Source organism: Myodes glareolus, chromosome 10, assembly GCF_982192425.1.
Source record: "Myodes glareolus chromosome 10, mMyoGla1.1, whole genome shotgun sequence".
Classification (NCBI taxonomy): domain Eukaryota; kingdom Metazoa; phylum Chordata; class Mammalia; order Rodentia; family Cricetidae; genus Myodes; species Myodes glareolus.
Genome location: NC_142035.1, coordinates 10022486 through 10166664, shown reverse-complemented (window position 1 = coordinate 10166664; position 144179 = coordinate 10022486). Strand labels below are relative to the sequence as shown.

Genomic DNA, 144179 nt, shown 5'->3' with positions numbered 1-144179 from the left:
ATATACATACATACTCATGCACACCTCCCCCACAGGAACACACACATATATGCACACATTCATACTCACCCCCTGCCCCACTCACACCCTCCTCCACATTTACCCCCACAACTAACTCCTCCTTCCCTCCAACCCCCCCACATACACCACTCTTAAAAACATACTGAGAAGTATTTCATGATGGTTACAATCACAGATCCTGCTGAAATTACAACTCCATGAGGCCAAGGCCCCTGTAGTTAGTTAGCACTATCCTGTCTCCATGTAGCAGCCTGAGAGCCAGTAAAAGGCATCTGCCTCTGCCACATCACGGGTGTGTTCTCCGCTTCTAACTGATTCCAGGGCCTGGGAATCCCATCTGACCCCTAAGGGGCTTCTCTAATGCAGTCAGGAGAAGATGCGACCCTGAATCAGCTCTGAAGTCAAAGGCTGGACAAACCTGGGATGAATTAGAACCGTCAGAAAGAAGCTGCCTCAGTTCTCTGTTCTCATAGTTCCTCGAGTGTACCGCGAAGCCAGCGATGTTTGCCTTTGAGGAACAGGGTTAGGGAGGCAGGACTGGGGCCAGAACCTGGAGGAAAGAGCTGTTTCAGTGGCCGTAGCTCTTCCTGGGCATGCTCTCCATGGCGTGATCAGCCTGCTTTCTTTTTACCACTCAGGACCACCTGCCCAGGGGTAGCACCGCCCATAAGTGGGCGGAGCCCTCTCAATCAACTCTAAATCCCGTAATGCACTAGAGGCTTCCTTACAGGCCAAGCTGGTAGAGGCATTTTCTCAGTTGCCGTTCCCTCCTCTCAAATAGCCCCCACTGTGTCAAGGTGACACAAAACGAGACACCACAGTAGGTAGTTGGTAAGCTCCAAGTTTAGTGAGAGACCCTACCTCAAAACAAGATGGATGACCAGGCATGAAGGCTCACACCTATCCCAGCACTTCGGAGGCAGAGGTAGGCAGATGTCTGAGTTTGAGGCCAGCCTGATCTACATAGTGAGTTCCAGGACAGTCAGGACTACCCGTGAGACCCTGTCTCAAAATAACAATAACAACAATAATAATAACACACATACACACATGCACACACATACACACATGTACATACATGCACACACGCACACACACATGCACATACACATATACACGTGCACATACACACAAACAACCTCAGACGCTGAACAAGGCTGGAAACCTTCTCTTTCTTTTTCTTTCACCAGAAAGGTTTTAAATAAACTGTATTATAAATATATATATGACATACATATATATATATATATATATACACACACAAATATACACACATATATATGATATACATACATACATACGTGTGTGTGTGTGTGTGTGTGTGTGTGTGTGTTTGTCTGTTCCCCTGCTGCATGCCTGGTGCCCACAGAGGCCAGAAGGATGCATCAGATCTCCTAGAACTGGAGTTACAAATGTTTGTGGGTCCTGGGACTCAAACCTGAGTCCTCTATGAAAGCAGCAAGTGATTTTACCCTTTGGGCTATCTCTCCAGCTGTGAAATATTTTTATATCACATTTTATTTATGATGCATTTGTGTGTGTGTATGTGTGTGTGTGTGTGTGTGTGTGTGTGTGTGTGTGTGTCTGGGGGGGCAGAGAACAACTTCCGGGAGTTGGTTCTCTCCCTCCACCATGTGGGTCCTAGGGTTTTGAACTCAGGTCATCAGGCTTGGCAGCCAGCTCCTTTATTTGCAGAGCCAATTCTCAGCCCCAATCTTATTATTTTTATATTTTTGCCCACCGGCCTCAGCTAAAAGGAAAGAAGGGTGCAGTTTTGATTTGCACAAGAATGGTGTTTGCCTAAAGCTCGGCAAAAGATCACGGGTGTAACCAGAGGAGGGGGAAAGAAATCAATCAATCATTCCTTTCTTGATGGCTATTTTAAATATTTAGCTGAAATTGTCCTCATCTGTGCGTAGCTGTTTTCTCTGCAAACAGCCTTAACCCTTGTGCTCACACACAATACGGGGAGGCGGGCCCCAGCTGCCGGCCCCTTCTTGTGTTTTCAATTTAAAGGGTCTCCTAGATCATTCACACAAACATGGACAGAAATACGCAACTTGTGAATTGAGAGAGCAGTAGTTTTGACTCATAAAATCCTTTGATAGTTAAGCCATCTGGTCAGAGTGAAGCTTCGCATAAAAGAGGTCCAAGTAAGGTCAAAGGGCACCCTCTCTGAGGGTCAAGGGGCCCCGGCAGAGTTTGCTCCAGTGGCCTGGGCTAAAAGGATGCCTGACAAATTATTGCACATTCCATAGCTTTTTGCGTAAGTATTTGATTACAGTGGGCAGGAATGTTGTTGATATTTCTAACCTGTGTGGGGGAGGAGAGGGGGGCAGGGCTGTGTCCCCAATGGTTTTTCTGCCCATCTTTGGGTTTCCTGGCCATAGTCAGGTTTGCTGGACGCGCTTGGGGCCCTATCTCTGTTCTGTCCTGTCCTGGCTTTGGCAAGGGGGCCCAGAGAGATGCCTCTCCCTTGGAAGAGAAGGAAGCACACAGCCTATCGGGGAGTGTTCCAGAAAATTCCTGCTGCTGTTTCTCTGGGCGATTGGCAGTAAAGTAGGCAAGAGCGGTGTTGTTTCTGGTGTGAATGTCAACAGAGCTGTGCATATTTACGGCTGTGTTTCTCGAAGGGGATCTCGGACGGAGAGGGATTTGAGGTGATTGAGTGCCGTTCTTTTCCAGGTTTGGGCCAAAGCTCTGGAGGAAGCCACTGGATTTTACCAGGTCTTGGACAGTCGCTGAGACGGGTAACAGGAATTTGAACGGCTCTGGTCCACCAGTAGCATGTTCCTGAGAGAACGCTCTGCTACAGCGGAGGAGGGGACTGTTTGTTACGGTGACGTCAAAGCGACACTTTTCCCATTAGACATTTTTGGTGATTTTTCCAGCTTTTGGACTGGGTGGAAGTAGAGGTGGAAACCAATGCGTACTCATCGGCCCAAGAGGAAGTGTGTCTGTGGCTGATCCCTTCCCCAGCAGTGGGGGAGCCAGGCTGTGGGGAGGCACCTTGTCACCCTGGGGAGAGCTGGAAAGTCTCCTGGGACTCTCTAGTTTGCTCATGTGATATAAAGCAGATAAGGTGAAAGTTAATTCTTTTTTTTCTCTTTGCAGTGTTGGAGTTTAAAACAAGGGCCTTGTTCATGTTAAACAAGTTCTCTGCCACTGAGCCACCCCCCTTAAACGTTACCATTTTATTTCATTTTATTTATGCTTTTATTTGATTTTATTTTATGCATATGGGTGATTTGCCTGCATGTATGACTATACATTACATGCACGCAGTGCCTGTGGAGACCAGAGGAGGGCGGTGGATCCCCCAGAACTGGAGTTACAGATAGTTGTGAGCAGATGTGGGGGTGCTGGGAATTGAACCTGAGTCTGCTGGAAGAGCAGCTAGTGCTCTCAGCGGCTGAGTCAACTCTCCAGCCCCAAAAGGTTACCGTTTTAAAATGCACAGGTTGGTGGCATTTATACATTCACAATCAAGAGTGAGAGAACTCGGGAGATGGCTTGGTGGTAAAACCCTGTGTGAGCAGGAGGACTGGAGTCAAGATTCCCACAAGCCACATAAGTGCCTGTAATTTATGTATATATAGTGAGATATACTGAGAGGAGCCATATCAGCGAGCTCTGGGTTTGATTGAGAGACCCTGCCTCAATGAATACAATGGGAGAGAGGACCAACAGTGACTTGTGATATCACAGGCACGTGCCCACCCATCCACACTTGCTGTGGTGGTTCCAATAAAAATGGCCCCCCATAGGCCATGGGGGGTGGCACTATTAGGAGGGGTGGCCTTGTAGAAGTAGGTGCGGCTTTGCTGGAGGAAAGGTGTCACTGTGGGTGTGCTTTGAGGTCTCGGATGCTCAAGCCATGCCCAGTGTCGTCACCCTCTCTTCCTACTGCCTGCCTATATAGATGAAGAACTCTCAGCTCCCTCTCCAGCACCAAGTCTGCCAGGGTGCTACTATGCTGCCATCCATGTGACCTCTGAACTGTAAACCAGCCCCAATAAAATGTTTCCTATGAGGGTCGCCGTGGTCATGGTGTCTCTTCACAGCAATGGAGACCCTAACTAAGACAGACGTGACCTCACATAGACACGCGGCACACCACACATGTAGACACAAGAAGGAGAAGAAGGGGCTGGGAAATTACTTCCCAGATCTGTTCCCTGGTCCGTCTTACACAAAGTCTGGTATGAAATAAACGCAGACACGAGCTAAGAGTGTTAAGATGTCTGGGGGGTGGGGCACAGTGTGGATAGATGACAAGGAACAGAACTATCATACCATTGTGGACAGGCCTGTCACCTCAGCTGGCACCCAGGAGGCTGAAGCTGGCAAGTCGTGATTTCAAGGCCAACGTGAGCTACACAGCGAGACTATGGGGGGGGGGGCGGGTTGGAGATTTTAATTTTGTTTGTTTTGTTTTTTTGTTTTTTGAGACAAGGTTTCTCTGTAGCTTTAGAGCCTGTCCTGGAACTAGCTCTTTGTAGACCAGGCTGGCCTTGAACTCACAGAGATCCACCTGCCTCTGACTCCCTCTGCTGGGATTAAAGGCGTGCGCCACCACTGCCCGGCGGGTTGGAGATTTTAATACTGCTGCCAGTGAGGACAGTACAGATGACCGCAGTTCTGGTGAGTTCGCTGATCAGCATATTAAAATATCGTCTTGGTGGCCCTCAGTTTCCTCACGGGGTAAGAAGGTTACGAGTGGGGCTGGCTCCAGAGGCAGAGGCGCTGGCTGCCACGCCTGATGACCTGCTCTCGAGCCCAGAGAACCACGTGGTGGGAGGAGAGAGCTGACTTCCCCAAGTTACTCTTTGACTTTCACATGTGCACCATGGCACACAGACCCCATGCACGTGCACACACAGGAAGTAAGATGAAAGCATTTATGGGCATTGATCATCATTGGGGCTTTGATCGTTACTGAAAGCCATAAAAAGTAAATAATACACATTGGGCTGGGCAAAGAGCTGAGCGGATAAGACACTTGCCATGTAGACATGAGGCTGAACTAAGGTCTCTGGGACCTCCATACAGAGTGGGGCAGTTGCCACCACAGCATTCAGGATGCAGACACTGCATCCCTGAGGCCAGCTAGCCAGCTAGACTACAGGTGATCAACTCCAGGTTCAGCGACAGACATTGTTTCAACCAATAAAGTGAAGAGTGATGAAGACAGCCATCAACCACTGTCTCCACACACACCTGAACATAGGCCAACACGTATGCACCCATGTATGTACGCATGCGCGCGTGTGTGCATACACACACACACACACACCACCCCACACATACCCCACATGCACACAAATCTTTGTATCTACCTACCTACCTACTTACCTACCTACTTACTACCTACCTTTTTCCTCCCACTCCTTCTTCAGGGACCTAGAGGCCTTGGTGTGTCTCAGTGGGAGAGCAATTACCTTCCATGAGCATGGCCCAGGGCTGCATCCACAGTACTAAAAGTAAATATAAATATTCACCACCATTTGGCTTTCTGAAAACATCTTTTCCCCAAGCAGGATTTTATAACAACATTCTTTGATCATGTAGAAATGACTAGAAAACTGTTTTAACTGGGCAGTGGTGGCGCTTGCCTTTAATCCCAGCACTCCGGAGGCAGAGGCTGGAGGATCTCTGTGAGTTCAAGGCCAGTTTGGTCTACAGAGCAAGTTCTAGGATAGGCTCCAAAGCTACACACAGAAATCCTGTCTCGGAAAACAAAACAAAACAAAACAAAACTGTTTTATACAGATCATCCAATTATTGACATATTTGATTATCAAACATTAAGAAAGAATCCTATTTGTGCATGTCACCATTGTCCCCGCTTCAGCATGTAAGTGGGGACTGGAGAGATGACTCAGGGCTTAAGAGCACTGCTTGCTCTTGCAGAGGACCTGCGTCAGTTGCTAGCATCCAGAGGGTGGCTCATGACTGTCTGGAACTCCATCCAGTTCCAGAGATCTGATGCCTTCTTCTGGCTTCCAGAGGCACCTGCGTGCAGATGGCTACATAGGTCTCATACACATAAAATACATCTAAAATGTTTAAAAACTAAAAGACGCATGTGAGTATTATGGAGTCATGAGTATGAGGTGGTTGATATAAACACTCCCAGATCCTAGGTTTTGCCTGAAAATCCAAACATTTTTTTAATATTTATTTATTATGTATACAATATTCTGTCTGTGTGTACGTATGCAGGCCAGAAGAGGGCACCAGACCTCATTACAGATGGTTGTGAGCCACCATGTGGTTGCTGGGAATTGAACTCAGGACCTTTGGAAGAGCAGGCAATGCTCTTAACCTCTGAGCCATCTCTCCAGCCCCCAAATCCAAACATTTTTGACAAACAATGCTATGCTACTTGCACTGGAGTGATGGGTTACCTCATTCACTTTCTTTCTTTCGAGACAAGGTTTCTCTGTGTATCTCTGGCTGTCCTGGAACTCACTCTGTAGACCAGGCTGGCCTTGAACTCATAGAGATCCACCTGTCTCTGTCTCCTGAGTGTTGGCCTTAAAGGCTTGCATCATCATGGCTGCTACTGGGAAACCACAACTCTTATTGCAGGCAACAGGAAGTGAACTGAACTAGGCGTAGCTTGAGCATAGGAAACCTCGAAGCTCTCCCTTTACAGTGACACACTTCCTTCGACAAGGCCAGACCTACTCCAACATGGCCACACCTCCTAATAGTGCCGTTCCCTTTGGTGGTCATTTTCTTTCACAGCACAACAGGCCCCTTCCACAGGGGACCCAGACAGGAGTGTGCTCTTCCAGACTGACCCGGTGATGGCACATTTGAGCATCTCAGATTTACGCACCAGGCTTTAACTTGCAGTGTGTCCAGCCCCAGTTATCGGGTGTCAAGCTTGCTTTGGGGAAGGACACAGCCCCACCTCACCCCCTGTGGTGTCATTTGTCACCAGGAAAGGCATGTTTAGATGACATGCCAGCCCTCCCCATTTCATCGAGGGCCCCCTGGCTCTCCACCCACTTCTGACACTTCATCCAAAGCTCTGGGGTCACCTGTTTGAGTTGGGATATCCTTAGTCAAGATGTGCTGCTATCAGGGTCTCAGGGTCTCCCCGGCCTATAGCAAGATCTCTGAGACAAGTTGTCAGAAGAAGGGCTCTCCCATTCTTTTGTGATGGCTCACTTTCCACAATTTTGCTAGCTTTTTTTCCCCACAAGAAGGGAACAATTTTCAGCTCTGCCCCCAGCGTTTGAAATAAACACTCAGACTAGCAAAATATAGGAGCGAACTCTGTACTTCCTTGAGAAGGATTTTGTCCAAACCACAAAGGAACTTTCAATGTTATTTGATTTCCTTTTCAGAAATTCAAGCTGGAGCTGGAGGGATGGCTCAGCTATCAAGAGCTCCGGCTACTCTTCCAGAGGACCCAAATTTGGGTCCCAGCACCCACATGGCAGCTCACAGCTATCCATAACTCCAGTTCCAGGGGATTCTATGCTCTCATCTGACCATCATGGGCACTGCATGCATGTAGTACACAGAAATACACGCTTGCAAACATTCCCTTCACATACACGTACATATAAAACCATAAAATCTTGAAGAAAATGGGACAGGAGGGGCTGGAGGTTACCGCTCAGCCACAGAGGCTTGCCCAGTGTGCCAGTTCTGCTGGCATCGTCACATCTTGACCTTGGACTCCCAAGTCTTGAGAACTTGCTTATATTTCTACAGTCCCTGGTATGTTGCTATGGCAGCCTGAGGAGATGCAGGCAGTAAGCTTCCCAAAGTGAGGAGCTGAGCCTGTTTGTGACAGGCACAGTGCTCAGTAATTCCAGAGAGCTCCCTGGGACAGCTCCCTGTCTTCTGCAGAAAGGCTGTTCACAACACCTATTCCCGGCCCTGGGCAGTTCTGCCACGTTCTGGCCACTGGATGCTATATATCTCTGTAGAGAAATCGACTCTCTGTATTTTGAGGCAGGCAGAGTAGGTACAGGAGTTGGAAGGGTGAGTTCAGATCTGAGATCTGGTCCAGACATGCCTGAGTGCCCTCATCTTCTGAGCGTCAGCTTCTTCCTCTACAAAATGGGGCTAAGAAGGCCCAGTTCTCAGGGATGTCAGGCTCACTAAGCCCTCTGGCGGAGAGTAACAGAGACTTAAATATTAAATAAATTTTAAAATTTATTTATTTTATGTATGAGTGCCCCATCTGTGTATACACCTTTATGCCAGAAGAGGGCATCAGATCCCACTATAGATGATTGTGAGGGGGCCCATGGTTGCTGGGAATTGAACTCAGGTCCTCTGGAAGAGCAGCCAGTGCTCTTAACCACTGATCCATCTCTCTACCCCCCTAAATAGATTTTTTCTTTTCAAGTTCTTTTTTCATATGTGTATGTGTGAGAGCCTGCATGTATCTGTGTGCACCGTGTTCATACAGGTGGCCAGAAGAGGGTGTCAGGTCCCCTGGAACTGGAGTCACAGATGGTTGTGAGTCTTCATGTACAATGCTGGAAGTTGAACCTGGGTCCCCTGGAAAAGCAGCCAGTGTTCTAATCAACCGAGTCGTGTCCCCAGCCCCAGACACATTTTAAAACTGCATGTGTGTGCACAGGTCGGAGGACAAGCTCAGGTGTCACTCTCAGACACCTGAAACTGTGTCGACATTTGAGAATGAGACTTTCCTTAGCCTGGCGCTCACAGATTAGCCTAGGCTGGCCTGTGAGCCCCTGGCGCTCACAGATTAGCTTAAGCTGGCCTGTGAGCCCCTGGTGCTCACAAATTAGGCTAGGCTGGCCCATGAGCCCCAGGGCTCCATCTTTTTTCCCTCCCCAGTGCTGGGATTATTGGCTCATACCCCCACCCTCTGCATTTTTCTATGGGTCCCGGGGAGCTAAATCAGGCAGCTCACAAATGCCTGTAACTTCTACTCCAGGGATTTGACACCTTCTGACTCTCTCTCTCTCTCTCTCTCTCTCTCTCTCTCTCTCTCTCTCTCTCACGCACACACATGCACACGCACGCACACACAATATTCACTTGGTGAATAAGTAAATTTCCAAAAAGCTGGGCATGGTGGTTCACACTGTCATCCCGGTACTTGGGAAACTGAGGCAAGAGGACTGTCAGCAGTTCAAGACCAACCTGGGCTATCTTGTGACACAGACGCACACACACACACACACACACACACACACACACACACACACACACACACTGAGGGAGGGAAGAAGAGAGGGAGGGAGGAAGGAAAGGAGGGAGGGAGGAAGGAAAGGAGGGAGGAAGACTGACTTCAAGAACCCTGTAGCCCAGGCTGGCCTCAAGCTCACAGAGATCTGCCCGCCTCTAATGGATTAGAGGTGTGCCCCACAAAGCCCAGCTGCTCCAGAAGGCCTTTACAGGCTGGTCATGGCGGGGGCTTCTGGCCTGTGACCCTGGATGACTGTGACAATATTGACGTGTGGCTCTCTGAACTTTTTTGAATATTGAATTATATGAATGGACTATCTCTTTAGCCAGTGTAGGTGCCTTTAGGGCATGTGTGTGTGTGTGTTAGGGTATGTGTGTGTGTGTGTACGTGCGCACGCATGTGTGCATGCATGAGTGTGAACTCCATTAAGTGTTATTAGGCACCCTAATTAGCCAGTGGTTCTCAGCCTTCCTAATGCTGTGACCCTTTAATATAGTCCCTCATGTTGTGGTGACCCCAATCATAAAATTATTTCATTCCTATTTCATAACTGTAACTTTGCTACTGTTATGAATCCTAATCTGGTATGCAGGATGACTAGTATGGGACCCCCACAAGTGAGAACCACTGCTTTAAATAAATAACCCCGAGGGCCAGGGAGGTGGCTCACTGGGTAAGGGCACTTGCAGTACGTGCCTAACCCCTTAAGTTCAATTCCCAGAACCCATATAGTGGGAGGAGAGACCCAGTCCTTGAAAGTTATCTGACCTCCACACACACTTCCTGTGCACCCCAACAGATAAATGGAATAAAAAAATTCAAAATTAATAGAGGGCATGAAGACGGCTCAGCAGGTAAGGGTGCTTAGTCAGAAACCTGGCTCAATTCCGGAAAATCACAGAGGTGGAAGGAGAGAGCTGACACCTCTGGGCTCCACGTGTGTGACACACATACCCACACACCACTAAGTAAAAAAAAAATTATTTAAAAAATTAATGTGATGAGAGCCATTCTTTCGACATCCTCTCCCACCTTTTGAGACTGATTCATGTAGCCTCAGATTCACCACGTAGCCAAGGATGACCTTGAATTCCCCATCCTATCCTCCTGCCTCAGCTTCTAGAGCGCTGGGGTGACAGGTGTGTGCCACTGTGCCTGGTTTTAGCTTCATCGGAGAAGGTGCCCTGGCTTTCTTGTACACTCTGCTAATCAAGTCACATCCCCAGCCCCTCAGCAATAAGTTAACAAACAAACAAATAAACAAAACATAAAACCTCTGTCTTCTGGTTGAACCTGTCAGAGATCTTTTCCTTCTTAGAAATATTAAAATATATCAAGAGAATGCAAGTGAGTGACCCGATCCCATTTCCTCAGGGGGCAGTGACTGTGTAGGTGCCTTTAGGGCATGTGTGTGTGTGTGTTAGGGTATGTGTGTGTGTGTGTGTACGTGCGCACGCATGTGTGCGTGCATGAGTGTGAACTCCATTAAGTGTTATTAGGCACCCTAATCTTCTTGAGACAGTTAATGGGTATTCCTGAAAGACTGTTGGATTTTAATAACTTGTGAACAGAAAGTGCCGATTTATGGGGATGGGTAAAAAATTGCTTATTCAGAAGTAAAGTTAGGGGTCACTAACACGAGGGATAACTTGAGTTAGTCATTTGTCACAGGTTAAAGGTTGTGTGAGTACATGTGTGGCTGTGTGTGTGGACGTGAGCATGGACGGGGTCAGAGGTCAGCATCAGGTATCTTCTCAGCCCTTATCTCTTCAGATGAGCCACTGAGCCTGGAGCCATGGATTTGGCGACTCTGGCTGGCCAGCGTGCATCGTCCATCTGCCTGTTTCCTTGCATAGGATTCTAGGTGGGGCATGGCTGTACCCAGCTTTTCCATGGCTGCTGGGTGGATGAACTCCACTTCTCACAAATGTGACATGAGCGCTTTACCGACCGAGCCACCTCCTTGAAGCTGGGGTTGGAGAGCCGAAGGGGACAGTGTAGGGGGAAGAAACCTGGGAAGCATAGAGAAGGCCTCCAGGACGGCACAGGGCAGGACATGGAGGAGTGACAGACCCCTGTGAACCTCTCCCCCAGCCCCCAGAGCAAGCACCGCTGCTGTTTACCCAGAGAGCGATCAATCAAACAGTGGGGAACGCAAACATGGAGCCCAAAGCTGGCAACAAAAACTGGACCCCAGCCTCCATCCGAGGAACACGGGGGCTCTGGAGCTGAGGCTTCTTGTTTGTTCGTTTGCTTGGCTGGGTTTTGGTAACAGGGTTCTGCTATGTTGTTGCGTTAGTCAATAGAAGGAATATGTATTAAAAAGGGGTTTTCAGTTGGTTTACACGATACCATCTAAGACCGGCGACAATGGCTGTCTCCTACTAAAGAGCCGAGAACGCTGTAGCTGCTCTGTCTACAAGGCTGGATGCTTCAGCAGGCCCAATCTGGCCCTGCAGGCCTGGAGGATTCCTGGAGAGTCGCTGGTCTTCAGTCCACATGGGATGACTGAGGCCATCAAGAATGAGCATTAGCTGCAGCAACAGCAGCAACGCAAAGATCAAGGGCTTTGCCTGTTCAGGCTTCCTTCCATCCGGCCGCCACGTTTAGGGTGCATCTTCTAACTTGAATTAAACGGATGGAAGAAATCCTCACAGGTATCCTGGGCTGTTTGTTACTCGATTCCAGATCCAGCCAAGTTGACAAAGCGTCGTCAACACTGTAGCCCAGGTTAGCCTCCTGCCTCAGCCTTTTGGATGAGGGTAGATCCATGAGATTCTTCCTTTGTGTTCCAGTGCAACAGAAATCACAAACGAGTTTGGTTCCCAGTGCCTGCACCTGGAGGCTCTCAACTGCCTCCAGCTCTACGAAATATGGCGCCCTCTTCTGGCCTCTGTGGGCACCTGCATCCACAACATATACATAGATAAAAATATTTTTTTTGTTTCGTTTTTATTTGTTTTTTTTTTTTTTTTCCAGACAGGGTTTCTCTGTGTAGCTCTGGTTGTACTGAACTTGGTCTGTAGGACAGGCTGGCTTCAAACTCACAGAGATCCTCCTGCCTCTACTTCTGCCTCCCGAGTGCTGGGATTAAAGGTGTATGCCACCAAAGTTGTGACAATAAATCTTAAAAATCAAAACTCAGACAGGGGAGTGGAGGGGAAGGAAAGGAGAAAAAGAGGCAAGCAACGAGTCTAGTGGTTCAGCTCTGTGATTCGGCTGGAGCTGAGGCAGGAGGATTGAAAGTTCAAAAGTTAGCCTGTACGACATAGGGAGACACTATCTCACAATTTAAAAGTAAAAGAGCCAGGGGGTAACTCAGCTCAGGGGTAGAATAAGCTTTGATCAAAACCCATTACTGAAAAAACTATATATATATATATTTAGATATAGATAGATACAGATATAGATACACACATACACACACGTGTGTATATGAGCATAGGCAAATGCAAACCAACAGCTGGTTACAAGTGACAGACTCCATGATTTTACACCCCCCCCAATCCCTATTTCTTTTTCAAAGACATCTTCTACCCTGAAAACCGAGCGAATTAAACTGGGTGTGGTTTCCCACACACCTGAAATCCCAATATTCTGGAGGCGGAGGCTGGAGGGTCAGAAATTCAAGGTCATCCTCGGCCAGCCTGGGCTACAGGAAACCTTATTTCTAAATAAAGAAATAAATAAAGCGAACCAGACGGCTCAGCAGGTGCAGGTGATTGCTGTCAAGCCTGATGACCTAAGTTCCATCTCTTGGACACCAAGGATGGAAGCAGAGACTCCACCTCTGCAGGCTGACCTCCGAATGCTACATGCTTGCTTTGTATGAGCACCTCCGCAAATAAATAAACGTCCTTCTAAAAATTAAAGAACAAGGCAACAAGCGAAACCACTTTAAACCAAAGGAGCCCTGCAAAAGCAGCACAGCGTGCATCTATGCTACAAATGGACACTTTGTGTTCACAACGGTGCAAGAAAAACTACTTAGTGTTTGTTTGCTTGTTTGGGGAGAGGTGTGCCTTTGCCTGTCTGTGAATGCGGAGGTCAGAGGACAGCTTTCGGGAGTCAGGGAGTCAGTTTCCATCTTCTCCAGTGTGGGTCCGTGTGGGTCCCAGGGACTGAACTCAGGTCACCGGCCCTGACAGCAACCACCTTTACCTCTGAGATTCTCATCAACCCACTACCCATCTTTTTTGTTTATTTGTCTTTTGAGACCAGGTGACAACCTGGCTATCCTGAAACTAGCTTTGTAGACCAGCCTGGCCTAGAACTCACGGAGATCTGCCTGCCTCTGCCTCCTGAGTGCTGGGATTAAGGATGCATGTCACCACTGCCCCATCTTTTAAACTGTTGCGTTGCTTCGACCAGTTGCTTTATGTGCTTGCACTTGCTTTGAAGCGGTTTGGTTTTTTTTTTTTTTTTAACTTTTTTGTTTTTCTCTTTAAAGTCCATTTGTCTAATACTGGACGCTACATGTCTTTATCAGGTTACGCCATATTTATTTTAACAGTATCCAGAAACTTCTCTCCCCCACTGGAGTTGGGTCAGTGACCAGAACGGCAGGACTAGTCAGAAGATGCGCAGGTCTATCCCAGTCTTTCAGGCAACATCGGCCTCCTCAGGTTTCTGGTGCCTGCTAATCAGTTTAGGGACCTTAAGCCTTCATAGTCTCAAATTCCATTTTCAAAGAAATAGGGCCTAAGTCACCCCAGATGAGGATAATGTCACCAAGAGGGACCTCACCAGCGGCAGTCCAAAGTTGTCTGAAGCCAGTTGGGCAACTTAAAGCCACAACTCTGCCCTCTGCAACTCCAGATGCTTCTGAAACTCGGCCCTGATAGAGACTAAGAGGTGCGTGTCACCTGCTATTCCAGTCTCAGCTGGAGAAAAAAGGAAGTTAGAAAACCATGTCATTAGGAAGGGCATTGCTGTCGGTGAGTATGCTGTGTTGCTCCACCGTATGTGTACCCCAGCTTCTCTTGTGTGACCGTAGCATATTTGTTAGAATGAAGAAATTAGCAACAGTACAAAAATAAAACCTGGGGCTGGAGAGGTGGCTCAGTGGTTAAGAGCCCTTGCTGCTCTTCCAGAGGTCCTGAGTTCAATTCCCAGCAACCACATGAAGCCGTAGATGGCGTGAGCCACTATACGGGTGCTGGGATCTGAACCCAGGTCCTCTGGAAGAGCAGCCAGTGTTTTCCATCATCTCTCCAGCCCAAGAGCAGAACTACTGTGGTACATTTCTCTGGAGTCTACCCATAGCCCAAGTGATAATGCCGGGTCCTCGGGGGGTGGGATGGGGTGGGATGGGGTGGGGTGGGCGAGGACCAATAACAACAGTAAGTGACTTACTTATCTGTGTGGCCCATTTATGAAGGTTCAAACAGAAAGTTCCAGTGCTTCGGAGGACCAGGTGTGCCAGACCAGCTGGCAGAGCAGGTGGGGTACATCAGCACACTGTCGCTTTGTCCACCAGGCAGTAGAGGAAATGGGAGATTTGTCATAACACCGAGTCATTTTCCCCTGTCCCTTCTGACCACCCAGCTCGGTGGCCACTGCCCTTGGAAGCCAAAGCCAAGTTACTTAGTGACACCTTAAGGAGAGGTGGAGTACTGTCAGCCTCCTCACTCAGAGACCCCTCCTCGGGGGCGTGGTCACAGGGAAATAAGAGACTAGACTTGGAGTGAGCATCAGGTGATGCCTGAGGAAGCTGTGACTGTGGCTTAGCAGGCAGAGCATTTGCCTAGCGTGCATGAAGTTCTGGTTCCATCTCTAACACCTTTAATCCCAGCCCTCAGGCTAGCCCTGTCTACGGAGCGAGTTTCAGGCCAATGAGTGCTCTTATGTGAAATTCTTTCTCAAAATGAATGCAATAAGAAATCAAACAGATCAAACTTTAAGAGATTGCTGGAGGATGTGGCTTCCCTCCCCACCCTCCATTCATCCCTCAAGGCCCCTGTTTTTCTTCTTCTTCTTCTTCTTCTTCTTCTTCTTCTTCTTCTTCTTCTTCTTCTTCTTCTTCTTCTTCTTCTTCTTCTTCTTCCTCTTCTTCTTCTTCTTCTTCTTCTTCTTCTTCCTCCTTCTCCTCCTCCTCCTCCTCCTTCTTCTTCTTTCACAATGAGCTCTGTCTGCAGATCTGTCCACTTATTTGATTGTGGTTCCCAGCTCTCACAGCCCTTCCGGATCACCATCTTGTTCTACTGTCAAGATTTACATTTAAATGTGGGAGTCTGAGCAGCCCTGAGAGGTAATCGATGGAAATGATTCCCTCTTGGCCAATTGCTAGTGGAGTCATCACCGAAAACCAATTGTGCTGGCAGCGTCAGGTCACAGGGAGCAAGCACACCCTGTCCCATTAGAGGGTCCAGCATTTGCTGAGTCCTAGGATCTATGGACAAGTGATACTTTATGTCGCTTGAGTGAGTCAAGGGATGTTGGATAAATTCCCAATACTCTTGGTGCAAAAAGCCTAAAATTTTAATAGCATGCCTTGTGGACGGTTACTATAAAAATTTTGCATTCAAGTAGCCAAGTTTCAAATGAGTTGATGTTTACAAAGTTGATTGAGGGTTGGTGGATTTTATGGCTGTGTGTTGACACCTCATTCAGAACCTAGTGGGATATGGTGGCTCTCACTGTAATTCCAACAGCTGAGAGGCAGAGACAGGAGGATCGCAAGTTCAAGGCTAGCCTCATCTACATAGTGAATTCCAGGATAACCTAGACTGTGCGACACTCTCGTCTCCAACCTCTTCTCACAAAAGAACACTCAGTTTTTTGAGTTTTTTGTTGTTGTTGATTTTTTTTTGTTTGTTTTTTGACAGGCAGGGTCTCACTCTGAAGAGTCCAGGCTGTCTTGAATTTGGCAATCCTCTTACTCAGCTTCCTAGGTGCTGAGATTATAGGCATTTACCATCATGATCTGCTGAGATTAAGTTATATGTGTCTGTGTGTATGTGTGTGTCTCTGTGTGTGTGTGTTTCGTGTGTCTGCCTGTGTGTGTGTATGTGTGGTATGCATGTATGTGTGTGCTTGTGCATGCATGGGTGTGTCTGCCTATATGTGTGTGTGGTTTGTGTGTGTGTGTGTTTGTGCATGTGTGTGTGCACGGGTGTGTCTGCCTGTTTGTGTGTGCACACATGTATGTGTGTGTGCATACATGTACATGCCATAGCATGTGGACGTCAGAGGACAACCTGCAGGGGTCGTTGGGTCTCTTCTTAAAGCTATGTAGATCCCCAGGCTTGAACTCATACCAGGCTTGGTGGCAAGTGAACCTATTGAACCGTCTGCATGGCCTGAGATTTTTAAAATATCACCATTTAATGCAAAACTGTGATCCTAGACAGACTGTGGGTTGGGGGAGGCTATGTCCCAGCCATGCTCACGCGTGGAGGTCTGAGGACAACTTGCAGGAGTGGGCCCTTCCCTTCCATCGTTTGGGTTCCGGAGATTTTGATTAGGTCATCAGGCTTGGTGGCAGGTGTCTACCCACTGAGCTGTATGGACAGCCCTCTTTACCTTGGTTTTTCGGGACAGAGTTTCTCTGTAGCTTTGGAGCCTGTTCTGGAACTAGTTCTGCAGACCACGCTTGCCTCGAACTCAGAGATCCGCCTGCCTCTGCCTCCTGAGTGCTTGGATTAAAGGCGTGTGCACCACTGCCTGGCTTCCATCTTGTTTTTGAGTCAGGGTCTCTTGCTGAATGAGGAGCTTGTGGCTTCAGAAAGAGTAAAGATCCAGGGAGCCCTAGTTTCCGAGTCTGACCTGCTGGCACCAGGGCTCCCCTCTGGCATCTTCTGGATCTCCTGCCCCAAGTAGACTTTTACAAACTTCTCCTCTGATGTCATGAAGCTGCTAATGCTGTAGTGAGATCGGCTTGTCTAAATTAACATAGAAACAAGAGCCACAAGCACTGCAGAACCTTTGGCCCAGTAATTCAATTTTGAGGAATCCTGTGGAAGGAAATAATCCCATCCACAGTAAGTGCTTTGTGCTTTCAGGTGAAGCATTCTTTTTAATTGCAATCTAGGGGGCTGGTGAGAGGCACCTGAGTTTGATCCCAGCATCCAGGAGGAGCCAGGTGTAGCAGCGCCAATCTGTGCCCCTGACCTGGGCTCGGGGAGCCAGGAGAACCCCTGGGGCGGCAGAGTGGCTGAACTCTGTGTTCATTGATGGGGGTTTGCTTCAAGAAAATAAGTCGGCAGAGTGGCTGAACTCTGTGTTCATTGATGGGGGTTTGCTTCAAGAAAATAAGTCGGGGGGCTGGAGAGATGGCTCAGTGGTTAAGAGCATTGCCTGCTCTTCCAAAGGTCCTAAGTTCAATTCCCGGCAACCACATGGTGGCTCACAACCATCTGTAATGAGGTCTTGTGCCCGCTTCTGGCCTGCAGGCATACACACAGACAGAATATTGTATACATAGTAAATAAACAAAAATTTTTAAAAAAAGAAAATAGGTCGGAGGGACTGGAAAGACGACGGCTCAGTGGTGAAGTGAGTCCTGCTCTAGTTTGGTTCCCAGCACCCACGAGAGGTGGCTCACAGCCGCCTCTAACTCCAGCTCTGGGGATCTGAGGCCTCTGGCCTCACAGGCATCTGCGCTCATATGCACATAGACCCCACTCAAATGTAAGGAAAAAAGAAAATAAAATTCTTTCTCTTTTGTTTTTTCGTGACAGGGTTTCTCTGTGTAGCCCCGCTGTCTCGGAACTCCCTCTGTAGACCAGGTTGGCCTCAAACTCAGAGATCCATCTGCCTCTGCCTCCTGAGTGCTAGGATTAAGGGTGTGCGCCACCACTGCCTGGTAGGAAAAAAAGATTTAAAAAGTTTTCTCTTCACATCTGCTTCACTTACTGGAGGTAACCATTATTAAAGTTATTTTTATGTCTTTTAAGATAATACATACACACATACATACTACACACACACACACACACACACACACACACACATGCACACATGTGTTTTTGCTATGCTGGAGACTAACTGACTCCAGGTAAATGCTCTACCCCTGAGCTGCAATCACGGTTCCATCTATGTATTTTTATTTTTTTAATTAAAAAATTTTTTAAATTTATTTATTTTTATTTAATGTACATTGGTATTTTGCTGTGGGTGTCAGGTCTCCTGGATCTAGAATTATAGACAGTTGTGAGCTGCCATGTAGGTTCTGGGAATTGAATTTGGGTTCTCTGGAAGAGCAATTCGTGGCACATGCCTTTAATCCCATCATTTGGGAGGCAAAAGCAGGTGGATCTCAGTGGTTCGAGGCCAGCCTGGTCTACAAAGCGAGTTCCAGGTCAGCCAGGACTGTTATACAGAGAAACCCTGTCTCGGAAAACAACAACAACAACAACAGCAACAACAACAACAACAACAACAACAAGAGCAACAACAACAAGAGCACTGGCTGCTCAGAGGTCCTGAGTTCAGTTCCCAGAAACTACATGATGGCTCACAACCACCTGTAACGAGATCTGGGGCTCTCTTTTGGCCTGCAGGTGAACCTGCAGGCAGAACACTGTAAACATAATAAATAAACCTTAAAAACAAACCAACAAACCAACCAAGGGTGTGGCGCTGGCGAGATGGCTCGGCACTCTCTTGCTGCTGAGCCTGACAGCAAGCCTGACCTGAGCTTGATCCCCAGACCCGTGTGATGGGAGGAGAGAACAGACAGCAAATCGTCCTCTCCCCTTCACACCTATTCCTTGGCACACTTGTGCACACACCTATACACATGTACATGTGCACAGAATAAATACATGAAAATGTAGTAAAAAATTACAAACAATAAAGGGATGACCCTCTTGGGAGTTCTGGACCGCTGCCTTGTCCTTTGTTTTCATTTGGCTTAGCAATGGCCTTTGAACCACTCTCATTGCTAATGCGAGTGGGCCCCGGTTCCTTTGAAGGCCTGTGTACTCAGCACTCCTAGTGTGACCTGACAGGGAACCGCTCTCTTCTCAGATTTTTGGTTGTACCTGTTCCCCTGCATGATGCTGCTGTGTGGCCCTTGTGCACACCCATTTGCACAGTTTTTATTTACCTTTTATGGTTTTGTTTGTTTGTTTGTTTTGTCTTTTTTTGTGTGAGACAGGGTCTCACTATGTAGACCAGGCTGACCTGAAACACGTGGAGATCTGCCTGCTTTTTACCTCCAGAGTGCTGGGATTAAAGGTGCGTACCACCATGCTTGCCTTTAAAAAAATCTACATGTTGTGTGTATGGGATGTATGTGAGGGTCAGGAGACAACCTGAGGGCTTTGGCTCTCTCCTCACACTCTGTGGGTCCCAGGCTGTTGGTGTTGGCAGCAAGCACCTTTACCCAGCGAGCCATCTTGCTGACCCAAGGTCAGAAATTTTAATAAGCTCATCGATTTGGAAGTACACTCCTCCCCCAATCTCTCTCTCTCTCTCTCTCTCTCTCTCTCTCTCTCTCTCTCTCTTTTAGATGGGGGGGCCTAGATATCTAGATAGTCTTGGCTGGCCTGGAACTCGTGGAAATCCTTCTGCTTTGGTTTCCCGGGTGTTGTGATTTAAGGCATGACAACCTGGCTCTGAACTAAGAAGCAGCCCATTTTAGCCAGTGGAGTGGGTAGCACACACTTTCAACCCCAGCGCTTTGAAGGCAGAGGTGGAAGGATCTGAGTTCGAGGTCAGCCTGGTCTATAAAGTGAGTCTCAGGACAACCAAGCTACACAGAGAAACCCTGTATCTGGGAAGAAAAGAAGGAGGAGGAGGAGGAAGAAGAAAAAGGCAGCTCAGTGTCCCACACTACTGGCCACTCAGCATAGAAGAGCTTTGTTAAGTCATCCCACCAGAGGCTAAAACAAGCTTCCCTGCTGTAACTGACAGCTACCACCTGCCTCCAGGGAGAAGAAGGAGAAAGCACTATATTTAGGAGCTCAGGGGTAACAGCCTAAACTAAACCTCCAAGGACCACAATTCCAGCTGCGGCAGGCCCAGTCCTTGCACACACAATTTGATTCCTTACATTTATTTGTCTGCCGACCTACAAAAGTCACAAGTGCTCACCAATAAAACCCAAGTCATGTTTGCCTCCTAGAGGCGAAAACACGTGCAGATGGGGGCTGGCGAGACGGCTCAGCTGGTACAGGAGCTTGCAGCTAAGCCAGGTGGCCTGATTTCAGCCCCCAGAACCATACTGTGGAAGAAAAGGCGTGGCTTTCGCAAGTTGTCTTTTGATCTCGACACTGATGAGGTGGCCCACACATGCTTCCCCCACCCCCACAAGAACCCAGAGAGAGACAGAGACACAAAGAGACAGACAGAAATAGACAGAGAGGCAGAGACAGACGAGAGAGATAGATGTGGGGGTATCAAGGGGGTGTAACAAAAACATTTAAAAATAAAATAAAAAAGATGGACAATGGCTAAGGAATAAGACCTGAGGGTTGATTCCTGACCTCCAGGTGTACAGGCGTGTGTACGCCTAGACACACAAAGAAGGCCAGTTCCAAGGTTAATAAGCCCACCCTGCCCTCAGAGTATAGCTGACGGTGGTCGCCCAGAGCCTCTTCCAGACTTTAAGAAGCCACAGAGCTGCCTCCCAGCGTCCTTTGCAGCACAACGACCATGAGATTGGATGGAGACAAGGAAACACCAGAAAGCAGTTTTCTAGTCTTCAAGGGAAGGGGATCACACACCGTCCTTTCTAGAGTTTACACCCAGGGCTGGTGTTGAAGACGTGGATACAGAAAAAAGGCAGATAGAGAGCCCCCAGCCAAGGGCGGAAAGCCAGCCAGAGGCAGGGTTTCCGACACTCAACTTATCACAGCAGGTGGCTTCCGAGGAAAGCGGAGCAGGGATTCCCAGGGCCTGAGGGAAAGCAGCTGTTGGTCAAAGGGCTCGGCTGTTCAACTAGGAGATGAACGCGGCTGGGGCAGAAGGTGCAGCAGAGTGCGGTGAGTGACCGCGTTTGGCCACGGGTCACACTGCCGCTCACGTAGGCCAGCACTCACACCGAATGTGCTGGACATATACACTCTGCCGAGAAGATATTTTTAAAAAGAAGTTTCTTTGGGATTTCTCTGTCACCACCTACCCAGATCCGTCACTCTAAGGACCGCTACTGACCATAGAGACGAGCAGGGAAGCTCTGGGCAGGGACAGAAGGTAGAGAGTACGCATCCGAGTTCGGTGAATAGGATCAGGGAGGGGCTGGGGGTTGGCTGAGCCCTGCCTCGGGCGCATGGTAGAGGTGGGGCTGAAATCTCAGTGAATAAGACAAACCTTGTAACACAAACCTGTTCAAAACCAAAACTGGGGGCTGGGAAGATGGCTCAGTTGGGAAAGTGACAGCCACACAACCGCGGGGATCCTAGCTCTGTCCCTAGAAGCCACATCAGAGAAGCCAGGAGTGTGTGCAGTGCTGGAGAGACCGCTCAGTGGATCCCTGCCTGCACACACTCCCCCAAAGGACCCAAATTCAGTTCTCTGCACCCTTGTCCGGGGGTTCACAAATGCCTGAAGCCCCACCCCCAGGAGATCTAATGCCCTCTTCTGGCCTGCATGGTGCTGTATGCATGTGACGTGAAATCTCTTCTCTCACATATAAATGAAATGGTGTGTGTGTGTGGGGGGGGGGACAGGACACATAGTTCTTACTCTGCAGGAGGAACAAGAGTTCAAGACTAGCCTCAGAGCTACATAGAAAGTTCAAGGCTGGGCTAAGACAATATCAGGGAGAAAAAAAAGAAGCCAGGCGTGGTGGCACTGGGGGTGAGGGTTGGGAGGAGCTGGGTCAGAAACAGGATCTCTGGGCTGGATGATCGGCCAGCTTAGCCTATGCACTGGGCTTCACATCAGTGAGAAACCTTGTCTCAAAGCTTGGACGGCATCTGAGGAAAAATAACATCCATGGTTGACCTCTGGTCACAGGGATACATCTGCACATACACACACAGGGGTTGGGTAGGGGGGACAGAGAAAAAGAGAGAGGGAGAGGAAGGGAGGGAGGAAAGGAAGGGGAGAGAGAGAGAGAGAGAGAGAGAGAGAGAGAGAGAGAGAGCCAACCTTATATAAGCCAGCTCTACACACTTTATACACAGGAACTGTGTGTACATTTGCGGGACCCATCTCATCCTAATTTCCAAGCAAATCCTGGGGCAGGAGCAAAGTAGTAGTAACTCACGGGACTGTTAGTCACTCACACTTAGGAAATCTTGCTTGGAGCTGGAGAGATGGCCCAGTGAGTGGTTAAGGAGTATTTGCTTTCAGAAAACCTGAGTTTGATTCTCAGCATCCACCCTGAACGGCCTGCAACTGCAGCAACAGGGGATCTGATATCCTCTTCTGGCAACCGTGCTAACGATACACACGCTCTCAGGGCTTGGGATGTGGCTTCCTTGGTAGGCTGCTTGCCTAGCGTACACTGAACCCTGCAAATTGGCTTGGTGCTGTGTGCCTATAATGCCAGCATTCAGGAGGTAGAGTACCGCACCAGCACGGTCTGGAACCACGAGTCTCGGCGGAGGGTGTCCAGGTTGAATGAAATCCACAGAGCACGAGGTTGAGGTGAAACAGCAGCTTGTTTATTGTTCTGCTGGGGCTAGCTTTTATACCATGGCACCAAATGGGGAGGGGGCTGCGAAGGGACTGTCACCTGACCCAAGGAGGGACTGTCATCTGACCCCAGCAGGGATCAAGGAATAATCACATGCACTCAAACTTCCTCATCCAACTCCAGAAGCAGAGAGGGAAGTTATGATTCTCTGCAGATAAGCACCTCAAATGGGGGCAGGGAAATATAACTCAGGGTAGCAATTCCCACAGTAGAGGTAGGGGGATTGTGGGCACAAGGTCTTCCTTGGCTACCTAGGGAGTTAGAGGCTGGCCTGAGACACATGCTATGTAAGACTGTCTGAGAAAGAAGAGGCGAAGGAGGAAGGGAAGGAGGAGGAGAGAAAGCAGAAACACAAACAGACTTGAAGCCGGGGTTGCTGCCCCTCACCTTGGACCTGATGCTTCTACCATCTTCTTCTGGTTCCAGCTCTGGAGTGGATTCATAGGGGCAGTCAGGGTAACCCAAAGTTGGGGCTTAGGTGTCATTTGGTGGTGATGCTACCAAGAGTTGAGGCAACTTCCTTCCTGGATCCCCAGTGAAGGAGCAAGAGTTTGCGCCCTATGGGCTCCTAGCTCTCCCTGGAAGACTGAGAGGAATAAAGAGAAGAGGAAGCCAGTCTTCCAGCATGCAGCCCGGACCCTAGCTGCCATGAAACAGCCCTTCCCGAAGCGCTTCCAAGACTCTATATTCCTTCTGTTGTGTTTTTCCCCCATTGAGACAAAGCCTTACTCTGTAGCCCAGGCTGGCCTTTAACTCATGACCCTCCTGTCCAGTGCTAGGATTGTAGGTATGCATCAGTATGTTCCGGTACCCCAGGCTGGCCTCAGTCTGGCTATGAAATGAGGACCTTGAATTTCTAATCTTCCTGTCTCCACCTCCTCACTGCTGGATTCCAGTACACACCTTTGTCTGGTGTGTGTGGAGTTCAAGACTGGACCAGGGTTTTGAGCACACCGGGCAAGTGCTCTTCAGCCAAACTATTTTATACCTCCATCTTTTTTTATTTGTTTGTTTTGGAGGAAGACAAAGCATGTAGCCCAGGCTGGCCTGGACTCATTATCTCCATCCCTTAGCCCGCTGAATGATGGGACTATAGTCTGCAACACCACACTCAGCTGAAGGCCCTCTTAAAATTTTATTAAAATTTAAAAAGACACCAGCGAACTCGACTGTATTTCCTGTCAGCCCAACTCACGAATGCCGGTGGGTCTGGCCTCTTCTGTTGCATTCTGCAAGTCATTTTTCTGTCGATTATCTCAAACGGCTGTTCCGGAGGGGTTGGGTGGCGGGTGGTGACCTGTTTCCATGGCATTTCACTGCATGACTTGCTCACTGTCTTGTCACCTTTGGTTGTTTTGTGTTAAAGCTGCAGAGCTGTGGCCGCAGAGATGGCTCAGAAGTTAAGAGCACTTGGTCCCCTTGCAGAGGACCCAAGTTTGGTTCCCAGCACCCACTCGGTAGCCCACAATTATCTGTTAACTCCAGTTCCAAGGGATCTTTCTGAATGCCTTCTTCTGACCTCCACAGGCACCTGGCACACATGTAGTACACAGACATACATGCAGACAAAACATTACATATATAAAATCAAATCTAAATTCTGAAAAACAGTACAGAGCTGAGTGGTTGCAAGGGGGCCTTTGTAGCCACCTAAAATAGACAATACCTGACCCCAGACTTTCTGCTCCCCTGTGTGTACTATGAATCCAAATTTGCTAAGTGAAGGCAGGTGAGATGGACAACAGAGGGTGAGAGGAAGCAACAGAACTCCCACAGGGCCTGGACGTTTCCATAGCAGTCGCCCAGTGAGATGACAACACCTAAGATGGCGCTGAAGGATTCCCCATGGAGCCTTTTGGTCTTCTGGGCATAGAGTAGGCAGTGTGCTGTCACCCACTGCGGCAGGATGCGCCGCAGTCACAGTCCTAGAACAGGGCTATTTCAGGCTAACTAGGGGCTCTACCACTGAGCCACACCGTCAGTCCTCCTCTTGGTGTTTCCTAATTGCTATTCATTCAGTCTGCAGAAATTTCTCAGCCTGTGCCTTTTCCCAACACTCAATCTCTTTAGCCCAATTCCAAAAGTCTAACCATGTAGCTAAAGAGTCAGTTTTGTTTTCTTTCACAAGGATTCATGTAGTCCAGGTTGGTCTTGAACTCTTGATCTTCCTGCCTCCACCTCCCAAGTGCTGGGATGATAGAAGCACGCCACCACCATGTCCAGCTCACATAAGATTTCATATTAAACAAGGGCAGTGCTTGAAAACCAGCTGGGGCAGAAAACACAGAATTCCAGATGACTAACAGGTCAATCCTATAGGACTCAGTGATAGAGCCCCTGCCTAGAGCCCTCCAGTGAGGGGCTGGGGTGTGACTCAGTGATAGAGCCCCTGCCTAGAACCCTCCAGTGAGGGGCTGGGGTGTGACTCAGTGTTAGAGCCCCTGCCTAGAACCCCCCAGTGAGGGGCTGGGGTGTGGCTCAGTGATAGAGCCCCTGCCTAGAACCCTCCAGTGAGGGGCTGGGGTGTGGCTCAGTGATAGAGCCTCTGCCTAAAATAAAACTTTCCTGAGGCCAGAAAAGCAAAACAGCCACTGGCTTTTACCTCAGCTTGGTCGGAAAATGGTAACCCTGCCTCCAGAAATCTCAGAATGAGACTGTATGTAAGAGCTGTCTCCTCCCATTTTATAATCCTCTCTAGTGCTGGGATTAAAGGTGTGTGTTACCACTGCCTGGTCTGTAAGGCTGACCAGTGGGGCTGTTTGACTCTGATCTCTAGGCAAGCTTTATTTATTAAAATACAAATGAAATGCCACTACACAATCGACGCTGGAGCTTTGAGTGACAGGTCTGATCGGAGGACTGAGTTGGGGTCCTCTGTATTACATGGGAGACCCCAGTCTTGGTCTGCTCCACTCACCTGGACCCTGTCCAGGACAGCCTGGGCCCCAGACTTTTTTCATTTGCGGTTCAAATTCTGTACGGGAGGCCGTTAGGGCTAGCTTGATCTTTGGCGCCACCATCAGTTCAAACTGCATCTTGCTTCCACTGGGAAACCAATTCACTGAGAAATCCTAGGAGTCTCTGCCATCAATTACTGGCTGGGGTGGGGACAGCCTGTCTAAGGATGATCGTAAAGCTGCTCACATCCCTCTATAGAGCTCACTTTTTATTGCAAAAAAACCAGAAAAGACACCACACAAATGTATAAGGCCAACACTAACAGTCATACCCAAGTTAAGAAAGAGTTTTACCATATACCCTGATGGAGCACTGACTCCTTTCCCCCACAGTTCAGTTTAGATGTGGTGTTCTGGGTTTGCCAGCTTAATAGCTCCGCCAGAGATCAGTCAGTTTTCAAACCACAAAGAGCAACTCTCCCCAACGGGGCAGAGGAGTGCTTAGTGGCTCCCATCTTTGAATGACACAAGCCATAGTGCATTATCCAAATGCTTACAGGGGAGGCAGCTGGACCGTGGGCAATCATCTCTGTGCCCTCCCGGGTCAGCTGCTCCACTACTGGAAGCTGGGGAGGTCGGGGCTGCCTACTCTGGAGGAGAAGGCAAGGGGTCCTCCTCATGGTGTCACCGCGAGGGGCTGGCACCGGCCTTGTTCAGATTCCTAAGACCACTTCATGCCACTCTAGAGGTCATGACTGGGCTCCAGGGTGCTCTCCAGCTGCCCCACAGAGACCAGCGGGCTGAGCTGCCCTGAAGCAATGCTTTCTGAGGGGAAAGTGACCAAGTTCGAGTTCTTATTCTCACCCCAGTCACTGTGCTGCTTCCGATGGCACCTCAGAGAGTCGTCCCTGACAAAGGAGGCGCCACACTTGTCACACTGAAAGGCCCTCTGGGTGATAATCTGGGCCACGTGGTGGGGGCCGCTCTCCCTCGGCCCATCCTTGCCCTGCGGGGCCCTGTTCTCTGTCTTGGCCCCTTCCCTGTGCACTTTGTCCATGTGCTTAGCCAGGCTGCTGGGCCGCTTTGTGTCAAAGCTGCAGAAGTCACATTTGAAGGGCCGGTCCTTGCAGTGGACCCTGCTGTGCACGCGCAGGGCAGCCGGGCTGGAGCAGGAGTAATTGCACTGGGGGCATTTCTCGGGGTGGTCAGCCTGATGCAGTCGGCTGTGCTCCAGCAGGTCGGCCCGGTCCCGGCCCTGGAACGCGCAGTGCAGACACTTGAAGGTGTGCTTGATGCGGACGTGCGACTTGAGGTTCGCCTTCATGGTGCAGCGGACGTCGCAGAACTCGCATTTGAAAGGCTTCTCCCCCGAGTGCACTATCATGTGCCGCTTCAGATCCGAGCTGATCTTGAACTTGGCGCTACAGAGCCAGCACTGGAAGGGGGTGTCCCCTAGCAACGGAAGGGGTGATTACATTAGCGTGGACAGGCAGCAGAATTCCCGCCTAGACATGCATCATATACCTGACCAGGAAATGGCTGGGTCTTTGGAACCGTGCCTTGCAACTTCCCAATGACAAAACTTACCATGTTTAATAACTCAGTACTGTCGCCCTGTTTGAAGGATGAGGCAACCGGTGCACTGAAAGTTCGAGTGGCAGGGGCCCAAACTCACGTACCATGCCCCCACCAAATCCACACTCAATTACACTTGGGTTCTAGAAATGCAATATATGTTGCATATGAGTTCTTCAAATAAGATTTACAGACACAGGGCAGGCAAGGCGGCTCAGTGGTTAAGAGCACAGGTTGGTCTTGCAGAGGATCTGTGCTCAGTTCCCAGCATCCACATGGTAACTCACAACCACCCGTAACTCCAGTAGCAGAGACTTGGACGCCCACTTCTGGCCTCCACAAGTACTGCACACATGTGGTACACACACAAACAAGCAGGCAAAATATCCATACACATAAAAAATATCTTTCTTTTTTTCAAGACAGGGTTTCTCTGTGTAAAAGTCCTGGCTGTCCTGGAATTCGCTTTGTAGACCAGACTGGCCTTGAACTCACGGAGATCCATCTGCTTCTGCTTCTTAAGTACTGGGCTTAAAGCTGTGCACTTTGCCTGGTTCAGAATGGAACTATCTCAAAAGCTAGCACACAAAGGTGGCAGACACCACACACTGGGGGCAAGCAGTGGAAAGGCCACAGCTCTCCAAGGCGGTGCAAATGAGAATTTTCTCTGAAGGCCTTGTAGAGGTTTCTGGTAATCGTAGGGATGACTACTTTCATTGTTGTCAGCTACGGAAGAGTCCCTAAGTCACTCTCGCTCATACTCCTCAACAGCCGTGTGCCCGTGGCAACAAACTGCTTTTTCAGCATTACCTTCTAAGGAGAACAGCGGCCCACACCGGAATGAGAGTTTCTTTTGAACATTTCTTCTCTTTGCAACAATTCCAAATTGTCAGGGTGGTGTTTTATTTACTTTATTTAATTATTTTTGTTTTTCGAGACAGGGTTTCTCTGTGTAGCCATGGCTGTTCTGGAACCTACTTTGTAGACTAGGCTGGCCTTGAACTCACAACTCACAGAGATCTACCTGCTTCTGCCTTCTGAATGCTGGGATGCGCCATCATGCATGGTACATTTTCATTCTTAGCAGGCATGGTGGCTCATGCCTGTAATCCCAGCATCAGGAAGTTGGAGCTGGAGGATCACTGTGAGTTTGAGGTCAGCTTGGGCTACAAAGTGAGATCTTATTCTCAGGAAGCTAAAATAATGTTAACAAAACAAAACAAAAAAACCAAACCAGGCCCAGAGCTAAGGAGATGGCTTAGAGTGTAAAATGTTTAGAGGATCTGAGTTCGGGTCCCCAGTACCATGCTAAAGCTAGTTGTGAGAGTGAGCATCCATGATCCCAGTGTTGAGAGGTGGGGACAAGGCCTGGGACAGTGAATGCTAACTTCAGCAAGGAACATTGTTTCAAAAATAATAATACATTGTTTCAAAATATAATAATAATAACAACAATAGTGGTATGGAACAATAGAGGAAGACACCCAGAGTTCACCTCTGGTCTCTTTCTGCCCCATGTGTAAACATGCACACAAAACCACACACATATATGTACCATTCACACACATACACATACCACTCCCCACATATACATACTACACACATACATACACATATCACCCCTACACACATACACATACCACTCACACATACATATGCACACTACATATTTTAAAAGATACACATTTTCCATTGTGTTTGTGATTTGCCATAGTTTGGTAGTTTTCATCTTTCCACCTTAGAATTAAAGTATCAATGATTTGTTAGGACCAGATACGCGCTGCTGTGAGAGCCAAACGCTGCACCAAGACGACAACCACCTCCTCGCCTGGCTACTATGCACGGCGTCACTGGCAACTGAAACGACTCTTTCCCTTGTATGTTCACCTCCAGGGCGTGGTTTAGCGTGCTTCTTCACCGGACTCTGTATTTCTTGAGGAAAAAGTCATCTAGTCTCTTAGGTTTCCTTTCACATGCGATTTTGGATGGGTTTCATATTTCCCAGTGTACTTAGCTTTTTCTCTCTCTCTTACTATGCTGTCTGTCATCCTGACCTTTCTGACAGTCATATATAAAATATTTTGTGGCAGATTTTATCGCCCGTTTTGCATGAGTGTATCTCCTGATAACTTCTATCATGGTGGCTGAGAGACAGGTCTTGAACATACTTCTATTCCAAGCTGGCACATGGAATAGTTTTGCTGGGTATAGAATCCTATGTTCAAAGTTGTTCCCCAAGTCTGAGGCCATTTCTCCACTGTCTCTAAGCAACCTGTATTACCTAAAACTTTTTTTTTTTTTTTACCATGTCTGAGGGAGGGAATTTCCCACTTCTTTTATACTGATTAGCATCTGATCAGCCTTTTCATTAATTTTTAGAATTGCAAGACTCTTCCTTCCTTTTTATTATATATTTTTTATTTTTTTATTTTTTTTTTTTTGCTTTTTGATACAGGGTTTCTCTGTGGAGCTGGCTGTCCTGGAAATTTCTCTGTAGACCAGACTGGCCTTGAACTCACAGAGATCTGCCTGCCTCTACCTCCTGAGTGCTGGAATTAAAGTGTGTCACTGTTTGGCTTGCAAGATTCTTTATTGATTAATTTTCTTCCTAGACTATTCAGAAATAATTCTAATTTCTGGCATTTCATCCTTTAACTCATTTTTCCTATTTTTTTTAAGTTTCTGGGAAGTTTTATTAAATAACTAACAACTCCATTCCCCTCCCCTTTTATTAGAAACAGACCTTTTTCTCACAAAATATAACCTGATTATAGTTCCCCTCCTTCTACTCCCTCCCTTCCCTCCCCACCCTACTCCTTTCATCCAGGTTTAATCCTCCAGCCCTCCCCCTCCACTTCCCACTAGAAAACAAACAGGTCTCTAAGGGATAATAATAATAATAATAATAATAATAATAATAATAATAATAATAATAATACAATAAAACACAAGATAACACAAAATCCAACACATTAGAATAGGACAAGACAAATAGAAGAAAAAGTATCCAAGAGGAGGCACAAAAAAGAGACCCACTGATTTGCACATTAGGGAATCCCACAGAGACACTCAACTGGAAGCTAAAATTGGTATGTAAAGGATCTACAGGACAAAAAGAGAGAACTCTAGGTGGTGGTGGTGCATGTCTTCAATCCCAGCACTCGGGAGGCAGAAGTGGGCAGATCTCTGTGAGTTCAAGGCCAGCCTGGGCTACAGAGTGAGTTCTAGGACAACCAAATCTATACAGAGAAACCCTGTGGCGGGGGAGGGGGTTTGCAGGGAGAACATAAACAAAATGAAATAAGCACAACAATAAAAAATGATAAGATAAAATTAAAAAAAAAGAACTCTGACATGACATTACAAGACAAGGAACCTCCAAAGATGCCACGGAGTTCGTTCTCTGTTGGCATCTACTGTTGAGTATGTAGTCTACCCTTCAGAACAGTGTTTCCTCAGTGAGACTCACTTGGAGAAAGGAAAATTTGCATTTGCAAGTGGTTCTCAATAGGAGATAGCTTTGGGTTAGGGACTCTTCCAGCTCTGGGACCCCATCTGGTGCAGCCCCAGGCAGGCCCTCTGCAAGCTGCCTAGCTCTCTGTGAGTTAATATGTGCACTGACCTTGTTGATTTAGAGGGCCTTGTCTTAATAGTGCCCTTACCCCACACCTAGTAGCGTTACTTTTAATTCATGCCTTTTTGTTTTGTCTATTCATGGACCTTAACTGCATTTCTGCTGGCAGTAGAATCATTTTAGCAAAACTCTTTTTCTAATTTTCTAATTCCCCAAGTACTCTCTGGCTTCCAGGATTCATTGCTGGGCCTAGCATAGTTCATTTCTTTACTCAATTAAACTCTTGAGTCTTTGAATAGACTACTGCTCCTCTTGTACGTGGGATAGTTGTGCTGGCAATAGAATTATATGTTCATTTATCAAGCTGGTTTCAAAGCAGAGAGCCCAAGTATTTCACACCAGAAGAACAAAGGGAAGAGATGCCCCAGCTGCTGGTGAAGATGCACGAACAGGTTCAATCAGCTGTATATTTGGAAAAATAAAGCTTTATTAAAATAAAAGAAAAAGAATTATATCTTCAAAGTCAATTACTCTGTGACACATGGTGTGGTGATTTGAAAGAAAATGGCCCTCAAAGGGAATGACACTATTAGAAGGTGTAGCTTTGTTGGAGTAGCTATGGCCTTGTTGGAGGAAGTGTGCCACTGTAGGGGGTGGGCTTTGGGTTCTCCTATGCTCAAACTACACCCAGTGACACACAGTTCACTTCCTATTACCTGTGAATCAAAATATAGAACTCTCAGCTCCTTCTCCAGCACCATGTCTGCCTGTGTTTTGCCTTGCTTCACACCATGATGCTAATGGACTGAGCCTTTGAAACTATAAGCCACCTAATTAAATTAAAGAGTTGCTGTGGTCATGGTGCCTCTTCACAGCCACTGAAACCCTAATTAAGACATAGTATCTCATGTATCCCAGCCTGGTCTTGATCTTCACTCAACTCTGACCCCCAGAGTTGCTTTAATCTCTCATGTGCTGGGACAACAGCTGTGCACCACCATGCCTGGTTTATGTGGGGCTGAGGATGGACCCTAGGGCTTCACACATTCTAAGCAATTGCTTTAACTTGGTTACATTCTCCAGCCATTCTTTTGTTATTGCTTCTTTGAGACAGGGGTTTCTCTGCGTAGACTAGGTTGGCCTCAGACTCACAGTGATCCACCTGCCTCTGCCTCCTGAGTGCTGGAATGAAAGGTGTTCACCACTACTGCCCAGCTGAACTCAATTTTAAATGCCAACATATTTTTATGGTCTTGCCATCTTCTATGAGTTTATTGAAATGCTCGTATCTCACTGTTAATGCCTCAGCCCTCCACCTACTTGTGTGTGTATGGGCGCACACTATAATGGGTTGGTTTTATCTAGCTAACATTAGATTTGTGGAGTCCTACCTACCAAGAAGGGAGGGGGAACCTTCCAGAACAAGACATGTATGGTTTCCAAATGCATTCAGTTGGCTCTGCTACATTCCTAAATGAAGTCTGTCAGGCAGAGAGTAAACCAAAACACTAAAAACACCTAGTTGGCCAGTCATTTTTATTTGAGACGCATCCTTTGACATGTGGTTGCTGTGATGGGTAGCCATCCCCACCTGTATTCTATGTAGTTACAAAATACAACCATCACACTGTTCTACTGAAAACTGGTGTTTTGGCAAAGAAGATTGAACAAGCTGCATCGGGTCTGATTTCAAATTCCTGTGCTTCTACCGGGAACTCATCTCAGTCGCTCGTGTCTTAAGGAAGCACTGGTGAAGAAATAGAGAAAGCAAAGCAGGGGGCTTTTGGGGAAGGGCTTACCCGTGTGCGAGCGCAGGTGCACGGTGAGCTGGCTGGAGTTGCGACTGGCGTAAGGGCAGAGCTGGCACTTGTAAGGCCTCTCATCCGAGTGAATGCGCAGGTGCTTCTTGAGGCTGCTGCTGTCCACGGCCGCGTAGTCGCACAGGTGGCACTTGTGTGGCTTCACGCTCGTGTGGCAGCGCATGTGCATAGTCAGGTTGTCCTTCCGGCTGAAGCACTTGTCGCAGAACTCACACTTGTGCGGCTTGTCGCCTTCAAAGACATAAGGAGTCAAAGTTATGGGGCTCTTGGTCAGGGCTAGGTCTTAGTTCCTCTTCCTATTACTGTGATACCCAGTGATTACCCTGACAGATGCCAACTGAAGGGAGAAAAGGTTTGTTTCTGCTCACAGTTCAAGGATACAGTTCACCCTGATGGGCAAGTAGCTTGAAGCAGTTGGTCCCATTGCATCCACAATCAGGATAAAGGACCGAATGCCTGCAGCTGCTCAGCCCCCTTTCTCTATTTAAACAAGATTCCAGTCAGGGAACGGTGCCGCCCAGTCTTTATACCTCAGTTAACCCCATCAAGGAAATGCCTCAGGGCACGCCCAGAGGCCTGTCTCCTAGGTAGTTCTAGGTTCTGTCGCGTTGACAATTACACCAACTGTCACAGGGTGATGCACAGACTTGATCAAGATGACAGTGTGGACAGGTGGGCCTGCCGCCTCTGTTTGGTGGCCACACAGAGAAGAGGAACCAAAAGTCAATGAGTAGGGAACAAGAAAGCGAGTCAAATATCAAGGAATTCTAAGATGCAGGTTAAGCAAAGTTCAGAGGCTAAATTCCGCCACAGAAGGATTCAAGGTAAGAAGTGGCAGGCATAGGAGGCGTGGACAGACTTCTGGCCCCTAAATGATGAAGCACTTACAGAATGACCAGGTTGACTCTGTTACCAGCCCTGTCTCCACCCCTGGGCTTCATGTAGCCTAGATGGTTCCTGACCCTCCTACTTCTACTTTCCTGAGTACTGGGAGTCATTATGCTCACCTTATACCCTCTTCCTTCCTTCTTTTATTTTTTGGACAGGGTCTTACTGTGTATACCTGGCTGTCCTGGAACTCTCTCCATAGACCAGGCTAACCTTGTACTCAGAGATCTGCCTGGTCTGCCTACCTCTGCCTCCTGAGTGCTGGAATCAAAGCCATGCATCACAATACCTAGCTTTTATATCCCTTTTGGATTGGAGCAGAGAGAGAGAGAGAGAGAGAGAGAGAGAGAGAGAGAGAGAGAGAGAGAGAGAGAGAGAGAAGCGCTCTCCTGAGTACCAGTGCAGAAATAAATCCCCTCCTACTATGGGCTCCATGGATCGAACAGGTTGGCAGGTTTGCTCAGCAAGTGTCTTTATCCACTGAGCCATATTGATGGCCCATTTTAGTAATAAAAAGTACGCTATTTTAAAAAGTCAGGTATACTGGTGTGCTCCTATAATCCTATCGTGTGGGAGGTGGAGACAAGAATCAAATGTTTGGGGTCATCCTCCACTGCACAGTGAGCTGGAAGCTAGCCTGGGATACATGAAACTCTGTCTCAAAGCCAAGAAAGTACACCACCAACGGGGAACCTTAGCTTAACTAAGGACGTCGGTGATGACTGTGTGCCCATGTAGGTTCGATCGTGACAGTATGTACCTTCTGTTTGGGATGTCCAGAGCAGGAGAGGCTATGGGAAGTGGGAATTGGGAATATATGGGAGGTGTTTTTGGTCCAATTTCTGTGTACACCTAAAACCACTCTAAAAAAATAATATGTATTAGAAGAAGAAAAGGGGACTGGAGAGATTGCTTAGTGGTTAAGAGCATTGGCTGTTCTTCCAGAGGTCCCAAGTTCAATTCCCAGCAACCACATGGTGGCTCACAGCCATCTATAATGGAATCTGGTGTCCTCTTCTGGCCTAAAGGTATACCTGCAGGCAGAATACTGTATACTTAATAAATTTTTTTTTAAAGAAAAGTTAGGGGCTGATGAGATGGCTCAGTGGTTAAGCGCACTGACTGCTCCTCCAGAGGACCCTGGTTCAATTCCCAGCACCCACATGGCAGCTCACAGCTGTCTGTAACTCCAAGAGAATCTGACATCGTTAAACCAATGTGCATGAAATAAAGTTAAAAAAAAGAGTATGAAAGCAACTCCCACTATCAGGGCTGGGTGTGTAGCTCAGGGATGGGTTCTCGCCTAGCGTGCACAAGACATTGGGTTCCAGATGCAAAGATAAACGACCAAGAAAGGAAAGCCACCTCCCGTGTTCTGGTAGTCTCTTTTCCCAAGCACACACGAAGCCAGAATGTCATCACATGTGTGCGTAAACACCAAGCAACACGACACATTGCAAGGGACTGAATACAGAAACAGCTGTTGGAGCCTGCGGACTGGTCCTCCAAGACAGAGGGGCTTGCGAAGGTGTGGGCCATGCTTCCCTCAGGTTCTGCCTTGGAAGATAGTGTCTGCTCATTAAGATGTCATATCAATACAACCAGTCTGCTGTTGTTATAAGATTATTATGTTAATGTTTCAGCTTAAATTTCTAATGTAGAAATCACCAAGGACATCGCTTGGTGGAGGCTGTGATGGTCTAAATGAATGTTGCCCGTACTCTTGGGCATTTGAACACTTAGCCGTCAGTCGGTGGCGCTGTTTGGGGAGGGTAGGGTGATGCAGCCTTGCTGGAGAAGTGCATCCCTGGAGACTGGCTTTGAGATCAAAGCCCTAGGTGTGGACTGAAGTTTGCCTCATGCATGTGGTTATGGTTGAGGAGTCTCAGCTTCCTGTTCCGGCCACCATGCCTGCTGTTTGCTGCCATGCTCCCGCCATGACAGAGTCTTATCCCTCTGAAATCGCAAGCCCAAATAAACTCTTCTCTAAGTTGCCTTGGTCGTGGCGTTCAGCACAGCCACAGAAAAGTAAGCAAGAGAGAGGCCTTCAGCCTTCAGGTATAAAAGGGTCCTCAACGGGGTTGGGGGGGAGTGTTTCATAACTGCTTGGCAATCTAGTGTTGGGCCACCATTGGCCAGGTCTCTCTGTTCTCCTAGTCACAGTGACGGTGGTTCTGCGTCATTCCCTGAGGGAGGGATTCTGTGAGACTTTCAGGACCTCTAGTGTTTTTCATTTTTAAAAATGGCATTCATTCTTTTCTATTACCCCCCATGCGTGTATGTGTACATGAACCACAGTATATGTGTGTCAATTAGAGGACAGTTTGTGGGTGTCTCTTCTCTCCTTCCACCATGCCATCAGCATGGCGGCCACTGCTTTACTTGCTAAGCCCCTCATTCTGCAGGATCTCACACAGACCAGACTGCCCTCAAATCCTCAATGTAGCTGAGGCCTTGAACTCTTGATTCTTCACTTTAGTCTCCTGAGTGCCAGGCTACAGGAGTCCACCTCCATGCCCCGTTCCCTCTCACTGAGTGCTGGGCTATGGGAGTCCGCCTCCACGCCCCGTTCCCTCTCACTGAATTCTGGGCTATGGAGTCCACTTCCATGCCCTGTCCCCTCTCACTGAGTGCTGGGTTACGGAGTCCACCTCCATGTCCTTTCCCCTCTCACTTTCTGTCAGTTAAGAGATGAGAAGAGCCAAATCAGATGCGGTGAACTCAGGGAAGCAGCCCCGTCTCCATTACCAAAAGGATCAGACCCTCTCCAGTTTCCTTATCCCCAGCATGCTTAAACCAAGCAGTTAAACACCACCAGAGAGTCCACTTCTCTGGGCCACCCACGGTACTGTGAGCACCGGAGGCCAGTCGATTTTCGGTGTAGTTTTCTTCTTCCCACTAGATGGCAGCAGTGCAACCCCCAGCTCATGATGAGTGTTAAACTAGCCTCGGGATACTTACCGGCCCTGAATTGGTCTCTGTGTTGGCAGAGTCTTTTGGTGCCCAGCCCTACATGCTTCCAGGGATGCCTGGCTGCCTCACCCGCTGAGGTGAGGCAGGATCTTCCTCACTACAGAGGAGGAAGGCGAGCCTTCCTTTCAGTCCATCGGCAGCAGAAACCAGCAGAGGTCCAGGAGACTCTGCGACCTCAGTGCTGCAGCTCCAAGGTAGAGCTGGGCAGTGGTCACCATCCCCAAAGCCATGTCTTGCTCCCCTGGATGCTAGGGCAACACCATTAAATCTCCACTCATTTCACTAGACCAGAGGCTCAGCTCCGGGGCCACAGGCAGAGGGAGGGGTGCTGTAGGCATCCCCAGCCTCAATCTTGCTTCCCACTGTAGAGAGTCACAGATCGAGACCTTGGTCCCAGAGATGGCAGAGCTCTTAAACTGTGCTCAGAAAGGAAGCAGTTGGATTTCACACAGGAGGTACGGTTCACAGAAAGCAAAAAGCAAAATGGTTAAATGTGCACGCAGGATTTTTTCTTCAAGGGAAGAAAATGATGGCCTCCTGGTCAGTCGGAAGGCTGGGTGGATGTTGTCTGACAACCTGGGGATCTTTTGCTATTCTATGGAGCCAGCCTTCACCCAAATGCCCCAAAGGCTGAGCATTGCGCAGGCCCTAGTCCTGAGCTTTGTCTCTCAGAGAATAGAACTCTCCTCATGAACTTTGCACCCTCCATCAACAGACTCCATCTTTATGTTTAGGACAAATTGCCCCTCCCGGGCTGGAGAGATGGCTCAGAAGTTAAGAGCATTGACTGCTCTTCCAGAGGTCCTGAGTTCAATTCCCAGCAACTGCATGGTGGCTCACAACCATCTGTAATGAGATCTGGTGCCCTCTTCTGGCCTGAAGGTATACATGCAGACAGAACACTGTATACTTAACAAATAAATCTTAAAAAAACAAAACAAAACAAAACAAAACAAAACAAACTGTTCCTCCCTGCTGACCCCTGACTGTGTATCAAGTCACCAGAGCCCCTTCTCATGGTGACGGTCACTGGTGCTCCACAGTAGAGGTGTCCTTTGCAAGGGGGTTTCCAAGTAACCATCCCTGAAGCTTTATTGTAATAGCTGTTGCCTGGAGACTTTTCCCCAAAGTTTAAATGATAAGAAAAATAAATCGCTCAGTTGGGCTCTGCCAGTTTTTGACCTGGCGCCTGCTCATCTCACGTGGATTCAGCTGTGACATTTGCAGGGGCACTAACAAGTTAAGCCGCTCAACTTGGTTTCATTAGCAGCAAATGAACCCACACTCTGGCCCAGACAGGCACTCAGAAGGTATATACTTTAAAGAGTCAGACAATAGCTGTTTTGGGCTTTGGGGCACCAGTGTGTGCCTCGGGTCCATCACTGGAGAGCCACGTCAGCCACAGAGGATAGTAGCTAGACAAAGGGTCTGGCAGTGGCGGAGACTCCTGGGGTTGAAGCTCACACAGACTGTTGCAGAGAGAAGTGTACCTAGCCCATGCAGCTGCGTACAGCTATGAATGTGGACCAACAAAGTACTCAGATTTTACCCCCTGTAATTGGAACGTGTGGTTCTGGAGTGTGGACTTTATAGACAGTACTCTGTCACTATCTCTATACCAAAAGGATGGACACGGGGCTGGAGAGATGGCTCAGTGGTTAAGAGCACTGAATGCTCTTCCAGGGGACCTGGGGTCAATTTCCAGCATTCACATGGCAGCTCACAACTGTCTGTAACTCCAAGGCCTGACACCCTCATGCAGACATACATGCAGGCAAAACACCAAGGCACATAAAACAAAAATTAAGGGCTGGAGAGACGGCTTAGAGGTTAAGAGCATTGCCTGCTCTTCCAAAGGTTCTGAGGTCAATTCCCAGTAACCACATGGTGGTTCACAGTCATCTGTAATGAGATCTGATGCCCTCTTCTGGCCTGCAGGCATATATGCAGACAGAACACTGTACATATAATAAATAAATCTTTAAAAAAATTTAAAAAAAAGGTTGGGCATACCAGTAAGTCACACCCAGATGTTTCTTGGTTTAAGCAGCCCGTGTCCACCCTCTGTATGTGCTGACCAGACCGGTTTTGAAGCAACAGCTTTGCTGTACCCGAGCTTTGTCAAGGCCATCCCAACAACCCTTCCTTCCTGTTCCAAGCTCTAAGCTAGATGCCATAGCCATAGACACACTCCTGGGTTCCCGACACTTAATCCACTTACTTGTATTTTTCCCCAACTCCTGAGTGAATGGATACACACCTGTGTGGATTCTCACATGGCGGTCCAAATCTTTCATGCCGTGAACGGTTTTGAAATGACAACCTGGAAGAGAAGCAAAGCTGGCTCTCAAAATGCCCAAAATTGCCACGGCTTGGCTTTGACTGGTGCCCACCCATGCCGTCATTTCCTGCTTTCAGCAAATGACAGCTCCTGCCAACCCTTCCTCACAGAGCCGTGTGTCTGCTCTAAGGCCAGAATCTTGCATAAGACTTAAAGAAAGGGGCTGGCACGCTTGGTGAGCTGAGGGGGTAAAGGGCATTTTCATCTTCCTTCTGTCTGGCGGTGCGGCAGTGCTGGGGTTGAGACCCAGAACCTTGGGCATCCTAGGTAAGTGCTGTGCTGCTGGGACACACCCTCAGCCCTCATACATTTCCTGCTTTCCTTTTCCTTCTTTCTTTCTTCCTTTTTTACAGTATCTGGCTGGTCTGAACTCACTACACTCACTAGGTTGTCCTAAAACTTGCAGTAATCCTCCTGCCTCTGCCTCCTGAGTGTTGAGATTCCCACACCCATTCCTTTTGCATTTTAAATGATTTACTATTTATTATTATATTATATTAATATGTTATTTATTATATTATTATATATTTATTATACTATTATTTATTATCTTATGTGTGTTGGTGTTTTTCTTTCGTGGTTTTTTTTTTTTTCATGCAATTCTGTCTGTCTTTGTGAGTGTGCCAGGTTCCCTGCAACTGGAGTTACAGACAGTTGTGAGCTGCCATGTGGGTGCTGGGAATTGAACCGAGGTCCTCTGAAGAGTAGTCGGTGCTCTTAACCACTGAACCATCACTCCAGCCCCCTTCTTGAATTTTTGACTTGATGATGTTTCAACTTAAAATGGGCTTATGGAGACCCCACCCTCACTTAAGGAGCAGCTGCTAACTCAGTCTTTGGAGTCGCTCTGACCCTGCAGCGGCAGGAACCGCAGGACCTACAGGACCCTTGAGGAGGACATGTGCCAACTCTGTGAGTGACCTGCGGAGACTCCCTGCACTGGGGCTAGGCAGGGAAGGGGCTGCTACCACCAGGCTTGACCCTTTACCTGGGTAGCAGCAGTTAAAGGTCCTCTCTCCGAGGGTGGCTGTTTGTTCCTTTGCTTCCGAGGGTAGAGCGACAGCAGGGGCCTGCTGGGTGTCACTGTCTTCAGCAGTGAGGTCCGATGGTTTCGGGACTTTGTCATCTAGCGCAGAGGCTGCAATGGAGACAGGAAGTTTCACTTGGCTTCTCAGGACAGTTGACATCGTGAGTCTGAGAAAAGGGTAGTTTTGGGCTGTTTTCATTTTTTTTTCTTGATCTTGCAGAGGACTGAAGTTGGGGTCCCAGCACCCAACTTACAACTGCCTATCCAACTTGAAGGGATCCAACACACTCTCTGGCCTCCACAGACACCTGCACACCAAGCTCATACACGGACATTATCTATAAAAATAAAATGAATCTTTAAAATCTAGAGCTTGGGCCAGGCCTTTAATTCCAGCACTTGGGAGGCAGAGGCAGGCGGATCTCATGAGTTCGAGGCCAGCCTGGTCTACAGAACAAGTTCCAGGACAGGCTCCAAAGCTACAGAGAAACCCTGTCTCGGAAAACAAAACAAAACAAAAGTCTAGAGCTTGGACTAGGACTCCATGCAGCAGTTCCCCTCCCCCAGACAGGGTTTCTCTGTAGCTTTGGAGCTGTCCTGGAACTCTCTCTGTAGACCAGGCTGGCCTCAAACTCACAGAGATGCACCCCACACAGCAGTTCTGCAATGCTTAGGCTCACTTTAATGCTGAGCTGATTTGCTCCAGTTCAACTGTGGGTCACAGGCCACGCTGGAGGCGTTGTGCTCACCAGGATAAAGCTCTCCAACAAATTGTTCGAAAGAAGGGAGATGGAGAGAGGAACCAGAGACCTCACAAGCTGAGGACCCGACACATGGTGGGACCTTAGCTGACTCCTGATTCAAACATGCCACACATGCCACCTGAAATGGTGAAAAAGCCTGTGTTGACAGACGGGTTTTAGATCAGAGGCCGGTGCGTGAATGAAGATGAAGAAGGCATTTAAAGCATCCTAGCGCTTTAGGGATGAATGCTGACATGCTTGCAAGCAGAATGGTACCATATCTTGGTTCAAACACAGCTGAAGGGAGAGGACACATATGTGTCCTAGTTGGCCTGGGTTTGCCAGTTGGCCTGTTGGTTTGCCAGTTGGCCTGGGTTGGCAGTGGGTTTGCGTGTGTGCTGGGTGCAGCTCTCTAATATAGTGAAGAATGGGGAACATGGCTTTGTGTGGATGTACATGTGTGTATGAATTTGTATGTGTGCAGGTGTGCACACACATGGAAGGCAGAAGTTCAGTCACTTTCGATCTTAGTTTTTGAGACAGGGTCTCCAACTAAATCCAAGCTCACCAATTTAAATAGACTGGTCAGCCAGTGAGCCCCAGGGATCCATCCCTCTGCCTTCCCCTCCCCAGTTCTGGGATTACAGATGCACACCACAGACTGGCTTTTACATTGGTGCTGGATGTGGGGGGCCAGCCTGAGAAACAGTGAGATCCCCCCTCACAAAAGAGGACGCGGGGACTGGAGAGTTGCTCAGTGGTTAAGGGCACTTGCTGCTCTTGAGGAGGACCGGGGTCTGATTCCCAGCACCCACATGGCCTGTAACTCCAGTCCCAGAGACTCGATGCCCTCTTCTGACCTCTGAGGACACCAGCCCTGAATGTGGCACACAGACATTGCAGGTACACACTCACACACATAAAATCAAATCAATAAATCTGAAAAAGAAAAAGAATCTGTGGAGCTTTGAGAGATGGCTTAGTCAATAAAAATGCTTGCTATGCAAGATGAGGACCTGAGTTCAATCCCCAGGAACCACTTAGAAAAAAAAAAAGTTGGAGGGGACGGAGAGATGGCTCGGTGGTTAAGAGCACTGGTTGTTCTTCGAGAGAACACCAGTTTGACTCTTAGCACCTTAATAACATCTGTAACTTCAGTTCCAGGTGGTCCAACCTGATACCCTCTTTGTCCTGTTTGGGCACTGCAAGCACGTGATGCACAGATATGTACGCAGAGAAAACACCCACACATATAAAATAAAATGAATATAATCTTAAAAAGAAATAGCTGGGTGGTGGTGGTGGACACCTTTAATCCCAGTACTCAGGAGGCAGAGACAGGCAGATCTCTGTGAATTCGAGGCCAGCCTGGTCTACAGAGCTAGTTCCAGGATAGGCCCCAAAGCTACTGAAAAACCATATCTCGAAAAATCAAAAAAGAAAAATAAATAAAAATAATAATCAAGAAAGTCTTGTGCACAGGCATGCAAGTGCTTGTAATCCCAGCTTTGGGAGGCGGAGACAGGTCCCTAAAGGAAGGACAGCGAAGCTGGTCTCTGGGTCTACACATGCACACAAGAATCCATGTTTGGAGGGTCCAAACTTCTTTTGCTTCCTGAGGACTGCCAGGGTGTCTGTGTCAGAAGCAAGTCCACAGCTGGGGACCCTGTCACAGGCATCTGGGTGGATCCTCTGGGGATAAAAGATTAAACAGTACCTGTTCCATTTTAATGACTTCCTGCAAATTACTGAGGGGAGGGGGAAGGGAGGGAGGGAGAGGAAGAGAGAGAGGGAGAGAGGGAGAGGGAGAGAGAGAGAGAGAGCGAGCAAGCTGACAGGCAGTGACTCTCAACTGTGAGTGTGTGACTGGGCCCACTTCTAGAATTCTCTGGCAGGGCTATGGCAGAACTGCTGATATTTTCCCATTTCTAACAAGTTCCCAACTGGTCGGTGATGCGGGTGGCAGTGGTCTGGGCTGACACCAGACAATTTGTGCTTGATGAGAAATGAAGAAAGTGGCTCAGAAATGCTAAAGGTCAAAGGGCTGGAAGTTTTTAGATTATTTAAACCAACCCTTACCTAGCTGCTGGCCCTGGGAAGGTAAGCAGTAAGTCTTAGCGACTTAACAATTCACACATTAAAAAACAAACAAACATGAAATTCAGGAGAAATTCCTATCTTCACAGTAGCCACATCGGAAATAAACACTGAAATCTAAATGAGGTGTTGGACCGTAAATATGTAGCCAGTTAGTGAGTTACAAATTCTGGTTGTCTCTGTAGCTGTGTGGCCCCCAGTCAGTCGCTCACCCTCTCTGTTTCTGCACTCCCACATCTGTAAAAAGGAACAGTGGCTTCTGCCTCACAGGTCAGCTGCAGGCTGAGTTCATTGTTGCATATTAAGGAATGCTGTGCACAAGCTGGCACGTTTCCAATATAAACTTAAAAAAAACAAAAGAGACAGAAAGGCTGAGGACTGAGAGGCCATGCCTCTAGGATTGTGAGTCAGCTCTGCGGCAGACTAGGTTGGTGTTCTACAAAGAAGCCTCTGGTGTCCCCTGCTGCTCCTTTGTTATTTCATTGATATAATAGGGCATTTTAAAAAAATGCTATCTATCTATCTATCTATCTATCTATCTATCTATCTATCTATCTATCTACCTACCTACCTACCTACCTACCTACCTACCTACCTACCTACCTACCTACTTACCTACTATTTGTTTCAAGACAGGGTTTCTCTGTGTAGCCCCGGCTGTTCGGGAACTTCCTGGAACTTGCTTTGTAGACCAGGTTGACCTCGAACTCAAGAGATCCACCTGCCTCTGTCTTCAGCGTGCTGGGATTAAAGCCTTGTGCCACGGTCTGGACAGGGTCTCACTATGCAACCCTGGCTGGCCTGGAACCCCCTATATAGACCAGGCTAACCTCAAACTTACAGCCCTCTGCCTGCCTCTGCTGAAAAAATGCTTGAGGATTGTAAGGCCCTTAATAGTGGTTGGGCTTTGAGGGAATACAAAGGTCCTCTGCTGGGTGACACAGACCTACCAATCACGAATAAAGACCCACCGGTCTTCAGAGGGCACTTTCTGAAGCAAGGGCTAGGAGCCAGGACTCCTGACTGGGAGGTCGGGAAGAGGGGGGTGATCTCGGGTTTTCCCCTCCCCACACACAGTCAGGGAGCAGAGCCTTTGCAGCGACAGATAGTAACTCCGCCTCCTACATTGGACTCTGCACTTCTGCCCTGGGTTATTCAGAAGGGAGGGCCCTCTAACTTTACTCAGACTGTGCCAACTGACTGGACTTCACGGTGGCTGGCTTATGGTACCCCTTATTAGGTTTTAGAATATCTATTTAGAAGAGTCCTTATCAAACTACTCCCCGACCCCTCGGAGAGAGATGCTCACTGGAACCCTGGCCAGTTCACGGGGCGAATCTTCCCAGAGGCTGATGGGGGATGCGGAAATAAGTTTGAGACCAGAAGAGGACAGAGTACCCCCACCCCGGGAAGCCGCAGGTAGATGGAGAAGGGAATAAAGTCCATCTAAAATTCCTCTCCCCACCCCCTAGCTTCAGAAAGAAGGGACAGGAGGAATCTGCAAAGTCCAGGGAGCAAGAGAATCAAAGAGAGGTGCCTAAGGAATGCCGCGCCCCACCCTCCCTGGGGGCCTGTGCCTGAGGGTGACTGAGGAATTTATAGACGCTTAAAGGCTCCCCCTTTTCCTGGTTCTTCAGGAGTAGGGCGTGTGGGAGGGGGAAGACCTAGGGTACTCAGAGGGGAGGTGTCACTTCGCAGCTACCTACTGGTCCGTGCAGCGACGGAGGTGGGTGGGGGAAGCGAGAGCCTCTTGGTTTCAACCATGCTGCCCCCCCCCCTTCACGGCTCCACGCACTTCTCAGGGGTATCGCGTCCTTTACCAGGTTCCAGCCTCTCAGTTGTCCCCCCTCCCCCAGTCACTCACACTCCCTTACACATCCTTCAGGTCCTTGGAAGATTCCCTGCCAGGGAGGTGGATAGCCACTTGAAACCCGTCCCACCCTGCTGCTAAAGCCTTCTCTGTTTTGTCTTCGGGTGGAGAAGAGCTAGCTAGTATCTTGTCCTTGGATTCAGCTTCGTCCCTCGGGGCTCTAAGCACACCCCCACCCCCACCCCCGCGGCCAGTGTGGGAAGCGAACCCGCAGCTCTCAGCGCTTTCCCGGAGATAGCAGCCGACCCGCAAAGGGTGTAATCGACAAGCGCGCATAATTCACAAAGACCCGCAGACGCGTCCAGGTTTGTCTGGGTCTCTGGACTGGAGTTGGAAGCTTTGCACACCATCGCGCGCACCTCCCCACCCCATTCCAGATCTGACATCTGCGGGGGTCCGGCGACAGGGACTTCCGAGCAACTGTCTCCAGGTCCGGACTGGAGCTGAAAGCTTCGCGCACCATTCTACGTATTTCCTCATCTGACACTAACGGGGCACAGGGTCAGGGACATTAGCGCAGCTGTCCTCAGGTACTTGGGCTGGAGCTGGAAGCTTCTTGCACCATTCCACACACCCCAACCTTACCCTGCCTAGATATGAGACCCGTATGGAGGTCCAGGGACTGGGGGGTTGTTGGAGGACATCAGAGAAGCAGTCCCCAAGTCCAGAACTGCGGCTGGAAGCTTCGAGCACTATTCCGCGCGCCCCTTTCCTCTGTCCAGACCCGACACCCACACAGTTCCCGGGGCTGGGAGCACACCAGAGAAACTGGGGACGTCGGAACCACTGTCCCGAGCGTCCGCTGACTACTCACCCCGCTCCCCGGCTACGCGCGGGACAGTTCTGCCGGGCTCCTTGCACTCGGGCTGCGGCTCCAGCGAGCACAGGTGCTGGGGCTTGGCTTGCTTGCGCCGCGACATGGCGCGAAGATGAGGCTCCCGGCGGGTCCCCAAGAGTGGCCTCCAGAAGAGCGCGCGTTTCCAGACTTCGGAGGCACACCCCCCCCACAGACCGGATCGCGCATGTCCCGGCCCTGCCGCCCGTCAGCCCGGTAGGACGATTTATCAAGTGTCCTGACAGTCGCTTGGCTGGCAGCCAGGACCTCAGGGGTCTCGGGAACCCCGCTCCCACGCACGAGCTCCGGCTCCACCTCGGCCCCGCCACACCAGAATCTGCATTTTAACAAGCTCCCCAGGTGATGCGCGCGCACGCTCAGGTCGGAGAAACCCTGTCTGCATTTTAACGAGATCCCAGGTGATTCGTTGACTCATTAAAATTGCAGAAGCGCCAGCCCTCTTCCCACTTTAATGCGCTCCCTGAGTCGCTGGGGAGCTCGTTAAAATGCAGATTCTGACTCGGTGAGTATGGGGTGGGGCCCGAACGTCTGTATTTCTAACGAGCTCCCACGTGAGGCCGTGGCCGCTGCCACGCGGGCTGGAGAGCTTTTATATTCCCTCTTAATTGGTCCAGCCTGGGACCGCGGTCCTGGGCTATTTCTCACAAAAGCTAGCAGGGATTTTCTCATGCACAGGAGAAGGTGAAGAAGGAGCTGGGCACGTGGCGCGTCCTCTCACCTGTGCATACGGATATACAATTTAAGGACAGGGTGCCTCTAGTTTTCAGGGTGCACTCTTTTCTCTGCAGCCAGTTAAAAAAAAAGAAAAGTAACTGTGGGCTGTCGAGATGACTCAGCGGGCAAAACTGCTTGCCACCAAACCTGATGACTGAGTTGTCCCACAGGGTGGTAGGAGAGAACTCATCCCTGTAAGATGTCCTCTGACCTCCACAAATGGGACAGCACACACAGACACAAACACAAATAAATGCAGTAACAAATTAAAAAGTAGATTCTGAAAGTCCTGGGTTCACGAGGAGAGCCCTACAACTGGTGCTCTTCTTACTCTGCCCTGCGTTCCTGTCCCGGGACTCAGGGTCTAGGACCACACAGGAGAGACCTCTAGGGCCAGCCAGGACGCAGGCCCCACCCACTGGGTGACTGAGGCACGGTACCTTCCCGGGGGTTTTGGTTAATTGACTTTTCGTGCTCAGACTAGCTGGGACCTTGCGGAGACCCGAGGGGGACCCCTCCTTCCACTTTCTGAACGACGTCCAACAAGGATCGGGAAAGCCACCTACGTCCCCTCAAGGTGTTTACTTTCTTCACATTGGGAAGTTACTTAAAACAGGGCTGTGCCCCAAGCCTGCCCAAACCTGAGAATCACGTGGTGGCCACGGCTCAGAAAGACCCAGCCGCGCTCAGTGGCGAATTCTGCAGTGGGGACCTGAGACTCAGTATTTTTAAATCAAGGCAAATGTGACAAGTTAAGGAAAGGAGGCTTTATGGGCTCCGAGGGCTTAGCAGCAGGGGATGCACCCGTGTGTATCTGGCACTGGCTGGGCTGGATTTCTTAAACTTCCTTACGGTTTCCTGGGTGTCAGTCTTATTAAGTATGTGTAAGCAATGCTGGGTGAACTCACTTAAGGTTAAACCCTAAGATATAATTTAATAAAAGTTTTCTTTGTTATCTGTGTGCAGCTATACCTCTGCCGAACCATTTAAAATTTTTAAATTCTCTGTGTGTGTGTGTGTCTCGTGGGTCTGTGCATTTGAATGCACGTGTCTCCAGAGGCCAGAGGCATTGGTTTCCCTGGTTACAGGGAGTCCTGAGCTGTGACTGAGCTCTGGTCCTCTGCACTGCTGAGCCATTATCTCATCCACACTCTTTACATCATTTTTTTCCCTTACAGTCAGGTGTAATGGCATGTGTCTTGTCTTAATCCCAGCACTTGGGAGGCAGAGGCAGGAGGATCTCTGTGTGTTCAAGGCCAGCCTGTCTACGTGGTGAGTTCTAGGCCAGCTAGGGCTTTCTCTCTCTCTCTCTCTCTCTCTCTCTCTCTCTCTCTCTCTCTGTGTGTGTGTGTGTGTGTGTGTGTATGTCTGTGTGTGTGTATGTCTGTGTGTGTGTCCCATGTAGGCTAGAAGCAAACCTGTGGGAGTCAGTTCTCTCCTTCTACCATATGGGTTCCTAGACTCCAACCCAAGTTGCCAGGGCGGTGTCTAGTGCCCCTTACCTGCTGAGCCAACCCCCTGCCCCACAAGCAGACAGATTTGAAAACACCCACTGTGCTCTGGATTAGTATCTCCCAGGACTGTCTCAGGACCAAAAATCCTCAGGACAGAAATCTCCTCAGGAAACTTGGAAAAAGGGTTCATTGGGGTGACCTCGGGAGACGCTTGATACTATGTTATACCCGGGCAATGGACAAGCCCATTTCCTGCCCAGACTTCTCACAGGACCCAGGAGTCCACTTCTCATCTTTAGTGCGTACTATCTGCTAAGATCTCTCTTTTCTTTTTTCTGGTTTTTCAAGATAGGATGATTTCTCTGTGCAGCCCTGGATGTCCTAGAACTCGCTGCGTAGACTGGGCTGGCCTCGAACTCTCGAACTCAGAGATAGGCCTGCCTCTGCCTCCGGAGTGCTGGGATTAAGGGCAGGTGCCGTCATGCTTGGCTAGGTCTCGCGAATATTGTCGGTATTTATCCACTTTGACTCCTGTAGGATGATCGTGGGGTGAGGACACTGTGATTTATTCACTTGCTCTCCTGGGCAGCTGCACGTCCGCCAGGCCTGTGCTAGTGTGGACTGGGCTGCCTGCTTTCAAGATCATCCTCAGAGTGTCCTGGTTTCTCTCGAGTGAATGCAAGCACCACCCTAGGATGCCAGGAGAGAGGATGAGAAAATGATCACACCAGTGTCCCCCATCCCAGCAAGGGAGAGGAGACCACGGCTCAACACAGCCTCCCACACACAGTGCTACCAACTGGCTCACTTCTGTTAACTGTACTGATGAAAACGGTCACTCATAGCATCGTAATTCGCATTTTTCCCTGTGTGTATGATTCCAAGAAAGAATAAGATGGAAATTGAAGCACGATTAATAAAAACCCAGAGAGAACAATTGACATTCAACCTGAAGGCCAGAAAAGTAAAACCGCCAGCCACTGGCTCTTTCGTGGCAGAGGAACTTTGCGTGACTGTCCGGGCAGCCAGCTGTTTCTGTCATTACTCACAGTTTTTGGAAGTCCCTTGCTTGCACTTCCTGCTTACTCAGTTAATAATATTTCCTTCTTGGGTCTCTGAGGAAGTTGAAGACTAGATAGTTATTAGTTTTCCTTGTTTTTCTGATGCAGAAAGCAAGTTATGATAGAAAGTAAATTAGGTACAAGACTTTGGACTCACAACATAGGATAAATATGGAGTATTTTCTCTAAATTTGTCAAATGCAAATGGACTAGACATTGTTGATGTATTTATTGCCTGTGTATATTGTATATAGTTATTTTACTTACTGTAAAATATGGTTTTTCTTATATTAGTTATAGCCTTCTTTTTTAATTTAGATAAAAAGGGGAAATGTAGTGTCATTTTAATTGTATTTTAATAAATAAAGCTTGCCTTTAGATCTGAGAGCAAAACAGCCCCACTGTTTTAATCCCAGTAGCCACACTAGTTGCCATAGAAACCATCCAGTGCATGCTTTTAATCCCGGTAGTGCATACCTTTAATGCCAATCCTAGTGATGATTATAAAACGGGAGGAGACAGTTCTCAACCACAGTCTCATTCTGAGATTCCTGGAGGCAGGATCGCCATTTTCAGGACTGAGGTTAAGGTAAGAGCCAGTGACTGGCTGTTTTACTTTTCAGGTTGAACCCCAATTTCTCTCTCTGAGTTTTTATTAATCAGGCATCAGGAAATTATATTTTCCACCAATAAAATGGCAAGAACTGATTATTATTTGTTTATTGAGGCAGGGTCTCACTATGGAGCCCTGGATGGCCTGGAACTCACAACCTGCACCAGGCTCACTTGAATTGAACTCACCGAGATCTGTCTACCTCTGCCTCCTGAGTGCACCACCAGGACTGGGGAGATGGCTCAGCAAAGAGCACCTGCCACTTTTCCGGAGGACCTGGGTTCGATTCCCAGTGATGGCTCACCATCACCTGGGACTCTGCTTCCAGGATCTGATGGCATCTTCTGGCCTCCATGGGTACCAGGAATGTGGTGCATGGACACATGCAGGTGATACAACCACACACATCAAATAAAAATAAAAAGTTTAAAAGCATGTGCCACCATATCCAGCATTTAGTTTCATTTTGAAAGGATGTTATACCATTTTATAAGGTCTACTTAAAGTTCTATCCACTTTGACTGTCTGTTTGCCTGTCTGCCTGCCTTCTCTTCTCCCTCTTCTCTTTCTGACAGGGTCTCCTATGGAGCCCAGCCATCCTTCTACCCCAGTGCTCAGTGCTGGGGTTCCAAGCCTACTTGACATCTGGTCAAAGTTCTAGTTCTACTTTCATTACTAAATTTTATTGCTGAGTTTATTACCAAGTTTTAATGACTTGATTTCAAGGATCATTACTAAAAATTATAGAAAACGAACCACAGGGCCCATGCTCAGGAGCCATGGTTGTTACCTTTCACCCAGTTTTTCCTATCAACTGGTTTTTGTTTGTTTAAATCTAGCTGATAATTCTGAGTGTGTGTGTGTGTGTGTGTGTGTGTGTGTGTGTGGTATGTCTGAACATATGTATCCAGGTCACACATGTCCAGAGGCTAGAGGAGAACACCAGGTGTCCTGGTCTGTTGCTTTTACTCTCATTGAACCTGAAGTCAGGCTGGCAGACAGCAAGTCCCGGCAGTCCGTTCTTGTCTCCTCTCTCCTCTCCCAGATGATGGAGATACAGGTTTGTCCATGGACCATGCTCATTTTTACACAGACCTAAGAGACCCAATCTAGGTCGGTGCAGCAAGCACCCCGGGCTGCAGCTGATCCTTCCTGACAATCAGAGGCTTTTGCAAATTCACCTGAAGAGGAAGTCACTTCCAACCTCTGAAGGTTTGAGATGACATCGTAGCAGACGGGAGAACTCTGCCACTGAGTTCCAACACGGGAGTGTGTGTGTGTGTGTGTGTCCGTGTCCATACAGGTGACACCCTCCCTCTTTCCTGCAGCACTGTCTCACAGGGTCCCACGGCCAAACCTACATTTTCACAGTCCTGACAGCTGCTGGAGTTACTTCCTCATTCCATTCTGGGCAGACCCACGGCCTCCTCTTCCCAGGTGGTCAGGCTGTACACGGAGAACATGGTCACGGAGAAAGCCAAGTCATTTGCACTGTAGTGATCAGTTGACCAAAGCAAAATAATGGGATCCCATGGCTTTTCAAAACTCAAGTATTTTGCCAAGAGATAAAAAGCACAGTTCTGACTTCTGAGAAGACTCTGCTGGCCCCTCTGTGGTGTGTGTGTGGCACGTGGGCCAGAATAGAATGCCCAGTGTCTTTCCTTATCGCCCGTGGCCTTCTTGTCTTGAGACAGGGTCTCTCGATAAACAACAACCAAACAAACAGAAATCCCTCCTCATTTGGCCAGTGAGCTCTCAGGATCAATCTGCCACACCTCCAATGTTGGGGTTGCAGGTACCGGCTTTGTATGCGGGTGCTGGGGATTCAAACTCAGGCCCTCAGGCTTGTAGAACAGACACGCTGCCCACTGAGCCATTGCCCCAGCTCCCTGTGCGAGCTTTGAAAGCTGTCATTTGTTTCCCACTTATCATCAACGAAATGACAATGCCGCCACAGTTAGGGTGACTGTGACGGACGGAGCACAGACGGTGTCTGCCGCGGAGGCGATGACAGCCATCTACACGTCACTAATTGTTCATAATGCTCGGGTGAGTGTTCGACTTCCCTATAATAAAAGCTAACACTCAACTGTAGCTCAGTCCCACTTAACCAGATAAGAGTTTTCCACGGAAATGGACCCGAAGCAAGCAAGCACAGCTGACACTGCTCTTCTGAGCTGTGAATTCCCGGATGGTCACACCAGCTTCGGGATGTATCAAGTACAGACAGCCGAAGGACAGGGAGCATGCACGTGACACCTCTGTGTGGATGTGTATACGCATATAAACACACACAACAGTGTACATGTGACACCACTGTGTAGATGTGTATATGTATATAAACACACACAATAGTGTACAAAACACAACACAGATCTTGCAAACACATTTAGAGACACTTTGAAATACAGGAGAGGCCTGAGAGGTGGCCTGTGATTTGTCCTGGGGATGAGAAGGCAGGGGGGAGGGGTGGAGAAGGGCAGTGAAGTTGTGGTTGAGTGAATGACATATTGTATAAATCTCTTCACAATCTTTTAAGTTTTCAGCAAGAAATTTTAAAAGGTTTTTCAAAAGGTAGGGGTGGCTGGAGAGATGGCTCAGCAGTTAAGAGCACGGGCTGCTCTTCCAGAGGACCCAGGTTCAATTCCCAGCGCCCACATGACTGCTCACACCATCTGTGCCTCCAGTGTCGGGAACCTGACTGACAGCCTTGTCTGGTCTCCATAGGACATGCATGTGCACAAACACACACACAGCAGAACATCTACACACATCACACATACCTTTGTTTTTTAAATTTAAAACCATTACCCTGGTTTATTTTATCTGTAGTGCGCCAGTCGTGTTGCTGGCTCACCGCTTGTTAAACTCTCAAAGGTGTCCTCGTCACTTAAGTGGCTCATCCGAGTAAAAAGGAGCCCACCGTTAAAAACAAATTTTTAAAATATTTATTTTAATTGCGTGTCTATGTCTGTCTACATGTCTGCGTAGAGGTATGTGCACACAAACACAGGTGTCCTGGAGTCCAGGAGAAGGCGTCGGATTCTCCTGGGGCTGGAGTTCCAGGCAACGGGAGCAGCATACTATGGGCGCTGGGAACTGAACTTGGGTGCTCTGTAATAGCCGCCTCTTTGGGCTTTAAATTTTTCAACAATTTAAACAATAAAATTGGCTTACACGTAAAAATGATAACCATGTCGTTTCAGGACAACACCCCCCCCCCCCAGCCTCCAAACACACGAGGAAGCCTAACCCGCCTTTGAGACTCCCTTCCGTCTCGAGGCGTGGCACATTCTTGGATTCGGCAAACCCATCAGCTCTCCCTCCTCTGCCAGCCTCTTCCACTACCTCTGATTTTTTTTTTTTTTTTGTAAGCTTCACTTATGAATTCCATCACCTAAATGATATGCTGCACAGTCTTGCCTTCTTCATTGAGTGTTTTCCGTGCGCGGAATCTGGAGCGTGTGATTCAGCATGTTACCACAGGCAGCCGTGACTGTTTTCATTCCCCCCGTAATCCAGCGTGTGAGCACACCACACTGTGCGCCTTGCTCTGCCAAAGGACGCTCTCCGACATGGTAATTATGAGCAATGCAGGTATGTACATTCCTGCACGGGATTCTCGGTCCATGCATAGACGCCTCTCCATACCCTGAATCTGCCCTGAACCAGCTCCCTGGGTGGCTCAAACAAGAGAAGCAGAGATCAGAATCTGCTTTATAACAAGGTCCCCAGAGTGTCACATGGGCTTTATCAGTTCACACTCTCATCCATACGTTATTTTAAATAAAGAAGAAATAGTTGGGGGGCCGGGCTGGCAAGGTGATTAGGGGCTTTGTAAAAGTCTTTGCCCCTCAAGCCTGACACACCGAGTTCAATCGTCAGAAAACCCACAGCAGAAGGAGAAAACCAACCCCACAAAGGTGTCCTCTGATCTGCACATGCACACTGTGGCACGCAGGTACCCCACACTCCCACATAATAATAAAGAATTTTATAAAGTGGCTGCCTGGGCTGGGGCTGCAGCGCAGTTGGTACAGCACTCATCTCGCATGCACAAAGCCCTGGTTCCATCCCCAGCATCAAAAGAACTGGTGCCTCCCAGCTCTTCTCTCTGCACTCAGGAGGTGGAGGCAGTGGGGATCACGAGTTCAAGGCTATCCTTGGCTACATAGAGAATCCAAAGCCAACCTGGGCTACTTGAGACCCTGTCTCAAAAATAAACAAACACCGTCCGCTCCATACAGCACAGCCTTAAAGAGACAGAAAGTCATATTCTTGGCTGACAAGGGAAAAAGTGGGGAGTAGGCATGAGGGGCTTGTGGGGTCGGCTTGACATGATCTAATTGCCCTCTCCTCCTCTGCCCTGTCTGTTGTGCTACAGTGTCTGCTTATCTTCAGAATCCTGTGTTGGAAGGGCCATGATTAGGTTATGAGGGTGGGGCCCTACTACATGGATTAGTGTCCTTCCCTAAGAGACCCCATGGGCGGTGGGTATAGTCACGGCACACTGTGTAAGTGCATGACATTTTCAAGGAATAAATACAAATATCATTTAAAACAGATAAGAGACACCAGGAACACCCGAGGAAGATGAAGCTGGAAGATGTGTCTGTGAGAAAAGTCTTTCCCACACGCTGAGCTCCACCCTGGCGCTTCAGCCTCAGACTTCTTAGTCTCTAAGATTATAAGAAAGGATTCGCTGTTGTTTGAGAGCTACCCAGTCCTCTGCACTTTATTACGGCACCTAAACAGATTAAGGTGCCCTGGTGAACCTAAGGCAGGCCCCTTAATCACTCCTGGCCTGAGGGAACATGGGGCTGGCACAGGGAGAGGCGTGTTCATGCTTACAAGGACGGAAAGTCAGCACTTACATAAGCTCACTGTGGCTCAGGAAGGCTTGAAAACCCATTTTACCTGTATTTAAATTTCCAGACTTTGGCTCCCGCCCTCTTCTGGCCTCCACGGGTACTGCATGCACACAGTACACAGATATGTATGCTGTCAAAACACTTAAAACATATAAAATAAAAGTGAATAAATATTTAAGAAAAAATATGAACAAGATAAAACCCAAATGAAAACAAAACCAGGGCGGGCAAGATGGCTCCATAGGTCAGGCACTTGCTGCCGAGCTTCATAACCTGACTGGATTTTTCCCTACATCGGAAGGAGGGACCTGACTCCTGCAAATTGTCCTCTGACGTGACCACTGGGTGCTCAGACACACCTACTTACACACAAAAGAAATAATTACAAACCCCACATATTTTCCAAGTCACATTCTCAGACCCAAACCATTAACATTAGGGAGCAGAACCAAAATCCCTTCCCAAATTTGAACTACTTAAAAACTACGGAACATGGCTTTAGCTCCTGGATTCCATTTCCTTCTAACAACTCCCTAAAACAAACAGCAAGACAGCCGGACGTTCGGGGAAGGGTGCGGCATTTACATCTCTGGATATGAGACGTGAAGAGACGGAGACGATTTACAACATTTCCGGGTATGAGACCTTAGGGGAAGGGTACGGCATTTACGTCTCCGGGTAAGAGACATGAGGAGACACGCGACAAGAGGAATACGGGATTTACGAAGTTTCCGGGTATGAGACCTTAGGGGAAGGGTACGGCATTTACGTCTCCGGATATGAATATAGGGGAAGTGGACCCATGGATTTCTAACCTTGTGCACTATGAAATTTCCTGTATTTTACATACATTAGAATAAGAAAGTTATTATTATTGCTCATATCAAAATAGAGAACTTCTGACGAAGAGTGGAGACCCAGAAGTAATAATTGTGCTCAGGTCAGGTGGTGGTGGCACACCCATTTAATCCCAGCACTTGGAAGGCAGAGGCAGGCGGATCTCTGAGTTAGAGACCAGCCTGGTTTACAGAAAAACCCTGTCTTCAAACACCAAAAACCAGAAAAAAAAAAAAAGGAATGTGCTCAGCAGATATCAATAACCCAGAAAATATAGGAAGGAGACAAACCCAGCTCTAAGGCTCGCCAGGGGACTTGAACTTTGCATTTAAGGGTGTGTTATCCTGTCCCCCCGCCCCCATCCCCCAGCTTGGTCTTCGACTTGCTACATGCTTGAAGTTAACTTTGAATTTGTGATCCTCCTACCTTTAATTCCAGACCACTGAGACCATGAGCTCACAAGCGCGCAACTGTGGGATGGGCGTGGGGACGGAGCCCAGACCTTCCTGCATGTTAGGCAAGCACACTATTGACTCAGCCCATAAAGTTTCAAACAGTAATGTGTTCTGTATTTCCCCAGTTTACTACCCCAAACAGGTCATCTCTTTATATAAAAGTGAGATGGTTGCATGAGCACTCCTCCCCACCCCCAGAGGGTTTCTCGGTCTACCGAACTCGCGCTGTAGACCAGGCTGGCCTCGAACTCACAGAGATTTGCCTTCCAAGAGTGCTGGGATTAAAGGTGTATACCACCGTCGCCTGACCCCTAAGTTTTTGTTTTGTTTTGTTTTTTAATAGTGAGTGACAGTCCTACCCTGGAAATCAGAGACATCATTCCTACTTTTAACATCTTTGGTCTTTCTGACTTGCTCTTTGGCGCCACCTAGTGGCCAAATGTCATTTCAATTCAAAAGGGAAATTTGAATTTCTCAGAGTGGCTCATGCTTCTCAACAACGTAATGCTTCTTTCTTTAGACCCTGAGCAGAGAGAGACATTTAAGAAACCACGTCTTGGAAAACCCAGTCAAACCTTACTAGGATACTACACCCTATTTACATCTAAACAGAAACACGAGGACCATCATGAGATCTGAAGTTTCAAAGAACAGTTGGGTGGGAGCCACATGTGGTGAGCAGTATGCAGGCCTGGAATCCCAGGAGGCAGAAGGCCAATCCTCTGGGCCTTGAATTTGAGGCCAGCCTGGGCTACAGAGTGAGACCTTGTCTCAAAAACAAAAATAAAGGCGAAGAAGTTTGGGTCACTTGAAGCATCGAATGTATTAGACGTAGCTGAAGGAGGGAAGTATTTATGAGAAAACCCCAGACCCCAGCTGTCCCAAGTTCCCCGTGATGACAGAACAGTCTGCAGGGCTGGGGAGTTGGTTACAAAGCGTACGTGCACTGACTCAAGTTTGTTTGCCAGAACCCAAGCCAGCTCACAATCACTGGTAGCTCCAGCTCCAGCGGGATCTGACGCCCTTTCTGGCCCCTGTGGGTACCCACTCTCATGCACGCACACATGCGCGTGCGCATACACACACACACACACACACACTCACACATCTTTACAAACTAAGTTAAATTTCACAATCCTATACCCATGTGGAGCTGTAACAAACTATCACTAGGGAATATATTTTAACCAGGCGTTAGGACACTGTTCCTTTCAGAGCCCCATCTCCAACACTCTTGTTAGAAATGGTCTGACATAGACTTGGATCTATGGAGGGACAAATTGGGATCTATGCACTACACAAGTACTCGGGACTCTGTATATGTCTGTAATTCTGGAAAGGGGCTCCCAGGAAGCTAAGTACCATCACCTACTATACAAACAGAGTGCACTGGAAACCCCAAACCCAAACACCTTTATTCCAGTTGGAGAACCAAATCTGGAAGATGGGAAATCAAACTGTTAACAAACAAACACATCTAGTCCCTCACACAGTGAGCTCCGACGCCTATTGCCTTGGCAACCTTGAAGACAATGTAACAGCTTGAAGGAGGAATCAGGATGGTCTCCATGTTGTTTCTCTGTTAAAAAATTACATAAACCATATAAAATACAATTACGAGGAGCCAGGGGCCTCTTACAACATTCTTCTTGTAGTTTCTCTGATAGCAACCCCCTCCACCCCAGAATGTTTAGAATATCTGAAGTACTAATCTGGTATAGAATCAGCCGGGCAGAGCAGGGCAGGGTGTGCAGCCCCATGGATGATGGAATAAGTCTGCTTGGGCAGTTCTTGCTGAGAGGAGAATATAGAGGGCGCTGTGGTGGCCACCGTGATGCTCTGGCCTCCGTCGCTCACCACAGTCACTTCTGCAGTTCCCTCCTGAATCAGAGCGTTAAGGCCTTCCAAGTCCGAGCAAGTGATGCCGGAACTGGCAATGAACGTCTGGTTTCCTGTGCCTTCCTGGTTCCCAGCTGCGGTGGTGGGGATCAGACTCTGCTGCAGGGTGGTCCCCACTGTCTGGTCATGGGTGGTCAGCAGAACGGTTGGCTGACTCAGGGCACCTGCTTCACCAGGACACCCAGAAGGCTGAGGAGGGGCGATGAGACTGACCTGGCGTAGGATCTGCAGGCGGCCATTCCCCGGGAGCTCCTCTGGGGTCTGGGCTACCAGGGTGGGGGGCACGATGTTGACAGCAGCCGCAGCCGCTTGGACGATAGTGTTAGTCTGAGGTACCTGATGCCCCACGATGATCTTGACCCTTCCCTCGCTGAACTGAGACACCTGGCTGGTCTGGAGGGGTACCTGGAGATGCTCCACAGTGAGGGGCGCAGCCGGCTGCTTGCTGGGGTCAAGGTGAAGCTGCACGACCGTCACGTCCGAGTTCTTACTGTCGTGGTACTCACTGTGCTGTCTCTTGTGGCTGCGGAGCGAGTCCTCCCGCATGAACGAGGCGTCGCATATGTCACAGTGGAACGTCTTCTTGGCATCCAGCTTGGTCACCTGCCGGCTGCTCTGCCTGCCGGTGTCCTTCCTCTCGGGGGCCTCAGTTTTGAGCATGTCCGCGTGGAACTTCTTCATATGTTTGCTCAGGTTACTGGGTTGCTTGGTGTCGAAGCTGCAGTAGTTGCACTTGAACGGGCGCTCAGTGCAATGGATGCGCTCGTGCACGCGCAGCGCGGCCTTGCTGGAACAGGAGTAGCTGCATTCCGGACACTTTTCCGGGTGCTCCGACTGGTGCAGGCGGCTGTGCTTCCGCAGGGTTGATTTGCTGTCCCCCAGGAAGTCGCAGTGCGGGCACTTGAAGTTGTTGCCGCTGTGTTTGATGCGGATGTGCGACTTGAGGTTCCCCTTCATGGTGCAGCGGACGTTGCAGAACTCACATTTGAAAGGCTTCTCCCCCGAGTGCACGCGCATGTGCCTTTTCAAGTCGGAGCTGATTTTGAACTTGGCACTACAGAGCCAGCACTGGAAGGGGGCGTCCCCTGTCAACACAAGGTGAGTTTCCATAAGAACAGGTTAACAACAACAAGGATCAACAAGGATCCCCCCGAAGCACACACAAGAAAATGGCTTATAGCAAGGCAGGAGACTGGTCGCTCCTCACCGCAGTTCCCAGCAGCCCTTGGGATTCTTTTAGGTACCCAAACTGAGTCATCACTGTGATGCCATCACAGATCCATCGCTAGAAAACCCAGATATGGGGGACAAAGAGCCATTTAAATGTCTTGAATAGAATCTGCATTAATCCCAATGCTTGCGACACGGAGACAGGAGGATATCTGTGAGTTCGAGGCCAGCGGGTCTACAGAGCAAGTTCCAGGACCAGGCTGGCCCCCAACTCACAGAGATCTGCCTGTTCTGCCTCCCCAGTGCTGGGATTAAAGGCAAGCACTATTACATCCTATACCTGGCTTCCTTATAATTGTTAATTTTTTCTTATAATTGTTTTTAAAAAATGATTTCATTTCTAATTTTACATACACCTTCATCGCCTACTTAGGAGCTGACAGCTCCAAGGCTCTGCGTCCTTCTGGATTTGGACTGAAATGAGTGCCGTCCCAGACCTACGAACACATTTCCAACGGGTCAGCGCCAGGCTGCACTCGTGAGCACCCCTCCCCCCCCCCCCCCGGGTGATGGGAACATTGCAGATAGTTCTTGCAGATTTTCATGAATAGAGACGTGTTTATTGCACAAGATTTACTCTTCCCTTACTGTGCTCTCTACTTGGGAAGTTGCAGAATTCAGGTGCTTGATTTTTTGTTTTCTGTTTTGTTTTGTTTTGTTCTTTTTAGTTTGTATTTGCTGAGAGATGAGTCGGGAGAGTGTAATTGTAAACATCTAAGTGTCTGGGATATCCCAAACTCATTTACTGGATGAATGCCGGGTCCAAATTAGTGGAGGCAGCGATCATCAAACAAGCCGCTTGCTCTTGAGCAGTGTGTTTTCATGTGTACAGTGTGTGTGTGTGTGTGTGTGTGTATCTAAGGACAACCTTGGGTGTTACCCTCGGGAATGCTGTCTACCTTCTTTGAGACAGGGTCTCTCATTGGAGTTCACAAACTAAATCAGGCTGGCCACTGAACCTCAGGGATCCACCTGTCTCTGCTAGCCCAGGGCTGGGATCACAACCGGCCAACATGGCTGCTATTGTTATGTGAAATCTAGGAGCCAAGAGCTCTTATCAGCCAAGGTGCTTCCCAAGCACAGCCACGATGGTTTAAGCAAGTGAGCTAACCGTGTTGCAGAGTTTTAAGTTGATTCTGGATGGTTGGAGCCATGGCAAGCACACAACAGGGTGAGACTGTCCCTGTTGGCAACACCCCTACAAGGCAGGAGCCATTGCTGACGTTGGTCTGAGCACTACTCTACAAATGAGGGGGCCCTGAACCCGCGTAACTCACTCGTGGTCACCACACACGTGACTCCGGAGCAAGGTGATGAGTTGATTGTGCAAGCCATGCACACACTCTCAGGCCGGGCCCTCTGAAGACTGTGATCAGGCTTCACTTTTTGGTAGGTGGCCAATGACGTCATCCTGAGCTGCCTAATGCATTCAACTAGAGGCTGCAGGGGTCAATTTAACACAATCACAGGAAACCAAGATGCCTGAACGAGACAACAAATACTTCCCATGGTCCATTACCCTGACCATTAGGCATGCTAACTCCTGAACCGGAAGTGGGAAGCTTCAGGCTGTGGCCTAGACCCTGGCCACTGATAGTTTTATAAATAAAGCTATTGGATCAGGGACAGTCATTCTCCTCCTGTGCTGAAGACTGAACCCAGGCCGCAGCCATGTTAGGGCAGTGTAGCTGTTTACACCTGTTTACTGCCACGTGGCCATTTTCCTGGTTAGTTTTATTGGCTCAACCCAGAGTCACTTGAGACCCTCACCTGAAGACCTGCTAAGCTTGTGAGGCACTGTCTTGATTGAGAATGGATGTGGGAGGGCCCGGGCCACTGTTGGGCACCACTGTCCCTAGGTGAACCTGAACTCTACAGGAAAGCTAGCAGAGCAGAATCCGGAGAGCGAGCCAGCTTTCCTCATGATTTCTGCTTCTGTTCCTGCCCTGACTTTCCTCAGTGATGGCTGGGACCTGGGAAGTGTGAGCCCTTTCTTCTCTCAAGTTGCCTCGGGTCATGACATTAATCACAGCAATAGAAGGAAGATGAAAACAGCCACCATGGATGAGCTGTTGTGCCAGTGGCTACTTGGCCCCTAAAGCCCCAGGCATTCCTAAGAAGTCTTTTTAATTTATGCAAATGCAGGGTGTGTGTGTGTGTGTGTGTGTGTGTGTGTGTGTGCGCGCCAGAGATCAGCCTCAAGCATGGCTCCTTAGGAGCTGTCTACTTGGTGTTTCTGTTTTCTTCGAGACAAGGTTTCTGTGTAGCCCTGGCTGACCTGGAACTCACTCTGTAGACCAGGCTGGCTTTGAACTCGGAGATCCACCTTTCTCTGCCTCCCAAGTGCTCTGATTCAAGGGGTGGGCTACAACTGCCAGATCCTACTTTGTGTTTTTTAAGACAGGGTCTCTCATTAGCCTGAGCCCAACCAGTAGGTTAGGCTAGCTAGCTGCCAGTGAGCCTTTGGAGTCCTCCTGCCTCTGCTTCTAGTTCAGGATTACGTGTCTGCCACTATGGCCAGCTTTTCACATGAGTGCTTCAGTGGTAGACACAGACTGAACCATCATAACCCAGGCTCCCAAATGGGTTTTCAGTAAACATTAGCTTTCCCCCTGCCTTCAAACAATGTTGCCCCCTTGCGGCAGTTTGTGAAACTCACAGAACCTTTCTACAGGAAGTTTCAAATGCACAAACTAAAATAAAACCAGGAATACAGAAGAAACCAACTACATTAAGATGGCTATTAAAACCACTGAAAGAATTTTAGTGAGTCGTATGTACCTTAGCAGCGATTCCATCGCCACCTAGCGGCGGGTCTCGGAATTACAGTAGCTTCTAGACAGGTAAACACAAAATTTAATTTTGCTCAGCCACTTTGACGGCTTTGAAACCCCGTGAGTCCCCTGGGCGACAAGTTCATAGCATTTGCTCAGAGTGGAATGACAGACATTTCCATTTGTTCTTCTCCCCATCAATTCCATTAGTGACGAAAACCAGGAAAAAAAAAAAAACCAACAATCCAGAACCAAATCTCATAGCTAGGTCACAGAGCTAACAACTCTTTTCTAGAGATTGTGATTTTTTTTTTGAGACAGGGGCTCTTGTAGCCCAGGCTAGCCTCTAACTCCCTAGCTGAAGGTGACCTTAAATTCCTGTTTTTGGCCTCCCCCAAAGTGCCGGGATTACAGACGTACTCCCCTGTACCCCGACTATTCTTTCTTTAATCACTAATGTTTTAAAAATGATTTATTATGTGTGTATAGGTGTTTTGTTTGTGCACCACTGTGTGCAGTACCCACAGAGGCCGGAAGACAGATCCAGATCCCCTGTAACTGGAGTTACAGGGTGGTGAGCCATCATATAATTGTGTTGGGGATCAAACCCAGCCCCTCTGCAAGGGCAGCAGGTGCTCTTAACAGCTGAGCCATCACTCTGACCCAATAAACATTTCTTAACTTTCTTTTTATTATATCTGGATGCATTAAAATCACATTAATTATTTACTGATTGAGTGATGGTGTGTGTGGTGGGGTGCTCAGATGACAACTTGTGGGAGCCAGTCTCTCCTTTCACCAAGTGGGTCCTGAGGACTGAGGTCATGTGGCAGGCAGCAAGCACTTTTACCCACTGAGCCATCTCTCTAGCCTGAAATTCCTCCCTTCCCCCTTTTCTTCCTTCCTTCCTTTGATACAGAGTTTCTTGTGTAACCTTGGCTGTCCTGGAACTGTCTCTATGGATCAGGTTGGTCTTGAACTCACAGAGATCCGCCTGCCTCTACCTCCCCAGTGCTGGGATTAAAGGTGTGCTCCACCACTGCCCGGTTCTAAATTTATTTCTTAAATGGAGTATACCGGTCAAAGCCCTATGGTAAGCTCTTCAGTGCCAATGACCACGCCCTCCGCCCCCAGCGACCCAGAAAGCAGAACTTAAGGAATGCTGAAGAGCGAATGAGCAGCAGACAGTTGTGTTTAAATCCACAGCGCTTTCTGACTCTCAGCGGTAAGCAAAGTGGTCGGCGGCACAGAACACCAGGTGGAATAACACTGTAACTCACAGCTGGACGAGTGTCACAGGCGGATAGAGAACAAAAAGAACACTCCGTGGAGACGACACATAACCGGCACACATTTAAAACGTTAGGCAACACGCCTTTCTATCACACTCTAAAGATGCCACAAATATGGGTTCAACCCCGTGATCCCAAGTGGACTTCTGATGGTGTTGTGTGAGATCAGAAACCGCTGTGTAGCCCTGGTTGGCTCTGAATCTTTAATTTCCTCTTCACTTTGTGCATACTTTATTTATTTATTTTGTGTGTGACTGTGTGTGTTCACATGTGTGAGTATATGTGTGGAGGCCAGAGGTTGACGTCAATGTCTTTCCCCATCACTATCCGTTTTATTTACTGAGGCAGGGTCTCTCAGGGAACTTGAAGCTTGCCTATTTCGTTAGTCTGGCTAGTCAGCTTGCACCAGGGATTCCCCATTCCCTCTTCCCGAGTGCAGGAATTACAGGCAGGCCACCATCCTCACCCACCCCGTGCTATGTCCGTAGCAAGTAGTTTATCTACTGAACCGACTCCTTAGCCCAGGCTATGAGCTCTTGATCCCCCTGCCTCAGTCAGGTACTTGGTTTTTGGGTGTGAGTCACCAGGAAGAATCAGATTGAAGAAATGGAGCTGAAGACAGAACAGACTCCAGACAACAGACTGGGTGCCAGTTATGTTAGTGTCCTAGCCTGCTGCAAAGATCACACAAATACCCCCCATTCTCCCACCTCCCGTCCCTCTTTGTGTCCTCTGACTCCTGTACAATTACATAAGCTCACTGCACAGGGCAGAGCGACATGCTGTGACCCACATTGGGCTCAAAGGTCCCTGGATTCAGCCAACACCATTGAGCAGGAGCAACCAGACTTGACACAAATAATAATAATTATTATTATTACTATTATTATTGTCATTACTTGTTTGGTAGGGGGGTGTTGAGACAGGGTCTCATGTAGCCCAGGATGGCCTTAAACTGGTTACATAGCTGAGGATGACCCTGATCCTCCCGCCTCTACTTCCTGAGTGCTGGGATGACAGAAAACAAGGCCCGCTAGGCACTTTGGAACGGCTCTGTCTTTGGGAATGTCTTGCTCACACATCATGAGAAGGTCGCTCCTTGCTAGCCCGCTGGTCCCAGGAGAATGACGACAGACATGTGGTGCAGAGGTGGATCACTCCAGCCCAGGGCACAGTGACCTTCGTCACAGCAGCTTCTCAGACTGAAAGCCCAGCTGTAGACAGAGTTACCTACAGGGACCTCAGCTGCTCCCCAGCACGAGAATGGAGGATATTGCTACGTGCAGAGGTTTGGGGGAGGGTAGGTTATTAGGGACCTAGAGAACCCATATCTTCAGCATAGGTTTGGGAATCAAGCCGCAAAAATGATAGTTCACAGTGACAGTAGACATTCAGACCCAGCCGCTAAAGTTATTCAATCCGTACACTGGTAAACAGACAGCCAGCAGCTTGGGCTTGGAGGGTGCAATGATTGGTCCCAGAAGGCAGTTCACTAAAGAGCCCACTGGGTTCCAAGCAGAGTGTGGAGGGAAAAGCAAGGATTTTCTAGACATAACCTGTTGTCGGCATCCTTGGAAGTCATTTCCTACTAGCTCTTTAAAAAATTTACTTTAGTCAGGCATGGTGGCACATGCCTTTAATCTCAGCATTTGGGAGGCAGAGGCAGGTGGATCTCCATGGTGAAACCTAGTTTCCACACAAAACAGAACACTGAAGTTTTTACTTATGTACATGTGTCTGTGTGTACATGCAAACGTGTGTGTGGTGCATGTAACCATGAAGTCTAGGCGAGGACTGTGGATCCGCTGAAGCTGGAGTATAGGTGGCCAGTTGTAAGCTGCCTGATGTGGGTGCTAGACTTTGGTCCTCTGGGAGAGTAGCAAGCACCCTTAACCACTGAGTCATCTCTCCAGGGCCTCCAGCTAGCTTTTTTTTTTTTTTAAATAACTTATTTACTTTCATTTATGTGCATTGGTGTTTTGCCAGGGTGAGGTTTTCAGATCCTGGAGTTACAGACAGTTGTGAGCTGCCATGTAGGTGCTGGGAATTGAACCCAGGTCCTCTGGAAGTTTTTAGCCACTGAGCTATCTCTCTAGTCCCCCTCCAACTATCTTTTAAAGTTAGACAAAGGCACGGGGACCAAGATCAACCTCTGAACAAGGACCAAATGAGAAAGGGAAACCCTTGTGTAAGATTCTGTGTACACCTCCAAAGGGATTACACTGGCACCAGGAGCCCCCCAGCTCCCTCAGTGGTGCGGGAGAATTGTCTGTATTCTGTCAATCATGTTTTAAATAAAGCTGATTGGCCTGTTAGGTCAGGCTACTTATTAGCTAACTCTCACATCTTGATTAACCCATTTTTCTGATCTATTTTAGCCATGTGGCTCAGTATCTTTTTCAGTGGGGCAGCTCACATCCTGCAGCTTCAGTGATCTGGGCAGGAGTGGGAGAAATCAACTTCCTCCTCCCCAGAATTCTCCTGCTCTCCTTGCATCACCTCAGTGTCAGAGGAAGAAATGTCTACAACTGAGTCTAGAGAGGCAGGATGCCTGCCCCACAGCTAGTTTTAAATCATACAAATAAATGGGAAACTCAAAGTTTTTTTTTTTTTTCTTTTCTTCTTCTTCTTTGGGACAGGGCTTCTCTATGTAGCCCTGCCTGTCATGGAACTCACTCTGTAGACCAGGTTGCCCTCGAACTCAGATCCACCTGTCTCTGCCTTCCGAGTGCTGGTATTAAAGGTGTGCGCCTGCACCACCATTCCCAGCTCAGGGAACTCAAGTTTTAAAGGCAGATCCAGTAGCACAAGGGACACCAGTCTCCACTAAAACAAAAAGGAAAAGGATCCTCCCTGGCCTTTGCATGCATGTGTACCTGTGCACCCCTTCTGCGGGTAGCATGCATGTATATCTGGATACCCTCTTCTGTGGGCAGCATGCATGTGTACCTGTGCACCCCTTCTGTGGGCAACATGCATGTATATCTGGACACCCTCTTCTGCGGGTAGCATGCATGTGTACCCGGCATGCCCCTTCTGTAGGTAGCAAGCAGGAGTGGCAGTCTTGGGAGGCCAAGTCTTTAGAAGTGGTCCAGAATATAGCCTGAGAGGATGTCCCGAGTAGGCAGGGTTATGAGCCGCAGCTAGACACTACTCGCCGCCAACCAAGCCTGAACAAAGGGATCCGGGGGAATATGCCACGAGAGATTTTAGACATGTGTGGGACTAGGCACAGATAAGGCTCTCATCCTCACCATTCCCCAAACAGGATTACTGCCAATGTTGGGGCTCCAGAATGCCACAACCAGACTTCTTATCCTTTCTGACCTGAGGGGCCTCACTCAATCCCTGTCTCTTGGTGTGATCCTATGGCTGGGTGAGATTCATGGGGGTCATGGATATGGTGTGAATGTCAGAGATGAACCTGATGGTAGGGACAAAGGTGGTGGTCGTGGGCGTGGTCAGTGACTGTCTGCATGCATGGTACTAAACCTTCATTCCTCTCCTGTCCTGATGGTGGGGACAAAGGTGGTGGTGGTCATGGGTGTGGTCGGTGACTGTCTGCATGCATGGTACTAAACCTTCATTCCTCTCCTGTCCCTGTCCCTTGCCATGTAATCTGGTGGTGGCCGCCCCATGGGTGAGCTTGAGCCCATCCCTGACACCAGATCCAGCCTGTGACTTGCTTTAGGTGCCAACGTGTTTGTGGACACATGCAATCCGAGGCTCAGTGGGCTTCCACATGGGCTTGCCTGCCTGTTCCTGTGTGGCGACCATGACGAAGCCAAGCCTGGGTGTTAGGGGCGGCGGACCCCCAGACCCTGAATTTCCTGTAAACAACTTGTTTTCCAATGCTTGCAGCTGCTCTGAGCAGAACAACTTCTTTTCCTGTGTTTGCAGCTGCTCTGAGCACGAGACCCTCAGGAGCTCCTGATGGCAGGGAAGTGGTTTCTGGTGGGTTTGGTTGGGGCGTGGCTAGCAGTTAAGAAACCCTATATAAGCTGCCCTGGAACACAATAAAGGGGGCATTCTTGCCTGTGTGCGTATGTGTTTAAATCCCCCGCCCCTTTCCCGGCTCGCGTACCGTCCTGTAGTGTAGGCGCTACACCTGGGCTAGCCCACAGGCCTGAGAGGAGGGTCAGAGATAGACGGGGTACAGTCTGATCACCCCAGATGAGACCAATGCACAGCCACCAAGCCCGCATTCAGTGGCTCCCGGGCAGAGGTAGGCAGAAGCCTTTCCACACACGTGGTTAAGCCAAGCCAATACCAATAGCAACGCCTGTGAACCTGAAGGATGTGACACAATACACCATGGAGACAGGGTGATGTCTCCAGGGTTGCAAGGAGCGCCACTGAGGATGCAACCCAGGGCCTCTGGTGGGTCAGGCAAGAGTCACCATGGAGCCATACCCCAGCCCTTGCTGCGTGCTTCCCGATTAAAGCGCGCTAGTCTGAACACGTCAGTGCAACATTTAAAAGTGGCTTTACCGACTGTAACTCGGACGATTATGAAAAACCCACTGTATCTATTTCATGGAATATAGCCCCTCAGCCCCGCACATATGAGTTCCATAAAAACACACGGAAGGCGATGGACGGCTGCACAGCTGCTCCTGTGTTACTGGGACAGGTTCTTTCACGCAGGAGAGAAGGCAAACGGAAGGAGGGTCGGCTACCCCAGTGCCTTTAAAACTGTTTCCATGAGCACGTAGCCCAGGTTAGCCTCGTACTCTGGACACAGCCAAGGATGACCTTCTGACCCTCCTGTCTCCACCTCTGGAGTGCTGAGGTAACAGGCTCTTGCCACCAAGCCTGGCTTGTTTATGTGGTGCTAGGGACTGAACCCAGGGTCTCACACATGCTAGGTAAGGACGCTACCACAGGAACCACACCCCCAGCCAGAATTAAAAATAACAACAACAACAACAACGTTTGTTTGTTTTTTTAAATTTAGGTTTTAGAAACATGGTTTCCCTTCAGCCCAGGTTGGCCATGAACCTGATATGTGGCTGAGGATGATTAGAACCCCCGATCCTCCTGCCTCCACCTCTCCAGTGTTGAAATTACAGGCTCGCCACATCTGGTTTATGTGGTCCTGGGGACGGAACCCTGGACTTTATACTGTCAATAGAGTCAAACCTCCAGGTCATGAATTAAAGATAATTTCCAAAAATCAGTTCAGAGACCAGGTCTCATAGCCCAGACTGGTCTAAAACTCCTGATCCTCCTTGCTGCCACTTCTCCGGTGCTGGGGTTACAGGTGTGTGCCACCACTCCTGTGAAGCGGTGCCGGGGATGCAGTCCTGTGCATGCTGGCAAGTGCTCTAACCCACCAGCCCCGGCCCCAACTCCCTCTTTCCCAGCTGCCCACGGACCGGCAGGTGCCCGCGCTGGGATTAGGGGCGGCGCGCGGCGTGACTTACCCGTGTGAGAGCGCAGGTGCACGGTGAGCTGGCTGGAGTTGCGGCTGGCGTAGGGGCAGATCTGGCACTTGAAGGGCCGCTCGTCCGAGTGGATGCGCAGGTGCTTGTTGAGGCTGCTGCTGTCGGCCGCGGCGTAGTCGCACGTCTTGCACTTGTAGGGCTTGACGCCCGTGTGGCAGCGCATGTGCGTTTTCAGCTTGTCCTTCCGGCTGAAGCACTTCCCGCACACCTCACACTTGTGGGGTTTGTCACCTTTGGGTGTACACGCAAGCCGTGACGGGAAACAAGATTGAGAAGTTAATGTTGACTCCCGATACCTTCGGGGAGGGTCAACCTGCAGGCCCCTGGGGTGGTTTAGAAAGCTGGGCCGTGGCGTGGTGGCTCTGCTGTGTGGCTTATTAAGAGATTTCAAACATTTTTCCCAAGATGATTAGGAATTCCTTATTAGCTAAAAAGTATACAGCAACTAAAAAATATTTTGTTGTTTCTGGACAGGGATCCCTGTAGCCCAGGCTGGCCTTGAACTTGCCCCACCTCCAGTTTCTAGGTGCTGGTGTTAAGAGGCATGCCTCACTATGCCAGGCTTTAAAACAAGAATGTAGAAGCCTTTCTGCTTACCTTCTGGCTATTTCTGACCCCTTTACTCGATGTTCCCTGAGCTTTCTGGGGTCTTGTATAAACGTTCTATTTGGGGCCAAGCACTCATCACCTGACTTCTATTATCTTATTAACTTTGATTATTGTGCTTTTTTCTTTTTGAGACAGGATCTCACTATGTAGCCCTGGAACATGCTCCGTAGACCAGGCTAGCCTCGAACTCACAGAGATCCGCCTCACTCTGCTTCCCAAGAGCTGGGGTTAAAGGGGTACACCACCATACCTGACTTAGCATATTTTCTTTTACTGCATTTTTTGACATTTAAATCTTTCCAATATTAAAGTATTACTTTATTCTACAGACACAGATGCACTGAAGGACATTAGTGTAAAGGGAAACAGCCATCTCTCTTCTATCCGTTCCTTTTTTAGTCTTGGGCCCGCGTGGCCTGCCTTTTCCACTGTCTGCTTCCTCATCTTGGCATAGGTACTGTTTAGGTCTCTCTGTTAAAGCAGTTTAATCTGACCCTTGATGGCAGATGTCAACACATAAGCAACTGCTCACTTCTGACCTGGAGGGTCCTATTTATTAAGTGTGTGTATGTTGATATTTCTCTGTGTGGGCCTGTGCATACCGTGGCATGTGAGGTCAGAGGGCAACCTGCACGAGTTGGTTCTCTCCCCTACCATGTGGGTCTTGGGAATCGAACTCATTTATAATGTCTTCAGGCTTGTCAGCAAGCACCTTTACCCACTGAACCACCTCACCAGTGCAGAGGTGCGTGTGTGTGTGTACGTGTGTGCATGTGCGTGCGTGTGTCCGTGTCCATGTATGTGTGTGTGCATGTACGTGTGGTTAGGGAATAAGCTAGGGTCTCGGATTGCTAGGCAAGTGTTCTATAACTGGGCAACAGTCTCACCTCTTTTTAATTAATTAATTAGTTTTTGTAGATGTGTGTATCTAGTACAAAAACCTCTGCCAGCCAGTGTCTTCCTTTTTATCTGTGGCAGTTTCGTGCATCCCAGGTTGGCTCTGGACTTGCCAAGAAGCCAAGCATGACCCTGAACTTCAGCCACTGCCTGCACAGCGTTGGGAATGCGAGCATGCACCATGCCTCACTGATGCCATTCCTACCACGCGAGCCACGTCCCTAGTCCCTCGCACTGATTCAGACCCTTCACGCTCTATTGTCCTGTCCGTGGACTACTTCACTTCCTCCTCTTCACAAAGCTGGGACTAGAATCCAGGACTCCCTGGCTTTTCAAGCAGATTCTACTCCACTCCCTGTTGACTTCGTTTGGCTCATGTAGTCCTTCCTGTCATTTCCACACCATTAAGCAGCTGAGGCTGAGCGATTTTACTTTATGGATGGGCTGTAAATTACTGAATCAATTCCCCAGTCGACCAGGAAAGAGAATGAAGCACATGCGTGTGCGCGTACACATACACACACACACACACACGCACACACACACATGAATGCAAAGACATGCAAATGTTGAGATGGCTCTAGAGGGTCACAGGCATCTGCCATCAAGTTTGGTGATCCAAGTTTAATTCCTGGGAACCACAAGTGGCAAGAAAGAACAGATTATGATAGTTGACCTCTGACCTCCACACGGATAAAGCAGTGGGCATATGAGGATGTGTGTACACACATACACGCACACAATAAAGTTTAAAAATAATAAAGACACACAATATTAAGTGGGGACAAGAATATAATATTTGTTTAATAAGAGAAAATAAAATCATGTGTCTGGAGCTGGGCATAGTAGCACATGCCTTTAATCCCAGGGAGGCAGAGGCAGAGGCAGAGGCAGGCAGAGCTCTGTGAGTATGAGGTCAGCCTGGTCTATATAGAGAGTTTTAGGACAGCAATAGCTATATAGTGAGACCCTGTCTCCAAAAGAATAAAATAAATAAAATAATTTGTTAGTGTGTCTTAGGCCTTATATCTGCATGCAAAAATTCAGAATATTGCAGCATGGACTACAAAGGTTGGTGACTTTGAGGTATATTAGGAAGTGACAAGTTCTAAGTAGGGACTTTTACTCTTATCCTGTCTTTTATTTGTCTTTATCTTCCTTCCTTCCTTCCTTCCTTCCTTCCTTCCTTCCTTCCTTCCTCCCTCCCTCCCCACCTCCCTTCCTTCCAGTGGCATTAGTTGGACATCCTACAGCACCAATAAAGTAACCAATATGTCTTCACTTATACTCTGACTCAGTTTCCCCAGTTGTCACTGATAATGTGTGCAATTTACTCAATGAAACCCTAACCCACGCAGCCCATAAGTGCGGGGGGCACTGCTTGCTTATGAAAGTTAATATTTCGGTAATTAGAATAAGTCCATGTGACCGTGTGAGTCCCAGCAGACAGGACAGTGACCCCAGTGCCACTCATGGGTCACAGCTGATAGCTATTAGCTGTTTGAGCTTTCAAAGGGCTGAGGCTGCCCAGCAGAGGGAATGTGAGAAGACCTGTTGCTCCCTCGCTTCTGGACGCTTCCCTTTGGAATTTACACCTCTGGGTCACTTGACCGGGAACCTCTCAGACTTCCTCTAAAGCCGCCTGGCAGCAATTCTTTATCCGCAACATCTGGAAACCATAATAGCATGCAAGCTGGCTTCTGGAGCCACAGGGCCCTCCAACTGGGCATTCAAATGGCTGCAGAGCAAATGGTATTTGGAGCATAAGCAATAACCACACTGAGAAGACAGAGAGTGTGGGGCTGGCATTCTGGTGGGAAGGGTCAGTCCTCTGCAGTGCAGTGGGTACCCGGAGGGTGAATGTGGGCACTGTACATACGCGGCCTCATCTTCCCTAAGGATGTGAACATCCTTAGCTTCTGGCATCTCTGGGAAGAGGGGGCTCCCTGAAAGCAATCCTGAGGGTTGACTGTATCAAGAAAATTAAAATACCCCCACTTAATTCTCCTTTTTCTAAGCATTGATGTTTTTCTCTCCTTTAAAAATTTGGTTACATTAAAAATTGTGTGTGGTGTGTGCATGTGCGGTATGTGTATAGTACGTGCGTGTGTGCGCGCGTGCATGTGTGTGGTGCGTGTGCGGTGTGTGTGTGGTATGTGCATGTGCGGTGTGTGTGTGTGTGTGTGCTTGTGTTCACACTTGAGCATGTGGATCACAAAGTGTACACAGAGGTCAGAGAACAATGTTCCAAAGTTCCCAAACTGGTTCTCCCATTTCACCACATGGGTCCTAGGGATTGAACTCAGGTCATCAGGCTTGGTGGCAAGCTCCTTTTCCAGCTGAGCCATCCTCTGGCCCTTTCTGCTGTTCTAAAGCCTTAGGCTCCCCTTTCCGTGCTTTGTGTCACGAGTAAAGAAAGCAGCTGTGGGAAAACCGCTGTCCTTGGCCAGGCGTGGTGATGAGCACCTATGACCCCAGTGATGCAGGGGTATGGAGAAGTGGAAGCAAGCCCAGGCTATATAATGAATTTTAGTATAGCCTGAGCTACATAGTGAGCTCTTTTCTAAACAATCAGCACTAGCAACAAATCAAATGACCAAAAAAACAAAGCTCATCTATCCCCTGGTTTAACCCCAGCACTGGACACAAACAAACAAACACTCTCCTCTCTCTTTACTAATGTGGTATCATACAGGACACTTACGTCTCCCACAGAATGCCATCTGCATCCAATGCGAATTAACCATGGCATCAGTTCTCATGTGGATGGCTCACGTGGCCATGACAGTTTCTGGCCTCTGGCTCAGTGCTCACGTTCTCCACTGATGTTTTTGTTTTCATTTTTTTTTTTTGGAGGGGGTAGGGGGGATGGACAGGATTTCTCTGTGTAGCCCTGACTGTCCTGGAACTCACTCTGTAGACCAGGCTCGCCTCAAGCTCAGAGAGATCTGCCTGCCTCTGCCTCCCAAGTGCTTGGATTGGCTTACTGCTGGGTTTTGATTGCTTAGATATGTTTCTGCCATAATCACATGTACAAACTGTATCTTTATTTATTTTGTACCTATGTTCCTTTGACCTCTGTGAGGTTTGGGCCTTGTCACATGTCCCCAGCTTCTCGCTGGGTAGGTGTTCAGGGTACCCTACCTAGCGAATGACGTCACTTACCCGTATGGATCTTCAGGTGGCGCTCCATGTCCTTCATGCCGTAGGCAGTCTTGAACTGGCAACCTGAAAAAGCCAACGGAAGAGTCCGGAGAAAACCCAAGTGGTCGACTTGCCACACCACGGGGAGACGGCCAGCAACACAGGAAAGACACCGACAACACATGCCAGGCACAGTACAGTATTGATCTGATACAACCTCAAAACCAAAAGGAGGCCAGGCAGTGGTGGCGCAGGCCTTTAATCCCAGCACTTGGGTGGCAGAAGCAGGTGAATCTCTGTGAGTTCAAGGTCAGCCTGGTCTACAGAATGAGTTCCAGGACAGCCAGGGCTGTTACACAGAGAAACCCTGTCTTGAAGAATCCAAAACAAAACAAAACAAAAAACCCAACTCCCCCCCAAACCCAAAAACCAAAAAAACCTGCAGAATGATGACACATGGACGCATACTTTAGCACAGTGGTTCTCAACCTGTGGGTCGTGACTTCCTTGGGATCCTGCATATCAGATATTTACATGATGATTCATAACAGTAGCGAAAATTATAGCTATAAGGTAGCAGAGAGATAGTTTTATGGCTGGGGGTCACCGCCACATGAGGAACTATATTAAATAAAAGGTGGCAGTGTTAGGAAGGTTGAGAACCACTGTTTTACAACATGGCCCATAGGCTAGAAAGACAGTCATCAGGCAGACAAATGCTTGACTCTCTTATTTAGAGAAGACTGAAGATTCGTAAGAACCAGGACTGGAGATGGTGCAGCGGTTAGCACACAGGCTGCTCTTCTGGAGGACCCAGGTTTGGTGCCCAGCCCCCACACGGAAGCTCACAACCATCTGTGACTCTATTTCCAGAGAGTTCCATGCCCTCTTCTGGGCATCAGACACACGTGTGTGTGGGGGGGTATAGGCTTACACACACGTGCAGACTTACACTCATAAACCTTAAGGAATAAAAAAATTCACCAAGAAGCTGGGCACCATGACTGAGGCCTCTAATTCCAGCAGGTAGGAGGCTGAGGCAGGAGAATCACGAGTTCGAGGCCCACCAAAGTAGTATAGTGAATTCCAGGTCTGGTTGAGCTACAGAGTCAGGACCCAGCCTCCCTGCCATTAAAACAAATCCTACAAACCCTGTCTGCCCTTGCGGTGTACAGAGCCCCCTTTACCTGGATAGCAGCAGCCCAGTCTCTTCTGCACAGGGGACGTTGTGGGCTTTTTGGCACGTGTCTTGGCAGGGAGCGAGATCACGGTGGCTGTCTGGTTTTCGCTGCTCTCCGTGGGCAGGTAAGTTTGATAGCCATGTTCAAAGACAAATTCTGGAGCTGAAACTAAAGGGCCCAGTGCTTATTAATTTCCACAATGCAGAGCGATGACGTAACTCAATCCAGCTAATGCGGCACGAAAGAAGTAAGAATTTCTCACTCAAAAATCAAGTGTGGGAGGTGTAGGGATGGCTCAATGCATAAGAGCACTGGCTGCTCTTCCAGAGGATCCAGGTTCAATTCCCAGCACCCACACAGTGGCTCACAACCGTCTGTAACTCCAGTCCCAGGAGATCTGAGACCTCTGCGGTCTCATTCGATACCAGGCACACATGGGCTACATAGACAAATGGAGGGAAAATACTCACATACATTTAAAAAAATCCTTTAAATTGGTTAATTTTGGTATGTGATGGCTTTTATTTGCACTTTCTTTTTAAACTATTAAAGTTAATTTTAAAAAATCAAGTGGCTGGGTGTGGTGGTGTACAACTTTAATCCCAGCACTTAGGGAGCAGAGGCAGGTGGATCTCTGTGAGTTCCAGATCAGCCTGGTCTACATAGGGACTACCAGACAGCCAGAGCTACAAACCTGCCTTAACCCTCACACTCCAAATAAAAACAAGTGCTTCTGAAGGTGGTGGCAAAAAGCCTTTAATTCCAGCACTTAAGAGTTCAAGGCCAGCCTAGTCTATATAGTGAGTCCCAGATAGCCTGAGCTACATGATGAGACCCAGTCTCAACAAAGTGACCATCCAACCACAACCACAACACGAATGCTGGTCTCGGACTCTAAAACACCAATCAAGACAGGGTCTCACCTAACTCAGGCTGGTCTCCAAATCACTATGTAGCTGAGGTTGGTTTTGAGCTCCTATAAACTTGGATTACAAGTATGTAACGATATTTCATTTGTATTTTAATAAAGCTTGCCTGAAGACCAGAGAGTAAAACAGTCCAAATGATCAGCCTTACAGACCAGGCAGTGGTGACACACACCTTTAATCCCAGCAGCCACACTAGTTGCCATAGAAACCGGGTGAGAGCGGTGTACGCCTTTAATCCCAGCCCTAGAGAGGACTATAAGCTGGGAGGAGACAGCTCTCAGACAGTCTCATTCTGAGATTCCTGGAGATAGATAACCATTTTGGACTGAGGTAAGAGCCAGTGGCTGGTTGTTTTGCTTTTCTGACCTTCAGGTTGAACCCCAATTTTTGTCTCTGGGTTTTTATTAATTGTGCTACAGGTATACACCACCATCCCTAGTTTTGAACTTTTTTTCCTTTTTGTTGTTAACGATTGGTCTTATTTATTTGTGTGTGGGGGCATTTGCAGAAGACAGAGGACATCCCTAAGAGCTGGAGTTACAAGTGTCAGCAAGATACCTGGCTTGTCATGTGGTGCTGGGATCCGAACTCTGATTCCCATGAATTTAGCAACAAGTCCTCTTAAAGTGCTGAGCCATCTCAGCAGCCCTAGCTTCAGACCTCTTGAACGAGCAATGAATGTCTCAAAAACTGATGTCATGTAGGCATCGTTAACTGCAGGCAGATGTGCAAGGCACTCTCCTAAGAGTCCGAGAGTCCTAAAACTCCAGGACTTCTCTCAAAACTCAGGCATCTGTGGCATCTCACTGCAATTTAGAAGTTAAAAAAAAGAAATAAAAAAACAAAACCAAAAAATGTAAAGACAGAAGAAAACAAAAAGATCCCGAATGAGATCATTAAAAAGATAAGGGAAGAAGTCTTGAATTTTTCTGCTTATAATTTTCGTGCCCATTTTGTGAATGATGTTCTTGGTTTAGTGCCTGTAAAGGTCTTGTCTGGTTTACTAAGACAGCATTTGCCCATGGGAGGCCTGGTTCCAAGCCAAGGTGATCTATGTTCACCGGGGACAGGCAAGGTGGACAGGTCCCATCTTTACCACTTTATTTCCAGAATATATTGATCTGAATCAACCCAGACTTGCCATCATAACCTAGCTCTATTTGCCAAAGAAATCCATACCACAGGCCGTTTTCTTCTGAGACCAAAGTCCCAGCCAAATGAAAAACACAGCAGACAAATCCCAGCTTAGGGCAGCTGGTAAAAATACTTCACCTCAGCCGGGCGGTGGGGGCGCACGCCTTCAGTCCCAGCACTCAGGGAGCCAGAGGCAGGCAGATCTCTGTGAGTTCGAGGCCAGCCTGGTCCACAGAGCAAGTTCCAGAACAGCCAGGTTTACACACAGAGAAACCCTGTCTTGAAAACCAAAACACTTCACCTCAGAAACTGCCCAGGTCATTGAAAATGAAACCCGAGAAAGTGTCACAGCCAGGAAGGATCTAAGATGTCACAATACAGAGCGGTGTGTGTCCCGAAACAGCACTGTTAAAGATGATTTATTCATATTTTATGTGTATGAGTATTTTACTTGCACGTATGTCTGTGCACTATGTGTGAGTCTGGTACTATTGCAGGTCATTGGCTCCCCTGGAGTTGGAATGACAGATGGTTGTGAACCACCATGTGGGTGCTGGGAATTGAACCCTGGTCCTTTGCAAGAGCAGCAAGTGCTCTAACCACTGACCCACCCCTCCAGCCTCTTAGACACTGATTTTTGGTTTCCTCCTCAGGACCATTTTCTTGAAGGGTAGCTGGCCTGGCTTGGTTTTTGTCTTTGAGTCACGCCTCCTTATCAAGGTCCTCACCTTCACTTTCGGTGCCCAGAGCATCCCATTCTGGGTTCCTCACCGGGGAAAAACCAATTACCTTAATGGAGTCCACTTCCATCTCCACTTCTGATACCATCTGGGGAGGCATGGTTTCATCTGAACCCCAACAGTGGCCAGGGGGACCCCTTTAAGATCATGAGGGGCTGGATAGATGGCTCAGTGGTTAAGAACACTGGCTGCTCGGGCAGAGGACCTGGGTTTGGTTTTCATCAGTCACATGGTGGCTCACGACCATTTTTAACTCCACATCAAGGAGTATGCACATGGTATAAACGCACAGAGGCACACATACATGCACATAAATAAATGGCATGTAAATAAAAATCCTACTAAAATAAACTGCATTCAGCCATCACCTCCCAGCACACATCCCCTCTTCCACTATCACAACTTGTAAACACACACTCTAATCTCTGGCCGAGAGCCCAGGTCCGCTCACCGGCACCTCTCTGGAGTCCTCATGACGCTGACACTGACTCACGACAGATGACACCCAGGCTCTCACGGCCTTTGGCATCTGAGCAAACTCAGTGGGGACTGTCGTGGAGGTCTGGCCACTGAAGGTCAGTTGTGGAGTTCTGACAACCACCGCTCCATCTCGACACCCAGTCTCTGAGCGGCCCACTTGCCCGTGTGCTCGTGGCTAGACAAGTCACTGATTATTGGGAGCTCAGCGGGCTCTTCTGTGGGAGCTTGGCAGACAAGGCTGCTGAGAGCAGTGCAGACGATGGAGCCCTGGCTTGTGAAGCTTCAGAGAGGAGCAAAGACTTTACCGGGCCTTTTGTGGGAAGATTTCGTGGCTCTGGTTAGCAGGGATGCAGAATCAGCTGTGATTAATAGGAGACCAGAACCACTAAGGAAAGCGAAACCTTTGCTTTGCTGGGATACTTGATGCTGGTCGGCTGGAGCTGCAAATCCAGCAGTGATTAAGAAAGAAGAGATCAGCTGGGCAGAGGTGGCATATGCCTTAATCCCTGAACTCCGGAGACAGAGGCAGGCAGATCTCTGAGTTCAAGGCCAGTCTGGTTTACGAAGTGAGTTCCAGGACAGCCAGGGCTACACAGAGAAACCCTGTCTCAAAAAGCCGAAGAAAGAAAAGATCATCATCGCCGAGGTGAGAACTGGGAAGCGTTCCCTCAGGGTCAGTACACATAAGCTGTGCTCCACAGCGGCCAAGGTTATACCTCGTGCTGACCGCTGAACTTGGTAGCGTTAAGAGTCACGCAGGTGCTGTTGGTTTCGAAGGTGTGAAGGGGTCACAGAGAGCGGCTGAGGTTTGGCACCGTGCGGCAGGGCTGGAGTCTCTGAAAAGAGCCCAGGAGAGGCTACCGGTGAAAGCGCAGCCCTGCTGCAGCATGCGACCCCAGAAGTTTGGAGATGCTGGTACCGGGATGGCCACCAAGAGCAGCAGCAGCAGTGGGATGGAGCCAGCCTGAGCCCAGAAGACAAGCTGTGTGTGCTGCAGGGGGCGGAGCTGGAGAAGTGACCCAAGCCCCTTGGAGGAGTCCAGAAGATGGTGAGTGGATCCCAGATAATTGGGCACAGAGTTCCTTACACTGTTGGAGTTTGGTTTTGCTCTGTGCAGATTGTGACTGTGCCCTGGTTCTTCCCTCTTGAAGAAAGTAACTTAATTTTGACTTTTTTTTTTCTTTTCCAAGGCCAGGCAGGCCTTAAGCTCAGAGATCCACCAGTCTCCAGCCTCCTGTGCCTCTGCCTCTTTAAATGCTGGGATTAAAGATGTGGGCCACCACTGCCTGGCTTAATTTTGATTTTTTATAGGCACCCACAGCTGAAAGACTTTGAACTTTCATTTTAAAATGTTTGGGATTTTTAAAGAGACTGAACTTTTAATGTGTTTGAAATTTGAAGTTATTTATGTTTTATATTGGGATATTAATATTAATGAGTCACCTTGGGGATTAATGATAAAGGAAAGGCTCTAACGGAGAAGCGATGTGTTTGTGTGTCAAGCTGACAGGGGTCAGTTGTACTGACAAGTTTATGTCAACTTGACACAAGCTCGCGTCATCAGAGAGAAGGGAGCCTCACTTAAGAAAATGTTTCTATAAGATTGGGCCGAAGGCAAGCCAGTGGGGTATTTTCTGAATCAGTGAATGATGGGGCGGGACAGCCCATTATGGGAAGTGCCACCTGTGGGATGGTGATCCTAAGTTCTATAGCAGTGGTTCTCAACCTTCCCAATGCTGCAATGCTTTAATACAGTTCCTGTTGTGGCCCCTCAGTCTGCCTCAGCCCTGCAACTGGCAACCACATTCCGAGGGACTAGTTTGGTCCTATGCTGCTACAGCCCCTTCTTGGAGTCATGATTTAAGCATCTTCTCTCTCATTCCAGAAGTGGTTTGCTCTTTCTCTCGTGCCCAGAGCTGCTCTCTGAATGCCAAGATTAGGTGCAGATGGGAGCATGAGGTGGGCAAGTGGAACCCTGCGGGGACAGCCTGGCACAGGTGGGGTCATTCTGGGGAAGGTGCTAATCACAGCAGATCCACGCAGTCCAGAGGCAGAGTCACAGGCCAAAAAGAATATGCTCAAGTGTGAGCTGGGAGGCTTCACCTCCGAGTCTCATTTTCATCCTTTCCATTCCTTTCTCCTTTCCTTTCCTTTCCTTTTTCCTTTCCTTTCCTTTCCTTTCCTTTCCTTTCCTTTCCTTTCCTTTCCTTTCCTTTCCTTTCCTTTCCTTCCCTTCCCTTCCCTTCCCTTTCCTTTCCTTTCCCCTCCTTTCCTTTTTCCTTTCCTTTCCTTCCCTTTCCTTTCCTTTCTCTTCCTTTCCTTCCTTCTCCCTTCCTCCCTCCTTCCATTCTGTTTTATTTATATGTGTACGTGTGCTACCACACATATGGAGAGGTCTGAGGAAAACCTGTGGAAATTTCTTTTTCCTTCCACCATGTGGGTCCACAGGATTAAATTCAGGTTGTCGGGCTTGACAGCGGGTGCCTTTACCTATAGAGCCATTTAGTTGGCCCTGGCCTCAGTTTTTTTTTTTTTTTTTTAGTCTGGGGAATGGGCCTTTTTCTTCCTATCTCTTGGGGTGGCTGTGAGGGTTAGAGCTGAGGTATGGCAAGCTGTTAATCCACTGGTCATTTTCCATGTGGCTCCATGGCTCCTGGACAGCAAGGAACTGTAGAGGGAAAGCCGGGCTTCATCAAGGGCTATCTCAGAATGAGGGCATGGGAGCCATCAGAAATTGTTACTGATGTGGGTAGGACCCAGACCTTGGGCCAAGTGAGTGATCTCCAACCTGCCAGAGCCGTGGGTCTCAGAAGGGACCTTCTTCAGTGATGCTGGAGTCTCCACCCCAGAAGTCCTGTCTCAGAACTGACAGCTAACAGAGCAGCTAAGTCCAAAGTGGCGGTGGGGGTGAGAGGGGAGTCCAGACGAATGTGGCAGAAAGGCAAGCAGGACCCTGTTTGGTTGTCTGGAGAGGGGCAGCTGAGTCGGGCAGAGAGAGCCAGACACTTGAGGTTGGCACATCAGCCAGTTGTCACTTTATCTGTTAGACTGCACGTCTCACAGACCTCAGCAGCCATCCCTGTCCTCTAGTGGACTATTAGCAACAGAATTCCTGTGGTAGCCCAGGCATGAGGCTGTGGCCTGAGCTATCAGACTGTATGTGGGATATGAGACTTGGGTGTCTCTGGGGCTTAGATTGTTATCGCACCATACAGGAGACGTCTCCCTGAACTGGGTACCAAGAGAACCCCACGCCTGGCCTGAGATCAGAGCAGCAATTCTAGGCAGAGGAACCTACCTGCCAGGGCTCTAGGGTGCTAAGAAATGGGGTTCAGGAAAAACTGCAAGGAAAAACGTGTGCGCCCTGGCTGTATATGTGGAGGGCGTGTGTGTGAGAGGGAGGTCAGAACCGTGTGCGCAGACTGCCACCAGGTGCCATCAGCCGGGCAGAGCTGGGAAAGGCATCTCCAGCAGAAGCAACAGAGAAACAAAAGGCTCAGAAGTCAGTGTGGTGAACGCCTCAGGCAGAGTGTGGTCCAAAGCTTTCCAGGCAGCAGAATCCCTCGGAATTTGTCTTACAACTCTTCCTGGGGCTTTGTGTTTGCAGTCAGGAAACTCAGCTCTCTTCCGGGAGATGCCCATGAGGAAAACGACAAAGCACTTGTCCAGGACAGCCCTGGATCTGTGGGTTCTCCTGGACCCAGCTCTTCCCCACAGGCAGTTTCTCCTTATCTAGCTGAGACCCAAGCAGGTCGCAGCAGGCCACCTGCAAAGCGACTTCTTTCTGTTTCTTTTTTTTTTTGGGGGGGGGGGGACACACATGAAATTTCTCTGTATAGCAGTCCTGGTTGTCCTGGACCAGGCTGGCCTCAAACGCAGATCTGCTTGCCTCTGCCTCCTGAGTGCTGAGCACTGCGTGGTTTCTAGTCTCCATATTTTCTTGACTACTTCCTTAAAGGGTTAGTTTATTATCCTATTCTAAAATCTCTTCAGACACATATTTTGGGAGCATTAAAAGTACTCAAGAAAGCTGGGAGGTGGTGACATGCGCCTTTAATCCCAGCACTCTGGAGGCAGAGGCAGGTGGATCTTTGAGTTCCAAGACTGGCTCCATAGCTACAGAGAAACCCTGCCCCAAAAATCAAAAACAAACAAACAAACAAACAAACAAAAAAACCCTCAAGAAATTCTGCTTATTGTCCAAAACTGTTTTATGTGTATATGTGTGGGCCTGGGTGTAGTATGTGTGCCTTGCTGTGCACATGCTCTCAGAGTCAGGTGGAGGGAACTTGATCCCCTGGAACTAGTTACAGACAGTTTTGAGCTGCCATGTGGGTGCTGAAAACTGGACCCAGGTCCTCTGCAAGAGCAGCCAGTGCTCTTAACCACTGAGTTGTCTCTCCAGCCTCAGGTCTCAAATTTTAGACAGCACATGAATAATTTATAAAAGTGGGAAGTTGGTTGACCCTCGGCTCCAGTAGATCTTGGAGCTGAGACTGAGAACATTTGGGCTGTTGAGATGGCTCAGCTGGTAAAGGTGTTTGCTGCCAAGTCTGACCACCTGAGCTCAATTCCCAGCACTCACCTGGTCAGGACAACTCTAAAGTTGTCCTCACATGTGCTGGCACACACGCACAAAAAACATAATTTAACTTAATTAGGAAAAATTAGGAAAATTCTTCTTCTTCTTATTTTTTTAACAACCAAAAAATCAGTCTGTGCCAGGCCCTAATGCCCACCCCCTTCAGGCTCTCATTGAGGACTGTTGAGGGCAGTCCAATCACCAAGGAATGTATTATTTAATTCCGGGAGCACCCAGCATCTCGGAGAGTGGTATCTTACTTTTTTTTTTTTGGTTGTTTGAGACAGGGTTTCTCTTTGTACCCGTTGTCTTAGAGCTCACTCTGTAGACCACGCTCGAGCTCACAGAGATCCGCCTGCTTCTACCTCCCTAATGCTGGGATTAAAGGCGTGTGCCACCACTGCCTTGCTGTTTTGTTTTTTAATCTGTAAATGAACATCTGTGTCTCCCCAAAACCAGCCAAACCAAGCCAAGATAAGACCCCAGACATTCTTTATGCTCGTCCATCACACAAACAATGCCGACGCAGGGCTTGCGTGCATACCCACCCCAAATATCTGTGAGATTCTACTTCTCAGCACCCAGAGGTTTGGCTTAGAAACCTGGCCTTTGTCTGTCTGCTTACACACGTGACATTTCTCACAATGCACACTCATGGTTTAAACCTAAAAGCCTCCAAACCCTTCCCAGCAGTGCTGGTTAAAAATAACGAATCGGCGATTGAGGGGCTAGGACCTGGGCAGGCCGTCCATCCAAACAGTACCACAGAGGTGGGGGGTGCAGCCAGTCACCTCTGTCCATCCTTCCCTTCCCCTGCCCGGCTGTACCTGTGATGGTCTGTGTCTCCGAACTGATGGTCCTTGTGGTGGTCTGGGTCTGGGTGGCAGGCACTGTCTCCTCCGATACAAACTGGACCGTGCTGGGGGCTGTCACCGGTGTGCTGGTCAGCTGGCAGCCGCTCTGCTTGTGAGCTACGAAGGCATCCAAGTTGCTGAACTGCTGCTTACAGATACCGCAGATGTGGATGTCCGGTGTCAGCTCTACCAGGACCGTGGTGCCTCCGGGGACTCCATGGGACCAAGGAAAAATCACAGATTAATTTCAGACCAGTGTCATGGCAGGAGGCAGACAAGGTCATGGCCCTTCTTCTTTCTTGGAAACCTACTCCGAATTCTGTTGTAGCAGCTGTGTCCCCACATGGGAGCCACGGTCTGTGACGCAGCACTGCTCACGGGCACCACCGAGGGCTTGGGGTTTGTGTTTTACAAGAGAGTTCTTTCAGAGCTGGGGAGACAGTCCACAGATTGCTTGCCCTGCAAGCATGAGACCCCCAGTTCAAACCCTAGAGCCCGTGTAAAGAGCTGGGTGTGGGGTGTGAGTTTGTAATCTCAGCATAGGGGAGGAGGCAGGCGCTTGCTGACCAGGTGGCCAATCAAGCCTACCTGGTAAGTGTCTCAAAACACAAGGAATGGTACCTGAGGAACAACGTCAGAGATTGTCCTCTGGCTGCCACATGTGCGCACACACAAGGATGTATACCAGTGCATCCACAAACACACAACCACCAAAAGACAAAGTTAATTTGATGTATAAGACTGCCCAGCCCTTCCCAGGGACCGAGGCCAAGTCCTGCCCCAACAGGAAGGTCACTATGGAAACTACCCCCATCCCAACACACAGTCCCAAACGCCTCATCACCTACAAACCCACTAGTTCACAACGGTGCTCCCTGACAGATGTGCAGACCCCTCTAGCACACACACCACAAAGGGAGCCAGGCCAGCTGTGGCTTCCTCTTCCTAAAGATGCTGATGCAGACGCGATGTTCACGCATCAGCAGACACTTTATAACTATGAAGAAAATGTCCAGATCCCCCATTCTTGCTCTCACTTTCCTGATCTCTGAATGCAACCCCAGATTAGATCAATTAGGATGGTACAGTTCAATACATCAATTAGGATGGTACAGTTCAGGTTTCTGGCACTTGCAGACTAAATTCATTCTTAACTAACAGGGACAGCTTCCTTCCTTCCTTCCTTCCTTCCTTCCTTCCTTCCTTCCTTCCTTCCTTCCTTCCTTTCTAGCAATGAGAGAGAGTTAGTAACTGTATTGAGAGCTTCAAAGCAACTAGCATGGTACCTGATACTATATTAGAAGGTAACATAGCTTCACATGCAGTGCAGTGAGTAGAGGGCTCACCTTGCATATCTGAGGCCCCAAGTTTGAACCCTGGCACCTCCTAAAAATGGCATGGTTGATGGAGGCACACAGGCCAGTAATGCAATCTTAGCCACTAGAGAGGTGGAGGCTGGATCTTAAGACTCCTCATAGACCTTGGCCAGTTTGAAACACCTAGACTCTGTCTCAGAACACCAGCAAAAGAAAGCACTATATAAACGTTTGTTAAACAAGATAACAATTGGACTGGGGAGGTGGCTCAGTGGTTAAAGAGCACTGGCTGCTCTTCCAGAGGTCCTGAGTTCAATTCCCACATGATGTTTTACAACCATCTAGATAATGGAAGCTGATGCCCTCTTCTGGCAAGATAACAATTAATTAGTAAGTCTCAATACGAGAAATTTAATTTTTATTCTTAAATTTTTCTTTTGCTGAGTTGTAGGGATGGCTTCTGTAGTGTTACTGCTTACGGAGCATCTGAGTTTAAAACCCACACTCGTTAGCACTTGACCAGCAACGTTGGCTCCAGGGGATCTGACCTCCACGAGCACTGGCTCTGAAAACCACATACCCATTCCTATGTACACACACAATTAAAAATAGAAATAAACACTTAAAATTTTTTCCTTGCATTAAAATAAAACTCACACAGAACAAAATCTGGAATAGTAAGTATTGGCAGAAAAAAAACCCTCATAATAGTTGCCACTTATATTTTCATGGACATTACAAACACATTTTCTATTTATGCTTAAAAAATTCATTTTTTCCACTGTATTGTGAAGCTAATCTTTCCCCTATATAATACCAAGCATGAAAATTCTTCATACATGTAATTGTTTAGTGAGAACATGTCACTCCATGGTATCTATGTATCATATAATAATGTCTATAACTAGTCAAGTTAAATATTGCAAGACTACATTTGTAGAACACAGTGCCCGTACAATGCAATTTTCTGAAAATTATAAGCTATTTCGATTCTGTCCAGTTTCCTCCAGGACTAAGACAAGGCATTTGCCTGAGGTGTCCTGTGGTAGCCGTCCCAGGGAAAGTGAGCTGAGGGGAGGGACACTTTAGAAGTCACCTTGCAGAATGCCTCAGAAAACAAAAGATGACGCCAGGAACAAGGCCTTCCTCCTCTGGATTGCTGCAGCCAGGTGACCACAGGGGCAGTCCCAGTACTAGGGAAACAATGAGAATGAAGCCATATTTGCACCGCTAAGGTTGTCTTCGTGGTGGACTAGTCTTGGTATCCAGGAGGAAGCAGTTTCTGGTACTAAGTTATGCTTCTGATACTCACAAAAGGAGTAAGTCACAACAGGGGACTTTTCTTAGCATCTTTAAACTGTCACTATTAACACTGACTTTAGCCCTGGGTTTTCAGTCTGCAAAATGAGGGCAAGACAGGTCTCTCCTTAGAGCTACCAAAGAGGAAAAGAGCTAATGCCTGTAGGGGGGCCCCATTCCAACTCTAAACCAGGTCACGTGGTGGGGTTGTCCCCTTTAAAGTGCATGGCACTGGGAGACACTGAGACATGATGGGGTGGGGACTGGGGTTCAGTGAAACCTCTCCGTTTTATACGTCATGTAGGGCACACCCAGGCAAGTTTGGGAGCCCATGGCTCCAAGAACAGCAGTTAGCAAACTGACCCAGGTGTCTGCCAGGGCTTTTCAAACTTCCGGTGCTCCAGGCAGCCGGGGAAAGACCTCAGATTCTGGCCCCACCCCCCGGAGACCTGGGGGGCGGACCCAGTTGCCTTGTTTTAAACACTTGCTGGCGCTCTAGCTGGTGGTGGCCTCCGGTTCAGTCCCTGGCCCATACTTTGGGAAACAAAGGGATACAAACATACTAAGAACTTAGAGGGGGTAAAATAAATCTGATGTGACGTCAGGAAAATGATAGAGAACCCCAAACTCAGAGTAAGCCGACACAGCCTGGTCTTCCACATCCCCCCGACCCGGAGTGCCGGGGAGAGCTTTACAGACCTGTCCACAGTCTTTCCGCAATGCTCTGACTTGAGCCACTGAGGCAGAAGTTTCACTACCTGTCTGCCCGAGTCACCCTACTTTCTTTTTCCCTCCGCTATACCTCAAACTCTGCCAGGCGGGCCAAGAAGATGGTGACGTCTCTGCAAGGCATGGCCTTCCGCGGCCATGCCTCCCCGGGGGTATTACAGGAGTTCTGCTCCCAGTCCAGCCTCTCTCGGGGCTGGGGGTGAGGGCATGCAAGGTGCACAGTCACCCGGATCCCAGATCCCCGGGCCTGCTCGCTGCACCGAGCCGACACTGGGTGCATCCGTTCAGTAGTACTTACTTTGCACAGACCCTGGGAAGCTGTCGCCTTCGCCGCTCGCATTCATGGCCTCAGACCTGGGGTGCCGTTCCTGGGGGCCCCCGGGGCGCCCTACATGGTCCAAAGACTTCGCTCTTGCATTTCCCCCCCCCCTCCGCATGCCCCCCCCAACCCTGCCTGTCTGCTCCCAACTCTGCGAGGCGGGGACGGATGTAGAGCTCGCGCCACTTCCGCTGCCTAGAGGGCGCTGGCCGAGGGCGCCCAGCCTAGTTTCCAGGCTGTGCTCTCTCGGGAAGCAAGGAGGGACCTGAAACCCCAGTGGAGTTTCCACCACTCCACCCCAGGCACTCTGGGGGCTCTGTGGCCACCCTGCACCTTTGCGCCTTGCTCTCCGCTCTCCTTGGGACCCTCATTCTGCCGCTTAAGCCAGGAGATTGTGGAGTCCTCCCCAAACCACCGGGGAGCCTGCTTTCATATGTAAAAGCAAAGGGCCTTTATTCAAGCTTAAGCTTACACTCTCTGATCTGTTCAATGCAATGGTTGAGAGCAGAGAGTCCTAAGGCTGGGCAGAGCAGGGTTTTTACCATAATAGAGGTTGGGGTGAGGGGATTTCCGGTGTTCAGGGCCTCGTTTGATTGATATTTATCTAGGGGCTTGGCAAAAGAGGAATAGTTGAGACTTGGGCTCTGGGACATCTGGTGATCTTATCTAATGTTCAGAATGTTGGGGACATCCCTTTAGATGCTTCTGGGTGGTGTCAGTTTATGGCTTTCCCTCATAAACTCAGGCCTACTTTTTAGCTGTTTTTTACTAAGTGTGGCCAAGCTGTTCTGGGTCCCACAAAAGATGTGTGCCACTGAAAGAACCCCGATATGGGGAGACTCTCACTCAAGCCTCTAATGTCTCTCCACTAGGAGTATCTGGTGTGAATGGTATTTTCTAACATTTTTTGTCTAAAGGACTATTTCTGAATTTTGTTTTATTAATAGGTATCTGTGAATGTGTTTGTGGGTGTGTATGTCTGTGTTGTGTGTTTATGTGTGCATGTGTGTGTGTGTGTGTGTGTGTACATGTGGGATGACACGACCCCCTCCCCCCCAGTAACTCACAAGAGACCGTCCTTGCTGCAATCACATGAGGTTTAATGACGACAAGATGGGAACCAGTGCACTGGGGCCGAGACTCATAACCCATGCAGAGGAAGAGTTCGACCCCGAACAGCTGGGAGAAGGGGTTTTTAAGGGAAGAAACCACAGCCCAGTAACCCAAAAGGGGTAGGGAGGTCCAGTGATGGTCACAAGGGGGCAACTCCCTGTTATTCAAGATTATAATCAGCTAGTTCGTGATCCCAAAAAATACCAATGATAATCACAAGGGGGGAAACTCCCTGTTTCTCAAGATTATTCTCAAGATTATAATCTAACTTTATCTTCAGCTAGTTCCTGAAACACTGAACCGGCTAATTCTAGATTTCTCATTCTTCCCTCCCTGCTTAGATTTTTGGCTCTATGTTTTCCTGCTAGGGGATCTGGATTTATCCAGGTCTTTCATCTCCCCACTTCTTCTAGTGCCTAGTTCTAATCGTAAAACTAGATTTCAGTATCTTCTTGACCTTGTAAAGCACTATATTGGCGGTGTAACATCAAAATCTGAGCAGCATTTATTCTTTCTCTAATGAAGGTAATTAGTTTTAATTCATTAAAGTACTGAGGGGCCTGTCTTAGGGTAGCTACCCCGAGGCCCAGGATTACTGCTAATGTCAGAGAAATAGATTCTCGTCAAAAGCGAGTTGGGTGCTTGTCAAATTCATCTTCAAGTGTGTTAGCTGGATGATAAAAGGCCCTAGGTACCAGTTGTACAAGCACACAGTAATCTTTGGTGTCATTAAAAACCAAAGTCTACACACAAGATGCCAGGCCTGTACTACAAGCCCACCTTTCATCTAAACCAGGAACCAAGTACCTGGTGTCAGGAGTCTTAGGGCTCTTAAGAGTCTCATTACATAACCTTAGTAAGAGTCCGTCTATGATTAGTCCCCCAAACACAAGCCTCTTGACTGGTAGTGTTGTCAAAAGCCCCAGACACTCCAATTCGGGTAGTTCAGGAGCTTGCTTCACGTGGGAGGCGTGGATCCAGGCAGAGATGCACACTTCTTTCAGTTGTTCCCAGGTCTGGGGTCTCACTACTTCAAGGGCCTTTAGGTGGGAAAATAAAGGTCTAGAAAGAATAGCATCAGTATTATACATTCTACCTGACTCAGTGGTGGTTCTCCACATAGGATCAGGGCAAAGGGAAGGAGGGCTGTTCAGTTATCCCCACAGGTCTCTTCCTGGCCCATGCACCAGTTTTGTAAAGGTCTCTTTTAGAATTCTATTTATCCTTTCTACCTGACCTGACTCTGGGGTCGGTAAGCACAATGTAATTTTCAATTGATCCCCAGTTTGGTGGCCATTCCCTGACTTACCTTGGCAACAAAGGCAGGTCCATTATCAGACCCAATTACCTTGGGTATCCCAAACCTTGGGAAGATTTATTATATGATCTTCTTAGCTACCACATTGACTGTCTCAGTCCTGGTAGGAAAAGCTTCTACCCAGCCTGAAAAGGTATCTATAAAAACTAATAAGTACTTGTTGCCATATCTGACTGGCTTAATTTCTGTAAAATATACTTCCCAGTAGGCTCCAGGCCGATCACCCCTGAGCCTCTTCCCAGGAGCATATATGGAGTGTCCTGCATTAATCATAGCACAGGCCTTGCGGCTTTTGACTACTTCTTCTGCCAAGTCAGAGAGTCTATAACATAATAGTCAGAGGACCTAGCCACATCTTTTAGTTTCTTGGCCCCCAAGTGGGTCAAGCTATGTAAGTTGGTAACACACTTGTTCCCTTCTTTTTGTGGGAGGACTAATTTTCCTCCTTCTGTCTCTACTGCCCCATATGGGGTTTTCTTTACCAGTCCTAATTTGCCCATAACTTGATAATCCTCGAGGGTGTATCTAAAGTTGGTTTCACTGTCATCATGATAATCTTTAGGCTCTTTGGCTGCCAGGATCATTGCTCCCTGGGCCACCTGTTTAGCAGTTAGGTCTGCCATCTGATTTCCTTCAGCCACAGCATCTCAAGCTTTTTGGTGTCTTGGACAAGTATATGTCTTTTCCTGCAGATGTTAACAGTCCTCTTTGTATATTGCTCTGGGAATATGGGCAGTGACAAAAGCATACCTGCTGTCAGTGTAGATGCTGAGACTTTTCCCTCTGCCATTCGTAGAGCTGGTATCAAAGTCACAAGTTCGGCTTTCTGCGCCAACGTCCTTCAGGGAGGCTATGCCCAGACTACTTGTTTCTCATCCATCACTGCTGTCCCTGCCTTCCGTTTACCTTCAACCACAAAACTGCTGCTGTTCGTATACCAGCTAGGACTCCCAGGCCAAGGCTGATCCTTTAGATCATTTCGGGTACCAGCTTCTTCTGCCAAAATGTCAGTGCAGTGATGAGTAGATGAGGTGTCAGTCTCAGGCAGTAGGGTAGCGGGACTGAGGACAGCAGGGGGAGTGAAGGTCACTGGTTCAGTCAACAAAAGGCTTTAATCACCTCTGGCCCGGTTTGAGTAAACCTGATCTGGGCCTTCAACTTTGTTAACAAGTCTTTTTCTAATAAAGGCATAGGACACTCAGGGATAACCAGGAAGGAATGAGTCACTTGTCCTCTCCCCAAATCTACAGTTCGTAAGGTGGTCCACAGATATTGTTTCTGTCCAGTTGCTCCAATTATTATAGTCTTTTTATTCTTTAGCTTCCCCAATGGTTGTTTCAGCACAGAGTGCTCAGCCCCTATGTCCACTAGAAAATCCATAGGGGTCCCCTCCACAGTCAGGGTTACCCTAGGTTCAAGGGAGGGTAATGGCGAATCAATCCCACACCAGTTATGTTTTAAGGGGTTATTTATTTTGGGGGGGGGTAAAACTTACATACATGATAAACCACCAGGAAGGGAGCCTAGTCGCTGGAGCAGGAGCTGGGAGCAGGAGCCAGAACCAAGTGCCGGAACCAAGAGGCCGAGCCGAGCTTGTTGCTCTTCTTTTAAAGAGAAATATACCATGCCCCAGTGGGCTGGTATTTCAGCGGCTATTGGCTGACGGAAGGCGCTCCCGCAACACTGTGGGCTCGTGCTTCAGCGACTATTGACTGAAGTAGCGGAAGGTACTCCCGCAGCACCTCCCCCTTTTGTTTAAGTATCAGAGTTCTAAGCCTACTACGAAATTATATACAGTAAATACAAACCTACACAATTATATACAATAAGTACAAATATCCTATTTTAACTAGCTAAAGTCTTGTGTAATAAATAACTTGGCCAAGTCATAAGAGGAAAGTCGCTACATTTATCTAGTCTTCAACTCCATAGAAGATCCGAGAAGGGAACTAATGTTACCTGAGTAATTAGGAAGTGCAATCAAAGAACTTCCAAAACATGCAACAAATCACAGAGACAACTGGCTACCTGGGCAATCACCAAAGACCTGTTTGCAGTGTTGAAGCAACCAACTTTGACTAAGGCCTAGAATAACTGACAGATTATTTTTAACAGGCAAGAGATTTTTCAAAACCATCTTACCCTGTCTTGGCAAGATTTAACAATTCTGTTTATCCATTTCCAGATTTTATCCATTTCCGGATTTTAATAGGCAAGAGATTTTTCAAAACCGTCTTACCCTGTCTTGGCAAGATTTGACAGTTCTGTTTATCCATTTCCGGATACCGTGTATTTGTCAGTAGTTGAGGTATGGGCAGTTCCTTGCCCAGAGGCCAGTTTTGTCAAGAAGACAAACTCCAAGTGGAGTGTCTTTGGTGCTCAACAATCTCTTGAGAATAGGTCAGTGTTGCCAGGAGTGATTGTGTCTCACTACACAGAACTCTAAGATTAAATTAAATGCCATTTTCTACAGCTCTTCGAAGAGGTTGAAGACTATTTATATATAATCTCTATGTATCTAAAGAACCTGATTAGTCTAACCATAAATATGACAGACATAGATGACTATTGATCTATAATTCTTAACATGTATCTAACTTAAAGACTGAGAGAATAAACAACTGTGAAATAAATGAGGACAATGACCTTCAAATGTAAACAATAAATATCAATACATAAACAATATATGAGTATCTTAATCAGAGGTAAAAATGTACACTGCAATATGGTATAAATATATCAATACAATATATATCAGTACATAAAAAATGTTTTAAGCAGGTAGAAGCATGCATACATACAATATTCAATATATGCCGATGTAATGATCTTTAAAACAATAACTCACAAATACCATTATTATCTATCTTCCTTTCCCAACTCTCAACCGTATACTAATTATAATCAATCCCTAAATATTGTTCCTAAACCTGAGGACAAACTTTGCTGAGAGAGGAGACATTGTCCTCTAGAATTACTTCCAGCTGTTATGGGGGTATGGTTCTTTCTGGAGGATCCTGTGAAAGTATAATGATGGTTAAATTTCAAGGTCAATGTCTTTTAAAATTGCAAACAGTCTCTGTTTTGTCTCTATTTTGTGGAGGTCTGGCCAGAATGTTGTACAAGATGTGCACCATTTCAGCTAACTAAGTTGGAATCATCTGTGCAGCTGATACCCAAAACAGGACTTGTAGTAGCACTATCAGTATCATGACGTCATATCAACTGAGTGGAGTTGTTGTTATAGGAGTCCCATCTTCTTCCTGGAAACTTCAAAAGTCAGTGCACGAAAAACTCTTTGTTCATTGTGGAAAAATTAAACATCAATTATATAGACATATACAAACATATATTCAATGAAAGGTATGATAGACATATTCAATGAAAAGTACGATAGATATGAAGAAAAGCAAAGATGTTTTCTAAACTCATATTTCTTTCTGTCTCATATCATGGCTCTTGATATAAGAACGAAACTCCAGAAACTCTGGGTTTTTCTCCTAACAACAGGCTTGGAATTAGAGAGGGACCGAGCCAAGAGTCCAACTTCAAAACCAGCTCTATAAATTCAGAAATATGATTTAGTATATTCCAGAGCTTCATACTCACAGAACCTATTCAGTTTTCTTGATAATCCATATTGGGTAGTTATTTTTCCATCTGTCAGTATTGAAACATCCAGGGTCCTTTGAATTTTTCAAAGACGAGTGTTTTCCTGTGGAGACAAGAACAGAACCCTGCCCCCATTTTATGTTTTTCTTACCACCTGTATGGTCATTATCATTGTAGATGCTGTCATTTCTCCTTTCCAAGAGGTTTCTTCTCTTCAGATCTAACCTTTATTAATTTTGATGGTATCCACAATTTTCTTCTCCTGTGGAAACAAGAGCAAAACCCCTTCCCCAACGCAGTACATCTCCTGGCTTCCACTGTGAGGTCAGCACATCCTTGAAATAAATTGGTTGATTTAATTCAGCAGACTTTTCCAATATCCAATGTCTTTCTGCAGCCGTTGTACCCTTCTCATTAGCATTGAGAAAATTCAAGGTTAATAAAGCATTATGTAATCTATTTCTGGGGGCATTTTCCACCCCTTTCTGTTTATTTAACATATCCTTTATAGTTCGATTTGATCTTTCTATGACTGCTTGGCCTGTAGGATTGTATGTTATACCTGTAACATGCTTAATATTATAATAAGCAAAAAACCGTTTCATTTTCCTAGATACATAAGCTGGACCATTATCTGTTTTTAATTGTGCAGGTATACCCATAATGGCCATAACTTCTAATAAATGTGTGATTACTGAGTCAGCTTTTTCTGAGCTTAAATCAGTTGCCCACTGAAAGCCTGAATAAGTATCAATGGTGTGATGTACATATTTTAATTTTCCAAATTCTGCAAAGTGGAACACATCCATCTGCCAAATTTCATTCCTTTTAATACCCTTTGGATTAGTCCCTGCAGGCAATGGTGTTTGGTTATAAAAAGAGCAAGTACGGCATTTCTTTACAATCTCCTTAGCTTGTTGCCATGTAATAGAAAACTCTTTTTTTAAGCCTCTGCTATTGACATGATATTTTTTATGAAATTCAGATGCCTGCAGCACACTACCAATCAATAATTGATCAATATCTGCATTACCTTGTGTTAGAGGACCTGGCAGACCCGTTTGGGATCGGATATGCATTATATACACAGGGCAGAGCCTGTTCCTGATCATGTCTTGTACCTGGATAAACAATGAAGTCAGTTCTATATCATCAGGTATAAATTCAGCAGTTTCAATATGCAAAATAACTCTTTCTGCATATTGTGAGTAAGTAGTTATATTAAGAGGTTCTTTAAAATCCCTAAGCACCATAAGGATGGCATATAATTCTGCCTTCTGGACAGAATCATAAGGACTTTGTTCCACTTTACTCAATTCTTCTGATTTGTAACCTGCTTTCCCTGATTTATTAGTATCGGTATAAAATGTATGGGCTCCGGTTATTGGAGCATCATGGACAATTCGAGGGAGGATCCAAGAAGTTCTCTTTATAAAGTTAAGTCCCTTGCTTTTTCGGTAATTGTTATTGATTTCTCCCAAAAAATTAGCACAAGCTCTTTGCCATGGTTCACTGTCTTCCCACAACTTTTTTATCTCATCAGCAGTGGAAGGCACTATAATTTCTGCTGGGTCTATCTGCTAATTGACGAAGTCTCAATTTTCCTTTTATAATCAATTCAGAGACTTTTTCCACAGAAGTTTTTAATTTTTTACTTGGTTTGTGTGGTAAAAAGATCCATTCCAAGATAATATCATCTCTTTGCATCAAGATTCCTGTAGGAGAAATTCTGGAAGGCAATATGACGAGAATACAACTAAGCTTTAGATTTACCCTGTCCACATGAGCCTCCTGTAATTTTTCTTCAACCATTGTCAGTTCTTTTTCTGCTTCAGCTGTTAACTCTCTGGGACTATTCAAATCTTTGTCACCATCTAAGGTTTTGTTTAAATGAATTATTAGATCAGGTGTTATCCCAACAGCTGGTCGTAGACTGGAGATGTCTCCTAATAATCTTTGAAAGTCATTAAGAGTTCGTAACCGGTCTCTCCTGATTTGTGCCTTTTGAGTCTTAATTCTTTGTAAACTCATTTTATAACCTAAATAATTAACAGAATCTCCTCTCTGAATTTTTTCAGGGGCAATTTGCAATCCCCATTTAGGTAATACTATTTTTAACTTCTTCAAACAGCTTTTCTAAGGTGTCTTTGTTTTGATCAGATATCAGGATATCATCCATATAGTGGTATATTATGGATTTAGGAAATTGTTTGTGTATAATTTCCAATGGTTGGCTTACAAAATATTGGCACAGGGTGGGAGAGTTTAACATTCCCTGTGGGGGGACGGTCCACTGGTACCTCCTTGCAGGCTGAGAGTTATTATAGGTAGGCACTGTGAAGGCAAACTTTTCTCTATCTTTTTCTTGTAATGGTACAGTGAAGAAACAATCTTTCAGATCAATAACTATAAGAGGCCATCCCTTTGGTAACAGGGAGGGCAGAGGAATTCCAGATTACAGAGGGGCCATAGGTTGAATAACCTTGTTGATAGCTCTAAGAATCTGTCACCATTCTCCATTTACCAGATTTTTTCTTAACAACAAATACAGGAGAGTTCCAAGGGCTGGTAGATTCTTCTATATGTCCAGCATCTAATTGCTCTTGTACCAGCTGTTCTAAAGCCTGTAACTTTTCCTCAGCTAAAGGCCACTGTTTAGTCCATATTGGTTTCTCAGTCAACCATTGTAGAGGCATGGCTGTTGGTACCTCTGAAGGGCCATCAATTGTGTTGTGTTCTTGTATAGCTCTAATGGCTGGTTTCCGCCATCTGTAATATCTTGTAACATTGTCCTCAGAAATATAGGCTCTGGAAGCAGCAGGAATGTTAATTTGGGTATTCCATTGCTGCAATAGGTCATGGCCCCATAAATTCACTGCAATATTGGCTACATATGACCTTAGTTTTCCTATTTGTCTGCCTGGACCTATACAATTGACCCATCTCGTGCTTTGTCTTACTCGAGATAGGGTTCCAATTCCTAAGAACTTAATATCTATCTCCTGAAGAGGCCAATGCAGATGCCAAGATTCTGGAGTAATGATACTTACATCCGCACCTGTGTCCAGTAAGCCAGTAATAAATTTGCCATTTACACACACTCTTAGCTGTGGTCTTTGTTCATTTATAGAACTCTGCCACAATATACGTTTACTTTGTCCTCTTATATTTCTTGATTCATTCACCACATTTAACTCATCCTTCAGGCCATTATTGCTTGTAACAGTAGGCATGGGGCATTCTAATTTCCCTGAAGAGGCATGTTCTCTGCAGTGATCGGAAATGACTGGACCACATTCGCCATGGGGGCCTTTGAGAGGCACCCTATTGATTTTCCCTTGGCAATGGGTTGCCCTGTTTATCTCTTGTTGACCTACACTCATTCGTCCAATGCCTGCCCTTTCCACATCTACATAAACCTGAAGGCTGAGTCCTCCTATTCCTGTTATTCCTAGAAGAGGCATTATTCCTGGAATTCCATTGTCTGCAGTCCCTTTTCATGTGTCCCATTTTGCCACAATGAAAGCATTTTGTAATCTGATGTTTCCTTTTACCTTTGGAAATTGCTTCTTGCACCCATGTTTCACTGCCATAATCAAATGTATCACCATTCATTGTATGTAAAACCCATTCATCCAAAGGCGCTGATCTGATCTTTAAAGGCCCCAGGATCCTTTTGCATTCTACATTGGTATTCTCATAAGCCAAAGACTCAATTACTATATTTCTTGCTTCTGGATCAGGTATCCCTATTTGTACAGCCTTAGTTAGTCTTTGTAAAAAGTCACTAAAGGGTTCTCTCTGACCCTGTTTGACCCTGATATACAATTCTACTCTCTGACCTGAGTCTTGAACCCTGTCCCAGGCCCTTAGAGCTGCTGTAGCACATATGGATAAAATGTTTTCATCATAAAGAGCTTGTTCCTGAGGATCAGAGTAAAGTCCTTCCCCTAGAATTTGATCTAGTGAAACCTCAATTCCTTTCGCTGATTCTTGTTGTTGTAAAAGTCTGGCCTCTTGTTTGAATAGGCATTTGAAATGCCATAAAGGTCCGTTCTCGAGGACAGCTGACGTTAATTGATTCCAATCTTGAGAGGTGGCCCTGCTGCTCGGAGTCCAGGATTTTAACATCTCCCTAACAAAGGATGAATATAGTCCATAATTCACAATTGCTTGTTTAAATTCTTTCAGATCATTCATACGTATAGGCTCCCATGTATGTTCTTTAATGACCTTAAGGTTTTTGGAGCCGGTTATCTTTTCTGATGTTATTACTGGAAAGGCAGGTATAACTCTATGTAGACTGAGAGTTTTTTGAGGTGAATGTTGCCTTTCTACCTTTTGCTCCTGTTTATCAGAGTCTATGATTTCCTCAAACTTATTAAATCTGCTCACCATTGCTTTCTGTAAGTCCTGAATCTCCTGTCCAGTATTATGCTTCAAAGCCTTCATTAGCAATTCTAAGGCATGGAGCTTGTCCATCAGAGACATCATTTCCTCCTTGGACACAATCACCTTCATTGATAATTCTAAGGCGTGGAGCTTACCGTTAGAGATACCATATCCTCCTTGGACATAATCCTCATGGCATGTACTGTGCCTTCTTGTATGGAAATCCTGTCAATTAATCTATCATACCCTTTTGATAAAGTCTGATTTTCACATTCAATGGTTATAATCCTCTCAGCTAATGTTTCAGCACTTACAGTCATGGACTGGAGGTTACGAGTCATTTTGGTTGTCCCCTCCTCCAGAGCAGTGAAGCTCCCTTCTAAAGAAGCAATATCAGACTGTACCTTCTTGATATTTTGGTCAGTCAACCAAGTCATATCAGACAAAGATCTAGTCTCCTCCTTGAGAACTCCAAACTCTTTTTTGAGGAGGTTGGTGTCAGTCTGAATTGTCCTTAAGGTTTTAATCTCTGCCCTCAGCATTGTGGATTCAGTCTGTAAGGACTGTATCCTCCTGATAAAATAGCCAAACACCAGAAAAGTGACAGATCCCAGGAATAACCAAGTAAGAGGAATATCAGAGACATCCTTCAGAATATCCTCCATAGCGCAATTAAAAAAACTACTGAATTTTTGGATAGTAATATTTTCTGACATTATCAATCAAAAGAAATTGTATTTATTTATTTGTTTTCAACGGAAAAGAAAAATCTTACCTGTAATGACTCTTGCCTGCCAGTAAGTGGCGGGGGTGCACCTGAATCCACGTGGCAATGGCGCCGACCCGGAAAGATTCTGAAATATATATACACTCAAATCCAGAGGTTACTTTCAGGCTAGCAGTGCAAGTCAAACTCAGCTGGGGCTGCAGGGAATACACTGCCTGAGTGGGGGTAGAGTTGCCACTTGCCAGAGTTCCGTGGTGTTTGCAGAAGCCACAAAGTCCCCGGCCCGATTCTATTGAACGGAGCTGGGATCCAGTGCAGGCTTTACTGTAAAGGCTGTGGGGCCGCCAAGGTGCTGTGTGTGCTCAGGCTCCTAGGCCCACACCACGAGGCGGGGAAAAGGGTCCACGTCCGGGCGCCAAATATTGGCGAATCAATCCCACACCAGTTATGTTTTAAGGGGTTATTTATTTTGGGGGGTAAAACTTACATACATGATAAACTGTCAGGAAGGGAGCCTTGTCACTGGAGCAGGAGCCGGAACCAAGTGCCGGAACCAAGAGGCTGAGCCGAGCTTGCTGCTCTTCTTTTAAAGAGAAATATACCACACCCCAGTGGGCTGGTATTTCAGTGGCTATTGGCTGACGGAGTGGAAGGCGCTCCTGCAACACTGTGGGCTTGTGCTTCAGCGACTATTTGCTGAAGTAGCGGAAGGTACTCCTGCAGCAGGAGGGGGTTTGAGCCCTGTCCCCTCTAATCATCTTCTTTTAGGGCCAGTACCTTAGGGGCTCTTCCTTTCTTCTTTGGGCATTCATTTGCCCAATGTCCTTTTTCTTTGCAATAAGCACATCGTTCTTTGTCCAAGGGGTGCCTCTGTCCATCTTCACTCATCTTTGGTCTTCTGTTGCCTAGGTTCCCTATCTGTCTAGGTCCTATCTTTCCTTTCTCTCCTACCACTGTGGCCAAAATTCTATCAAATTTCTCTCTTGTCTATGATCCCTCCATTCCTCTTTTTCTTCTGCCTCCTACCTCTTTCTCTCTTTCTCTTTCTCTCTCTCTTGCTTCTCTTCCTTAGTTTCTCGCTTATGAAACACTTTCTCTGCCTCCTTAATCAAATCCTGCAAGATATAATCCTGCAACCCTTCTAACCATTGTAACTTTTCTTAATATCTGATGATGACTGTCCTATGAAGGCCATAGTTACCGCTGATCCTCAGAGGTTGGGTCAAAGGGAGTATAATGCCTGTAAGTCTCAAGAAACACAGATGGCAGAGTCCTGCAGTGATAGACTGTCTACTGCTCCCTACATGCTTTAAATTTGACCTTGAAAACATACACATAGGGAACTAGATAAGGCCCATATCTGTTTACACATTTTTAAACCAAAATCTCTCTTGCTTTTTAGACAACATACCAAAAATTTCTCTTGCTTTTCAGACAACATAACAAATATTTCTCTAAAATTTCTCTTGCTTTTTAGACAACATACCAAAAATCTCTTACCAAAGTCTTTCTTGTGGTTTTTCTCAGTGGGGATGTATGGCTACATTTTAAACAAGAACAGCATATAAAATCCTATACCAGTGTGAAACATTTGAGACCAACAATAGGCACTTTTTTTTAAACATTAACCAATGATAATTTTTAAACAAGAACAGCACATAAAATCCTGTACCAGTGTAAAACATTTGAGACCAGCAATGGGTTTTTTTTTTAACATTAACCAACAATAATTTGTAACCAGCCTCTATAAATGATGACAAATACTTATAATACTTATAACCCATAGGATCTGAAAAAGTTCTTCACCGGTGGAGCCAAGCCTTGGTCAGCTTTGACCAAAGGTTTGAGGCGCACAGCTCCCAGGGCAGGCAGAGGGAACTCATCCAGCAGGATGGGGGGGAGGCAGGGTGGTATGCACTACTGAGGAAAAGATTGTTAACCTCTTTAGGTCATAGCGATTACCCTCAGATTTTTTGTTTAGTGTTTGAAATCCTATTGGGATACATCTACTTTCTACAACTGTGTCTGGAAGCCTCAATACCTTGTATCAGCAAAGCTGAATAGCCCAGCCATCCATACAAGCATGCTGCCTCGCACCTACTTGCTTGGGGCCAAGGCTGACATTTTTTTTTTAATGAAATATACCTCTATGCTTATTATGGCCCTATCTCTAAAGTCTTGTAAGTGGTCACAATATCAAAGTCAAAGAAGTCATAATTTGAGTACGTCAGTGTCTGTCTAAGTCAGGACAAAAGCACAGCACATTATACAGACATACAGGACAAAGGCGCCAAACAAACCAAAGACACAGCTTCAAGCTGCTTTGCGGGTATGACCCACCCCGCTTTCAAAATGAGACTGTTATCCACGCATGTCTCTACAGAGAACTAACCACGTCATTCACATGTCATATCACAGAACTGAGAAACGCCACCCACGTATCTCACCAGAGAACTGAACACGCTATCTGCGTGTAAGACAAAACAGAAACAGAAGATACACAGACAAAGGCTAACAAAACTTAGAAACTTAGAAAGACAAAACCAGAGTCAATGTCACAGTTTGTCCCAATCATCAGTCACAAGTAAGACAAATCAAAAGACCGAAGACACACAAGACATGCAAACAGATGCCCGTCTCCACTGAGACAGAGAAAACCATTCCAGAAATACAGACGGCTGAGAGGACATAGTTCCTCCAATCCAGGAGAACTTCCGTATCCTCACCAGCACCCAGACAGGAATCTCCCAGGCGTCCCTGGGTCCCTTCTCACCTCCCAGGACGTCTCCCAGAGCAGCAGTCAGTGATCTAGCATGCCTGCTGACCACTCCCTCCGTCTCCTCCTGAGACAGGAGCATCTCCTCCCGAGACACGAGCGACTGCAAAACCGAAAATATAGAACCTGAACCTGAACTCAACCAGCACGGAAACACAAAGGCACGACTGTAAACCCGAATGTACAGAAACTGAACCTGAATTCAACTGGCAAAAAACACAAAGACACAGACATGACTGTAAACCCAAAAGTACAGAACCTGAACCTGAATTCAGTGGGCACACAAAGACACAGACACACAGACAATGTCTTACCTCCAAGTGGGTCTTCAGAGACAAGGGTGGTCACCAATCCCGGGACGAGCCCCAAATTAAAGACCCCTGGTATGGGGAGACTCTCACTCAAGCCTCGGGATGACACGACCCCCCCCCCAGTAACTCATGAGAGACCGTCCTTGCTGCAATCACATGAGGTTTAATGACAAGACGACAAGATGGGAACCAGTGCACTGGGGCCGAGACTCATAACCCATGCAGAGGAAGAGTTCGACCCCGAACAGCTGGGAGAAGGGGTTTTTAAGGGAAGAAACCACAGCCCAGTAACCCAAAAGGGGTAGGGAGGTCCAGTGATGGTCACAAGGGGGCAACTCCCTGTTATTCAAGATTATAATCAGCTAGTTCGTGATCCCAAAAATTACCAATGATAATCACAAGGGGGGAAACTCCCTGTTTCTCAAGATTATTCTCAAGATTATAATCTAACTTTATCTTCAGCTAGTTCCTGAAACACTGAACCGGCTAATTCTAGATTTCTCATTCTTCCCTCCCTGCTTAGATTTTTGGCTCTATGTTTTCCTGCTAGGGGATCTGGATTTATCCAGGTCTTTCACCACCACTGCCTGACCTCTGTGACTAACTAGTGTCTTAGCTATGCACTCTGGTCTTCAGGCAAGCTTTATTGGTTGTTTGACAAACAAAATATCACTATAATATACTGCTTGGAAAAACTGAACTGACAGCTAAACCCACTCTGGAGGCTCCTGAGTGGCTGGTGTCAGCATTCTTACCTCTTCATTTCTTAAAACCCTCTCATCCTGTGTCCACAGGTTTTCTCCCTGTGTGACCTTGTAACCCGATCCCAATTTCCTGTCCTGCAGCACCACCTTCTCTAATTTTTGTGACTCTTGAGTCAACCCACATCCCCTCCTCACTGCTTGAACTTTCTACTAACAAACATTGTGTGTCTGAGCACCTCTGCTGCAAGCAGCCGTCCACATCCACACGCAGTTTGCTTGCGTGTTATGCCTCTTTCCCACCCTTGCAATAAATCCCTACGAAGTAAGCATTTGAAAACAAAAGACCTCATTCTTTACAGATGCACTCTGTGATTTGGCCTATAGTAGGTTCCTCATACACATGTCTTAGACCATGAGAGACTTTCCCATGCCCCTTCCTTTAGGATTGTGTCTTTTATGGGACCAGTGAGATGGCTCAGCAAGTAAAGGAGCTTGTCATTCAGAAATGCAAGCCTGAGGTCCTGAGTTCAAGCCCCACAACCCACATAAATGAAGGAGAGAACAAACAAATGTACTTCTTGTGGTGCGGGGGTCCCTCTCTAGACCCCGCTGAAGAATCGAGTCAGCCACCTACTCTAGGCCCTGGCTAAGGAGGGGGACATGCCAGACCCCAGGGTCCTGGAGACAACCAGACAGTTGAGCCAAACAGGAACTTGTTTAGTTCCTTATAGCATTCAACTTATAAGGCAAAAACCCATGAATCCCAGAAGAAGTGAAAGGGGAATTAACCAATCACGTCAGCTGTCACGGCATGATCCACGGCTCCTATGGCCCCTAATGGGGATCACAAGGGCATCAGGTGCTCTATGTCATCTTACCCCATCCCTAACTCCAATCATCATCTTTTTTTTTTTTATTTTTGAGACAGGGTTTCTCTGTAGTTTTTGGTGCCTGTCCTGGAACTAGCTCTTGTAGACCAGGCTGGCCTCGAACTCACAGAGATCCACCTGTCTCTGCCTCCCAAGTGCTGGGATTAAAGGCGTGCGCCACCACCGCCCGGCTTCCAATCATCTTCTTGTAAATAAGTCAATCCCCCTCTTCCTCCTGATCAGTGCCATCTTTGGCTGGCAATATTTCTCACGGGCTTTGTAATGTCACTGGTTTTTGAATTTCGCGCCTTTTTCTAGCTGTCAAACTTTTGGTGCCAACTGCGCCTTTTTCCAACTATTGCTCTTTTTGGTGCTAACTTGGCCACTCCAGCCTCCGATATGTTTGATTCAGCCTATAGTATGGCGGCCGTTCACAGTTCTGCTAACATTCAAGGATTCAAGGTAGGAGATTTAGCTGATTTTCTTCTCTATCCTCTGGTGCCTGTAACCTTACATGGTTTGTGGGAAAGTATGGGTGGTTGGATGGTGTGAATATATAGGATGAAGGCTTCTTTGGAAGGTGAATGAATGAAGGTGTGAATTGTTGGAGACCATCTTGGACAAAAATACTACTTACCAGGGTAGAAAACATAACTAACATGACTACAATCTTGACTGTTATAGATGATTATCTTTTAACCTATAGTTCTTAATTATACATTACATTTTTTAAATAAACTACACAATCACAACACCTTAATCAAGATCAGAAATGCATATACATACAACAAAATAGACCTTAAATTTGTATTAATAAACCAAGATCTATACCAATGCAAATCTCTATAGCATATCCCCTTTTAAATGTAAAGAAATATTTATAAACAATATTTGGTAAAAATAGCTGCTGTTTCTATACTCCCTGTGTTCTTCTAAATAAAGGCTAACAGTGATGGCTAGCTGTGGCCAAACAGCGGTCCAGGATTCAATGCTCGGTTGACCACGACTGGTGAGCAGCTGGGTGGGTGGCCTTTGCTCTGCATCTTGGGGGAACCAGTGCTCATCTCTGCTTCCTAGGCTTCTGGCTTCCTGCAGTGTCTGTCTAATGGGGAGAATGGAGATGTCTGAGGGTTGCTCCTTTATCAGTCCTTTATCTGGTCTCCGTGACTGTGTCCCCTCTGTAGTCCAGGATGGGTCCCCTCGTGGTCCACAGTGGCCTCACCTCTGCCAGGTGACTCACTCTGAAATCACCACCCTTCCCTTTTATTTCCCCCCTGCTCCTGCCCCTGCTTTCCAGGGGAGAGAGGGCAGTGGCTTCCAGGTTTCATTTACCTCTGGGTTGTCCCTTCACATCATCACACTGTTCTTGACTTTTCAATTCTTTTTGTCTCTAGTTCTTAGTTGTCAGTCTTCTGATGACGGCCACTCTCTGAGTGGCTTCTCTTCCTCGCTGGGCCCCGAGGGACACAACTGGAGGAGAGCATGGCACACTGGAATTTTCATTTTGTGTTTGCATCTTGAGCACGCCATGGGTGGTCCTGCCTGTATGGACGCCTCACACTCTCCCAGGGAACTTGCTGAGGCCACACATGTTTGGGTGCCACCCAGATGTGCTGGAACTGTGGTCCAGGCGTGTACAGAGCAGAGGCATGCCCCAGGTGACTCTCGCTGGAGTCTCAGACAGGGACAAAGGAGGGAATTCCCATTCTAAAATGGATTCTCTAATGTTTAACAATGACTTGTCATCTTTTCCATTAAGGTAAATGTCAGTGAAGACACAACTTGAAACTTAAAATATTTCTAAACTGCTGTTATGGGAATGATCAAGACTGAACCTGCTGGTCGCTGGGCAGTGGGTACACAACATGTATTTTCCCGAGAGCTGACCTGGAGTCTCGCCTGGCACCTAATTCAGGGTGACACACCATATGGTTTTCACTATATTCATCAGGTGACTTCACACAAAGTAAGCACACACAAGCCTACCTCCCTTTTGTAAGGCTAAATAAACATGGAAATATCCAACTCTGACCTGGGCATACAATGGAAAGCAAGCTCTTCTCTGCCCCAGCTTCCCTGGATTATATACTGACAGGGACCCCAGATTCTCTCCCAGGAATCAAACTCTGATGTCTGTTTCTGAGGTGTGCATTAAAACTCTTTTATAGACATACAAAGGCCATATACAAATTCAGGATTTTTTTTTTAAAAGCAAATACTACAAGGCAGAGACTTCCCCCTGGTTTTTTTTTTTTTGTTTTTTTTTGTGACGATGAGACCAGGGAATCACTTCCTGGTGATTCTAGGCTTGCTTCAAGGATTCCAAAAAAGTTTAGTGCTGTGGGATCCTGTATGCTGTAAATATATATTGTTCTCATTGGTTGATAAATAAAGCTGCTTTGCCTATGGCAAGGCAGGATAGAGTTAGGTTGAAAATTCAAGCAGCAATACAGGTGAAGAAGGACAGAGTCTGGGAGATGCCATCCAACTGCCCAAGGAACAACAAGCCAGCAGACCAGTACCACCATGTTACAAATCCATTAAAGTATCAGAGACGGTTCCAGGTGTGATATCGTAGGAATAACACTTTCTTAGTTCTGAATTAGGAAAACAGAGAGGCACCATCGTGTTCAACACTTAGATCTACTTTCAGTCTTCACCCTTGTTCAAAGGGCACTCAGTTTAAAGAGTTACTCTAAATGTTAGGAAAAAGAGATTTCTCATACTCATTTCTCAGACTTCAGAGGAATTACATAGTGTTTTTAGATAAATATTCAATGTTTGCATCCCACAACACAACAGTGTAGTAGGAGAATGGAAAAAAAATGGCCCAGGTTATAAGCAGAGGAGTCTGTTTATACCAAGTGATTAAAAGTGAAAATTTATAGTTATTTTTATGATCACGGGAAAGGCACACATTATGGGTTTATGGTCAGACAGTTAACATACCATGAAACATCTTATGGTCAGTCAGTTCTCAGAACAACGAAAACAATTTACAGTGTGTTATTCACAGGATTCTTGAGGAAGAACCAGTGGAAAAAGTTGCCGTTTAGCTCAGGACATAAAGTCTAACATTGTTTAGCTAAAGAGAAAATGGAGTCAGATGGCTCTTAACATCGGGAGACGGTATTCAGGACTGAGAGGAGCGGAGTGGCGGGGGGAGTCCGCGCCTGACCCCTACTCTGACATGGCACCAAAGACTAGACTATTTCCTGTTGCCCACCTTCCTCCAAGAAGAGAAGAAAGATGTCTGTGAAGGTCTGCGTCCTGGGAACAGGTGTGGTATTATCTCACTTGATCAAATGGACTCAGCACAGAGGCACATGCGTGGAACCCCAGCACTCGGTGGGCAGAGAGGACCATAAGGTCCAGGTCAGGCTAAAACATATATTTAATTGCCTTCAGTGTGTTACAAGGCTCTTCACAGGGGAATGAAGGAAGCAGGTGAGATGACTGGACAGACATGGGAGAGGAAAAGAGAAGAGAGGGACAGAGGGCAGAAGGTGGGGCGAGGAGAGAGATGAAGGCGGAGAGACCTGATGCACCCTTGTAAGATTTGAACCTGTTGAAGGAAGGAGCCAAGGGATGCAGGCAGCCTGTAGACACTAGAAAAGGCAGGCTTCTTCCTATAGACCTTCAGGAGGAATTCTGCCATGCCACCTGGTCAACCCCTTGCTCTGACCTCTGCACCTATGAGGGAATGAGCCGCCAAGTGCTCTACAGACGTGAGCACAAACCTATTTGGAACACACAGTTCGATATTTCTCATCTATGAATGTCTATTATTTGGATTCGCCTTGGAATTGAGTCAATGACCTCCTTGAAGAGCCAGTCCCACTAATTGTTAGCATTCAGGCATTGTGTTGGCCTGGCCCATGTCACCTGGCAGGATGCTCTCAGGCAGTACGCTGGCCAGTTCTGGGTCCTATGGCTGCTATTTCACTGTATAGTCTGTATACAGACCCAAAAGGTCTCTTTAAGAGACAAGCTCCGCCCATCCCTGCCCCCCCCCTTTGAAGAGGCAGGCAGGTCTTTGTGCCACCTCTCTTGGTCTCTCTCTACCTCTCCTCTTCTGCCATTCCTGTCTCTAGAGGCTGATCTCTCTTTTTCCCTACCCACTTTTCCATTCCTTTTCTCTCAATAAAACCCCTGCATGTGCGCACTGTTGGTGTGGCCTGTCTGTCTCTCCCCCACTGTGGGCTCTCACCTGCGGTGGGCCTCCTTGGACCTATCTAGGTCCCTCTCACCTGCTGTGCCATATAATAACATTGGTGTCGTGAAACTCATCAGGTTCTCCCGACCATGTGAGATGTGCTGGGATCCTGGAACCATCAACAGCATCACTTTTCCAGCTCAGGGATTGCTGGGCCCCTCCATCCAACACTGGTAAGCCACTCCTTCTCCACCTCTGGCCGCTTCCCCCAACTGAGGATTCCTCTTGAAGAACCAAAGTTCTTCCATTTTGTCCTATGCCTCCATCTTGTGTCTCGTGTAAGCTGTTTCCCATAAAACATTCCAGTCCTCAGAAATGACTAGGGGCAAAAGTAACAGGGTAGCCATCTGGAAAGTGCATATAACTGCACAATGTCCCCTCTGAAATTCAATTCGTGTATGTGTCCTTGTAGCTATTGATTTAAAAAGTGGTGTAAACAGCCACAGTGATCTCTTTTAAACACCTCTAATGAGCTCTGTTCACTGTATCTCCTTCTAGACTAAGAAAGCAAGTCTCAAATATTTTATATTGGTATGTACTCTTAGATGATGATAATATATGGTTAGATCTGTTACTTCATCCTGTGTACGTGATTCAACTCTGCTTTAACATATATTCTATATGGTGATGAAATTTAAGGTTATAAACATCTATTCAGACTGTTAAGGACTAAACGATCAAGTTCTTTAATTGTGGTCATGCTAAGTACTGATGTAATTAATCACAGGGATAAAGTTTTACTCAGTCCCCTAAATGTTTTCAGAGTTAAGCTTGAAACAAATAACTAAAGACAAAGTTTGTCTACTCAGATATACCCAATAGACAGAATGTTCTCAAATGCTCAGAGATCTGCAGAATATGGCATTTAAAATGTTTACATACAAAGTTTTTTGTAATAGAGAGACATGCCAGATGTAATAGAGAGACATCCTGGCAGCATCCCTACCTCCTCCAAAGAAGGTGGGCACAGAAGAACCTCCACCCAGAACTTGCTTCAAAAGTGGCAGCGTTAGCCTCTGAATAAACCTGCCTTTCCCCTCAGCTGCTGCAAAGACCCGCACTTCAGACCATGGACAAAACAGGACCCTGGAGAACTGACTGCATCGAGTTGCCTGGACAAAGGTAGACTGGTTCTCCCATGAGTCCTTACTCCAGAGAACCCTGTGGGATTTTCTGGGTCCTTGCAGGCCTAACTCTGCCAGCAAGAGGACGGATGTGGCCCTGAGACCTCTGCCCTCAATGACTATGGAGGACCCTGTGGTGTCTGTCTAGGTAGCCAAGCAAGTAAGTCTCTGTCAGTTTTAATCACTAACTCATGTGAGATTTATCCTTCTCTGAACTCTGATGCTGTTTGATGACTAGGCTAGTGGTGGCTTTGCCACTTTGGCCGCAGCAACCAGGGCTTCAGCTGCATCCCCAGGCTCCAGCTGCCTTTGCGGTCCTCCATGTAGGGCTAAGGTCACAGGCCTCACTCTCCTAGAGCTAATACCAAGTCTAGACACCGTTTATCTCGTTACTAGACTCAAAAAGAGAGATAAAATCACAAAACACATTTCAGAGCAACTTCTTACCGTTCCTCTGTTTAAGGATCTTACTTTGCAGTGACTGCCCTCAGCAGTCAACCTCCTGTGTCTCCTGAGTGTTATGGTGATGCTGTGATGAAGAAGGAATGGATGCTTTAAGGTTTTCTTATGTAAAGATAGAAAGGCTTAAAACATGAAGACCTAAGAATGTTTTTAGTGTCTAAGAAGGTGTTTTAAGTTGTATAAATGCAGGCTAATAAGATGTGCAAATGCAAATTATAAAGGGCTAAGGATAAAAAAGCTTAAGTGATGATGAAGGCAAGTGATTGGGATGTTTAAAAGAATGAAACATGCCCAGCAGTGGTGGCACACACCTTTAATTCCAGCACTCAGGAGGCAGAGGCAGGCGGATCTCTGTGAGTTCGAGCCCAGCCTGGTCTACAAGAGCTAGTTCCAGGACCGGCTCCTTAGCTACTGAAAATTAAAACAAAACACAAGAAAGAAAGAAGGAAAGAAAGGAAGAAAGAAAAAAAGAAAGAAAGAAAGGGAGGAAGAGAGGGAGGAAGATAGAAAGAGAATGAAACATGTTCAGGTTTTTCTCTCTTATTATGCTACTGTTTTATTAAGACTCCAAAAGTTCATAGTCTTAACACTAATCAATAAAATTTTGATAAGCTATTAATCTAACTCTGGCAGAGGACTACCACTATCATCATAGCCAAGATTTCAAATTCCCTCTGGTTATTTCCTAACTATAGACTTAAAGGGTGCTTTTCATTGTGCTAAAAACATCTGTCACAATTTTTTTTTTTTTTGGGTAGAAGAAAGAAGGTTACTGCTGTCAACTATAATCATTTCTGGCGTGTCTATACTGCTATTTCTATAATCTGTAAAATTTCAGTGCAGATTATAAACAGTGGGAATGCGAGTGTGTAAATCTTACCCTTTCGCAAACTCAAAGAATTCTTGTAAGTTCCAGGAAGTCAGTTTGGATTCACCTCCCCAGTCAGATGCACTCCCGGTAAGGACTGCCAATTGTCAGGCTATGCCTCCCCACCTTTCCCTGGTCTTGACGCCCGGTCCAAGTGGTACCTGAGCCTGACAGAAGTAAGGCAATCAGATACCCCAGCATGTGGCCAGTACCCCAGCTTTCTCAGGTCCCCCAAGATTTTAATCCCCACAAATCAGCAGGAAGCAGTCCTGAGAGCCCGGTGCCCCCATCCCTCTCCAACCTGCTATTCCCTTTAATTCCCTACCTTTTTATAAGAAGAGAAATGTGGGAATGTAAGGATTCAGACATTATGCTGGTCTGTCACGTGGCAGGTTGCGCTCAGGCAGTCCCCTGGCCAGCCTAGTGTCCTATGTAGTCTGTACGCAGGCATAAAGGCCCCTTTAAGAGACAAACTCTGCCCATTCCTGCTCTCTCTTTCCCAGTTCTCTTCTCTGAAGAGGCAGGCAGGTCTTTGTGCCGCCTGTCTCTCTCTCTACCTCTCTGTCTCTGTCTCTTTGCCTGTTTATTTGTCTGTCTCTCCCTCTGTCTCTCTCTTCTCTTCTGCCACTCCTGTACCCAGAGGCCGGTCTCCCCCCTCACCAGTTTCCTTTCCCTTTCTCTCAATAAAACCCCTGCCTGTGAGCACTGTTTGCAAAATGGCGTGTCTGTCTCTCACCTGCCACAGGCGCTCACCTGCTGTGGGACTCCTTGGACCTGCCAAGGTCCCTCTTGCGCCATATCGTAGCACCAGCATCGACACCACAAGTTTAGGCAGAGGAGTCTGGTTTTGGACTTGGACATCTGGGCCTGTGGCACCATTGCAAATCAGTGTTGCTTCAAGCCTCTGTGTTCAGGGCTGTTGGTTATAGTAATCAACAAAACAACAACAACAACAAAAATAAAAAAAAAACAAAACAAAATCCAGAAAACACAAACCCCAAACCAAAATCAAACCAAACAAAAGCCTGAATACCCTGAGGGCTGGAGAGTTCGCTCTACCCTTAGGAGCACTTGCAGCTCTTCCAGTGGATCAGTGTAACTCTACCTCTGAGGAGTCAAGTGCCCACCTCTGGCCCACCGTGTACATATGAGGCAGCAGCACTCATATGTACACGCCCACACACAAACATGCATGTGCAAGAATGAAATTTAAGCCAACTCTGGTATCTCACACTGGTAGGATATGTTGGAGAGGTGGGCACAAGGGGATCACAAGTTTGAGGCTAGTCTCAGACATTCCTTTAAAGGACTGGAGAGATGACTCAGTACTTAAGAGCCCTGGCTGTGAGGAGTGTGGTGGTGCACGCCTTTAATCCCCCGCATTTGAGAGGCGGAGGCAAGTGGATCTCTGTGTATACACTATTGAGTCTGGAATTACAGGCAGTTGTGGGTAGCTATGTGGGTGGGTGATGGGAATCTAATATTACTCTAGAAGAGTAATAAAGGCTCTTGTTCTCTCTCTCTCTGTATAATTCCAGACTCAGTAGTGTGCACACATGCAGGCAAACAGCCATACAATTCAATCAGTTAATAGGAAGTAAACAAGATTTTCAGAATGGGGTGGTGCCCAATGCCTTTCCTTGTAGCACTCAGAGGGAAGAGGCAGGTGGATTTCTGTAAGTTCAGCTTGCTCTACATAGAAAGTTCCAGGCCAGCCAGGGCTATATAGTGAAACTCTGTTTCAAAAGTAAAACCTTAAATACAAAACCTAATACCCATCCTCTATTTGGGTATACAAAGGAAATTTTAGTGGCAGGGCCTGAAATGAAAAGGTTGCTGTGGAGATCATCTTGAATAGCTCACTGGCAACAAAAAACTCAGAGTGAAGTCACCCACCTGAATTGAAACAAGCTTTTATTGTACCGGGACTGCTTATGTAGTTTTAAATAATGTGCCGAGATCCCCGAATTCCCATTAATACGACAGCAATTCTCCTGGAAGCATAGGACACAAATATCTGGTTGGGTCAGCGTTCCTGTCTGGCTGTGGGACACTGAAGGTTGTTCTTACCTCCTGCAGCTAAGGGAGGGAAAGTTGGTGCTAATGAGGCCATGTTCAGCAGGTGCCAAAGGCTGAGCAGAGCAGCTGGGGAGAGTCTCTGACTTTATTCTCTTTTCCTGTTCTGCAAAGACGACATTCTAGCTGAAATATCACAGTCCACTCCTGTTCTGAGTTTCTCTATTCATTTGTGTGTGTGTGTGTATGTGTGTTTGTGTTTAGCAGATTTGCTGTACCCCTTCCCTATTTTTCCCCTTAAAAATCTTCCTCAAGGGGTGGAGAGATGACTCAGCAGTTAAGAGTACTTGCTGCTCTTGTGGAGAGCTTGATTTTGGTCCCCAAAATCAATTTGCAATTTTGCCTGTAAGTTCAGTTTCAGGGTATCCGATGCCCTCTTTTGGTCTCTGTGGGCACTGCACACGTGTCGTGTCCACAGATGTGCAGGAAAGCAGTTGCACACAAACTAATCTTTAAAAAAAATCTTGTGGGCTGGAGAGATGGTTCAGTGGCTAAGAGCATTGCCTGCTTTTCCAGAGGTCCTGAGTTCAATTTCCAGCAACCACATGGCTCTCAACCATCTGTAATGAGCTCTGTTGCCCTCTTTTGGACTACAGGCATACATGCACACAGAATATTATATACATAATAAAATAAATAAATATTTTAAAAAAAATCTTGTTAAGTTGTACACCATTCTTTAATCTTGTGTCTTAGCCTATCTGACTCAAGATAAAGAAAAACAAAACAGAACAAAACCTGGGTCTGAAGTAGGAAGAAAGGAAAATGAAATAGAAGGGGAGGCCGGATTAGGCCCCGGCAGCTCACTGCTGTCCAAGTTCCATGTATTTACCATCTCCGCATTTGCTGTTTGCTCTGTGACTCTCGTTAACGGTCACTTTTCTGTTCCCATGTCCAGATCACCTGGCGTGAACACCCGAAGGAGGAAGGAGCCATTTGAGCTCCTACTTTACAGTGGTCTGTTCATCATGGCAGGAAGACATAAAGGATCAGCCCTGCTGGCCGACAAGGAAGTAAATAATATACACGGACCTGTGCCCAGCACCTATTTCCTCCAGTTAGACTCCACTTCCCAAACATCCTACAGTCTCCAAAAAGCATATCTGTCATCTCATGACCAAACTGGAGCCCATGGGGGACATTTCATTTCTGATCCACCCTCTACCTAGAACTGCTCACGGAGATTTCTGTGACTGGCTTTGGGGGTCAGCTTCTCTTCCGCTGTCTGTAATTCCCTCTCCACAGAAAACAAGTTTCCAGCCCTCTTAGCTGCGTTTGTGGATGTGAATGTCTTGGTTTGTTTTCCTGGTTCCTGCAATAAAATGCTATGATAAAAGTAAAATAATATTAAAGACAATAACTTATTCTCACAGTTTCAGGTCACAGGGGCAAGAGGTCAAGAGGTCAAGACGTCACATGGTATCTATAGTCGAGAAGCAGAGAGTGGGGTTGGAGGGATGACTTGTTAGTTAAGAGCAAGTACTGCTCTCACAGAGGACCCAAGTTTGATTCCTGAGTCCACTCTGGGAGTCTCACAATCCAATCACAACCATCTGTAACTTCAGCTCCTGGCAGATACTACACCTCTGGTCTCCAAGGGCACCTGTGCTCACATGAATATACACAATCATAATTAAAAATTAATCTTAAGAAAGAGAGCAATGAACTCAAGTGCTCAGCTCTCTCATTTAGTCCAGGCCCAGCTCCTAAAATGATGCTGCTGTGGTTGTTTGAATGTAATTGGCCCCCATAATCTCATAGGGAGTGGGGCTGGAGAGATGGCTCAGAGGCTAAGAACACTGACTGCTCTTCCAGAGGTCCTGAGTTCAATTCCCAGCAACCACATTGTAGCTCACAAGCTCTGAAATACATTCTGGTGCCCTCTTCTGGCCTAAATTACAGGCATACATGCAGACAGAACACTGCCTACATAATAAATAAAATAAATCTTTAAAAAAATATCATAGGGGGTGGCACTATTAGGAGGTGTGACTTTGTTGGAGTGGATATGGCCTTGTTGAAGGAAGTGTGTTACTGTGGGGTCCGGCTTTGAGGTTTCCTATGCTCAGGATACTGCCCAGTGAGTCAGTGGACTTCCTCTTGCTTGTGAGCCAAGATGTATCCAGTACCATGTCTGTCTGCACACCACCAAGCTCCCTGCCATGTCCCCTGCCACGATGATGATAGACTGAAATTCTGAAATTGTAAGTGAGCCACCCCAATTGCATGCTTTCTTAAGAGTGTCCATGGTCATGGTGTCTCTTCACAGCAATAATAAATCCTAACTAAGACAGAAGTCAACACTAATCGACCTGATTAGTGAAATCCCTCAGAGGGATGCCAGCAGGCCAGCCTTATTTATACAGTCGTTCAGACTCACTGCCTGGGCAAGTCTAGCTTCTGTCCCATTAACAATGAACGCTGCCTGTCACAGTGACCTCGTTTGGAAACAGGATCTTTGCACACGTAGTTGAGATGTAAATTGAGATGAAGTCCCACTGGAATAGCGTGTGTCTTTAATCCACAATGATTGGTGTTTGTATAAGAAAAAAGTTAGATGGTGGAGGAGGCACAGACATTGGAGGGATGCTGCTATGGGCCCATCAAAGATGCCAGCATCTTTAGAAGCTAAGAAAGAAATCAAGAGAATAAGCTCTATCCTAGAGCCTGGTGATACCTTCATTGCAGACTTCTGGCAGCTAGAACTGCAGACTGTTAAGTTTTGAATCCCCAGTTATTGGATATCTGCCGCCGCTGATGTAATAAGCCAACCAAACCAAATTAATAAATCCAGGCTTAGTGAACAGAGCAAAGCACTCCTGGGTGACCCTCAGGAGGAAGAGAGAGAGAGAGAGAGAGAGAGAGAGAGAGAGAGAGAGAGAGGAATCACGTGACAAATATGGCTACCAGGTCTTAAGTAGCCATAGGCGTGGTCTTGAGCAGCCCCCAGGGAAGGAGCTGACCCTTGGGGGGCTTTCTGAGGGGAGGGGCTGCTGCTTGGTGGACCTTTTGAAGGGGGGGTGGTGTTTGGAATGAGAAAAATGAGACCTGAGTGTGGAGTGGGACCCCAAACTGGAGATCCCCAACTTCCCATTCTTTTTGGGTATATATGGATGCCGGTAGGGCTCCCACCTAAACACAGACAATAACCTTCTATTACATTAAGTCACTCAGCCACTGGCATTTTGTTATGGCAGCTTTAGGAGGCTCAGAGTGTCTCAGCTTTGCTACTGTTGACACTTAGGGGCTGAATGGTTTTCCTTATGAGGGCTACATAGAGCATGTAATTTGTTAGGCCATGTTCAGTTGATATCCCTGGGAGGTGTGCTCTTTTTTTTTTTTTTTTTGGAAGAGAAATGGAGGAAGAGTGGATCTTGGAGAAAGGAAAGGTGGGGGGGACTAGAAGAAGTGGAGGGAGGAGAAACTGCCGTTGGGATGTAATGTATGAGAGAAGAATAAAATACTACTACTACTACTACTACTGAGTTTTTTTTTTTGCCTATGGAAGTAATAGAAACACAGCCAGGAGCACTGATCAACCTATAGTTGATCCTCTTGACACAGCCCCGCTCTCTAGTATCTGATCATACTTTGTGAGATGTTTGTTTCTCAAGTGTTATATTCACGTTCTGAATTTCTTCCTTTTTTTTCTCTCTCCACGGCAGTTGCCATTGGGTTGTCTGGGTTCGTCTCCTTGGGCCGTAGAGGAACCTATCTGCAGTGACTGGAAAGATTCCGCACCCTGATAAGCCCCTCCGCTGATGCAATAATCTGAATCAGACCAAATCAAATCGAATTAGAAAAAGCCCAGGTTTAATGGATACCAATGCTTCCAAAGGGCTTTCCAGCCCTCTTCTTGCCGCCCCCCCCCACCCCCATCCGCCAGAGAGGAGATGGAAGACTGGAAAACCACATGTTTGTTATCTGGGGAGCATTTTATCCTACCCTGTGGGAGTGGTCTTGAGCATCTCTGGGGAGGGGGTCATCATTTGGTGGGCTTTCTCAGGGGTGGAGTCTGGACTTGAGGCAAATCCCAGGGGAGGGGGCTTGGGATGGAACTTCACACAAACATTCCAGACTCTTTGGGTATAAGGATGCCAGGGGCTGGAGTGAGGCTTTCCACCTGAACATACCAGACTCTTTGGGTATATGGATGCCAGGGACTAGGGTGAGGATTCCACCTGCACATACCAGACTCTTTGGGTATAAGGGCACCAGCTCAAGTCTGGCTACTTCCTGCTGGCGTAGGGTTACATAGGAAAGGGGGAGAATTGTGAGTTGGTGGGCTCATCCTCAGAGGGAGGTGTGTCTGGAGAGGCATCCAGTTAACTGCCATCCTGGAGACCTCAGGCATCTGTTCCTTAAGGGAGATGAGAAGGCAGGTTGCTAGGAGAAAAAAATTAGTTATTATCAGCCCTATGAATGAGGATAGTCATGGGAAGGGTGATTAACTGCCAGAAAGAATGGGATAGAGAAGCGCCCTGGTTGTACAGGAGAGGCAAGGGTGAATGGGTGAGATGAGAGCAGAGATGCCCTTTAAAACCAGATTTCAGTTTTGGGTAGGTGCCCATTGGAGCCTGAAGAGGTGGCACCAATGGTGAAGTCTCAGGAGCTGGTGCAGGTGCTGGCATTATTTGGAGGGCCCTCTGTAAGTTGGTCTTGACCCAGATAGCAGTGACCTGCAAAATATGCTTGATAATGGGTGGGGTCAAAATAGGCTCTGGAGACTCTTAGTTTTCACCAGGCCAGATTTCTTGATACAGTAGCAGTAGAACTTTCCCGAGGAATTTGCAGGTATTGGTAAGACAAGAACAGATTTACATCTTGGTGTCATAGCAAAAGGCTATGGCTCTGGGTTAAAAGGCACAAACATTTTAGAGGATGACTAGAAGAAATTGGAACCTCTGAAGATACAGCTGAAGCCTGTTAATTCTGGACTGTGAAGCCTGGGAAGGAGGCACACCTGTCTGTATTTTTAGCAGAAAATCTAATGTAGTAGTGAGCTGCCGGTACCTTCAGTCGTCAGACGCCATCAGACAGATGCAAGTGAGCAGAAGTGAGACAGCTTTTTTTCAGCTAAGCAGGCAATCCCAAGTCTCTCTGTGGTCTTTGTCAAATACCAGTCTCATAAACAGTACTTGCCTTTAGCTACTAAGCCCAGGAGGCCTGACAGATTTTCCTGTGGGGGGTAGGGTTCCGTTTACCTGTCTTGGCAGGATGAGGATTGATCTCCTGGTGAAGTTTCCAGGAAGATGATGAGGTGGAAGGAAGTTTCTTTGTGTGTGTGTGTGTGTGTGTGTGTGTGTGTGTGTGTGATGACTTTGCCATATCCAAAGGCAAGCCCTTCTACAAACAACCATGCGTCTTCTTGGAGGAGCTACAGGATGCTGCAGGAGCTCTCATGTCTCTCTGACATAGGAAGCTCTTTTATTAAATGTCATACTCTCAGATCTATAAAGGCACTTGAGAATAAGGATATTATTACCTGTCAGGTATATCTAAATTAGACATATAAGTTAAATTGAGACATATAGTTTACCCAATCAGTTACAGTTTACCAATGTCAGTAGAGGTAAGAAGATTAGAAGGAATATTTTAGTAAACTAAAGTATATTGGAGGCAGAATGTCTCCTTGGTAGGTCCAGCGCACTTGGGTACTCTTACCAAAGATGGCACTGAGGTTTCTATTTTGACCTCATCCAAAAAATGGTAGCTATCCATTGTGTTTAAATTTTTCCAGAATTGTAATCTGGAGTTACACATTTTAAAATACACACACACACACACACACACACACACACACACTCACACACAGACATAAACCAAGCATACTGTGGTCACATTATTCACACACATATATATTAATAGATAGATGAACTAAACTTTTTCCAGGAAACTTTGTCAGCTGACCAGCTTAAGAATCCTGGAGTCGGCTGCAGAAGCCAGGCGAGCACACAAGTGGTCCCGTTAAGGGCCAGCTCAGAAGAAGGGAGAGCAGAAACCTAAGGACGGACACCTATGTAGCTCAGAGTAGGAGAACAGGGGAACAGATCTGTTGTAGGGAGAATCCCAATGTGACCAGATAACATGCCAGGGATGCAGACAAACAGCAAACAGTAAAAGAAGCAGGAAGGTGGTAGTGGGGGGGGGAGGGGAAGTGGGAGCACAGTATCCGGAAACCATGGGGATATGGGGGAGGGGTTGTTTACTTGTTCCCATGCTGGCAGAAGTTTTTAGGTTTTAAGGGATGTATGGTATCAGATAGCCCCAGTTTAAAAAGATTTTTCAAAAGGCAGCCCAAAGGCGTTTTGGGGATCAGGCCTTGAATTGCAGGTGCCCATTTCACAAGTCTATGCTGAGACCCATAGTTTAGCACAAAGCGTCTACTGTGGTAGACTTTGAGCCAAAAAGAAAAACAAACAAACAAACAAAACAAATAAAAAAAACCCCAGGAGTGTAAGAAATTAACACATGACTGGTTTGTTCCTATTGTCAGTGTCAACTATAGATTTCTCAACCCCTGGTCTCAGCATCCCAGCTCACGTGCCCCTTGTCTCCCATTTAATCCTCTGAACACCTATAGAGTAGAGTATAAAAGGTGTAATCTTTTCTCAGTTAAAAGTTGCTTGCAGGGGAGGGGAGCAGAGAAAAATGTAGAGCTCAATCAAAATAATAATAATAAAAAAGCTGCTTGCAGCCATCCCGATTCGCCCTCAGATGGTGTCCATCTCTCTGCCTCCCTGCTGACTCTCCACACACCCTCTTTGGGACCTGAAACCTCCACTGAAGCAGGTCTCTGGTAATGAGACCTTGACTCAAATTAAGAATACAAAGAGTTGGGGTTGTAGCTCAGGGTTAGAGCACTTGGCTAGAATGTCTATGGTAGTTTTGATGAGATATTTCCCATGGTCTCAGGCATTTGAATAGTTGACCTACAGTTGGTGGCACTGTTTGGGGGAGGCTTAGGAGGTATGACTTTGTACCCTCAAATAATGACTTAGAAACATTATTAATTATGAAAGCTTGGCCATTAAGTTAGGCTTATTCCTGACTAGCTCTTATAACTTAAATTAACCTGTTTCTATTAATCTATGTTCTGTCACATTTTTTACCTTTCTTTCGTTCTGGATGTCTGACTCCCTCTGTGTCTTGCTGGCAACTCTTGAGCATCTAGATTCATCCCCCTGAGCTCCCCTCTCTCTCCCCTCTCTCTCTGAAGTCCCACCTTCTTGTCTAGATATTGACTCTTCAGCTCTTTATTAGGCCAATCAGAAGGTGCCTTGGCAAAGACACATCTTCACAGTGCACAAAAAGTGCACAGTGCACAGCATGGCCTTGCTGGAGGAAGTGTGCGACGGGTGTGTGTGTGTGTGTGTGTGTGTGTGTGTGTGTGTGTGACTGAGAGTTCAGGTACTCTTCTCTCTGTTTCTTGCTTGTGGTTCAAGATGTGAGTCCAGCTCTGGTTATCTGCCTGCCTGCTGCCATGCTCCTTGCTGCTCTGGTGGAAGCTCCACCCCAATACCTGGCATCCATATACCCAGAGTCTGGAGTGTTCTGGTGGAAACTCCACCTCAATCCCCCTCCCCATCTCTTTCCCCTGAAACCATGCCTCAGCTCAGAAAGCCTACCAAACATGGCTCATTCCCCAGAGGTGCTCAAGACTACTCCCACAGGGTATTTAAACTGCCCCGAAGAAAACGCACATGTGATTTTTTGGGTCTCTTTTCACCGTCTCCTCTCTGGAGGGCTGAAAAATCATCCGGGAACATTTTACCCATTAGACCTCAGCTTTTCCTAATCGGTTTGATTTGGTCTGAATGGTTGCATCAGCGGAGAGGTTTATCAGGATGTGGAAACTTTCACCCGCCACCGTGGTGATGAACACTAACCCTCTGGAACAGTGAGAGAAAAGTCACTGGTCCATTGTGCAAAGAAACTGGTCTACCGTGTAAAGTCACTGGTCTACCGTGTAAAGTCACTGGTCTACTGTGGAGTGCCTTGGATTCAGTTCCTCGTGAAAGAGGGGACCAGAGAACAACATGAATTTCTGTGTGTTTCAGGTTTACAGGCAGAATATTTCCAGAAATTTTGCCCTCTCTTATAGGTTATCCAATTTGTTAACACATAATTATCTACAGTAGTCTCTAATAATCCTTTTTTATTTCTGTGGCATCAGATGTAATATCTCAGTTTCATATCTCATTTTATCTGTGTGTGGTGTAATGCATGTTTGCAGTTGTGTGTGGGTGCACATGTTTGTGTGCATGTATGTGGGTAGAGGTCAGAGGTTAATGTTAGGTATATCCTTTGAATGTCCTTTATTTTATTTATGGACGAACAATCTGTCACTGAACCCTATTCTAGCTAGCCAGCTTGCCCTAGTGTCCTCCGTCTCTGCCTTCTGAGTGCTGAACTTACATAGATGGGTCACTAAGTCCCCTGGGTTTTATGTAGGTGCTGGGGGTCAAAGATTCAATTTTCATGCTTTTCTACCAAGCACCTTCCTCCTTGAGCCATATTCCCATTCCACTTGATTTTGTTTGAATTTGGGTCTTCTCTCAAAGTTCAACTCTTAATTTCATTGATTTTCCCCCTATTTTGTTTATCTCTGCTATGTTTTTTTTTTATTTCCTTCCCTATGCTAACTTTGGGACTAGTTGATGTTTTTTCTTCTTTCCCTCAGGCATAAGATAGATTTCCTCCCTACTTTAAATGTAAGTGTTCAAACTCAACCTTTCATCTTCCTACTGTTCTTACAACATCCTCTAAGCTTTGGTGTACTGTGTTGTTTTCATTTGGCTTTCTGCTCTTCCTTGAGATGTATTCTTTCCATAAATATATCTGTTAGTGCAATGGTTAAGTTTAAGTGTGAATTTGCCACAACTTAGAACCATTTTGGAGAGGCACAGGTTGGTCTATATGTAGGGGACTGTCTTGATTTTTTTCCTTGAGAATGTAGCCCTGGTTGGCCTGAAACTTACTTTGTAGACCAGGCTCTCCTTAAACTCCTAGAGATATGCTTGCCTCTGTGTAGTGATACTTCTGCTTGTGTTTGAACAAATAATGCTTGCCTGAAGAGCAGTGTGCAGAGCTAAGCCACTAGAGGCCAGGCAGTGCTGGCACACACCTTTAATTCCAGGACTTGGGAGGCAGAGGGAGATGGATCTCTGTGAGTTCAAGGCCACCCTGGGCTACATCAGATTGATCTAGTCTTAAAAAGAAACAGAGCCAGGTGGTTATGGTTCACACCTTTAATCCCAGCACCAGGGAGGTGGAGACGGGAAGTGATATGGCTGGGCAGAAAGAGAAATAAATATAAGGCGGGAGGAGACAGGAGCTCAGATGTGGTCTGAGGTTTGATGGAGACAGTTGTGGTCTGAGGATGCAGTCTGAGGTGCAATCTGAAGAAGTCAGTCAGAGGACTCTGTAAATGGAGACTGCTTGTTTATTTCCCGGCTGCCCAGACACTGTTTGGCCAATAACTTATGTGTATTCCTAGCTAGCTCTTACATCTTAAATTAACCAATTTCAATTAATCTGTGTATCACCATGAGGTTGTGATTTGCTGGCAAGGTTCCAGCATCTTTCTCTTTCTGCAGCTACATGACATCTGCCTGACTCAACTTTCTTTCTTCCTGCATTCATTTAGTTTTCCCGCCTAGCTCTATTTTGTCCTGCCATAGGCCAGAGTAGCTTCTTTGTTAACCAAGGGTAATAAAAAAAAACCACTCATCCCACTGTGGGCGGCACTATCGCCTAGGCAGGGGCTCTGCACTGTATAGGACAGGAGAAAGTTAGCTGAAAACCAACAGGCAGCATGGGCACACCCTGTTTCTCTCTTGACTGTGACTATGATGTGTCTAGGTGCTTAAGTTCCTACCTTGGCTTCCTCAGAATGATGGATGGAAGCCTAGAACTGTAAGCCAACTAGACCTTTTCTTCTCCAAAGTTGTCTTTTTTCTGTTAGACCTGACTGGCCATTGTGTAGGTCCTCTGTCACCTTATTGCTCTGTCTGGTTGGTCTATGCATTTTATAACTATGAAGGTATTTTAAATTGACAGCAATTTGATTTCAGTTGTGTACAAAGACTCTATGAGGGCCAAGGGAAGTACCTTGTCTGGGGTCACATGATTGCTTCAGGGGTGGAGCTGCAGCAGTAATTCCAATCATGGGTGAAGTTCAGAGGTACATCTGGTGAAAGCACCAAAGACATTTGTTTCTCCTCGTTCTGAAGTTTGGGAAATCAGGTTATTATCATGTGCCAGTCTGTTTGGTTTCTAGAGAAATCCATCTTCTTGCCTCTTCTTGTGTATGTGTGTAGTCTTATGTATTCTTTGTCTCAACAGTAGTGCACATCTTGGAACCTTCTGACAAAAAACCCCCCAATGATCATTAAATTTTAGCAAAGAATTTCTGCTAAGAGATAGTCAGCCACCCCTTGATATGTGTAATTAGGATTTTCCTTCCCTTGGATTTGATGAAGCCATTTGGATTCCTCTGAAGTGCCATGTGGACACTTGGTGCCATGTTTACACAACAGTCATAAAAAAATGACTTTTTTCCTGGAATCCGCTGACAAATCTCACCTCCACTCACCCTATTGACATGTACACATCAAAGTGTGACTGAGCAATGATGATAATTTCATAACAGCAAAGATGTGCCAAATTAATTATGTCAAAACAGCAATTTGTCTGCTTCCTCTCTAAAATGTGTAATTATTAATTTGGGGAAGGGTATGGGAAATGCCAGTTATGTTGTTAGAGTTAAGGCTTACCTTCTGGAGCAACGAGTCCATTTTCTTTGGAGATGTATTATCTGAGAGTTTATTTTTTGGCAGGATCTGTTACATTCCCTCCACCAAAACAAACTTTTTGAAAATCCTCAAGAAAGTTCTAGAATGGTGTCTCAGACTAAAAATCAATGTCTAAGAACTGTGGGTGGAGATGCTCTCTCAGAATGTTCTCTTCTGTTCTTACCTTGTGTGTCAGAGTCTGCTTTCTCTCCTCATCTATCTTCTACTTTTTCTATTTTTTAATGTTTACACCATGCATCTGCTGTGCTACTTGGCCAAGGGCAGTATTCAGAACCAGTGTCCCCCAGCAGCTGACAATATGAAGTGAAGGGTGTGTCACTGAGCCAGGGATGGTACGACAGCTGTGCTCTGGAATTAACACACTTTCAAGGCCCAGCTCCAGGCTTGGTGACCTGATGTGATCTTGGAGCCACTGAGGTGGGAACTGTGATCATCTTCTGTCCCTGAGTGAGAGACCCTGTGATGAGTCAGTGACTGTTGGCAGAGACTGCTCATTTGTTTCCCGGTCGCCCAATCCCAATAATAACACAGAAACTATATTAATTACAACACTGTTTGGCCAATGACTCTAGGGGGGTTCCTAGCTAGCTCTTACATCTTAAATTAGCCCATTTCTATCAATCTGTGTATCGCCATGAGGCTGTGGCCTACTGGTAAGGTTCTGACGTGTCCTTCTCCTTTGGCAGGCACATGATATCTCTTTGACTCTGCCCCACTCTCTCTCTTTATCTCTGTTCAGATTTCCCGCCTGGCTTTACTCTGCTAAGCCATTGGCCAAAACAGCTTTACTCATCAACCAATAGAGAAACACATATATGGAAGAACATCCCACATCAAATGACAAAGGTTTAAGTTAATGTATTCATGACATGTCTCCCCCAAAAGTCCTAATGTTGAAAAATTCTGAAAATGCTTTCTGCGTGTAATGTGGACATTGCGTTTATTCCTGATCCTCAGTTTCAGATAGTCTCCAGTTGTCTGTCTATATATTTTTGTTTTTTTTCTGCTGCCTGCCTCTGAGGGGACGAGGGCAGAGATTGCCACACAGCTAGAGGCAGACAAGGATAAGAAGTCTGAAAGGCCCATTGATATAGGACTTGGGATCCCGGAATTTGAGATACAATTTTATAACTTGTGATTTGTATCTTTTCTTCTTTTTCTTGCTTATTTTGCTGTTAAGTACTTAGAATGTGATTAAAAACCTCCACATCCAATTCTGATGTCAAGAATTAAGTATTCGTTACTTTTAGGAAATTCTATGTTTGTGTGTAGCATGTATTAGAGGATCATGCTCTAATACTACATCATATTCTCTCTCGTCTCATACTCCCCTACATATGTGTGTGTGTGTGTGTGTGTGTGTGTGTGTGTGTATTTGCCACAGGGTTTCTTGTGGTCTGGGCTAACCTCAAACTCACTACACAGCCAAGAATGACCTTAAACTTTTGACCCTCCTGCCGCTACCCTTTAAGTATTTGTATTCCCAATTTTATGTGATAATGGGGACTGAACTCAGTGCTCTGTGCACGCTGGGCAAGCATTCTATCATGAGAGCTACCCCTAGCCCCTGTATTCCATATTTTTATGGAATAAGGAACCATTTTTTCCTGTGGCAGTGTGAACATAGGTCAGTATATTGGTTGAGAGAGAAGGCTTTGTAGGCACAAAAACTACTTCATGAACTCACACGTGAAATCTAAAATTTAATTTTATTCATGAATAGATAAAGATCAAATAAAAATATATTGCAAATATGGCTGCCATATAACCTTGCTGTACCATGTCTAGGGACACACCTAGAGGACTCCACCTCCTACCACTGAAACACCTGCTTGTCTGCATTTGTTGCTGCTGTGTTCACAACAGCGTGGAAGTAGAACCAGCCTAGGTGTCCATCTATGTATGAATGAGTAAAGAAGGGATTTTCCTCAGCCATGGAAGAAAATGCAGCCATGACATCTGTAGACAATCAGCTGGAACTGGAAATTGTTAGCTTAAACAGAATATCTCAGAGAGATACATTAAAATGAAAATTTGTGTATGTGTACATATGTGTGCACGGGGCATTGTGCAGCTATAGAAGGGACCCCGAGAGGGAATAGGGAAGTCTTGAGAGAGCGATCATGAGGGGAAGCAGGTAGGGGGAAAGAGGGCTTTGGAGAGTCTGTGGCGAGAGAGAAAAAGCAGGGCTACTGAGTAAGGAAGGGGACAGGAAGGAAAGGGACAGAGGGAGACGGGAAGAGTGTGGGAGGAAGGCCAATAAAAATGAACTGTGGGGGCTGCAGACATGGCTCAGCTGCTGATAGAGTGTGTGTTTATCACGCATGAAGCCATGGGTTCCATCCTTATCACCGCACAGACCATATGTGCTAGCACATGCCTGGAATCCTGGTGCTTGGAAGGTAGAAATAAGAGGGTCAGGTTAGCCTTGGCTTCATAGTTAGCTGGGGGCCAGCCTGGGCTCCACGAGACTGCCTCAGAGCAACAAAAAGAGACGTGTCTATGCAAATGCCGTAATGAAAACTGTTGCTTTGTATATGAATTTAAAAAGAGTAATAAAATCTAAGGACCGATACAGAAAAGATGAAGCGCAAACTTCCCACAGGTCCTCTTTTAACAGGTGATGTTTCCACTTCCCCTCTGGATCCTTCAGACAACGGCTTAAAAGTAATGCATTACGCAAACAAGCAGCCTTGTTATAAAAATGCAAACAATGCTCAAATATATCCGCAAGTGCTTACTTACGCAGAGATCCTACTGCACTGTCTGAATGCTGAGTGCATCTCGCATTCAGTGCTAAGCCAAGAATAATAAACTTCTGTGTCAGAAAGGCAAACTGAGAGCAGCATTTCCTGGGACTGTGACCCTAATAAAATTTATTAGCCATTCTCTACAGAAGGCAACTGTCTACAGTTCCTCACTATTATAATTTGATATATTTACCATGTGTGTGTATTTTTCATTACTTATAAATAGGTAAGTGTGTCAATGTAGAATTGTTGGGGGTAATTTTATAATCATTATTACTATTTGTGTGTGTGTATGTGCACGCGTGTGTACAATGTGTGTGAATGCAAGCCCGTATGGATAGCAACATGGATGTGGAGGCCAGAAGATACCTTTCAGGAGTTATTTCTCTCCCTCGACGGTGGTACCCAGGACTCGAACTGGGTCATCAGGTCTGACCAGCTGGCCCATCTCATTGGTCAGGATGAGCAGTTCAAAGATACTGGTGTGGAGAATAAGCAAAGGAGGGAAAGTTGAGATTTGAGGGAAGAGTTGAGGCCGTAGCTCCGTTGGTAGAGCACTTGTCTAGTATGTGTGAGGCCCTGGGTTCAATTCTCAGAACCACATAATCCAGGTTTGATGTCATAGGTCTGTAATCTCAGAACCTGAGGTGTGGAGGTGGGAGGGTCCAGAGTTCAACATCATCCTCAGCTATACACAGAGCTAGAGGGTGGCGTGGGCCACGTGAGACTCTGTATCAAAAAAAAAAAAAAAAGGTTTGAGACAGGTGTCTAAAGCATTTTTGCACAAATACCTAAAAAAGATTTATTTTTAATTTTATGTGTATGAGAACTTTGCCTGCAAGTAGTGTGTGCACCACTTGGGTGTCCAGTGTCTTCAGAGGCCAGAAAAGGATTCGGATTCCCTGGAACCGGATGGTTATTAGCTGCCACATGGATGCTGGGAATTTAACCTGGGTCCTCTGTAAGAACAGCCAGTGCTTTTAACTGCTGACAACACAGTCATTTTCAGATCTCCGTGAATGGGTGTTAGAGGCAGTTGTGAGCTGCCTGTCCTGGGTTCAGGTCTTACGGAGGAAGAACAGTCAGTGTTCTTAGCTGCCAAACTGACAGGCTGTCTCTCTAGCCCCAGGATTTAAATTATCTGTTGTCTGTCTGTCTATCTATTTATTTTTTGTGACAGCGTTTGTCTGTGTAACCCTGGCTGTTCTGGAACTCACTGTGTGGACCAGGCTGGCTTCAAACTCAAGAGATCTGCCTGCCTCTCCCTCCCGTGTGCGGGGATTAAAGGCATGCGCCACCATTGCCATGATGATTTTCAAGTTTTAATTAGTATAATACTTGCAAATGATGATGGGATGGAGTCAATGTGTCTTTTTTTTTTTTTTTAATTGGCTCATCCTTTGCCGTGGTTTGAAAGTGCCACAGGCCTATGTATTTGGACACTTGGTCCTCTGTTGATGTTGCTATTTGGGAGGTTGTGGAGCCTTTAGGACAGTGGTTCTCAGTCTTCCCAATGCTGTGACCTTTAATACAGTTCCTCATGTTGTGGTGACCCCCAAACATAAAATTATTTTATTGCTGCTTCATAACTGTAATTTTGCTACTGTTATGAATAATAAGGTAAACATCTGTATTTTCCATTGGTCTCAGGTGAGCCCTGTGAAAGGGTTGTTCAGCGCTCCCCCACAAAGAGATTGTGACCCACAGATTGAGAACCACTGCTTTAGAAACCAGAGTCTTTTCGGCGGAAGTGGATCACTGGGGAAGGTGGGCTGTATCGGATATAGTAAGACCTGAGCTCTCTGCTTCCTGTGATGTAACCAACTGCGTTAGTCAGTCTCATTGCCCCAGCAACGAACCGCTTCTGCCACGCCATTCCTTCTCCACCATGATGGACTGTGCACTCTCAACCATGACCCCAAAACAATTTCCCCTCTCTCTGTCTCCCTCTCTCCTTCTTTCCTCCCTCCCACTTCCTCTCTCATTCTCTCCCTCACCTCTCCCTCTCTCTCTCCCTCTCCCCTCACTCTCTCATTCTACCCCTCTCTCTCCCTTCCTCATTTCCTCAAACTGCTCTCTTCTTGACAGTGCCTAAAAAAGTAAGTAACAGACTTAAAGTTAGGCTGAGAGGACGGATGGAAACTCATCCAGCAGTGATTCTTGGGAATTTGAATCACGGGTAAGATTTGGGGAAGAGTACTTGCATTTCCCTGTAATCTATTGCCGTTGAAGTGGTCAGACAGCCACTGCATTAGGGCAGCAAACATAACAAGAAAAGAAATGCAGCTTCAGAACACGATGAAGAGATGGCCCAGCGGTTAAGCAGCTTGCTGCTCTTCCAGAGGACCTGGGTTCAGTTCCCGGCCTCTATTATCAGGATGCCTTCAACTGCCTGCAACTCCAGCTCCAGGGGATCTGACACCCTCTTCTGGACTCCAAGGGCCCCTGCAGGCACGTATGCACACACTCACAAATAAATACAAATACAATTAATTTAAAAAAATAAAAGAAAATTGAACTAAAAAAAGCAACACCCATGCTTCTTAAATGTTGTGACTACATACGGGAAAGTGAGACAGGAACCTTGGCTACACGCATGCCATTTGCACGCTCATCTTGCCCATCTGTCTCATACACTACTAAATTATTCTGTAGCCCAACTGATGTTCTGATGAATGAATTCAAAGACTGCCAATCAAACGTTTGCCGAATCAGAAGTGATTTAGCACAATCTGATTTTAATGTTTACAACATAATTGAGTGTAAATCAAAGACATATTATATTTTATTTATTTTGGGTGTGTGTACGGGAGCTACAGTACACGTGTGGAGGTCAGAGGACCACTGTGGCAGCCGGTTCTCTCCTTCCACCATCTAGGATCCAGGGCTCAAACTCAGGTCATCTGGCTTGGCTGCAAGTGCCTTTCCCTGCTGAGCCATCTCTCCAGCACCAGGCAGGAATTTTTGATTACATTAAGTTATCCCGTTAGTGCCATAAATTTTACAGCATTCTGTGCTCTTCCTCCCCACCCCCGCTTTTCAACAAATCACAGAACAGAGAAACCGTCTTTGTTAATCCTCTGTTTTTTAAAAAACAACTTCTCCCAGGTATATTTTGATACATACTTCAGGGAAAGCATGGCAATTTTTATTTTATGCAACATCTCCTTTTTTGTTTCTGTTTTATGGTAGAAATGTAAAAGCCACATATATAAATAGACTGCTAATATTTCTTAACCTTTGTGTTCACACCCAAGAGAATATATTTTTCCCCCCGAAGTAGATTTATTTATTTTTGTTTTAAAAGAAATTCAAGTATCATGAGTATAACTCTTGCCTTCCTGGTTTCATTATTCAAACTTGAGAAACATTATTATTTATATGAATGCCTGAAGGATTTCCTTCTAAGAGATCACCTGGGATTTGTTTGTTTGCACAATGACCTAGGTTTCAATAGTCACATCTTGTGAATGCTGATGGTAAAACTGATGTTTCTGGGCCTTCAGGCGGGATTCATTCTGTTTGCAGACTAATGGAGACTCTTCTTTTTCTCAATACAATGTCAGTGTCTTCTGCTTCTGCTCATCCCAGCTCTATGATCGACTACTTTTGCCTTAGTTGTTTGATTTGGAAATGTGGACACAGACTGCGCTTTTGCTTCCTGGTCTTCCTGACCCAAATAATCACACAGAAACTATATTAATTACAACACTGGCATATTCCTAACTAGCTCTTACATCTTAAATTAACACATTTCTATTAATCTATGTATTGCTATGAAGCTGTGGCTAACCAGTAATGTTTCGGCATCTTTCTCCTTCAGCAACTACATGGTGTCTCCTTCACTCTGCCTACTCTCTCTGTATCTCTATTCAGATTTCCTGCCTGGCTTTATTCTGCTACCCATTGGCCAAAATAACTTTAACGTCAACCAGTAAAAGCAACACATATACAGAAGGACATCCCACACCATTTCCCCTTTTCTGTCTAATTAAAAAGGAAGGCTTTAACTTTAACATAGTAAAATTACATATTCAAAACAGTTATTAAACAAGAATTATAGTTACAATATTTAGCCCATATACATTTGGCAAATTAAGGAAAATACTCTATCATCTATCCTATCTCTGTGAATCTAAAGTTTTATATCTAATTTATCTTTTATCATAACTAAGGAAAACTATAATTATAACTATCTAGTCTTCAACTCCATCAAAGACCCAGAAGGACATAATATTAAGTAAACAGGAAATGCATTGTAAGCAACTTCCAAAGTTCTAGACACGACAGAGATATCTCACTGTCTGGACAGTCACTCAAAGTTCTTCTACAACATTGGGGCATACATATTCAGCCTATATGCCCATAATATTTGGCAGACTTTTCAGTGAAGCAGGAAATTTGAAGATCTGTTCTGCCTTGAAATGGCAAAGTTCATCAGTTGCTTTCTTCTGTGTCCTGCAGAATGTCTGCCAGTTTCTTCTGTGAATCAGGAACCCTGAAGGAAAATCTCGTCTTTTGGAAAGTTCAGCAGTTGCTTTTCTGTGGGTCCTGTATGTCTAGTTCATATAACATACCATTAGCAGTCCAGGAAAAAGAAGTTTCATGCCCAAATGGCTAGCCTTGCCATGCTGAAGGCGAATTCCATAACGTGTTTCTTCAATGCCCATCAATCTCTCTAAAGGAATTAGTGCTGCCATAACCAGATGTGTCTCACTGTTGAGAAAAGTCCAAGTTCTTAAAACATTTTAAAAGCCACATTTGTAGGTTTTTGAAAGGTTTTAAGAATATATTTCCATTTGAAATATATCTCTGTACATCTAGAAAACCTAACTGACATGACTACAGTTTGACTATTGTAGATGGATATTTATTAAGCCATACTTTTTAATTATACATTATATTTTAAATGATCTGTATAAACATAATACCTTAAACAAGAGAGAAAATACATTTTACAAAATTGACCTTAAATTTGTATTAATAAATCAAAGTCCATATCAATGTAGTATTCACTTTTAAATCCTATTCCCCCCTCTTTTTTCTTTAGAGAGAGATTGACTGTGACCATTAACCAATTACAATCAACCCCTTTTAAATGAAAACAAACATTTATAAACAATAATTTTTGGAGTTTGGGCATAGTTTTCTCCAGACTACTTCCTGTTGTTTGTTGGGCGAAGTAGTTTTAGGGTTCATGGAGACTTTTCTTTATGTGGTGGGAAATCTTGTTCCATCAATGTACATTAGCCTGGAAGGAACCCACAGGTTCCCATCCTCTGTGGAAACAAAAGCAGAACCTCTTTTCCAAAGTAACATATTCTTATACCCAAATTATGAAGTCAAAATACCTTTATGTTGGTTTAGCTTAGCAGCCTGTACAATGAGATGTCTCTCTGTAGTTAGCTCATTCACAGCCAAGAAATTGAAGGAAAACAGAATAATATATTTAATCCAGAGTCATTGCACATTTTTCATCTTTATGATGCTTTTTAAAACTCTATTTATTTTACTTTTATTTTTTTAATATTTGGTTTTTTGAGACAGGTTTTTCTGTGTATCTTTGATTGTCCTGGATCTCACTTTGTAGGTCAGGTTGTCCTTAAACTCACAGAGATCCGCCTGCCTCTGCCTTTTAAATGCTGGGATTAAAGGCGTTGCCACCCACTACTCTCTTTCTTTTGTTTTTTAAAGAACTTTCTCTATCCTTTTTCATTTCTCTCCCAAGCTTACATTTATTTTTAAATGCATTGAAAACTATTTAGAGTTTTTTAAAAATTTTTATTTGAATCTGTCTTTATCATATATCTTTTTCTGAGCACACAAGTTTTTAACCTGCTAAGCAGCATGACTAGGATTAAAGCTACAGTTTTGGTGGTGGTTTCCACCATCTTCTTTAACTTTCTGAGACTCTAGCTTCATGGTAGAGGTACTGCTGAGAGCCATGTTTATTGCCATAACTCTGTGAAGTTTCTAGATCCATGCCACCATCAAGAAGCCTGCTGCCAGCTGCTCATAAACATCATTTAAGTGTTTTGTGACACAGCCTCTTAAAAGACCTGCAAGGTTTTTGCCACTAACGCTGAGTCAGGAAGCCTCTCTTAAAGGAGCCGTGCCTCTGCTTATCTCAGCAAACAGAGCCCACCTGAGAAAATGCCGAGCTTGACTCTGTTCTTTTCTCTCTAGAATTGTTTCTCCTTTCCTTTCCTTTCCTTTCCTTTCCTTTCCTTTCCTTTCCTTTCCTTTCCTTTCCTTTCCTTTCCTTTCCTTTCCTTCCCTTCCCTTCCCTTCCCTTCCCTTCCCTTCCCTTCCCTTCCCTTCCCTTCCCTTCCCTTTCTTTCTTTTCTTTCTTTCTTTGAAAAAGCTTTCTTGGGCTTTATGTGGAAATTCTTGCCAAATGTTTGGGTGCCATTTGTGAATGGAGATTGTGCTTTTGTTTCCCGGCTGCCCTGACCCAAATAATCACACAGAAACTATATTAGCTACAACACTGTTTAGCCAATGGCTCAGGCATATTCCTAGATAGCTCTTACATCTTAAATTAACATAATTCTATTAATCTGTGTATTGCCACTAGGCAGTGACTTACCAGTAATGTTCTGCCATCTTTTTCCTTCAGTGGCTACATGGTGTCTCCTTGACTCTGCCTACTCTCTCTATATCTCTGTTTGGATTTCCTGCCTAGCTTTACTCTATTAAGATATTGGCTGAAACAGTTTTATTCATCAACCAATAAAAGCAACACATATACAGAAGGACATCCCACATAATGGGAATTTTTGATTTGTATGTATTGCATGGGTTCATGTGCTCATGTGTGCATGTTTGTAGAGGCCAGAGTGTTGTATCATCCACCTTGTCCTATTTGTGACAAGGTCTTGCCTTTGGCTCACCATTCAAGGTTGGATGGACAGTAAGTCCCAGGAATTTGCCTGTCTCTGCCTCCCTAGCACTGGGATTCTAAGTTTATGCCACAACACCCGACTTTTTAAGGTAGACTTTAGGGATCATACTTAGGCTGTCTCCCCAGGTCATGCTGTGGTTTGATGTCATCAGTCATGTTATACATGTCATGAAACCCAAAGAGTTCTCATGGTCATATCTGCTTATTTACATATTTACCACTGAAAAAAATTTTTATTTTGTATATGGTTGATCTATCTCTCTGTATGCCTACATGTCAGAAAAGGGCATCAGATCCTATCATAGACAATTGTGAGCCACCATGTGGTGGCTAGGAGTTGAACTCAGGACCTCTGGAAGAGCAATCAGTGCTCTTAACCAGGGAGCCATCTCTCCAGCCTGCACCCCCATATTTATCATTTTGATATGAATGGCTACATCACTTGCTCCTTACTATTTATCTGTCAATGGACTCTGCAGATGCCACTATCACTTGACTGTGAAAGGCCCCTCGTAGGCTCCTCATTGACTGCTCCATTCCCAGATGGTGGTGCTGTTTGGGGACATTCTGGAAACATAGGTGATGGGGCAGAGCTGGAGGAAATAGTCACTAAGAGGGGGCCCTCAGAGGGTTTATTGCCTTTGACCATTTCCTGTCTCTCACCTGACTTCCTGTTCAACCATGATGCTCTGCCATGCCTTCACTGTCTTGGTGGACGAAACCTCTGGCAACCAACTGAATGAACCCTTGCCTTCTTAATTCCACATCTCAGCTCTTGTGGATAAATTAGAGGAACCTTGGGGTGCATATCTCTCTCTGACATACTAATTTCATGTTCTTTGGTCGTGGGATTACTAGCTCATTTTAAGAGTTTTGTATCATTAAGTCAACATCTGTTCCAATATGTTTTCCTGCACTCTGACTTCTTGCAAAACTAATTATAAAGGTGACTTGTTATGCCCAAAGTCGGGATTCCCAAAACATCGCCATGAGACCAAATTTGATGCAAAAGCAGAGTCTTTATTGTGAGTTCATTTGGGCCTCTCTGTCCCTCTGAAGCAGCAGAGACCCTGAGCAGCACATGGAGGGCTTTTTATAGTGGCCAGGCAAGAAGGGGAGGACTTGGGGAGTTCCAAACTGCATAGCTGCAGTTTGGGATTGTCTTGAGCCTTCCAAAACTTGATGGTTACAGACTTGGGATTGGCTCAAGCTCTAACTGGGGGTATCTGGGCTGAGCTGATTGCCTGCCTTAGGTCTAGGCAGAACTGCAACCTTGTTGTCTCAGCATGAGGACACCTGGAGTTCTTTACTCAATAGGTCCTTTGCTGTGGGCTAAGGTCAGGGGAAGGTCGGGGCAGGCACACCTTGCTGTCGGGAAGAGGTCCCTCTTGCTAAGGTACAGGGAGGTCATGCCTCTAGACTAGAGGGAGCTACTTTCCTGCTCAGGGACTGGTTGGTTTGGTGTTGGTCAGGGGCAGAGATGGTGCTGATTTCAGGGTCAAACTGTGTTTTTTTTCACTGGTCCTTTTTAGTGTTTTGACTCTAGTTTTAGGGTCAGGGCATATATCTTTAACTGGCTCTGATTTTAGGGAGCAAGTGTTGTTTCTTTGGTTCTGGTTTCAGGGTCAGGGTGTTTTTCTCTGGTTCTGGATTCAGGGATAAATTGTTTCTTTCATTGACTCAGGTTCCAGATCCTGGGTGTGTTTTTTCCACTGGCTCTGCGCTCAGAGTCAGTGTGCTCAGGGTTTGTGCTGTGTCTACAGATCTTCTGGGACCTGAGTCTCTCAGCCTGTGTCCATTTGTTTTAACTGTCCATTTACCAGAACCTAGGTTTACCCAGGAAAGGAGTTTTAACTGAGGAGTTGTTTAAATCAGGTTGGCCTATGGGCATGACTGTGGGGACTTGGTTTGATTGATTCAGCCTACGGTGGGTGGCATCATTCCTTAGGCTCGCGCCTGAACTGTGTAAGAGTGAAGAAAGCCAGTCAGCAAGAGGGCAGCACTGGTACACTGGTTTCTCTCGGCACTTGGGTGTGCTGATTAGCTGTCTGAGTTGCTGCCTTGGCTTTGCCACATGATGTATTGTGGCCTAGAACTGTGAGCTGAATAAAGCCTGTGTTTATTCAGGGAAGGGCTTTAATTTACATAAACAATTTTATTAAAAATATGTATTTTAAGCCTCCATGGGCCTGTATAATATGTGTGACACATCTGAGAAGGGACAAGGTCTTTAGGGCAGGTGGAGCTTCCAGAATGTCTATGCACCACCGTCCGTGTATTGAGTTAATTCCATGTCCTCCAGGTAGTGCACTAACATTCTTCACAGTACGCCATGTCCTTAGAAGCCTTTTAGCACTGAGATCATAAGGGCCCTGTTGCCTTTATTTTTCAACCCTATCTATAGCATAAAATATTCAAGCCTACTTCCCATTTTGAAAACCTACTAAACCCCACCAATCCCTGAGCCTGAAAATCCACCAATCCCTGAGCATGAAATCCCTAGACTTTGCTTGAAATTCTACCAAAACCCACTCTAGAACCCCCTTCCAGGAATCCCTATACAAGCCTGTCTTTTGGTTAGTTCCATGGTGCTTCTGAACTGAGAAGGGGCGGCCGCCCTCTGGTGTCTCTCCCAATAAATCTCTTGTGTGAGGTTTGTTGTGCGGTGTGACTCTGTGGTATTCCTTGACTTCCAGCTGCCAGGATACCTTTCTTCACAGAGCTATAACATTTACATTATTCTCAATACTGACCCAACCTCACCTGCTGGACCAGTTTTAAATCCCCAATTCCCTTGGGTTGCTGCCATGCTTTTCAAAAGAGACCACAAAGGGGAGTATTAGTGTTTGAGACAAAACTTTTCTTGGGGATTCATAACATACACATCTACTCAGCCCAGATAAGGATCCCATGAAAGACCAAAGTAAGGATACCACTCAAGTCTGACTTGGGAACAGAAATGACTCAAAGCTACATTACCAAATCCCACCTCAACATGAGTGACAGCTTACAAAAGCTGGGAACCTTGAAGCACACTGCACAGCCTGCAGGCAGTGGCACAAATGTTGGAGAGTGACCTTCCCAAGTGACTCTTGTCTAAACTTCTAGGAAGCTTCATTGGTTTCTTCTTCCAGGCAGCTGTTTTGGTCTCAGAGTCTTTATAACTTTTCCCCTCTGAGAGTCTTCCTTGCAGCTCAACTTCAGTTTCTTTGAGGGACTGTCAGCTTTTATTGTTTATGGTGGCAGGGAGGGGGGCGTCTAGTGAACCTAGTCAGATTCAGGGACTTCCTGAAGCTATTTTGAGTTGTCTTTCTGTTTACAGAGCCTCCCTGCAGGGTGGGAGTTTCTCTGCAGGATAGAAGACTTCAATCTCTGAAGAAGCTGCTACACAATAATTATTTTCACTTAGAATTTTTTGTCCTGGAACCAAATGCCGGAGCAAGGCAACTTAAAAGAAGGTATGATGAATCTGGGTTTGTGATTTCAAAGGGTGTGGTTCTTGTGGGGAAGGACTGTCAACATCCTCCTGGGAGAGGAATACAGCTAGGCAGGGCTATTTACCTTTTATCATGTCCCAATTACACCAACATACTCTGAATCCATTTGTGATGTTAGGGTTGTCATGGTCCGCTGGACTGCCCCGCCCCTTTTTATGGTTTTTGAGACAAGGTTTCCCTGTGCAGCCCTGGCTGTCCCAGAAATTACTCTGTAGAGCAGGCTGGTCTTGAACTCACAGAAATCCTAGCTGCCTCTGTCTCCCAAGTGCTGGGATTAAAGGTGTGCACCACTACCGCCCAGCTGTATGGTCCACTGGACTCTCGAAACAGTCTCACAGACACCACCAGAAGTAGATGAGCATCTCAGTGCAATCAAGCTGCTATTTCTTAAACCACCACACCCTGTGTGTGCAGAAGGACATAACAGTTATGTGTTTTCTGGTCTTGGCGAATTTGTCCTTCAGACCGTGAGTGTACATGTGGAGAAGGACTCTCTCAACTCTAGTACTCATTAGGTGCTTATCATCATGTTCCTGGTGTGTTGATCTCACCTGGCCTTCCTTATGTCATTACCAATGGGAGAATGAGCTTCAAGCTTGAGCTCATGCACACAAGTCCTTGGACCCAGTGGGAAAAGCAGATGTCGGTGCTATTGTGTGGCAGGCAGGTGAGGGTATCAATGGCAAAAGCCAGTTGCTATGAGAGGCACAGTCTTGCAAACTTGTGTTTGAGGCAGGTGTGGGTACCAGAGGGCCACCTGGTGTGTGGAATGCTGCCTTCACTGGCAGCGTGAAGACACTACCACCATTGTCCTCAGCTGTTGTGGTGTGTGTACAGATGGGCGAGAGAGAACCTGGCAAGGGCCCACAAGGCAGGGGTTTATTTTAGCTCACAACCTCGATTGATGTGCCTTGCGTCCAGCATTAGTGACAATCACCAAAATCCAGTGGTTAGCTCCACTGGTGGCTTAATCCTGTGCCATCACGTGAAAGAGAGCCGTGCTGGCCAGCAGGGAGCTAACTGCTTGCAGGCTGGCCCTCTAGAACTGAAACCCCGGATAACCCCATGCACGAAGTCAGGGACTCCCTGGGCCATCTAGTAGACACCATGTATGAGCTAAGAGGATGAAGAACACCCTTAAGGGGCAACCTTGAGTCCATAGGTTCCTTATTGGTCTTGGACATCCCATCTCAGTCACTCCTGTAAGTGTCCCTTAGAAGAGGGGACTTCTAATACTTAGAGGAGGAAGGGACTTTACGCACGTGGAACTCTTCCTTCATTTCAGGATGTCCCTGTTCCTTACCAGGTGCCTTGCATTGTTGCCACCCTCCTCCGGTGCTAACCCATCCTATGTGGTGGCCCTAGGAGATAAAGACCTCTGTCAGCGCCCTCATCTCTTTTGTCTTTGCAGCTACTGAGGCACTGAGAGGGCACCTGGTTGCCATGGTAACATGGTGGGCAGTAGTTGTCCTAGTTGGCCTTCTATTGCTGTCCTGACCAGAAGAAACCTGGGAGGAAAGAGTTTACTTCATCTTACAGTCTGCCGCGGAGGGAAGTCAGGATGGAAGTTCAAAGTAGGAGCCGAAGCAGAGACCATGGAGGAACGCTGCTTCCTGGCTTGCTTCCCATGGCTTATTCAGGCTGCTTTCGTGAACAAGCTTGGCCCACTTGCCTTGGGGTGGCACCACCCATTGGGCTGGGCCCTCCCACATCAATCATTAACCAAGAAAATGTCCCACAGGCTTGTCTACCTATCCTTCTGAGGGAGGCAATTCCGCGGTTGAGGCTCCTTCTTCCCAGATACGTCTAGGTTTGTGTCAACTTGACAGTCACCAACCGGCAGTGTACTAGACCGGTGTTTCATCTCTGGCGCCTTGACCCCAGATGACTAACCCCCACCCCAACCTCCCCACTCTGCCGTTGCTGTCTCCTGATTTGAGCTCAGTCTCTTTTGGCCTCCCGGTCTTGGTGAAGAGAGCAGGCCTGTTTCTCTAGGCCTTCCACAGTGACCTGTCTGCCATGGTCATGGCATGTCTTTCCCATGCATCCAGCTGACCAGGAACTGAATCTTTGAATCCATGAGCCACAGTAAACTTTCCTTTCTTAAGTAGTTTTCCCAAGTGTTTGGTGACAGTTACAAAGGTAACCTGTTCTCTCAGCGCAGGCCTGTTGGCCTCTCACTGGCATTATGGAGCACAGCGAAATGGGTCAAAGACAGTGGTTCCTGGTGGATGCTCCACGTGAGACTGTCTTACTTTCTGTTATTTATTTATTATTATTATTATTATTTTGTGTGTGTGTGTGTGTGTAGAGGGATATGCATGTCATGGCCTCCATGCAGAGGTCAGAGGCCAGTTCTTTCCTACAGGTCTCAGGGATGGGGTTCAGGTGGTGAGGGTCTGCAGTAAAGACCACCTCACAGGGCCATCTCAAAGACTTGAACCTCTGTCTTGCTTTCCAACCCTCACGTCTGATTTCTTATTTCCACTTCTCCCACTGTGGTCTCGTAGCCTTTTCCCCTGGATTCTTCACGTCCCATGTGTCCCTTTGCTGCTCTGTACCTCTCTCTCTCTCTCTCTCTCTCTGATATCACCCTCTCTTGGTCTCTTTCCTAGGTGTTGAAGACTTTCCCCACATTGCTTGCCTTCAAGTGCATGCTTCAATCCTAGGCTTCGACCCACACGAGAGGGAGAATGTGTGCTTTTTGTTACCCTGGGCTTGGGCTGCCTCGCTCTACGCTTTCCACATCTGTTCTCCTGCAGTTTTCTTGAGTTTATTTTCTTTCTCAGTGGACTAATATTCTGTTGTGTAGGTATGTACTGCATTTTCATACCTGTTTGTCTAGGCTGATCTGGTTTCCTTACTGTTGTGAATACGCAACAATACATGGAAATACAAGTGTCTCTGTGGGAGGGTGCAGAGTCCTTAGAGTGTCTGCCCCGGAGTGGCATAGCTGGGTCATATGGTAGATGTATTTTTAATTTTTGGAGGACACTCCTCACTAATTTCTATAAAAACAGCCGTACACATTTTGCTCTACTGGATGCTCTTTTGACCTGACCCCCTCTCTCCTACTTCAGCCTTGCTCTGTTTTCATTTTATTTATTTGATGGTTAGTTTGTACTCGCGGCATGATTTTGGTCTTCCTTTATTTAAACGATTGTCAAGCTGTTTAACGACAAATGTTAGAAAGAAAGATGGGCAGATGAGGTAGTCACGTGCTCAAGACCCCAAAGGGCAGACCCCGGGCCGATGCTCTCTTGGAAGACTCCTGTGATAAAAGTTCCACAAAGTTCCATGTGGCTGTCGCCTTGGGAATCTCGTTTTGGGACCCTGGTGGGTGACTTTCCGACTGTGCTTCAGACTGTCTCAATTCAGTAGCTTTGAAATACTGTTTTTCCCTCGTGTGTGTGTGTGTGTGTGTGTGTGTGTGTGTGTGTGTGTATGTGTGTGTGTGTGTGTGTGTGTGTGTGAGAGAGAGAGAGAGAGAGAGAGAGAGAGAGAGAGAGAGAGAGAGCAAGCTGTTCCATGTTCTGAGCAGAGAGAGATTAATGGCTGCACGGAGGTTGCAAGGCCTGGGTACTTGAAATACGCTGAATCTGACTTTCTCCTCACCTCCTTCCTGCCCTAACACGGCTGTAAATTGGGCGGTTACCATGTTATCACCAGCCCCGAAGAAGACACAGCAGCTCTACCCCGAGCCTGCAAGAGACGGAAAAGCCTACAGTCAGTGTCTTGGTCGTCATGTGTCTGGAGTGGTGGAAGCAAGCAGGGATTTCCAAAACAAAGGACTTGTCTGGATACGGGAAGTGATGGAGGGTCGAAGTCCTGATGTTCCCCGAGAAGAGAAAGACGTTTTAAAGACTAAGCCACGTCATTTCACTCGCCGTAAAGGAGAGCCGATAATGAAGACGGTGGCACTAAGAAAGAGCACCCCGATTTAAAGGACCACATTCTAAGCACAGTTGATTTTATCTGCAGCAAACCCGAGAAGGCATTTTCTGGAAATAGGTCAAATTCTAAGTGCTTTCTATACGTAGCGTGCCTCACTAGAGGGCGCTATTTAGTTGTGTATTTAACGTTTTCTTTTTTTTTACAAAAATAATAATAAAAATGACGATGGGGCTATGAATTCTGATACAATTCTTGTTGAACATGTTATGAGATTTTCTCCCAGACATTGTTTTATTTTTCAGCTTCTATGTGTGAAATTCCATTTTAAGAAGTATAACATGACCCCAAATCTGTCCGCATGTGTGAAGTCCCCATGCACGCTGGCACGACAGAGGCAAAAGACATAAGTTTAAATTACTGTAATCCCATAGGTCTTTGGGCTATTGTTTCTCTATATACATTACCACTCAAAGGAAATAAATTGTAAATATTAATTCTGTCTGCTTGTCTGCCTAAATCCTTTGTGAAGAAACAAGAGAGAGGCCGTGTGGTCTGGGGACGAGATTCTGTCCAGTTTTCCAGGGACGCTTGTTATCTGAGTTATTTCCTGTGCAACCTTTCAATCTGTTTCTCAGGAGTCTGTGTCTGAAGTTCACCCTGCCCACACAGTAACTCTGACCCCCTTTCCCCCTTGATTCTTATTCTGGTTTCTTTGCCTTTCTCTTTAGGTTCAACTCAGACCCTGCTGTATGAGACACTGTCATTTTAAAAACTGCACCAAGCCACACCACCTCCAAAAAAGGCAAATGAGAATCTCCCCATGGTCAGAAAAGGAAACAACACAAATCAATGGCTTTTGTTTTGTTTCTTTTTTCCTTCCCTCCCTCCTTTCTTTCTTTCTTTCCTTTCTTTCTTTCTTTCTTTCTTTCTTTCTTTCTTTCTTTCTTCCTTCCTTCCTTCCTTTCTTCCTTTTTTTTTTTTGAGATAGGGTCTCTCTACAAAACCCTGACTCTTTTGGAACTCACTCTATAGACCAGACTGACCTCAAACTCACAGAGATCTGCCTGCCTCTGCCTCCTCAGTGCTGGGACTAAAGGTGTGTGCCACCACGCTTGGCAGTTTTTCTTAATTTAACTTGTCTCACTGTATTGCACATTTCTGAAGCTGTTATAGTTTAAAGCTCAGCTCTCCTACGAGAGTGACAGAGCAGGCACGCGAAATTTAGGTCCCTAAGTCTAAAGAAATGGATTTCTGTGCCAGGTAAGGGTTTCCATCATAGTGTGCTTGAGAAATCTTTCCTGAAATCATTAAAAAAAATTTTCTAAGTACCATGTAATGCATGGACAGATGTTTTGGCAAAACTCAAGCAATAAACATTTCACCATCGATGTATTTTGTATATATAACACTTCTGCATGTGCGTATGTGCCATGATGTGGTTTTTGTAGGTGTCCGTGTGCTCGTGGAGGTCCAGGGCACCTTCAGGGGTGTTCCTTGGAGCTGTCCACCTTCCTGTTTGAGATCCGGCTTGCTTGTAAGTTCAGGCAGCAGCGAGCCTCAGAATGTTCCTGCCTCTGCCTTTCTGGTGCTGGGAGTACAAATCACTGTCATCTGCTTTGGACATGGATGTGGGAATGGACCTCAGGCCCCTGCACTTGTGGCAAGCATTTTATCTACTGCACTATCTCCCAGTCCCTCACCACACATTAAAAAAGCTGTATTTTTATTAATGTGTGTGTGTGTGTGTGTGTGTGTGCATGTGTGTGATGGTGTATGTCACATGTGTGCAGGCGCCTGTAGAGGCCCTCTTTAAGAACAGCCAATGCCCATAACTGGGAAGCCACCTCTCCAGCCCCAGGCAGGGTTTTTAACTAATGGTTCGTGTTGTTCCACATGCTCCTCCTGCCCCCGCTGTCCCCGCTGTCCCCGCATCATCACTACAGGATCACTAGAAACGCTGCCCATTTCCCCAGGTTCACCTCTTTTCTCCCTCTCCCCCTCTTTCCCACACCCTTTCAGTCCCATTCTCTGACCTCCTCACGCTTCACATTCAGTCACATGGCAGACCGCTGAGCCACTCCACCGTCCGCTCTGGAAGGATGCTGATTCATGCCCCTATTCACCCCCTGGGTGTTGCTGCTCCTCTCAGCTCCCCTCTGTGGCACAGACGCTGCTGGACTTAGATGTATTTTTTGTTTCAAGCCACAGATGTTCATAGATTTGGCTTCTCTTTTTAGCCGACCAAACTAAATTTATGACACCCCAAACAAACAAACAAACAGACAAACACTGATCACCTTCAGGTTAAAAATTGTATGATGGGGGGCAGGAGAGGGGTCTTGGAGGTTAAGCACACTGGCTGCTTTTCCAGAGGACCTGGGTTCACGTCCAGCCTCCTCATCAGAGATCTGCTGATCTCTCTCTTGCTCTCTCTCTCTCTCCTCTCTCCCACCCCTCTTTTGGCCTCTGCAGGCCCTGCACACATACATTACACAAAAACATGCAGACAGACTCATACACATAAAATAGAACCCATATAAAAGGTTGGGTGTGGGTTCCCTGTTTGTGACCCTAGCTAAAGAGGTGGAGACAGGAGGATCCCTGGTGTTTGGTCCTTTCTTTCTTTCTTTCTTTCTTTCTTTCTTTCTTTCTTTCTTTCTTTCTTTCTTTCTTTCTTTCTTTTTGTGTACCTTTTGTAGTATATGTTTGTCCAGTCTCCATGTAGTGTAGAAGTCAAACAAATTGAGTGTAAGTATCAAAACATGCTCACACCTGTCAACATCTGTCAAGACGTTAGTCAACACCACAAGAAACTTCACAAAGCTCTCTCATACCTGTGCGGAGGAATGGGAGGGGCTGCCAAGGGCTCCAACCAAGGAAAATGTTTTTTATTCATTCTTTAGGGAGAGTTTAGCTTCTACGTTTACTTTCTGATGTTTTTCTAAAGTATTTCTCTTTTAAAAACACACTACATTTCTTCTTCTTCTTCTTCTTCTTCTTCTTCTTCTTCTTCTTCTTCTTCTTCTTCTTCTTCTTCTTCTTCTTCTTCATCTCTTTCTCCTTCTCCTCCTCCTCCTCCTCCTCCTCCTCCTCCTCCTCCTCCTCCTCCTCTTCTTCTTCTTCTTCTTCTTCTTCTTCTTCTCCCCCCTCTCTGTGATACAGCACATGTGTGGATGTCAGAGAACACATTTTGGGAGCCAGTTCTTTCCTTCTGCTTAGTGGGCTTTAGGCATTAGATGGAGATCCTCAGGCTCGGCAACAGGAGGCTTTTACCTGCTGAACCATCTCGCCAGCTCTTGATGGGTTAAGCGGCCAAGGGTGGGGATTATATTTGTCTGAGAAGGCTCACCTTGAATCCTGGTAAACTTACCCTCTCCCCCACTGAGGGATTGTTCTGGCTAGTCTTAAGTCAACTTGACTCAAGCTGGAGTCATCAGAGAGGAGGAGCCTCAGTTGAAAAAATGCTTCACTAAGATTGGTTTGTAGGCAAGCCTGAGGGACATTTTCTTAATTAGTGATTGATGTGGGAGCCAGCCCATTGTGGGTGGGATCCTACCCTGTTTGAGTTCTTATCCTGACTTCCTTCAGTGATGAACAGAGACGTGAAAGTGTACCAAATAAACCCTTTCCCCCTCGACTTGCTTTTTGGTTATGATGTTTCATTAGAGTGATAGGAACCCCAAGACAGGAATCAAACGTCTCCTAAGTATATCCAGAACGATAAAGAGGACAAAGAGATTTTTTTCCCTAACTGGTTCTGCAATACATTTTAAATAAAAATTTAACCAAATATAGCTTAGTCTTTTTAAATTTCCTTTCTCTTTGCATGTTTCCCTAGGCTTGATATCCCTATTCTGAGTCCTCATCATCCACCACAGAGAGTAGGGGGGGCTTTACCAGCCTCCCTTGCCGCCACAGCATAGGCGCTATGGGACAGCTTTCTGCGGAGCCCAAGATGTGTTGGAGTGTGAACGCATAGGCTCCGCCTTGAAGAATCCATATGGTGAGTGAGCGTGGGTTCCCTTGGGGTTCTGGAGTTACCACCACGGTTTTTGTGGTTGTAACTCCAAACGTGAGTGTGAGGACTAGGGGCGCAGTCTACAGGGCAGAAGTCTGGAGGGATCGTGACACTCGCTGGAGCCACTCTGTGCAAAATCTTAAAAAAAGAAAAAAAAAACTTTTGACAAAGTTGTTCTTCATACAGATTGTCTGGGAAAAAATTTCTACTCTTTCACTCAAAGTAGTTTGAGTGGTTTGTGTTGTCTACAGCTCCAAATCCTGACTTTAAAGTGGCATTGGAGAAACGGCGGGAGAGGCTGAGGAGTGGGTCAAGGGCTTGCCACCAAGTCTGATGGCCTGAGTTCAGTGCCTGGGACCCACATGGTAGAAGGAGAGAACCAACTCCCGGAAGTTGTCCTCTGACCACCACATCCGAGCTGTGGCATGGGCACCTCCCTTGACAAATGCACAAATAAATACATAAATCTAAGTAAAAAAAGAAAAGAAGGAGGAGGGGAGAGAAAGAGACAAGATGAGGTGCCTGTGGTGTAATCTGCACTCAACAAATGTCCCTATGGACTCTTGGTACAGTAATAAAATCTAATAGCCTCAGGCAATTCATAGAATCCATTAAATGTTTAAAATTATGCAGGCTCGGTAATTACAAATTTCAAATAAAATTAAGTTCCACTTTTACACGGGATGGAGTCCTCAGTGCTGGCAAGAGGGTGGGGAAGGAAACTCCTGAGGCCCCGTCAAAGAAAACGTGGTGGAAGAAGTTCCAGGAGCAAGCTCTGCAATCTTCCACTTGCCTGGACTTCACCTGCAGGGATTTCTGCAGGGAAGTTTGGACCCAGGCATGAGATGGGTGTGGAGGATGCTCCTTGCACTCTTGCTTGTGTAGTAAAACACTCAGCTGCCCATCAGTGGGATTGGCTGCTGTAAATTATCTCACAGTGTTTGTGTAGATTAGTGACACTCCTTCCCATGGAGAAAGTGGTATTTAACCATCAACATGGAAATGTGCCCATAGCTGTTAATAACCGGTACACATTTGTTGGAATTTAATGGGGTCTTGACAAAGTGTTTTTCTCTTTCTTTCTTTCTTTCTTTCTTTCTTTCTTTCTTTCTTTCTTTCCTTCATTTTTTTTTTTAAAATATTTATTTATTTATTTATTTATTATGTATACAATATTCTGTCTGTGTGTATGCCTGCAGGCCAGAAGAGGGCACCAGGCCCCATTACAGATGGTTGTGAGCCACCATGTGGTTGCTGGGAATTGAACTCAGGACCTTTCGAAGAGCAGGCAATGCTCTTAACCTCTGAGCCATCTCTCCAGCCCCTCTTTCCTTCATTTAAGTTATAAGTCAGTGGAGCGATAGGTGCAAAAGCCACCCAGATGGAAGTGGAAATTTCAGGTTCTTAC

At 46.7% G+C, this 144179-nt stretch overlaps 1 protein-coding gene across 3 annotated transcripts; it reads right to left on the bottom strand.

The window, feature by feature from the left end:
• Positions 1 to 25955: 25955 nt before the first annotated feature.
• Zfp64 (ZFP64 zinc finger protein) lies at positions 25956 to 86467 on the bottom strand. Of its 3 annotated transcripts, XM_048441167.3 has the most exons (9): positions 86303 to 86467; positions 82634 to 82873; positions 73948 to 74109; positions 72782 to 72844; positions 68090 to 68341; positions 39859 to 40008; positions 38790 to 38852; positions 32648 to 32899; positions 25956 to 27151 (listed from the first exon to the last, which is right to left on the bottom strand). In XM_048441167.3, the coding sequence occupies exons 1-9, from the start codon at positions 86439 to 86441 to the stop codon at positions 26442 to 26444; spliced, it is 2031 nt and encodes a 676-aa protein (XP_048297124.3). In that variant the 5' UTR covers positions 86442 to 86467; the 3' UTR covers positions 25956 to 26441. The 3 variants fall into 3 exon arrangements, with proteins under 3 accessions (XP_048297124.3, XP_048297126.3, XP_048297123.3); XM_048441166.3 differs by lacking the exons at positions 25956 to 27151; positions 32648 to 32899; positions 38790 to 38852; positions 39859 to 40008 and adding an exon at positions 56863 to 58452 and having other exon boundaries at positions 86303 to 86463; XM_048441169.3 differs by lacking the exons at positions 68090 to 68341; positions 72782 to 72844; positions 73948 to 74109; positions 82634 to 82873; positions 86303 to 86467 and adding an exon at positions 45422 to 45831.
• Positions 86468 to 144179: the final 57712 nt, after the last annotated feature.

Bases quoted from the DNA above. Each gene is read 5' to 3' on its own strand.
- Zfp64 (XM_048441166.3), bottom strand. From the start codon at position 86,441: ATGCGGAGGGGGGGGGGAAATGCAAGAGCGAAGTCTTTGGACCATGTA. The intron at 82,874-86,302 runs GTAAGTACTACT...GGTCCCATGGAG, and splicing joins CTTCCCAGGGTCTGTGCAAA to TCCCCGGAGGCACCACGGTC. The intron at 58,453-68,089 runs GTAAGTCACGCC...TTGTGTTGACAG, and splicing joins GCACCTGCGCTCTCACACGG to GGGACGCCCCCTTCCAGTGC.